This window comes from Hippopotamus amphibius, chromosome 1 (assembly GCF_030028045.1).
Source record: "Hippopotamus amphibius kiboko isolate mHipAmp2 chromosome 1, mHipAmp2.hap2, whole genome shotgun sequence".
In the NCBI taxonomy this organism is placed as follows: domain Eukaryota; kingdom Metazoa; phylum Chordata; class Mammalia; order Artiodactyla; family Hippopotamidae; genus Hippopotamus; species Hippopotamus amphibius.
In genome coordinates this window covers 164991818-165134828 of record NC_080186.1, presented here as the reverse complement: position 1 = coordinate 165134828, position 143011 = coordinate 164991818, and the positions used below count along the sequence as shown (strand labels likewise).

General features: G+C 45.9%; 3 protein-coding genes, 1 non-coding gene and 1 pseudogene across 13 annotated transcripts in view; 4 read left to right on the top strand and 1 right to left on the bottom strand.

The window, feature by feature from the left end:
• The first annotated feature begins 52901 nt into the window (after window positions 1-52901).
• On the top strand, window positions 52902-95132 carry SLC25A48 (solute carrier family 25 member 48). Of its 4 annotated transcripts, XM_057748570.1 has the most exons (8): window positions 52902-52947; window positions 57445-57488; window positions 60985-61056; window positions 63019-63277; window positions 79331-79588; window positions 81902-82035; window positions 91636-91765; window positions 94786-95132. In XM_057748570.1, the coding sequence occupies exons 1-7, from the start codon at window positions 52902-52904 to the stop codon at window positions 91756-91758; spliced, it is 936 nt and encodes a 311-aa protein (XP_057604553.1). In that variant the 3' UTR covers window positions 91759-91765; window positions 94786-95132. The 4 variants fall into 4 exon arrangements, with proteins under 4 accessions (XP_057604553.1, XP_057604571.1, XP_057604562.1 ...); XM_057748588.1 differs by lacking the exons at window positions 52902-52947; window positions 57445-57488 and adding an exon at window positions 58172-58246; XM_057748579.1 differs by lacking the exons at window positions 52902-52947; window positions 57445-57488; window positions 60985-61056 and adding an exon at window positions 61636-62499.
• An 11388-nt stretch (window positions 95133-106520) lies between these two features.
• IL9 (interleukin 9) lies at window positions 106521-109535 on the bottom strand. The gene is made up of 5 exons (XM_057705956.1): window positions 109422-109535; window positions 109271-109306; window positions 109157-109189; window positions 107787-107918; window positions 106521-106631 (listed from the first exon to the last, which is right to left on the bottom strand). Exons 1-5 carry the CDS (start codon window positions 109533-109535, stop codon window positions 106521-106523), a joined length of 426 nt encoding a protein of 141 aa, XP_057561939.1.
• Window positions 109536-117676: 8141 nt separating this feature from the next.
• LOC130843822 (40S ribosomal protein SA-like) lies at window positions 117677-118451 on the top strand (annotated as a pseudogene).
• A 16846-nt stretch (window positions 118452-135297) lies between these two features.
• On the top strand, window positions 135298-135404 carry LOC130842329 (U6 spliceosomal RNA). Its single transcript, XR_009050405.1, has one exon. It is a non-coding gene; the product is annotated as a U6 spliceosomal RNA (small nuclear RNA).
• A 5940-nt stretch (window positions 135405-141344) lies between these two features.
• Window positions 141345-143011, top strand: part of LOC130860386 (F-box/LRR-repeat protein 21) — an 11426-nt gene continuing 9759 nt past the window's right edge. For 5 of the 7 annotated variants that reach the window (XR_009055436.1, XM_057748500.1, XM_057748532.1 and 2 more), the window contains exon 1: window positions 141345-141462. The gene's annotated coding sequence lies outside the window, so the exon portion shown is untranslated. The remainder of the gene's footprint in view (window positions 141463-143011) is intronic. The other 2 variants (XM_057748551.1, XM_057748521.1) reach the window with 2 other exon arrangements.

Here is a 143011-nt window from a genome sequence, read left to right as displayed (position 1 = left end):
CTCTACCTCCAAAAGCATCCCAAGTCTGATCTCCTCTCTTCCTCTCCCCTGCTGCCACACTAGTCCGAGCTGTCCTCACCTGCTGCCTCAGAAACTGCAGTGATCTCTGATCTGATCCACCAGCCACCACTCCTACCCACTAAGGTCTGTACTCCTAACTGCAAGCCAGAGTGTTCATGGCATTCCTCTCTCTCCACTCACAGTAAAATCCAAGCTCCCTGCCAGGCCTGCAAGGTGCTCCATGATCTTCCCTGCTTGTTCCACCTCCCTGGTCTCAGTTCCTACCCTTCTCCTGCTTGCTATACTCCAGCCTCTTCGGCCTCCTTGTTATTTCTCATATATCCCCAAGCACACGCCTGCCTCCAGACCTTTGCACTTGCTGTTCCCTCTGCCTGCAGCACTTCCCTGAGATGCCCTCGTGGTTCACTCCTTCCCTACACTCAGGTCCCTGCTTCCATGTCACCTCTTCAGAGACACCTCCCACGACCCCCTTAGCTAAAGCAGCCTCCCCATCCCTATTTTCCTCTCATCCTGGTTTATTGTCTCATAGCGCTTATCAGTCTGAAATGATCTCAAGTATTTGTGCATGCGTGTGTTATCTGTTTCCCTGCTAGCCTGTGAGGTGCTGGGGGCAGGGGATTGCTGGACTGCACGGTCTAGCACGGAGCAGGCTTCATAGCAGCGGGACAGTAACTATTCTTGAGATGGGTGGATGGGTGCAGGCACTTGAGGCCTCAGTGCCTGGGGCTGAGCTCGAGGAAAGAGGTGGGGCCTGGGCAGTTGGGACTTGGGCTGGGACATCCTTTTCCTGTTGGCTCCATGCCACTGAGACTTGGACCTTCCAGCCTCCCAGGCAGCAGGGACTGGGGAAAGGAATATAGATTATATCCATGGATCCCTTTTTTGTTTTTTAATTTTTTATTATAGAAACTTTCAAACATCTGCAAAAGTAGAGAGAACAGTATAATCCATACCCGTGAAGATGCACTTGGTTTGCCTAAAGTTGGTAAAATGCCATTTCACTGGATAGTGTTTCCATTTAGGTTGCATGACTATCCTGCCAAGGTGACTTTGTTATTACAAAATGTGTAAAACTCCATTTTGAGAAGAAAATAAGACAGCAGATTTTGCTCCACATACTGAAAATTTTTGTAAATTGAGATCTCAACCAACAACTCTTTGCAATGACAGTAAAATAAAAATTCCTGCCCCCTCCTTAGGTGCCCCAGCACCCAGATCCACACTGGCTGCTGGCACTGCGCTTGCCCTGCTGCCCACTGAGTCTGCCCAGCCTGAGAACTTGCCTGCTTCTGGCAAAGGAGCTAGCATCAGAGTCTGGGCTTTTGGGCCAATTCCTCCAGCCCCACCCAACTCCAAGACCAACTCTTTGGCTGGGTTTCCCACTGAATTTCGTGGGAAGCTATGGGGAGACCCCAGCTGGAGGTCAGATCTTTTTTTTTTTTTTTTGACATACAATAAGCTGCATATATTTAAAGTGTACAATTTGATTTTTTTTCTAATTAGTAATGTATATATGGCAATCCCAATCTCCCAATTCATTCCTCCCCAACACCAACGCTTTCCCCACTTGGTGTCCATATGTTTCTTCTCTACATCTGTGTCTCGATTTCTGCCTTGCAAACCGGTTGATTTCTATATTCCACATATATGTGTTAATATATGATATTTGTTTTTCTTTTTGTGACTCACTTCACTCTGTATGACAGTCTCTAGGTTCATCCATGTCTCTACAAATGTCCCAATTTCATTCCTTTTTACAGCTGAGTAATATTCCATTGTATATATGTACCACATCTTTTTTAGCCATTCATCTGTTGATGGACATTTAGGTTGCTTCCATGTCCTGGCTTTTATAAATAGTGCTGCAGTGAACATTAGAGTGCATGTGTCTTTTTGAATTATGGTGTTCTCTGGGTATATGCCTTGTAGTGGGATTGCTGGGTCACATGGTAACTCTGTTTTTAGTTTTTCAAGGAACTGGAGGTCAGATCTTAATCTATCAGTCTTTGTTTGTAAACATTAGTGGGCAGGAGAAACGCCAGAGTCCTGGGTCCCATCCTGGAGGTTCTGTATCCGTATAAAGGGAAAGGGCCCTGGAATCTGCATTTTAATAAGCCAACCCCAGTGCTTTTGAAGCAGGGGGCCCTGGACCGTATTCCAGAGACACTGCTATGCTGAGAGGCACTGTGTTGTGGTTAAAAGGCAGGCTTATTTGTTGGAAATCCTGAGTTTGAATCTTGGCTTACTGACTATATACTTAACTTTTTTGAACTTTAGTTTTCTCCTTTTTAAGTGAAGATAATAATAATATCTACAGCCTATGGGTTACGTAGGATAATACTTAAGAGCTCAGCACGATGCCGGGAACACTGTAGGTGCTTAGTTCATGTTGGCTGCTGTTATTATTACTATTATTTCCCACCATGCCTCGATGCACAGCTGCTCACTTCCCCCACACATATCTTTCCCAAGAACACCATCAGCTGGATCTCTGGGTTTAAAAAAAAAAAGCCTGGATTTGAAACATTTACCACTTCCTGTGGTGTAAATACTCCCACCGTGGCCAACTTAAAGTTCCTAATGTGATGACATTGACCATGGAGTTGGGAGGAGGTGTGCACAATTGGCTGGTATGTGCTGGTACGAGCTGGCTCCTGGCCACCACCAAGAAGTCCGTCTTCACTGTGAGATCCTGAGTTCTTTGTCCCAGCCTCAGCTGGAGCTGGTAAGTGTAAAGGCCTGTGAGCAGAGTCTGATGTAATTGCTACCGTCTGCTGCAAAGGGCAGCTGGTTTTTGCAATTTTGCTATCTGTGTGTACATATAGCTAATGCAGGAAATGGGAATTGTAGCCTCAAATTACTGTCACTTGGAATGTGGAGCAGACATGATGTTCAAAGGGCAGAGATGGCTCCAACATGCTAATATTTACCATTTGCCATGGGCCGCATGAAAGGATGCGAGGCCTCTGAAGCCGCTGCTGTCTCCTTTGCTGATTCTGGTTTTGTTTTTCGTTTTGTTTTGTTTTGTTTTGATCACGGAGAAAAGCAGGCTTATGTTGTGAAACAAGTGGGGGTCTTGGAGCCAGACTGTCTGGGATCAAATCCCAGTACTGTCATGTAACAATTGTGTGACTTTGGGCCAGTTTGCCAACCTCTCAGATGCTCGATTTGCTCCTCTGTAAAGTGGGCGTATTCATGAATACATTGCAGACAATTGTGAGAATTAGCTGTGACATGTGTCGTGTACCTAGGATAGGGCCTGGCAGGGGAGAGAAGCTCAACGAATGGGAGCTAAGTTATGACTATTCCTGGAAGGAAGGTGTTGCCCAAATGGCCTTTCTGAAGCTGTTCTTTATCCAGGAGTTTAGAAGCTGGCTGAGAATCTACCCTCATTTGTACAGGTGAGAAGGGTAGACAGTTTTCATAATGGCAAATTTCAAACATTTCATCTCCTCTTGAAAGTGATGTTTTTTGCCCTATTAACGCATCACGTGAAAGAAGCTGAGTGGATTTTTTTTATTTGCCGAATTGGGAGGCTATCTTCGGGATGCTTATATAAAATATAAAATAAATGGTTACATGCCACTTAGAGGATTGACCATAAAATATGAAAGACTCAACACTGGTGGAGCCACACAGTGGAAGGAGCCTGGATGCCTGAGTTTCCTCTTGAGGAGAGCAGTGCAGGAGAGCAGGCCAACCAGAGATATCCACTGTGGATTTTCTGTGAGAAATAGGCCTTTTCTGGGTTAAGCCATTGAGAGATGAGATATTCTGTTATGGCAACTAGCATTAGCCAGCACTGACTCATAGCAATTGTATAAGTAAAACACATTCTGAGAAGCCTTGGAACCACTCAGAGAGGCGGTCAGTTATAGTCCATGTGGCTAAACTGAGGTCCAAGAAGAGCTCCCACATTACTCTATCATCTTAGATATACAGCAGCAGTAAAAAGATCTGGACAGAGGAAATAACTAGTGGATTCAAATAGGAACCCCAACTTGAAAGGCACAGGGTGGAATCCAAGTAATGTTTTTCCCAAGCCACACCAGGCAGATCAGCTAGTTTAGAATAAAACACAAAGCTCTTTTCATCGTCTTAAGTTCACTCATGCACTTCAGTCCAAGGGGAACTCAGGTGGCAGACATGAGGCTTGCACGGAGTTGATGATACTCAGCTCTGTGTGGATTATACATGTCCCCAGCCCGTGGGAGAACTGCAGTCCTCTCCAGGGTCCTTTGGCCTCCTATGTGAGCAGGAACTAACCATGCAGGTGGGTTCTCAGGAATGCCTGTGATCTGCTGTTTTCCTGCAATTTGGGAGAGGAGAGGGAAGCTTCAGTGCTAAAGGCCACTAGGAAGACTGTCCCAGGGAAGCAGAGTCCCCAGCATCTCCTTTCTCTCCCCAGTCCTTTTCATTCACTTCAACTCTCTCCCTCCCTATAGGCCCAGGAACGTATAGGAACTGCATAGACAAAAAACAGAGGCCTGCTTTCAAATTGCTACTGACCCCACAAAACTCTTCCCAGCACATTAAAAATCTGTCCATGCTTTTGTGCCCTCTCCTTTTTGCCTGGACCATATTCTTCAGTTACCTGGAGTTGGTACCTCAGGATTGCGGTTCTCTCCCTCCTTCTGCAGTTTATTCAATGCCAAGCCCTGGTGGTTCTCCCTTTGCAGACTTCCTCCTGGTTCCTTCTTCCTAACTACCACTCCTGCCGCTTCCTCCGTGGGCCTCGCGCTTTCTCACCTGGGCTGTTGCAGCCACCTCCTCACTGCCCCCCTGCTTCCAGCATCCCTCTCCCACCTCTTCCCACCCAGGCACCCTGCACCCCGTGCTCTTCATCATCCCCCCAGCACAACGCTCCCAGCTCCTCACAAGTCTGCTCGAAAACTTTCCACGTCTTTCTTGGCTGTGACCCCGAATTGTCAATGATTTTCTGATGGAATCAGAGCATCCTTTGTTCCAAAGTTTTCTCATTGTTTTCTTTCCATGGGATTGTAGAAAACATCTCCCGCCAGGCACACCCTACTGTTTTTGTGAAAATTATAGGCTGCAAATAACTGCTTAAGTCAACTGCCAGACAAGGTACTCTCTTCAGAGGGAAAATTCCAGCTGTTGAACAAGTTTATGGGCTTTATTTTTGGAGCAAAGAGTTCAGCAAGTAAAGAAGAGAATTTTCCAGGTGCCCCAGCTCCATTCTTATTGTAAAGCACATGTGTTTGAGTGGGCTACTTCTTTCAAGGGCAAATTTATGACCCCAGTACATGTCCACCCCACCCCCCCCGACCTTGGGCTCCTTCTGCAGCCTTACAGTAGACCCTTTGGAGAAAACACAGAGAGAAACAAAGAAGAGAGAGGAGAGAGGACCTGAAGAAGGGGCCACCCCCCCATCCCACTTCTCCTGAGATCTGATGAGTTCCCTGCCTCAGGCTCTGAGTTGATGCTTTGTCCTGAGGATAATGTCTGGCATAAGCCAGTTTGTTCCCTGAATCTAAACAGTCTCAAGTAAGATCCACCAAAGACCAGCTTCCTCCCCTTGCACACTTGTAGGGAGAAGAGGGTGCCCAGAAAAAGCTGCCCGAGATCTGTGCTCAATCCATGCCAGCGTCTTGTCCCTGGGACAGCCTGCCTTTCCACAAAGCATCCTGGACACAGCTGAGGAGCCCATGAAGTGTGTGCACCTGTCCCCTCCTCCAGACCTCACCTCCCTCAAATGCCCCTGTGCCTCACTCTGTCCTTTAGAAGGATAGACCATCTTCAGCGGCCACCGCTCAGGGAGGCCTCATATTCTAGAATTTGCCCACTCAAGGGGCACATGGGCAACCCCCTCAAAACTTATCCATCCTGTGTTTTTCTCCCCCCAAATCTTGCACTTAGCTGATCAAATAAACTAAGTTACATTTTGGGTTTCATGAACGGTAATCACTCAGCATTAACCTAATACCTTGTTATTCAAAATGTGGCCATAGACCAGCAGCAGCCCTTGAGAGCTTGTTAGAAATGCAGAATCTCAGGCTCAGAAATGCAGACCTTCCGAATCAGACTCTCCAGTTTAACAAGCTCCCCAGGTGATTCTAATGCAAGTTAAAGTCTGAGAAGCAGTGAAACTTAATAGACATTTTGCCCCTTTCGGCAGATTACTTTTAATGTGAGACATTTCATGTTAATGATGCCAGTGGTTTGGCATTTTCGTACTTTTACTAAGCTTTTTCACAAATATGAGCTTCTGTGGTTATCAGAGCAGCTAGACTATGAGTTCCTGGAGGCGCCAGGGACCCAGTGGATGTCTCCTGGCAGCCCCACTCAGGCCTGGCATGTGACCCCAGTTTAATTAGTAGCTGAACAAATGAACAAATTTAGCGGATCCTGAGGGAGTGGACAGAAGACATTATTTCCATTTTGCACATGAGGAAACTAAGGCTCAAATAGATTGAGACTTGCTCTGGTTTAGCTCATAAGTGTCAGAACTGCAATTCCATCACTAGCTTCTAACGTCCCATCTCTAAGTGATGGAGGTTTTTAGGGAGATTTGTGTGGTCCCCACTTCCTCGCCCCACACCCCTCTTCTCATCATAGCTGTGTAGTCTGTGTGGAACGGCCTCCCTGCTCTGGGGCTGGGTGGGCAGAGAACCCCGTGGCACTCTGCATAGCCCTCCTGAGCCCCCGTCCTGGCAAGCTGCCACAGGCCTGTGTCCACAGGGTGGTCCCCTCGGTGCCCAGGTGGCCAGTTGTGGGAAACCATGCTGGAAGCAGTTCCAGGAATAGGAGCTCCTGCTGTTCATATCCTTCCCCCCTCCCAGGAGGAGTGTGGGCGAGACTTACTGAGAATGATTTCTTGATTGTGAAGGGATGCCCCTTCCCTTTGAGGGTGCTGGGCTCTGGCCATCCTCATGCAGCCGGTTAGGTGTGGCCTGGTGCAGAGAGGCACATATTCACTTGCTCGTCGGACCCCTGGGTGAGACCCTCAGGCAGAGTAAGTAGTCAGGCGGAAGTGGGGAAACCCCGGACCGCAGGAATGCACTGAACCTCCCGCAGGGAATTACTGCAAAGGATAGAAGTAGACGAGGGCTTTGCTCGTCCACTGATCCCTCCAGCCCCAGTCCTGGGCCTCACAAAAGGGGCGCATGGGCAAGGGGGGAGCCAGGAGGGTAGATGTCAACCTTCATTCTTTCCTGCAGCAGCAGCCCATCCCCTCGTGCCTTCCTGCAGTCACTTCAGCTTGTCCACAGGTGGAAGCCGGCCTCGATCTCTGACTTGCAAGGCAGACCAACCCCAGTGAGGTTGGGTATCGTCATCCCCTGCACAGTGTGGCTTAGGTGCCCTGGCCACCCAAAGCACCAAGGAAAGTAAAAACACTACTGAGAGTTGGCACTCTTCGAGCACTTCCTACACCCGCTCCTCCTAAGCACTTTACCTGCATCAAGTCATCTGATCCCCACCCCAGACCAAAGAGACAGGAAGGCCCTGTGATTATCCCCATTTTACAGATGAAGCAAAAAAGCCCCAGATAGCTATGTGATTACTCAAGGTCACACACTTTTGAGTGGAAGACCCTTTTAACCATGTCCTGGGGTTAGTGAGTTAGGGGAAGACAGCGTGACTTGCAGGAAGGAGGCGTCCCTGCAGCCCTGTACAGTGCAGTTAGGGTATCTGTGCCAAGGTGCCACGCAGACCACACTCTGCCCGGTGCTCTGGGCTCAGGCCTGGGGTGGGGCGGGGTGATGACACTGGAGAGGTGATGCCGAGGGGCAGGCCAAGGAGTCTGAGCTTTCCCCACAGACACAGGGAATCCCTAAAAGGGTGTAGGAATCTGACCCATGGCTCGGGAAGGTAAGGGGTGGCATCTTGGGGGCCTGATTGGAGAGGCAAAAGACAGGACTCCTAGAGGCTCAGAGGAGGCTATTTCGGCAGGGCAGACAGGAGGAGGTGAGGGCTGAGACAGTGGGGCTGAGCAGACAGGCCACATTTGAACGAAACAGCAGAGGTGCAATCAGTAGAATGTGGCCACTGATCCAACGCTTGCAAAGGTTCCTCTTCCAGGCTGGGGCTTCAGTCCCTAATGGGCACTTCTCTGTCTGTCTCATCTCTCTGTGAATGTGGGAGTCACTATGGTAGGGATGAAGTGGGTCGGGGTTATGTTCAGTTTCCTGGAGTTTGCCCAGGGGCTCCCACCCCAGCCAGGGTGGCGCAGCTCTTCCTGAAAGCCTAATGCTTTGGTGAGTGACTTGGGATGGCTCCTATTGGCTTCAGTGGCCTTTTCAACACCCTTCCCACTCCTCTCACCCTCCTCTGCATGGCCTGAGCCATCATCCCTTCATGGGCTGATATAGACACTGTAGTATAGCCGCTGGATGGGCTGCTGCCCAGCGGGGCGTTGGAAGGCTGTGACTAGCGGAGGTGACTTCACCTCTCAGGACTCTCTCTAAAGCCCCAGGGGATGGATGAAAGGTTTTGGATACAGGAGAGTTGGCATAAAAATGCACTTGTAGGAAAAAACAAATTTCTTAAATTACTAATCCATCCGTTCTGTGCTAATGCCTCCTGAAAGAAAACTTTCAACTTAAATAACACAGCCTTTTCTCTCTTGGAACCACTCATACCTGTAATTAGGAAGCTGTGCCTCATTAAAGCCATGGGTTACAAAGCTGGAAGGCCTGGCTTGACCAGGGTGTAGCTTTCTGGGGCTAAAATCAGGTTCACATGCCCTTGGCCTTGTGCAGCCCCGTTTCCTGGGCTGCATGGCTCCCTCTTTATATTTCCTGGCTTTTACTTGGGTCTAGCAGATGCCTGTTGAGATTTATTCTTTAATTCCTAGCACTGTTAACTGTGCCAGTTACCCAGAAACACAGTTTCCAAGAGTCTGTTTTCCAAAGCTTTGTGGTGGATGTAGCTTGGACTCCTTGTCACCTGGTGGTGTGTTTCCACCTTGAAACGCAACACTCAGTGTTGAGAAGACATTTTGACAGAACCATCCTCCTTCCTCAAGACAGGGGCTGTTTCCTACAGGGAAAAGTGACCTTCAGTCTTACCTAGCTCCCAGGTCCAGGACATCCATCAGGATCCTCATCAGGGAGAAAAGCAGGACTGAGCACAATCACTGAGAAAACTCAGGGAGAGCTGCTCAACCCCACAACCCCCCACCGTGCACGTGGCTGGTGTATTGACGTAGACAGCTGGGGTTTTGATGAGCACCTTTATATGGGCCTGCGGGTAGGTGGTGGTCTGGTTTCAAGAAGAAGGTGAGCTCATTGCTGACCTAAGCACCTCCAGAGTCTCCTGTAGAGCCACAGAGGGTAGATAAAATTCCCCACAGGGACCATTCTCTGACCTCACTGGTTATCATCTCTTTATATCTTAGTGTGAGTGAGTCTGCCGCTTCCTGAGGAGCAGTGTGTCAACTTCTCTCGTGGTAGACGGTTGGCTTTGTTTCCTCTTCAAGAGGTTTCAGGCATCTGGGAGAGGAAACTTGTCCAACAAAGAGTCTTTCCTGATATTGTGAGACAAAGGCAGTCCCTGATTTTATCTATGTAAAAGGTTAATAAGGGATAGATCCATCGGTCTGAAACCTTAAATTACAAATATGGGATTTGGGTTGTGGAAAGCTCCAGATTAGGAAGAATGGCCTTTGAGACAATTTACCCCAAGCTCCAGCCAGCATGACAGTCCCTCAGTAGCAGTGTTTCTCAGCTGCTGTTTAGACATTTCCCCCTAATTGCTGCCCACTATGAAATGTGAGTATCACAGATACATCATATGTCTGTGTACTACGGCCCTTTGGAGGGCCACAGCCATTATAACAGCTAAGACTGCTTTGTCCCCCAAGCACCAATTTTGTCCTGTTGGTGTGTATCCTCTCACTGAGAAAACTTGCTTTGTAGCCTAACACTGAGCAGTAGCTATGCAGCTTCTGCTTGGATGTCACAAGTGTCAGGGAGCTCACTACCTGCCTCCTTCTCAGGGTAACGTTGGAACACACTCAGCGAGAGAGAACTATTGATACACACAACTTGAATGACTCTCCAGAGAATTATGACACATGGAAAAAGCCAGTCCCCAAAGGTTACATACTGTAAGATACCATCTGTATTATGTTTTTGAAATGATAAAATATTAAAAATGAAAACCAGATTAGTAGTTGCCAAGGGTGAAGTGTGGTTATAAAAGGGCAATGAGAAGGATCCTGTGGCTTTGGGTGTGTTCTCTATCTTGACTGTAGGGGTAGATACAGTAACCTATACGTGTGATAAAACTGCATTGAACTGAATACACACACACACACACACACACACGTCAAAATAGGGAAATCTGATGGGTTGTCTGATTGTCGGTATGTTGGTTGTGATATTGTGCTATAGTTTTAGAATATGTTAGCATTGAGGGAAACAGGTTGAAGGGCACAGAGAATCTCTCTGTATTTCCTAAAGTTGCATGTGAATCTACAATTATCTCAAAATACAGTGTTTAATTTAAAAAATAGCTAACTTTGAAAATAGAAATTAAATTAGAGAGCCTGTGTTTTCATTTTACAAATCTAAGATTTATTTTTCCCTCTGGAATTTTCTTAGGGGCCATATCGATTGTCACAGTCAGTCAGATTGACTTAAAAGACATGTAAATGCACCAGAGGCAGCAAGAGTGTGCATCCCAGGATCCTAGTGGTGGTGGGGGGGGGGGGGTAGTGGTTGCTGGCTGGGTGGGGGGAGCTGTTCAGACCTGCAGGAGAAGCAGGAAGAATGGAAACCTGGCTTCCCTCCCTCCCCATGGAGCCCCAGGGGGTGAGATGGGGAGAGGTAATGGGGGACAGAAGAGGATGCTTCAGTTTTCCCCTGGGAATTCGCCTTCAAAGGAGCAGCAGGGGCAGGAGGGAAAGGCACTCAAGCAGCTACATGAAGAAGGAGCCAGGCAGAGGCTGAGAGTCCACAGAACCTTCATCAGGGAAGTGCCTAGACCTGCTCAGGAATGTGGGAGGGGTTCAGGCAGCCCAGAGCTAGTCTCTGTGGATTGCACCTGCCCTGCCCCTCCCCCTCCTCACATGGCAGGGACACGCACCACTTCTGCACCACCTTGGAGGTCAGGGGTGTGGAGGCTCTGTCCAGCCCAGAGCAGAGCTTGGCTGCAGCCCATCCAGAAAGGTTTTTGTTTTTTCTTTTTGAATCAAACTCTGAAGGGGCTCATAGATCAGTTGGATGAACCATCCCCCTCAAAATCGTTTGTTTTGGAAACTGCCTGTAATCCATGACATTCTTATAGCTGGCTGAGGTTGCAAAATACAGTAGCCCAAAGTCACTGCAGCCCATGCTTATTTTAGCAGCTGAGAATCTTGATAGGAGGTGGGGCCTTTCCCCAGGAATCCCCACTCCAGGTTGATCCAGGTGACTCAGACCCATCCCTCTGGCCTTACAGACAAGTCCCATTTCTTGGGTCCAGGACAGGCTGAAGCAGATGGCTGCCAGGACCCACAGAAGGGATTTGCATTGCCTTTGTGCCCTTGCATTTCCAGGACACAGCCGAGGTGCTTTTTAAGTGCCTGAAAGCCTTGGTCAATGTGGAACCACTGTCCACGCCCTCTGTGAAAGAAAGACGTGGATTTGGTGTTGGGGGCCAGGCCTTGTACTGAGCACTTCACAGACACACACACACACACACACACACACACACACACATATGCACACAAAGAGCCTCTCCATTGCCCCACTCGGATGTGGGTTCTCCGTTCTCCTGCAGACAAGGCTCGCAGAGATGAAGGAACTTGCCCAAGGTCCCATCACTGGCCATGCTCACCCTGAAATCCAGGTGTATCCAACTCTAGAGCTTAGCTCTACACAACACAGCCGTCTGCTTTCTGCTCACTGGTCACACTCGGCAGGGCTTCTTAGGAAGATGGGGATTATAATCCCCTCAATAGAGAGGAGCCCAGATCCCACAGAGGGCAACATGTCCAGAGACCCCCAGAGTTGGCAACAGAGCTGCTCCCCAGTGCCGACTTCAGTGTCCTTCCACCTAAACCATGAGATCCCTCCTGTGACCTGAGAGACTTGTGTGACTGAGGACACATTTATAGAAGAGGACGGTGGCTCTTAGGAGAATCAATGTCCTTGTGACCCCAATATTTGCTGTCACTGGTGCTCAGTAGCAGTGGGTTCCTCAGATGGTTTGATGCCCAGAGAAAGTTTCATAACACCTTTGGTACAGGTGTCCGTCTGCCCCTGCACAGCCCAGCTCCTGCACTACCCTGGTAGATCCTGGTCACCTGATTGCCCCCCACAGTCCATTGCACTGAGATGCCAGGTTGGGGCAAGAAGGGAAAAGAGGAAAATCCTAGAAACCACTGGACTTACACCAACAAAAATGGGAAGTGGTCCAGGGAGGTGTAGGGACAGGACAAGACTACTTTCTGGGGTTCTCCTGGGGGTGGGAGGGGTGGGTGCCTCCAGCCGGAGTCAGGATACCCAGGTTCTGGCTCCATCTCTGACGCTGACCCACATCCTCTTTGCATTCTTGGGCATATCAGGGTGCATGTGCTGCCCTGATGAAGAGGCGCTCTTAGGGGCAGGTAGCCGAGGGGGACCTGGCCAGAGGGCTCTGAGCTCCTGTTCCCATTTCAGCCAGCCTTGTTCCACCTCTGTCTGATTATATGAGGGGGCCCACCTAAGATTGCTGTCAAGAGGATTCCACAGCTAAAGCTGTTGAAAGCTACCAGCTAGATGGTCGGAGCACTGCACAATGGGAGCAGATCTCTGCTCTCCAGAACCAAGTATAAGCGTCAGGAGAAATAAGAAGTAGGGACAGTTCCTGCAGGAGGAAGACTTGTAAAGGAAGTGTGGGTCAGGAGAAGGGACAGGAGGTGGAAAAGAAGAACTGTGTGTCCACAGAGGCTGCTGACAGCCTTGCTCACCGCCTGGACTGATGCCAAAGCTCTGGGAAGATTACCTGGACTCAGCCCAAGAAAGATGCAGTTGTGATGCCCTGGAATTCCTCTTCGATTATTATAAGATGTGCTCTGGTGACAACATGTTGCTGAAAACCAGAAATGCCCAGCAGAGAGGGCCTGCAGCCCAGGTGTGTGGGACTTTTCTCAGCTTGAGAAGAGTTCAGTCCCCAGTCTGCAGGTTCCAGGCGCCATTGCTGGAGCGAAATGGTACAGCGTGGTTTTGTCTTTGTTATGAACAATTTCAGAAGACTCAGAGCAGAGCAAAAGTTGAAAATCAATTTTCTTCTCTTCTGAATCTCTGTGCAAGCATGCTAATTGAGTGGGCAGGGATCAGGAGTCTATTTTTCTCTTTTAAATTTCTAACGTTTCTCATACGTGTTTGCTGGACTTGAGAACAGCACTGTGTTGGGCCGTCTGGGTCTGTCTGTCGGGCCTTCCACCTGTGTTCCGTGCTGCCCGTCCCCAGGCTTCTCACACTGTTAATAGCAGATGGTGCCTTCTGGGCAGTTTGACCATGTAAACCAGCTGTCTGAGGAATCCATCGGTTGGTGTGTGAGCACAGAGGGAATTTTGTTTCCTTCCTCTTTCCTGGCACTTGGCTGCTCCTCCACATTTTTCATTAGGGCACACAGTCAGGAACATGGTGTGGATTTGCATCTCGCTCTCATTTATGAGAACATGTGGCCTTGGACTTCAGGCGAATTACTTGTTTCTTCGGAGACTCAGTTTCCTCACCTGGAGAGATGCATTACAGTTTATGGACTGCCTGGGAGAGGCCATGGGAGCAGAGAGCCGGAGCCCCTTCACAGCTGGGCTGAGGTGTGGCCTGGCAGGGTCCCAGGGAGGGGAGGGCAAGGCTGGTATTCCAGGGCACCTTCCAAGATCCCCAACTACCAGGACAATGATGGGGGTCATTGCTGTTGTTCACACATCAGTGATTATTACAGGTAGTGCATCTCTCCACCCTGGCTGCCCACAGGGGTCACCCCAGACAGGGCCAGAGCACAGGGGCCTGATGTCCCTAAGTGACCCCTTTGCTCACTACACAACATTTGCTTCTCTTCCAAGAAGCCTGTATGGCTGGGTGTCTTCTAGCTGATGAAGTAGCCAGCCCTTATGGGCCTCTACCTGAGGGTTCAAGATTTCTTGATTCGCAGGCTCCTTGCAGGCATGTGCTTTTATGGTCTGGCTCCCTGAAAGCTTTCCCTTTGCCCTTATGTCTCTTTAACTCCCCATTGTGCCAAAAGTCTTAATGACAAAGCCTAACAATGTTTTTTCACTGGCCAGTCGATTAGCTATTCTTTCAGCTACTGTAAATTTGCAAAACTCCCTCTTCAATAGGTCCTGTTGGGCCTGGAGCCATTTTGAATGGTAGTGAGTGGGAGAGGTGGGGTATCAGAGAGAGAAGAGAATGAATGAGGGGTGGCGCCAGGGGCCCCTGAGCTACACACACTCCCTTATAATCCTCTGTCTCTCCCCCTTTTTACTTAAAAAATGGGACAAACCACAATGTAACAACCATAACAAAAATGTTGCTTTAATCACTCCTAATCCCATCAGTCAAGCAAATCAACTGTTTTTAATTTTTGCTTCCAGAGCTTGCCTGTAAGCAGACATTTTTCTAAACAGTTGTAATTGGACCACAGTTTTGCATTCTGTGTTCCCCCGTCTCTGCTAAGCCTGGCCTCACATTGCTACACAGACTTCATAGGTATCACTGTTAATAGCACACTCAGTTGTGGCCTCTGTAATTGACTTAGCATCCCCATAAATGGCCATCACATCATTACTTTTAAGAGCAAAAATTAGCGGGGAAACAAGTATCTAGGTTATTCTATAATTTCTCAATGTTACTGAATTCCAGAAGTATCTGGCCTTAACATGCCTCTTTGGGAAGGCACATCATTGTTCCAAGCCTGGAGCTGTTCTCCATGTCTCCTGTGTAAATAAATTTTACATTTTTGAAGGAGCCTCAGCCCAGAACCCTTTGTCTGTCAAGAGCACAACCACAGGCCATGCCTTTCCTAGCAACTTTTTTGAGTATGAATTCACCTTCCTCACCAGCTCTTCCATCATCATCATCTTACTAAGAGCTGCCATTTATTGAGCATTTACCCTGTGCCAGGCACTGTAATTTTGCACCATGATTTTATTTAATCCCATCACTTGCTACCGCTTTTATCCTCAGTTACAGATGAGGAAACTGAAGGTCAGGATGCTGAAGTGGCTTGTCCCGAGTCTGACAGCTCTCAAGTATCAGAGGCCTCCTCCAGCCCCACACCCCCTGGGAGGCGTCTCTCCAGGATGGGTGAGCCTCTGCACCATCTACCTCCTCACGTGAGGGCCTTTCATCCTGGGCAGAGTTTGTCTAGAGCGCCTAAGGTGGGCTGCTTTACCCAGGGAACCTACTGTCTTAGTCTGTTCTGGCTGCTATAATAAAATATGACAGACTTGTGGCTTCCAAACAACAGAACTTTATTTCTCATAGTTATGGAGGCTGGGAGGTCCATGATCACGGCACTGGCAGATTCGGTGTCTAGTGAGGGCCTGCTTTGCTGTAACCTCACGTGGTAGGAGGGCAAGGGAACTGTCTAGGGTCCCTTTTATAACCTTTTATAAGGGCACCAGTCCCATCCTGAGAGCTCCACCCTCGTGACTTAATCACCTCCCAAAGGCCCTACCTCCTAGCATCACTTGGGGCGTTAGGTTTTAGCATATGAATTTGGGGGATACAGACATCCAATCCATAGCGCTTACTACAATGAACCTTTCTTGAGAGGGAAAAGGAGACCTTTCCCCACCCTATAGGAACCCTGGGCAGGATGGGTGCCTGGAGAAGATGGGAGCTGGGGGGCCATGTTTACTTTACAGAAATCGAGGCCCAGAGATGCCTGGAGATGGGAAGGGCCTCACCCAAGGTCACGGGGTGAGTCATTGGCACAGCCAACACCCACAGGAGCTGGGTCTTCTGACTCTGTCCTCCTCACTGGGAAGTGATTTCAACAGACTGCATCTGAAAGTGAAGGAGAGGCTTTAGAATAATCTAACCTCTCTGTTCTTAGAACATGCTGGTGCTGTCACATAGACAGTGCAGGGCAGGAGCAGGAGACAAGGCAGTGACTGAACCCAGCCTGGTGGCAAAGAGCATCGACTCAGAAATGTCAGAAACACAGCCTGACTTGACTTGTCAGGCTCATTACAAACGCTCCTACAGAAAGGACTGCTGAAAAGATGGGGCTCTTTGCTCTCTTGAGTCTCCCATAGGTAGCTGAACCTCCTGAGAGCGACCTTTACTATGACCACACCCTTTCCTGGGCAGAATTAAAGCTGCTCCAGGAAGAGAGACAGCTTCCTTCACTGATTCTTTCAACAGGTATTTATTGAGACTTTCTGTGCCAGGTAACGGGGATGATGGGGGAATAAGACCAGCTTCCTGTCCTTATGGAACATCCTCTTTGGTGGGGATAATAAGCTCGTAAACAAGATACTTCCTGAAGTGCTTTGAAGGAGGAGGGAGTTGTGGTGGGGACGGTGGGCAGAGGTGGGGGCAGGAAACCTACTTGGAGGGAGTTGTGCGGGACAGACGGCCCTTCTAGGGAAGAGGCAGGTATGCTGGGGGCCAGCAGAAGCTGCCCAGGCCTGGGGGCAGAGCACTCAGGCTGGGGAAGCAGCAAGTACAAAGGCCCTAAGGTGGGAAACAGCTGAGGAGTTGCCGGAACAGAAAGAAGGGCAATGGGAAGAGCTGTTAGTTTAGGTTCAGCACTAGTGCTGTTTAGAGCAAAGAGACAGCCCCCTGGGATTCCCAGCCTGCCTCCCTCCTCAGTCATCCACCTGGGCTGTACTTCTCTTTGTCTCTGTACGTCACTCCTGTTGTCCCCTCGTGGGTCTGTGTGCACTCCAGGCAGTGTGTGGCTGGCCGCTGGTGCAGACAGTAGCCCTTCGAGATGCTGTGCTCCCTCCAGATTCTCAGTTCCCTCAATCTGATGGCTTGTGTACATCTCTGATAGCTGCCTCCTCATTAGAAGTTGTTAACAGATCAAAACAGCTTTTCTTGGACTTTGTAAAGTAATAAGTCATGTTATGTTTACCTTTTGGTTACTAGGCAGAGTGCTCGGGTTTGCAAAAAGTCTGCCTGTGGTTATTTAATTGGAGAAAGCTGCTCTTGTAAGGGACTCAGCTCAACAGCCATTAGTTCTGGGAGAGACAGCCCTGAACAGGCCACACCTACTCCTTTGCTGATTCCTGATGGATACTAACTCCTAGATCTCACTGCCCGTGGGCAGGGCTGACCCAGGTGTGCTCTGCACTGAGGCTCTGCTGCTGGGATCTGGGCCTGGCTCAGCACTGACTGAGGAGAGCCCCTGCCACCCCAGCCCCTCTCCTCGTGAGGCTGAAGACAGGGCAGGGGGGAGGGAGTGCCCTCGGGACTCAGTGGACCGTCGCCGCCATGTCCCTGACTCTGTGCTGCCACCTTGACAGTGAGGCATTCCCAGGTATACACAATATGTCCCATCTGTGTCCCCTGCAGGATGCAAGGCCTTTAATGAAGCCCATAGTACACAGGCCTGTGTATGTCAATTTTTTGGGTATGGTCTCATCTACTATTCTAATTAAACTTTTTATTTTGAGATCATTGTGGATCCACATGCAGTTGTGAGAAATAGTATAGAGAGATCCCACACAGCCTTTGTCAAGCTTCCTCCAATGGTACCGTCTTATAAAACCCTAGGACAATATCACAACCAGAATAGTGACCTTGATAGTCAACATATAGACATGAGGGTCCCTGTGTTCCCCCATCATGATCCTTCGTGTTGCCTCTTTACAGCCACACCCTCTCCCCATCCATCCACCCCTCCTTAACCGTTTGCAACCATTCAACTGTTGTCCTTTTCTGTAATTTTGTCACTTCAAGAACTTTATGTAAGTGGGCCCACCCAGAATGTACCTTTGGGAATTGGCTTTTCCCACTTGGTGTAATTCTCTGGAGAGTCATGGTTGTTGTGTTAATCAATAGTTCCTTCCTTTTTGTCCTCAAGTAGTATCCGTGGTTCGGATGGGCCACTGTCTGCTGAACCTTTTACCCATTGAAGGATGTCTGGGTTGTTTCCAGTTTTGTGCTACTCTGAATAAAGCTGCTATATACATTCATGTACAGATTTTGGTATGGACATGAGTCTTCATTTCTCTAGGATAAATGCCCAGGCATGAGATTGCTGGGTTCTATGATAGCTGCATGTTTAGTTTTTTAAGAAACTGTTTTCTTGAGGGACTATTCTATTTTACATTTGCACCAGCAATGTATGAGTGATTCAGTTTCTATATATCTTCTCCAGCATCTTGTGTTGTCACTATGTTTTATTTTAGCCATCTGATAGGTGCATAGTGATATCTCGTGATTTTAATTTACATTTCCCTGACATGTAATGGTGTTAAACATCTTTTCATATGTATATTGGCCATCTGCATATCCTGTTTGGTGAAATATCTTTGTCTTTTGTCCATTTTCTAATAGGATTTTTTGGAGTTCTGTTCCATTTTGTTCCATTCTAATAGGATTTTTTGGAGTTCTGTTCCATTCCATTTTGCAGTTTACTTGCAAAGGGTACTAGTCCTTTGTCAGGTACATGGTTTGCAAATATTTTCTCCCACTCTATAGCTTGTTTTTTCATTCTCTTAGCAACGTCTTTTTCAGAGCAAAAGTTTTTAATTCTGATGAAGTCCAGTTTATCAGTTGTTCCTTTTATGGATTGTGCTTTTCATGTTATGTCTATGAACCCTTTCCTGGCCTTGAAGACTTTCTATTTTTTTTTGTAAAAGTTTATAGTTTTACATTTCACATGTATGTTTGTGATGCTCTTTGAGTTAATTTTCATATAAGATGTGAGATTTAGGTTGAGGTTCATCTTTTTTGCCTACAGATGTTCAACTGCTCCAGCACCGTTTGTTGAAAAGATTATCCCCTCTATTGATTTGCTTTTGCACTTTTGTCAAAAATATACTTGTGGGTCTGTTTTTCTGTTTCATTGATCTATGTGTGTCTGCACCAATACCACACAACTTGGTTGCTGTAGTACTTAATAAGTCTTGAAATCAGGTAGAGTGGTTCTTCCCATCTTATTCTTTTTCAAAAATTATTTTAGCTATCCTAGTTCCTTTATCTTTCCACATAAATTTTAGAATAATCTTGCCTATATCTACAAGTTATCTTGCTGGGGTATTGATAGGAATTTGTAGCTCTCTCTTTTTATAACTAACTTTTCTGTAGCTAGCACATATTTTATGTGTTATTTTTAATAGGATGAAAAATTTTTAATTAGCAGAAAGATAAATAACATCTACAAGTCTACCAAAATATATACATCCTGCATAGTCTGTTTCATAACCAAGCTGTCTTTCAGTCAACATATTATGACTTTTTCCATAGTAATAAACATTTCTATGTTATAATGTTAAATTGTTTCATAATATTTACCTATGTGGATATAGCATCCTTTATCTGATCAATCTCCCATTGTTGGATATTTAGGGATTTTTCTTTTTTTTAAATTTATTTTTCATTTACTTTTTTCTGTTATAAACAACACTGTGATAAGTATCTTAAAGCCACATTTCTGAAAATATCTTTAATTATTCCCATAGGAGAAACTTTTTTGAGTAAATAGCTGGTATCTTCTAGACTCTTATGTTTTTCTAAACTTAGATGGAGAACCAGTTCCTGGAACTGAAGATAATGTTTGTTTATTAGCTCAAAAAGGATTGAGCATCAAACCGCTTTTTACCTCTGGCTTGCCTATCACCCCGGTTTCATCCTCTTGGAATGCCCCCACCCCCAGCCCACTCAGGCTTGGATGGAAGAGGGGACAGATGAGAGATCCAAGTTCTCCACAACTCTCTGTTCTTAACATCTTCTTTGAGGCTCTCCCTGTAGTTCAGAGCTCTGTGTCCTATTTCTAACCCAGATGTAAAACAGATGGGAAATGGAACCCGTGCTTTACTCTTAGATTTCCCCCACACCCGTACATTTGCCCAGTGATTTTCTAAAGCTGGTTCTGCCATACTGGAAAAAGGTACACAGGGACTCATGGGCCCTGCTTCCACCTCCCCTGTCACTTACAAGCCCCTCTCCCCAACTCAGAGTAGCGTGTGATTGTTTTCAGAAAATTCTTTAAGGGCTTCAAAGAGTAATAGGATAGTTCTCTGGGATGCTTGTTAAAATTCTTGAATATATTTAAGGGATTTACATTTTCAAAGAGAAAATGTTTTTTGTTTGATGTTGAGAAAATATATTTTTTTCTTTCCTGTAAATTTAAATAATTTGCTTCACTTTCTAGTGGAAAGACCACAGTGTTCTTATGCTCTGGATGTGGCATTTGTTAGACTCCTTAATGACTGACTGCAGGGAGAATGTGTGTGTAAATGATCTTAAATGATTTAAAAATATGTTTTCCAACCAATGGCCATCTGTAAGTTGTCAGCTTAAAAAAAAAAAAAAAAAAGGCTTGTTCCATGAATAGGGAAGTTTCATTTCTTTGAAAGAAATAGTCACACAAAAGATCAGAAATAATAGTTTTAAGTGATCTTAAATGATGACCCAAAAGGTGCCTTCCAGAAGAAATGGAATCAGTCTTCCCCCTTGTGGATAACTAGGGAAGTACCCATTTACCCCATTAAAAATTATACGGAAGAGTTCTGAGGGAACTGTAGGGTATATGATTTTTTTTCCTTCTCATTTGAAAGTAATAGTCAGTACACTTTATGTAAAATTTGTGTTGAAGTAACAAAATATATCTGTAATAGCGGATTGGCTTTATGACTGACATTTTTAAATACACACAGAAAATAGGTACCAAGGTTAATGTGGGATTATATATATAATGTATACAATATTCCTTCCTCTCTATCTATATATCCATCTATCACTTTAGAGATTCCTGTCCCAGATATCCAGAGTCATGGCATCCCCACGGGACGGGTCACTCCTCATGTCCCCGTCTAGGTCTTGTGAGCGGAGAGGTTTGGGGTGCACCAAGCAGTTGTGGACAGGGAGCCTGGGGACTCACAGGAGAGGTAACCGTGATTACTACCGTCGCTTGGTCAGGAGGTTCCTGTGTGCCGGGCACTATTCTTACCTCTATGACTGTTCTCTGAATTAATTCCTGTCACAAGCTTAGCTGTTATTATCCCCATTTTACAGCTAAGGACTCTGAGACTCAGAGGGGACTAGAGGCAAACTCCCTGCGGGGGATGGGGGACAGGGAAGGCCTAGAGCAGCTCTGGGCGTCTGGGGAGGCAGAAGGAGGCCCTTCTCCCTGCAACACAGTCTGAGAAAGGGGCACAGAAGAGGTCTGAGGGCTTGTTATGAGCCAAATTGTATCCCCCCAAATTCATCCTAACCCCTAGTACCTTCACATGTAATTTGGACATAAGGTCTTTAAAGCGATAATGAAGGCAAAATGAGGTCGTTTGGAGGAGCCCTAATCCAATATGGCTGATGTCCTTATAAGAAGAGGAGATTAGGACATGGACCGGCACAGAGGGAAAGTCATGTGAAGACACAGGGAGAAGGGACCCATCTACAAGCCAAGGAGAAAGGCCTCAAACTCGAGGATGGAAGATGCCTTAGAGGACTGGGGTGGGGAGGGTTGGGGGGACTCGAGAGGGGGGAGTCAAGGAAGGGAGGGAATACGGGGATATGTGTATAAAAACAGATGATTGAACTTGGTGTACCCCCCCCCAAATAATAAATAAGTAAATTAAATTAAAAAAGAAAGAAAGAAAGAAAGAAAGAAAGAAACCAATCCTGCCTATATCTTAACCTGAGACTTCCAGCCTCCGGGACTGTGAAAAAATAAATGTGAGTGTTTAAAGCACCCAGTCTGTGGGATTGTATTATGGCAGCCCTAGCAGATGAATACAGCACCTGGGGTCACCCGGGAGGTTTCTTGGAGGAAGGCTGCTGGCTTGCTCAGATGGAAGTAGGGCTGCCATGTGGGAGAAGGCACAGGGGGCATTGTGCTGGGTCTGTTAGGGGCACTGCAAGCCCAGGGGCCCAAGGTGGCACTTGCTTAGTGGACAGAGGTTGCTAGATGGTGAAGGGCCTAGAATGCCAGGCCAAAGAGTTTGGATTTGGTTTCCTAAGCAAGAGTGAGACACTGAAGTTTTTTGAGCAAGGGACTGATAGGATAAAACCTGAATTTTAGAAAGAGAGGTCTGGAAGCAGGTTGGGTTGGCAGGGGGGTGTCTGAAGGTTGGGACCAGCTGAAAGAGGCTGAAGTTTTCTGGGGCGAGAGTTTTAAGGGTCTCAATGATCATGAGTGGGGAACAGGTCAGAAGTAGATCCCCAAGAAGCAATAGTTCAAACAGGTGACATGGAGGCCCCACAGGAGGGATCCACATGGCGCTGTCTAATAGATAAGAGATATGACCACCAGAGTGTGGGGGAGGCAAGGGTCGGAGGAAGAGGAGGACTTGGGTAAGAGCTATAAACCCTTAGTGGCACCTGTCTGCTACTGTGACTGGTGTGTATAAAAGTACATCTTTGATTTGCCAGCCTTGAAAAGCAGACAGTACTTTTAGGTGAAAGTTTGTCCTTCTGACACTGCACACTTCTTATCTGAATTGGAAGAAAGGGGTTGGTGAACAGCTCATCTGGGGGCCCAACTGAAAGGGAAAATTAAACACATCATGAGTCCTTTCAAAAAGAAATATAAGATGTTAAAAGTACCAGGTGATTTTTACACTCTTAAAAAGTCGCAGGAACCATGGCATTCTCCTGCCCTGAGGTGGTTTAGAACAGGAACTTTATTGGAGCTTTTTCTGAAAAACAGTAGAAAATAAGAAAATCCTTGGGGGGAGAGAAGGAGGGAGACACTAGGAGCATGGGGGAGAGGGGAGAACACCCCCAGACAATGGGAGGAAGGTTCTCCTGCTGGATAGATCCCGAGTGGGGGACTTAGGGCCAAAGGCACCAGTTTCCTCCCAGCAGAGGATAGGCCACCTGAGAGCAGTTTCAGGGTGATAAAGGTGTCACTTCCAGCAGGAGGAGGAAAACATAAAGGGCCATTTTGACCACCAAAGGCACAAGTGTGGTAGAGGTTTTTGTTTTGGGGGTTTTTTTTTCGACAAAGAAAAATCAAGTTGGCAATTGAGACAGAATCCACGCTGTAGTTGAGCCCCAGGTTTTGAGTTGATAGCTCACTGAGCATGGGGTCCCCAGGCAGGTCTCTGCACTCTGGACCTTAGCTGTGCACTCCTTGCTCTGTTCCCTTAGCTGACTACTCCCACCTTCTTGAATCTCTGCTTTCTCCAAACTCCCACTGTACTCAGCAGTACAGGGACCACGTGTCCCTAGAAATCTGAATTTCAAACCTCCTGCAAAATGGTCACATGGTCCCCATTACACAGATGAGTCATGCGGCACCAGGAGGGCTGCTGTCCCTGTCTAGACTGTAGTCTGTCTGGGCAGAGAGCGCGCTCTTCCTCCAGAGCAAAGGCTGAAAGCACAAGCTGCAGAGTCAAGGGCCTCGGCCGAGACACTTAGCCACACTGACCTGGAGTGAGAATCTCCAAAATGGTGCTCTGAGTCCCTGCCCCTGGGATTATGAGGGTTTTTAAAGTGCTTCCTCAGCATAGTCCCTGGCGCTGAGTCCTGGCTCCACCCTGGGTAAGTCAGTGCCCATCTCTGGGCCCAACGATGCCCTGCTGGTCACAAGTGTGAGGATCCAGTGAGGATTCAGTGAGGCCAGGAAGGCCAATGCCTTGTGAACTGGCAGCAGCCCCCAGGGGATGGGCCCAGGGATGGACACTGGGCTGCAGTTTGAGTAAGCTCCAGCTTGCACAGTGAATTAGAGGCATTTTCTCCAAGGCTCTGTGCAGGCCGGGTTGACTTAGGGTTTGCCACAGAAGCCCCAGAACCCTGGACTTGCACAGCAGCCATGGGGAGGTGGCTCTCTAAAAGTCACCTGCAGGTAAAAAGGGCATCAACCCCACAGAAAGCCTGAGGGGCTGGCTTTAAACTCCCTACATGTATGGGTTAGGGGAAATTCTAACACATGTTATAAAATGAAGAAAGCAACTTGTGATACATGATTCCCTTTACATAAAATTAGCTATTGTCATCCACATCTACAGATACACACGGACACGGGCCAGCCTGGAACCACATTCACCAAACCAGAAGGGACAAAATGTACTGTCTGTGTCCCACAGCACAGGAGTTCTCACATCTCCTGCATGTTCTTTCCGCATCAGTTACAACCTATGGTATGGATATTTAAAGAGACTTGTATTTTTTTTTCCTGTTTTACTTACTTACTTACTTACTTTTTATTTATTTATTTATGTATTTATTTATTTATTTATAAGCTCTTTATTGGAGTATAATTGCTTTACACTGTTGTGCTGGTTTTTGCTGTACAATAAAGTGAATCAGCTGTATTTATATATATATCCCCATATCCCCTCCCTCCCATGACTCCCTCCCACCCTCCCTATCCCAGCCCTCTAAGTCATCAGCCATCATCGAGTTGATCTCCCTGTGTTATGCAGCAGCTCCCCACTAGCTATCTATTTTACATTTGGTAGTGTGTATATGTCAGTGCTACTCTCTCACTTCGTCTCAGCTTCCCCTTCAGGACTCCCCCCACCACACCCCATGTCCTCAAGTCTGTTCTCTACATCTGAATCTTTATTCTTGCCCTGTCACTGGGTTCATCAGTACCGTTTTTTAGATCCATATATATGAGTTAGCATATGGTATTTGTTTTTCTCTTTCTGGCTTACTTTGCTCTGTATGACAGTCTCTAGGTCCATCCACCTCAATACAAATAACTCAATTTCATTCCTTCTGTGGCTGAGTAATATTCCATTGTATATATGTGCCGCATCTTCTTTATCCACTCATCTGTTCATGGGCATTTAGGTTGCTTCCATGTCCTGGTTATTGTAAATAGTGCTACAATGAACACTGTGGTACATGTTTCTTTTTGGATTATGGTTTTCTCTGGGTATATGCCCAGGAGTGAGATTGCTGGGTCATATGGTAGTTCCATTTTTAGTTTTTTGAGGAACCTCCATACTATTTTCCATAGTGGCTGTACCAATTTACATTCCCACTAACAGTGCAGGAGAGTTCCCTTTTCTTCACACCCTCTCCAGCATTTATTGTTTCTAAATTTTTTGATGATGGCCATTCTGATCGGTGTGAGGTGATAACTCGTGGTTTTGACTTGCATTTCTCTGATGATTAGTGATGTTGAGCATCTTTTCGTGTGTTTGTTAGCTATCTGCATGTCTTCTTTGTGGAACTGTCTATTTAGGTCTTCCACCCACTTGTGGATTGGGTTATTTGCTTCTTTGGTATTAAGCTGCATGAGCTGCTCCTATATTTTGGAGATTAATCCTTTGTCAGTTGCTTCATTGGCAAATATTTTCTCCCATTCTGAGGGTTGTCTTCTTGTCTTATTTATGGTTTCTTTTGCTATGCAAAAGCTTTTAAGTCATTAGGTCCCATTTGTTTATTCTTGATTTTATTTCCATTATTCTTGGAGGTGGGTCAAAAAGGATCTTGCTTTGATGTATGTCATAGAGTGTTTTGCCTATGTTTTCCTCTAAGAGTTTTATAGTGTCTGGCCTTACATTTAGGTCTTGAATCCATTTTGAGTTTATTTTTGTGTATGGTGTTCGGAAGTATTCTAATTTCATTCTTTGATGAGTAGCTGTCCAATTTTCCCAGCACCACTTATTGAAGAGTCTGTCTTTTTTCCATTGTATATTCTTGCCTCCTTTGTCAAAGATAAGCTGCCCATATGTGTGTGGGTTTATCTCTGGACTCTCTATTCTGTTCCATTGATCTATATTTCTATTTTTGTGCCAGTACCATACTGTCATGATCACTGTAGCCTTTTAGTATAGTTTGAAGTCAGGAAACCTGATTCCACCAACTCCATCTTTCCTTCTCAAGATTGCTTTGGCTATTCGGGGTCTTTTGCATTTCCATATAAATCGTAAAGTTTCTTGTTCTAGTTCTGTGAAAAATGCCGTTGGTAATTTGGTAGGGACTGCATTGACTCTGTAAATTGCTTTGGGTAGTATAGTCATTTTCACTATGTTGATTCTTCCAATCCAGGAACATGGTATGTCCCTCCATCTGTTTGTGTCATCTTTGATTTCTTTCATCAATGTCTTAGAGTTTTCTGCATACAGGTCTTTTGCCTCCTTAGGCAGGTTTATTCCTAGGTATTTTATTCTTTTTGTTGCAATGGATAATGGCAGTGTTTCCTTAATTTCTCTTTCTGCTCTTTCGTTGTTAGTGTATAGGAATACAAGAGATATCTGTGCATTAATTTTGTATCCTGCTACTTTACTAAATTCATCAATTAGTGCTAGCAGTTTTCTGGTAGAATCTTTAGGGTTTTCTATGTATAATATCACATCATCTGCAAAGAGTGACAATTTTACTTCTTTTCCAATTTGGATTCCTTTTATTTTGTTTTCTTCTCTAATGTGGCTAAAACTTCCAAAACTATGTTGAATAATAATGGTGAGAGTGGACACCCTTGTCTTGTTCCTGTTCTAAGAGGGAATTCTTTCAGTTTTTCACCATTTAGAATGATGTTGGCTGTTGGTTTATCATATATGGCTTTTATTATGTTGAGAAATTTCTTTCTGTGCCCATTTTCTGGAGAGTTTTGATCATAAATGGATGTCGAATTTTGTCAAAAGCTTTTGCCACATCTATTGAGATTATCATATGGTTTTTATCCTTCAGTTTGTTAATATGGTGTATCACTTTGATTGATTTGCGTATATTGAAGAATTCTTGCATTCCAGGGATAAACCCCACTTGATCATGGTGTGTGATCTTTTTAATGTGCTGTTGGGTTCTGTTTGCTAGTATTTTGTTTAGGATTTTTGCATCTATATTCATCAATGATATTGGCCTATAATTTTCTCTTTTTTTGTGACATCTTTGCCTGGTTTTGGTATCAGGATGATGGTGGCTTCATTGATTGAGTTTGGGAGTGTTCTTCCTTCTGCTATATTTTGGAAGAGTTTGAGAAGGATAGGTGTTAGCTCTTCCCTAAACGTTTGATAGAATTCACCTGTGAAGCCATCTGGCCCTGGGCTTTTGTTTGTTGGGAGATTTTTAATCACAGTCTCAATTTCAGTACTTGTGATCTGTTCATATTTTCTATTTCTTCCTGGTTCAGTCTTGGAAGATTGTACTTTTCTAAGAAATTATGCATTTCTTCCAGGTTATCCAATTTATTGGCATATAGTTGCTTGTAGTAGTCTCATGATCTTTTGTATTTCTGTGGTGTCCGTTGTTACTTCTCCTTTTTCACTTCTAATTCTGTTGATATGCGTCTTCTCCCTTTTTTTCCTGATAAGTCTGGCTATCAATTTGGTTTATCTTTTCAAAGAACCAGCTTTTAGTTTTATTGATCTTTGCTATTGTTTCCTTCATTTCTTTTTCATTTATTTCTGACCTGATCTTTATGATTTCTTTCCTTCTGCTCACTTTGGCTTTTTTGTTTGTTTATTTGTGTGTTTGTTTTTGTTCTTCTTTCTCTAATTGTTTTAGGTGTAAGATTAGGTTGTTTATTTGAGGTGTTTCTTGTTTCTTGAGGTAGAACTGTATTGCTGTATTGCTATAAACTTTCCTCTTAGAACTGCTTTTGCTGTATCCCATAGGTTTTGAGTTGTTGTGTTTTCATTGTCATTTGTTTCTAGGTATTTTTTGATTTCCTCTTTGATTTCTTCAGTGATTTCTTGGTTGTTTAATAACGTATTTTCTAGCCTCCATGTGTTTGTATTTTTTACATTTTTTTTCATGTAATTGATATCTAGTCTCATGGCATTGTGGTCAGAGAAGATGCTTGATATGATTTCAATTTTCTTGAACTTACCAAGGCTTGATTTGTGATCCAAGATGTGATCTATACTGGAGAATGTTCCATGTGCACTTGAGAATAAAGTGTATTCTGTAGTTTTTGGATGGTATATCCTATAAATATCAAGTCGAGATGGTCTAATGTGTCATTTAAAGCTTGTATTTCCTTATTTATTTTCTGTTTGGATGATCTGTCCAATTATGTTAGTGGGGTGTTAAAGTCTCCTACTATTATTGTGTTACTGTTGATTTCCCCTTTTATTGCTGTTAGCATTTGCCTTATGTATTGAGGTGCTCCTTTGTTGGATGCATAGACATTTATAATTGTTATATCTTCTTCTTGGATTGATCCCTTGATCATTATGTAGTGTCCTTCCTTGTCTCTTTTAATAGTCTTTACTTTAAAGTCTAATTTGTCTGATATGAGTATTGCTACTCCAGCTTTCTTTTGACTTCCATTTGCATGGAGTATCTTTTTCCATCCCCTTACTTTCAATCTGTATGTGCCTCTAGGTCTGAAGTGGGTTTCTTGTAGGCTGCATATAGAAGGGTCTTGTTTTTGTGTCCATTCAGCCAGTCTGTGTCTTTTGATTGGAGCATTTAATTCACTTACATTTAAGGTAATTATTGACATGTATGTTCCTATTACCATGTTCTTAATTGTTTTGGGTTTGTATTTGTAGGTCTTTTCCTTTTCTTGTGTTTCCTACTTAGTGAAGTTCCTTTAGCACTTGTTATAAGGCTGGTTTGGTGGTGCTGAATTCTCTAAACTTTGGTTGTCTGGAAAGCTTTTGATTTCCCTGTCAAATCTGAATGAGATTCTTGCTGGGTAGAGTATTCTTGGCTGTAGGTTTTTCTCTTTCAGGACTTTCAGTATATCCTGCCACTCCCTTCTGGCCTGCAGAGTTTCTGTAGAAAGGTCAGCTGTTATCCTTATGGGTTTTCCCTTATATGTTATTTGTTGCTTTTCTCTTGCTGCTTTTATTATTTTTTCTTTGTGTTTAATTGTCATTAGTTTGATTAATATGTGCCTTGGTGTGTTTTTCCTTGGGTTTATTCTGTATGGGACTCTCTGTGCTTCTTGGATTTGATTATTTCCTTTCCCATGTTGGGGAAATTTTCCACTGTAACCTCTTCAGATATTTTCTCAGACCCTTTCTTTTTTTCTTCTCCTTCTGGGATGCCTGTGATTCAAATGTTGGTGCACTTAATGTTGTCACCAAAGTCTCTGAGACTGTCTTCCATTCTTTTTATTCTTTTTTCTTTTTCCTGCTCTGTGGCAGTAATTTCCCCCATTCTGCCTTCCAACTCACTTATTCGTTCTTCTGCTTAAGTTATTCTGGTGTTTATACCATCTAGAGTATTTTTAATTTCAGTTATTGTGTTGTTCATTACTGTTTGCTCTTTAGTTCTTCTAGGCCTTATTAAATGTTTCTTGTATTTTCTCTATTTTGTTATCGAGATTTTGGATCATCTCTGCTATCATTACTCTGAATTCTTTTTCAGGCAATTTTCCTATTTCCTCTTTGTTTATTTGGTCTTGTGGGTTTTTATCTTTCTCTTTTGCCTGCTGCTTTCTTTGTTTTCTCATTTTGTCTAACTTGTAGTATTTGCTGTCTCCTTTCCCTATGCTGCCTAGTAGTAATTCCTCTTGTTTCTGGTCTCTGCCCCCTGTGGTGGGGTTGGTCCAGTGTCTTGAGTAGGCTTCCTGGTGGGGGGGTCTGGCGCCTGCTTTCTGGTGTGTAGATCTGAGTCTTTTCCCTCTGATGAGCAGGGCCGTGTCAGGTGGTGTGTTTTAGGGTATCTGTGAGCTTAATATGGCTTTAGGTAGTCTGTGTGCTGATGGGTGGGTTTGTGTTCCTGTCTTGTTTGTAGTTTGGTGTGAGGTATCCAGCACTGGCAACTTGTGATACGTGATTCCCTTTACATAAAATTAGTTATTGTCATCCACGTCTAGAGATATGCATGGACACAGGCCAGCCTGGAGCCACATTCACCAAGCCAGAAGGGACAAAGTGTACTGCCTGTGTCCCACAGCACAGGCTTTCTCACATCTCTTGCATATTCTTTCTGCATTGGTTACAACCTATGATACGGATATTTAGAGAGACTTGTATTTTTACTGAAAAAAAAATCTACTCTTGTCCTAAGCAAAAATATCTGTAAAATCATAGTTTTTTTGTGATAATTATATTTTTTCTAATATACATTAAATTCAAGATGCTTGCTATCAAAATAAATACTGTCCCCCTGTATGTCATCTAAAGTCATTTTTCAACTGCAAAGTGATTAAGTACTTCAGCTTTGGGGTATAACTGCCTAAATTTGAATTCCAGCTCTGCCACTTAATACTGGCCATTCATTACTCAATGTATTCTTAACCTTTTTAAACCTCATTTTCTTCTCTTTATGTACCCCTGATAGGATTATTAATTAGAAATAATCAATGAAAAATGATCAACATGGTTCCTGGCATAGAATAATCATGCAAATAAATGTGACTATTAAAAATTGGTTGTAGGGACTTCTGCCTCTAGTCATGCCAAAGTGTAACTAGTACTAAATTTGCCCTACCACTATGAACAACTAGGAAGCTGGATAAACCAGGAAACCACTATGTTAAGACAATGGAAGGGATTTCCCTGGTGGTGCAGTGGTTAAGAATCCACCTGCCAATGAAGGGGACATGGGTTCGATCCCTGGTGCAGGAAGATCCCCCGTCCTGCAAAGCAACTAAGCCCGTGGGCCACAAGTACTGAGCCCATGTGCCACAACTACCAAAGCCCACACACCTAGAGCCCATGCTCCACAACAAGAGAAGCCACCACAATGAGAAGCCCTTGCACCACAATGAAGAGTAGCCCCCACTTGCCACAACTAGGGAAAGCCCACGTGCAGCAATGAGGACCCAACACAGCCGATAAATAAATAAATAAATAAATAAATAAATAAATAAATAAATTTATGAAAAAAATCGACAATGGAAAACAGAAAATGCAGGACAGTGATTTAGGCAAGAAAGGGACCAAAGGAAATCACCCCAGCTTTCCCCTTGAAGACACTTTTTAAAATGCAGCAGGGAAGGGGATACTTATTCAGAGCACAGTGGTCTCTCTGAGTCAAGAAGGCAGAGATGGATGCTCAAGAAGAATGAGATCACTAGGACTTGCATATGATTTCTTTTATGTGATTTTAGGGGAAAGGCAAAAACCAAAGGGACAGATAACAGATCAGTGGTTAAATGGGGTTGAGAAGAAGGAGGTTCCCTTCTACCGAGGGCCATAACAAGTGGTGGCCTAGAACTACCAGTTTGCAGAAGCCCAATCTGCACCTCTCTTCCCAAGTCCACATTGAGCTGTGCCATGTTAGCATCTTGGAATCAGCCAGGTGGGAGCATTTACACCAGGGAAATCAGCGGACACTCCCATCAGGGCTTGGTCCTGTTGTTTTTGAGAGCTGGTTTACCAGAATACCACTGGACAAAAGGGATTTTGGGGGGACAATGAAACTGTTCTATATATTTTTCATTGAAGTGTAGTTGATTTACAATGTTGTCTTAGTTTCAGGTGTGTGAATCAGCAAAGTGATTCAGTTATACATACATGTATATCTATTTTTTTTCAGATTCTTTTTCCTTATAGGTTATTACAAAATTTTGAGTATAGTTCCCAGTGCTATTCAGTAGATCCTTTTTGGTTATCTATGTTATATATAGTAGTGTGTATACGTTAATCCCAAACTCCTAATTTATCCCTCCCTACCCTCCTTTCCCCTTTGGTAACCATAATTTTTTTCTATGTCTGTGGGTCTATTTCTGTTTTGTAAATAAATTCATTTATATCTCTCTTGTTTAAGGTTCCACTGATAAGCAATATCATATGATATTTGTCTTTCTCTTTCTGACTTACTTCACTTAGAATGATAATCTCTAGGTCCATCCAGGTTGCTGCAAATGGCATTATTTCCTTCTTTTTTATGGCTGTGTAATATTCATACCACATCTTCTTTATCCATTCATCTGTCGATGGACATTTAGGTTGCTTCCATGTCTTGGCTCTTGTAAATGGTGTTGCAATGATCATTGGGGTGCATTATCTTTTTGAATTATAGTTTTCTGTCAATATATGTCAAAGAGTGGGATCGTGGGATAAAATGGTAATTCTATTTTTAGTTTTTTAAGGAACCTCTATACTGTTCTCCATAGTGGCTGTACCAATTTACATTCCCACCAACAGTGTAGGAGGTGAACTGTTCTATATTTTGATTAAAGTCATGATTACATGTTGGTGTGCATTTGTCCAAATTCATAGATCTCTACACTCAAAAGGGTATATTTTATTAACTAAAAAAGGTGTATATATATATATATATATATATAAAACTTGAAATATTTAGAAGCTAACATAAATTTATATGAAAATGCAAAGGACCTACAATATGTTTTTATATTTATATTTTAAAAATGTAAAATATTTTTTCAAACGACCAAAGCTGACAGACTCCTATAGCTATAGGCATGATTTCAAGGCATGTAGTAAGTTTACAGCAACGGTTCACAACTGAAGGCTATTTTCCCCCCAGGGGACATCTGGCAATATCTGGAGACATTTTTGGTTGTCATAACTCAGGGGGAGGGCTGCTACTAGCACCCAGTGAGTAGAGGCCAGGGATGCCATTAAACATTCTACAATGCACAGAATAGCCCCCACAACAAAGAGTCATTGGGCTGAAAATGTTAGTAGTGCAAAGATCGAGAAGCTCTGATCACAGTAATCAAGGCAGTGTGGTACAGATGAGCAAGACAGAACAGAGAGGCCAGGATGCATGGACCCACACATCTATGCCTGCGTTTTGACAAAGGTGCTAAAGTATTTCAATGGGGGAAAGGAAAATCTTTTCAACCAGCAGTGTTGGCATAATGGATATCTGAATGGAAAAATAAATCTTGATCCTCACCTCAAATCATATTAATTAATTCAAAAGAATCATAGACCTAAATATGAAAGCTAAAGCTATAGAGCTTCCAGAAGAAAACGTAGAAATAAATCTTCACAATCTTGGAATAGGCAAAGATTTCTTAGGATACCAAAAGCACAAATGAAAAAAAAATGGATTTCATCAAATTTAAAAACCTCTGTTCTTGAGAAAGACATTGTTAAGAAAATGAAAAGGCGAGGCACAGCTTGGTAAAAAATATTCACAATACATATTTCTGACAAAAGACTTGTATCCAGCATATATAAAAGCTCTTACAACATAACAATAAGACAGGCAAACTTACAAAAAGAATATTTTGAAAAGGAGTTTCCTGTTTCAGCATGAAGTGAACCCTCGCTATAGTTCATTCCTCCCATTGATTATAACTAAAGATTTTGAAGAAGGTACAAAAACCAACTACCTGAGAACTCTAAAAAGTAGACGAAACAGATTGTAGGGTAGTCAAAACTTGGACAAGTGATCCATGCAGGGGTTACCAGTTTCCTTCTTTTTCTGTGTCTGTGTGTGTATGTCTGTGTGTCTGTCTGTCCATCTGTCTCTCTGCTTTGCCTAGAGGGCCAGCTCCATTAGCACAGTAGCAAAAGCAACAGTGGCAGAAGGGGGACCCTGGAAGGACAGAGAGTGTGGGGCAAATCCAGGAGGAGAGAGAGCCAGAAGAGAGGTCTCTTAATTCTTTGAACCTGCATGCAAGTCCTGACCTAACCCCTGAGCTACACGTGATTGGGACAGACCCAAACCAGCACAGCCAAGCTTTGAGAACCAAAGTCAGGTTTAAACCATGTGCATAAAAACTTTTTAAAATGAGTTTTATGATTTCAGGGACCTATCTTTTTCAGGGACCCTAATCACTAAATAATATAAGCTCAGGACAGACACAGACCACCACTACAACACAGCAAAGGCTTAGAAAACTGAACTTAGATTTGAAGCACTGCATACAGAAGGTAAGACAGAACTTGCAGCTTGAACCTAACAGAGTTGATTGCCTTCTAAAACAAAAACATCAACGTCCCCAGAGGATTCTATACAGGACCCAAATCTACACAACATAATATTCACAATGTTCAGGACATTTCAAAATTACCCAGCATACAAACAGCCAGAAAAGTGTGGCCAGTTCTCAAGGGAGAAGACAAGAGATACCAGCTCCAATGTAAGCCATGTGTTAGAATTATCAGACTTCAAAGAAGCTGTTATAACCATGCTCCATCAGGTTAAAAAAAATTCAGAATGAATAAAAGGATAGAAGTTCTCAGCAGAGAAATAAGAACTACAAAAAAGAACCTGATGGAAATATTAGAACTGAAAAATACAAAATCTGAAATTAAAAAGTTCACTGGGTGATTTCAATAGCAGATTGGTGATGACCAGAGGAAAAACCTGTAAACTTGAAGAAATCAATAGAAATTACACAATCTGAGGAACAGAGAAAAAAGGAAATTAGAAAAAAATGAGCAGAGCCCCAAGGATCTGTGGGAAAATATATATATATTTTTAAATATCATTGGAGTCCCAGAAGGAGAGGAGAAGTAAACTGGGGAAAAAAATTTGAAGAATATTTGGCCTAAAGCGTCCCAAATTTGATAAAAGACATAAATTGATATATTCAAGAGGCTCTACCAATTCCCATAAGGAATTGGATATGAAAGGATAAGGATATGAAAAATAATCTATAGTGGCAGAGAGCAGGTCATAGTTGCCTGGGGATGTACCTGGAGGGAGGGACAGATTACAGAAGTACAGGAGGAAATTTTGGGGGCTTGATAAAAATATGTTAACCTGATTGTGGTGATGGCTTCTCAGGTGTGGACATAAGTGAAAACTTACCAAAACTTTGAATAGACGCAGTTTATAGTACTTTAATGATTACAATAAAGTTAAAATTGGCAAAAGATCTGGATGCTTAGAAATAAAGATACATAAATTGACAACATGCACATGAAAAGATGCTAAGTATCATTAGTAATTAATGCATATTAAAACCATAATGATATATCACTACATACCCCCTAGAATGGCAAAATTTTAAGAATGATGGCAAGAATGTGAAGCAACTAGAACTTTCATACATTGCTGTTGGGAATGTAAAAATGGTACAACCACTTTGGAAACAGTTTGGCAATTTCTTATTTAGTTAAACATGCACTTACCATGTGATCAAGCTATTCGAATCCAAGGTATTTACCTAAGACAAATGAAGACCATGCCCACATAAAGTCCTGTACATAACTATTCAGAGCATCTTTATTTACAATGGAAACAACAGAAATGCCTCTACACAGATGACTGGATAAACACGTTGTTATGCCATACGTTGCTCTACTGCTCATCCATAAGAAGGAGCAAACAGTGCCGCAACAGGGATGAATCTTAAAATGCAGAATTGTGTGATTCCATTTATTCTAGAATGAATCTGTAGCATCAAAAAACAAATCAGTGGTTGCTTGGGGTTGGGAAGCAGAGAGAGGATTATCTGAAAAGAGGTATTTCTGTATATTAATTTTGGGGTTGTCACATGGGTGTATAGATTGGTGAACCATATACTTTATGGTGATAGTAAATTAGACCTTGACAACATTGATTTTTTTTTAAAAGTGACTATATAACATAAATTAAAATTATAACACTAAAAAGATCAAAACAGTATGGTATTGGTACCAAGAGAGACAAAGAGAGGGACAGAACAATAAATTCGAGAAACTGACTTGAGTTTGAAATAGTTAAGAATTTAGAATGTGGGTTTACTTTGGTATTTCAAATCAGGTTGGGGAGAAATAAATTATTCATAAACGATGGTGAGTCAACTGACTAACCATTCAAAATATAAAATTAGAGCCTGATCTCTTACCACTTACAAAAAATAAATTCCACATGGATTCAAGAGTTAAGTCTAATTTCTCCAAAGAAGACATACAGATGGCCAACAAACACATGAAAAGATGCTCAACATCACTAATCATCAGAGAAATGCAAGTCAAAGCCACAATGAGGTATCACCTCACACCAATCAGAATGGCCATCATCACAAAGTCTGGAAACAACAAATGTTGGAGAGGGTGTGGAGAAAAGGGAACTCTCCTGCACTGTTGGTGGGACTGTAAGTTGGTACAGCCACTATGGAAAAGAATTTGGAGGTTCCTTAAAAAACTACAAATAGAACTACCATATGATCCAGTAATCCCACTCCTGGGCATATACCCAAAGAAAACCATAATCCCAAAAGAAACTTGTACCATAATGTTTATTGCAGCACTCTTTACAATAGCCAGGACATGGAAGCAACCTAAATGCCCATCAACAAATGAATGGATACAGAAGATGTGGCATATATATACAATGGAATATTACTCAGCTATTAAAAAGGGATGAGATGGAGCTATATGTAATGAGGTGGATAGAACTACAATCTGTCATACAGAGTGAAGTAAGTCAGAAAGAGAAGGACAAATATTGTATGCTAACTCACATATACGGAATCTAAAAATGGTACTGATGAACTCAGTGACAAGAACAAGGAAGCAGATACAGAGAATGGACTGGAGAACTCGAGGTATGGGAGGGGGCGGGGGGTGAAGGGGAAACTGAGAAGAAGCGAGAGAGTAGCACAGACATATATATATACTACCAACTGTAAAATAGTCAGTGGGAAGTTGTTGTATAACAAAGGGAGTCCAACTCGAGGATGGAAGATGCCTTAGAGGACTGGGGCAGGGAGGGTGGGGGGGACTCGAGGGGGGGGCGTCAAGGAAGGGAGGGAATATGGGGATATGTGTATAAAAACAGTTGATTGAACCTGGTGTACCCCCCAAAAAAAATAATAATAAAAAATAAAAAAAAAATAAAAATAAAATAAAAATAAAAGAGTTAAGTCTATTAAAAGAGAAAAGTAGGCTTAAACAGCCCAGCAGTCAATGGGTTCCAGGGCAGAGATGGGAGAGCCCGGCCTGGGCCTGGGGGGTCTGTTGGGTCACACTTTGCCTGGAGTCCTGCACTGGGGAAGCCTGAGGTCCTGGAGACGCCCAGGCCTTGTGATCCACACAGCAGGCTGGGGCTCTCCTGTCTTGAGCCCCCAGGCTAAAGACTAACTCTGAAGTCCTCTTCTCTAGTCCTCTTGTCCTAGTGCTGAGGCTCAACTCTCCAATCTGTGAAATGGCCTGACAGTGATGCACTTTCTGACTGGAAAGTTGGTAGCGAGGACTGCATGAGGGAATCACCCAGTGGGTGATTCAAATGCTGGTTTCTTCCCTCTGAGCAGGAGCACCAGACATGGGGGGGACGTCGGGGCCGCTGGCTCCGTGGGAGAAAGCGGACGTTCGGTACAATCAGTCCTTACAGGGCCGTCTCACTTCGTGCTCACTAGTGACTGGGAAGAACAACAGAGGAGGGGCCGCTGAGATGCAGAGCAGAGGGGACTGCATCCCCGAGGGGACTGAGGCACCCAGGTAAAGGGAGGTCTAGATGGCCCTGGGCAGCAGAATGGATCCTTGGGGCCCCTCTTCACCTTCTGCCAGAGGCCCTGGGGGACTGTCCGAGTCTCTGGGCACAAGTCCCTGAGCAAGTCCGCTGGCCCTGTTGTGGAGAACTGACCTGATTCCAGGAGGTGTCCGCCTTCCCTTTGTCCCCCTGAGTCTCTGGGGGAGAGCTGGATTAAGCTGAGTTAAGAGACAGGTGATGATCAAAGGTGTTGGGCGCTTGGGCAGCGGTCTCCATGGTAACAGAGCCATCTGGCTTTCTTGCCTGGCACCAGGCCTTGTGACTTCATGATGGAATCTTCTCTGACAAGCAGAGGGGGATTTGCCAGGGGGAAGAGGAGGCCAGGAGGAAGGGACCTGCCAAGGAGGCTTTGTCTTTTCATCCAGAGTGTGAAGATGAGGCTGGATCTTGTCGTGACTTGGGGCTGCTGCTGACTCTGGAACGGCCGCTGGAGGCGGTGTCGCAGGGACAGCGCAAGTGGCATTGTGCACCTGCCATTTTTCCGAGTCCCTCTGGGGAGTTGGTGGACACTCCTGGCCTCCTTCAACCCAGGCCTGGCTGGTGCAGTGGAGCCAGGACCCAGGCAGGAAAGACTGAGGTTCGGGAGAGCCGCTGGCCTACCACAGGGAGGTCCACGCTGGGCCAGCACCACCACATGGCAGGAAGGGTAAGGCCTAGGTGAGCCCAGTCCACAGAGGGGGCTGCGGTCACGGCGATGGGCCTCTCCCCACAAGCTGCTCACTAGGTGGTGCCGGGAGAGCCCTGCCCGTCTTCACCCTTGTGCCAGATCCCTTCATCCACGCAACCGGCCACCCAACCGACCTGTGTGAGCTAGGGTCCTAGGGCCGCCGACACAAGTCACCGCAAAGTGTGTGGCTTCACACAACACAAACATATTCTCTCACGGTTCTGAAGGCCAGGAGCCAAAATCATGGTGTGGGCACGGCTCCTTCTTGGGGGCTCAAAGGGAGAAGCTGCTCCTTGCCTCTCTCCTGGCTTCTGGTGTCTCTGGCAATCCTCGGCGTTCCTCGGCTCATGGCAGCGTCACTGCAATCTCTGCTTCCATTGTCACCCGACATTCTCCCTTTGGCTGTGTCAAAATTTCCCTCCTCTTATAAGGACACCAGTCCTTGGATTTAGGGTCCACTCTAACCCAGGATGACCTCATCTTTACTGGATTCCATCTGCAAGGAGACTATTTCCAGATAAGCTCTCATTCACAGGTACTGGGGGTTAGGACCTCATATCATATGGAGGACACAGTTCAACCCATGATACTGTGTAAGTCACAGGGAAAAGACCAAAGGCTTCAGAGCAGGGCAGACTTGGGCTCAAACCCCAGCACTGCTACTAGGCTGTCCTGTTTCCTTGGCACAGCAAAGCTGGAAAAGCAAGTCTGTCCTCACAGGCCTCTTAAGGATTTCCAGAGAGAGAGGACTGCACAACACAGTGCCCCTGGGGTGTCTGGGGAGTGGCAGAAACTCAGTAAAGGTGGCTTGAGCTGGGCACATGGGACTCAGAGGAGGGCCTGGTCCCTGCTCTCCAGGACCTTGCAGTCAGCAGGACAACAGACATTTGGCAAGGGTTAGAACTTAACAATGGGGCTGCACACGGGAGTTGGGGAAAGCATGGAGCACATGGCCTGTGGTGGGGGAGGGGTGCTCAAGGCCCAGAGGCCCCATCGGGGATCAAAAAGGCCAGGGCCAGATTATAATAGGTCCCTCCTTTTGGGAGGGTCCTCCAACAGGGACCCAGAGGTCACATGTATACCCCATGGACCTCAACATCTACCCATGGCCCTGACAGGCAAAGGTGGAGCATGGACTGGCTTTTCACTGACAGATGTTCTGGGTCCCTATGTCCCCTCAGGGTCTGGAAAGTAATTCCTCATCCCCCACCCCACCCTCCCCCCAAGATGTGGCTTCTCCCTCCTGTCGACGTTGAGACTGGCAAGGACGTTTTTCCTGGCCAAGCCCAGTTCAGTATTCTTTCTTTTGTCCTCTTTCCTTCCCGCTAACCCTCCTTTCCTTTCTTCCAATATTTGGTATCTACTGTATGCCAGGGCTGTTCTAGGCTGCAAGTATACAGAAGACAGATGGGCCTTGCCTTGGTGGAATTTATAGATAGTGGGATGAAAGGCATTAATCAAGTAATCATGCAGAGGGATGTTTCACAGCAGAGGAATGGGTGCTCTGAATGAGAGAGATCAGGTGGTAGGAGTCAAAGTAGGGTGTTGCAACCAAACCAGGGGAGCAAGGCAAGAGACCGTAAGCCAAGAGCTAGAGAAGTTGTCAACTAGGAAGAAGGAGAGCGGAGAGAATCCAGGCAGGAGCATTAGCAAGTGCAAAGGCCCTGGGGCAAGAGGAGGCTTGGCAAGTAAGGAGGACCTAGAGAAGGTCTGTGTGGCTGGACTGGACAGAGTGAAGGGTGTATGAGATGCACTGAGAGTCAGCAGATTAGACCGACTGTTTGTTGGAAAAGTATTGGTCACGTGCCTGCAGTGGGCCAGGGGCACCAGACAGACAAGACCACCGCACACATGGAGCAGGCAGACTGCTGACCAAGAGAAATGTTTCGGTGCAGAAGTGAAGGGCGAAATTATCCAGAGTCATTTGTGGGAGGCGGAGGCTGGGAAGGCTCCTCTGAGCTGAGAGTCTAAGAGCAGACTCAGGCACAGGCTCTAAAGCAGGACCTGCTTGGTGTGACTAAGGAAGGGCAAGAAGGCTGGTATGTCCAGCAGGGAGGTTGCAGGTGCTGACAGGGCTGGGTCCCCTGAGGCTGCCTGGTTGGGAGCCACCCAGGGTTTTAACGAGGAGAGCCACATTTGGAAAACCCCTCTGGCCTCCAGTGTAGGCAGGAGCTGGGGAGCGAGCTGGAGGGGCTGGGAAGTTGGGTGCTGTGACAGATGGAACACGCTTCTCTTCCCAGACGTCCCAGAAGAGCTGCGAGGCTGAGCCCAGAGTCTCGCCCTCTCAGAGTCTCCTGGAGGAGGACGACCCAGAACCCCCATCCCAGCAACTACAGGCCACCAGTTCAAGGGACAGCGAGCCACTCAGCAACCTTGACCTCTCCCGTGGGCCCCTGGTGGCCTTGGAGTACCTGCCCTTCTTCCGCACCCATGGGGAGCTCCTGGCTGAAGAGCAGTTGGCCCCGCGGCCCGAGGTTTGCAGGGACCCAGGAGGAGACCAGAGTGTCAGAGAGGACTCAGAATCACCCACTGGCTTCTTCCCTCACTACCGTTCCAAGGAGGAGAGTTTTCCCAGCCTGGCCCTTCCTGACAGGTCGTGTGCAGGCTCCCGTGACCCACCCACCAGGAGGGAGCTGCAGGCTTGCTGCAGCTGCAGGGTGACAGGCAGCGACGGGTGTCCTGTGAGTTGGGGAGGCCACAGAAGGTGCAGGGAACGGCACTGGGAACCCTGGCATCCTTCAGACCTCTGTCCCAGGGCCCCGTACCCCAGTGGGCTTGGCCAGGCTCCAGGGTCGGTTGGGGCTCCTAGAGCAGTGTGTCGTTGGTTAGGAGCACAGAGGCTGGAGGTGGACTGCCTCACTCAATCCCAGCTCGGCCACTTGCTTGGAGAGTGGCCTAGGGAATGTGTTGAAGCCTCATGGCTGTCAGTTTCCTTATAAAAGACAGATAATAGTATCTACTCTTAGAGCCATCGTGAGAATTACATACAACAGTGTGATTATTACACCAGGCTTAGTGTGTAGGGTCCCCTACAGAAACCTTTGTTTAGTCCTTAGGCTCCCAGACAAAGGATTCATGTGTGTCCTTTCATTTTTCCTGGTAATAGTCCTGTGAGTTAGGTCTTAGTATTATTCCCATTTTATGGAATGATCCCTGGAGAATTTAAGCAACTTGGCCAGAGACACTGCTAGCAAGAGCAATCCTGAGCTTTGACCCAGAGCCCAGGCCCTGCAGAGTCACTAACAGGCACCCCCAGCGCCATAAAGCTGGCACCATGCCCTGTGACTGCAGGATGGAGGAGGTGGGAGGAAGCAGCTCTAATCCCAGCTGGGAGCCCTGGGAGGGGTGAGTGACATCACACGGCTGAGCGCTCCCCGTCTATGGACCAGGCACAGCCCTGCCTTCTTCCCCTGCGCTGCTCTGGAGGGCGCGCACAGGCTGACCCTGGTTGCGGGGCCCAACCGGGGAGCCTGGCTGACCTTCCTGTCTCCTCCTGACCCAGGCTGGCCCGGCAGGCCCGGACCTCATCTCTGGATGCTCTTACTCACTGACCCGCTGCCCCATCCCGCTGGCCTCAACCCGTGACAGTGGCTTGGACGCCCCTCTCTTCGGCGATGCTGCCCTCGGGGGCCAGGCCTCTTGTGCTTCGGGATACGTGCCTTACTACAGAACCCCTGAGGAGGGGCTGCACACGAGCCCTGGGCCTCCCACCTCTCCACTGTAGGGCCAGGAGCCCACAGGGAAGCTGCCCAGGCCCGGCGCAGCCACACTGTGAGGGAGCAGGAGCGGGGGTGGCAGGCACCACCAGAGCACAGCCCCCCGCACCCAATGACCAGCGCGGGGTGAAACGGCCGGGGGTGAGCTTCCCAGAGCTCAGTTTGTCCTCGGACTGGAGCTAGCCTGGGACCACAACCCTCAGGCCTTCATTTTCCCACTGGCAAGAGGAGCCCAAGCCCAGGCAGGCTCCCCTGTTGGGCTAGAAAGAAGACCCTGCGCCCTGTTAGCCAGCGGCTCTACCCCGGGGTTTGACTCAGCAGAGGGGAGAGCTCAGCCTGTACCCCATGTTCAGCCACACTCCCCAGGAAGTGACCCCGCCACCCTGGCTGCTCCCACTCTACTGTCCTAGCTGGAAAACCTGCGCAGTGGAGAGCAGCTGCCCCCAGAGTGCCTCCACAAAGGGGAGGGAGCAGGGTTTGCCTGAACACCTGAAAGGTACAGAGACCAGAGACTGGTTTGTAAATCAATCACTCCACCACAAGGGTTGGAGTTGGTGCACTAATTTGATGCTTTGGAGTAATACCTGTGGCTTCCTTTTATTGAGCATTTACTATGTACTAGGCACCTCACAGAGACCATCTCCATAATCCTTAGGGGCAGACACTGGTGTCATCTCCATCCTGCAGTTGAAAAAACAGGCTCAGAGAGGTTAAGTAACATGCCTGAGCTCACACAGCTTACGAACAGAGGAGGTGAGATTCACACCCAGTTCTGTCTGACCTGGGGACCTGAGAGCGTGAGCACTTCCCCAGGTGCCCCTCCTTGGTGAGTCCTTGTCCAGCAAGGAGAGAGCCTGCTGCCGCCCCAGGCTCCCCTGGACCCACCCCCAGCTCTCCCTTCCTCACTGCCCCTCTGCCTTTCCTTCCCTAGCTTCCTGCCCTTTGGAGCAGTAGGCAGGACACAGGGACACAGAACACACCTGCCGAGGCCCTGCCTTCTTGGGCTCCGTGGACATGCTGTCTGGTGCCCCAACTCCAGGTTCACCGCACACACCATGGCAGAGGGCCCTGAGGCTGAAGCACAGGGGATGAGAGCAGCCTGTGCCCACCCACCCCACCCACTCCTGGGATTAGGCACATGGACGTCAGCTCCTGTTGGAAACCGTCTTTTTGTGCCTAGTCATACAAGTCATGTCCCATGTTTACAGCCACTCTGTCTGGCTGTGCTGGTTCCATGTCCTCTTCCTCTGGCCCACGCACCCCTGATGGCCGAGTCCTGTTCCTACACCAGGGGGAAGCCCACACCTGCTCCCCACTCTTCCTGAGGATGAGGAAGTTGAGGAGGAGGGGAAAGAAATCAGTTACTCTTCAGGTACATGGAAGAATTTCTTCTAAAAAATCTACTTTTTGGTATTTCCTGCGACTTCCCTTTGGGCTGGGGGACTTGGGGTTGGGAGTGTGATGGACGAAATCTAGGTGCCCTTGGGGGAAGACTCCTTGGCTTTGTTCTTGGAGTGGGAGGATTGGCCTGGTCCCTTGTGTGTTGCTCAGGTCTGGGGCTGGGCTGGCTCTGTGCTGGCTGGCATTCTTGAGCCCTCACTGCCCTCAAACAGTTGGGAGGTGTCTGAGTGTGTGTTAGAGATGGGGGCCGCTCTTTCCTCGTGCTCTCTGAGCTGGGTCCCAGCTGTGGCTCCCTCGTCCCATGTGTGGGGACTGTGGAGCACACGTGGGGCTGGGACCCCTGCAGCCAAGTGCTAGCAGCAACTCAGGGAGCTGGAGGAACCTCTCTTGCTCAGGGGGCTGAAGAGACCCTGGAGGTTTTCAAGACTGAGAGTTCCCTTGAGGGAGTGATTTGCAGGAAGGATCTGGGGCAGAGAGATCCTGGGTAAGGGGCTGGGCTTATCTGCAAGAGCAATTTGCTTCTCATCCATCCAGCTGGCACTGGCTGGGAGCTGCTCCATGCCAACACAGATGTGAGCACACATGAGGACACAGAGGCCGGAACAAGGGTGAGAGTTAACTTTTGTTGCATGTTTCCTGTGCACCAACCACAGTGCTGAGTGCTGTACGTGACTTACGTTGATTTTTGAGTTCGGTAGGACTTTAGTTAGGTACGGTTAACAGCCCCGTTTTACAGAAGAGGATGTCCAGGCACAGGGGGATTAAACAGCCAACTCAAGAATACAGAGCTAGAAAGCCTTAGAGCCAGGATCTAAACACCATCTAGATCTGGAGTCCATGCTCTTAATGATTATGCTTGTATTAGATGCCTATTTGCATGTAATAAATTACCTCAAAACTTAGTGGCTTAACGTAACAATAAACACAATTTCTCACAGCATGAAGGTTAGGGAACCTGGGAGCAGCTTGCTGGGTGGTTGTGGCTTGGGATCTCTCGTGAAGCTGCGGTTAAGGTGTTGGCCAGGGCTGCAGTCATCTGAAGGCTTGGCTGGGCCTGGAGGATCTGCTTCCTCCCTCACGTGGTGGGCAGAGCGGTGCCAGTTGTTGGCAGGAGGGCTCAGCACCTCACCTGGTGGGCCTCTCCACAAAGCTGCTGGAGCTGCGCCCCAGCATGGTAACCGGCTTCCCCAGAGCCAGTGCTCCCAGGGACCAGGACAGAATCTGTAATGTCCCTTGCAACGGAGCCTCAAGTCACATAGTGCCTCACCTCTGCCATGCTCTGCTGGCCACACAGGTGAGCTCCAATTCAGTGTGGAAAGAGTCCTTACAAGGGCATGAATGGTGAGAAGCGTTGGGGGCCATCTTGGAGACAGGCTGCCATGATGCTCAAATACGTATAAGATATAATGTCAAGTTCTGGGGATTCGTAGGGAGAGAGGGCCCATTCATAAAAGCAGGCCCTGGAGTTGGGGTGGGGGAGTCAGAGGCAAGTAGCATTAACACTGTACCTGGGAGGGATGTGCTAAGAATACAGGGCTGTATCCTCAGCACCCAGCACTGGGCCTAGCTCATGGTGGGTAATCAAGCGTTAATTGTTGGATGCGTGGATGAGGCATCAATAAAGGCAGAAACAGGGGCACATTCTGGTTTTGTGGGGCCTACGCTTAGGGGAGGAGTGGAGGAAGAGGGGTGGAAGCCACCTTGGTCATTGTGAGGCACCTTCGGAGCCTGTGTGCAGGACGTAAAAGGTGGGGCTGCTCAGGAGGAGGTGGAGAGGGGGCTGGAGGAAGTGACAGGCAGGGGCAGAGCCAGAGCTCGGCTGCTCTGCTGGGAGACCTGGCTGCAGCAGAACCGTGTAAGGCATGGGGCAGTGGGCAACTTCCCTTCCACCCGCCCTGAGTGGACTTGCACCTCATTTAAGGCTGCTTCTCCCTGGACACAGCTTTTGTCAATTAGGAAATCTGTCTATTTTGGGGAAAATCAAATCCACATGGTTTTGAGATTTTGTTCTTTTAACTTTCTTTGTACTTGCATCAAAAGTGAGATGTCTTTGGAGTCCTTTGCATGTCCCCTCTCTTAAAAACAGGAAGTTGCTCTTTGCCATGGTCACCCTGATTCTGGAGCAGAAAGCAGTGGGTTTGGGTGGGTTCAGAGCTAAGAGTTTTGTCACCCAGTCTCTTTCTTCAATGTGTGGGGTCTTAAGTCTGGCTGTTCTCTTAATAGATGGAGAAACCAAGGTCCGGAAGGAAGCGTGGGTCCAGAGACGCGCAGCAAGTGAAGACCTGTGCTGTCCCCGGGGACGGAGCATGTGGCTGGCTCTAGTGCCCGCCCCCCACGCTCACCCGGAGGCTGATGAGTGCACTGTGTGTGTGCTGGTGTGAGGGTGGGGGACAGATATCACAGCCCTTCTGAGAGGCTGGACCAGCACAGGCCTCAGCCTTCCGAGGTAAGCCCACCAGGTCCCCACAGAGAGCAAGGCTGGTGCACAGGGAGCCCAGGCCCACCTCAGTGTGGGCCGGGGAGGCCTGTCCGGGTGAGAGGCAGCTGGCCCCGAGATGGGTCCTCCATCCACTCTCAGGAGCAGCAGGAGGACTGGGGACCGCTGATAGCCAGCAGATGCCTCTGCCCACAGAGTCACCTTGCCAGGCGCGGTCCTGGAGACCAGGCTGCAAGCCTTGAGCCTCCTCCCCCACAGCAAGCAGAGCTCCTCCAGCTCCTGTGCGCTCTCCTGCCCGGGGTCACTCAGCTCCGCCCTCTGCCTGCCATGTGATGGATGCCCTCTCTACTGCCTCTGCAGGCCAAAATCCAGCTTGTCTTCTTAGGACCAGCTCCTTCGCGAGGCTTCAGAGTCCGGCCCCTCTGTTTTTCAGCTCAGGCATGGTATGAGATTTCCTGGTCTCCCCCGGAGCCCTGCAGCTGAAGTTTGAGCTGCCTGGTGGAGGAGACCCGTCACAGGGCAGAGCTGGGGCCGCCATTCTCAACACAGACTCCTCTGTCACTGTTCACCAGCCCTCTGCACCCCAGGCGGTTCAGCACACGGCAGTGCTCGGCAGGGGTTTCTGGATGTGGCCTCAACACCACCCCATGCCCCTCTTCTCCTACAGAAACCCCTCAATCCCAGGTTTCCTGGTCCCTGACCTGTCCGGCCTCCGCTTGTCCTCAGCACGAGCCTGCTTATGTCCATCAGCTGAGAAGAAAAGGCCGGGCTTTCCTTGTTTTCAGATATGCACAGCGCCATCTTGGCCCACAGGACCCAGGCAGAGAGGAAAGGACAGAGGGCAGCCCAGGGCACTCCCCGTGATTCCTGAGACATCTGTCCAGCAGCCCTAAGAATGTGAGCGTAGTTGACAAATGTTTATACCATTTCCCTGATGGTGGAGAAACTGATCAGAGAAGTTAGCACATCTATGCAGAGGGGCCAGGGCAGGGAGAGGACAGGGCTTTGGGGAAAGTCGCCTCCACTTTCTGAGGCTTGGCAGCACCTTGGTTATGAGCTGGATCCTGGAGTCAAACGGCAGGTGTGAATCCTTAATCATCCTCTCACGAGCTATGTGGTTTTGGAGAAATCACTTAGCCAACCTGAATTTCATTCTTCTCACCTGGAAAATGTGGAATTGGTTCAGAATTCGATGAGCTGGTGTAGGTAGAGCGTATAAAACTGGTACATTTGAGGCCTGGATGAGTCAGGGCAGGTGAAGAGATGGGGCATTACCTCGCCTTATTGGGGGGCTCTCCCTCCAAGTACGCAGCTCTCCGGAAGCCTCAGATGGACCCTCATCAGGCCCCTCAGAGGTCCACTCTGACACCCTCAGACTCCTCCTGAGCCTCCCGTGTCAGCACCTCTTTCATTGCCCAAGTGTGTACTGGCTCTGACTCTGCCAGCCCAGTGCCAGGGAAACTGGACCAGGAACCTCTCCCCCTGCGGCAGCCAAGCCTGTCTTTTCCTCCGGAGAACCCCAAGCACTGTGCAGCAGCGCCCTCTGCTGGCATATCTTAAGAAGACACCCACAGCTGGCATCTCCATGCCCCAGAATTTCAGCCATCTCTGGACACTGAGGGGACTCATCCCTACTCTACGAAAGGCAGAGGGGAAATTGAGGACTGGACTTGCCTAAGTTAGCAGCAGCACCAGAAACAGCCCAGGCAGCCCAGCCTCCCAGCAGCTGCTTTGCCCCCTCATTTCACAGCCACTCACCTGTTACTTGACTTGGAGCATCAAATTGAATGGGCACTGGACCAAATACAGTCAGAGCACACTCTGAACAGGCTCTCTCAAAGAACTGGCAGTAAAGGAAGGAATCCTGCCCCAAATGAGAAGCTCCAGTAGCACCTTGAAAATCACCCATCAGAGTCAGGGAAGAGACCCCAGAGCTCCCATTGTCTGAGGTCGGCAGGAGTGATGCAGCAGGTACAAACGCCCAAAGAAGAAGGACGACACATGCATGTGTCCCACTTCATTCATTCATTTGCACTCAGTCATTAGCCATTACCGTTCACCTCCCCTGCGGCAGAGGCTTGGCATGCAGCGGCAGTGGGCAACGCAGACGGCTCCCACGGCGGCTCCTACCCTCCTGGGCCTCCCGGGCACTGCACAAAGGCTGACCAACACGGTGAGGGCTGGAAGGAGAAGCAGGGATGCCTCGTGAGGGGCAATGGGAGAGGCCTGTCTGCGGAGCATGTTTCAGCTTAGGCCTGAAGGAGGTAGAGCTGGCCTCCAGGATGGCAACAGGAGGGAGCCACAAGCAGAGGGAGCGGTGAGTGCGAAGGCCCTGAGCTGGAAAGGCGCACAAGGGCCTGAAAGGAGCCGGGCTTCTGTGACACACCAAGAAAGGCCCCAGCCTCTCCCGCTCTGCCTCCTGTCTGGACTCCCTGTTTGGCTGCCAGCAGTCAGCAGGCCCTTCAGAACTGGGCTCCATGACCTCTGCCTTCAAGGTCTGCTGAGCAGTGACTGTCCACCAGGCCTGGACCAGGCTCTGCAGGTCCAGAGGAGAATAGGGCAGCACCCTCTTCTCAGTGGGTCCACAGTCCTGATGGGAAGACGGACTCTAATCCACAGAGTGTGACAACAGTGCTATGTATATGGCTGGAATAGCCTGGAAACACACCTGAAAGAGAGCAGATCCAGCATGGAGTGGGTGTGAGTGCTTCAAGGAAGGCCTGTCAGGAGAAGCTGAGTTGAGTCTCAAAGGAGTAAGGTGGAGGGGTTAGCTAGAAAAGAAGTGGAGAGGGGGTTCCCAGCAAAGGAACGTGGGCGCAGGCACCCATGTGGAAAGCTCCACCCAGCTGGGGCTGCAGCCTGAGGGGAGGGCTGGGGTGATAGGAGGTGAGGAGTGGAAAGGCAGCTGGACCCAGGCCCACAGACCCTCACGTGCCAAGCTGGGGAACTGGAATTATGCTCAAGGCCATGGGGAGTCGTTGGAAGTCTGTCAGCCTCCGACCAGGAGCAGGAGCAGATTCAAAGTCTCAGAAGCTTGCTGTGGCAGCAGCTGGAGGGACAGAGGATTGGGGCAGAGGGACCCAGGAGCCTCTGTCCACCATGATCCAGACAGGCAGAGGCCCAGGGCTGGGCTGAGCCACGTCGGGAGATGTCAGAGAGGGCTGGATGTCAGAGCCAGGGAGGAGATGGACTTCACGGCTGATGAGGTGAAGCCTTGGAGAAAGGGGAATTGAGAATGACGTCCAGGGTCTGGTTTGGGTGGCCAGCTGGGTGGGGGCACTGGTGGAGGAATAGAGAGTTAGTTAAACAGAGCCCAGAAAGGGGCATGCTGAGTTAGAGGTGATGTGGGGCCGTCCAAGTAGAGGAATTGAGTAGAGGAAGGACAGGTGAGAGAACAGGTATTGGGTTTGTGAGCTGAGAGATGACAGGTGTGTCTGGGAGAGGGTCCAGATAAGGGCCTTGAGGGCCCCCAAACAGAAGGAGGGGTAGGAGATGAGGCTCGAGAGAGAGAGCAGCAGTCAGGGAGAAAGGCTGCCCCTGGGGGAGGGCAGGCTTCCAGAAGACAAAGGAGAGCACGAGGCAGAGCAGGGTCTCTGCCCCAGGGCATCAGGCAGGAGTAGCTGGCACAGGTGTAGCAAGTGGGGGACCTGGACTTGGCAGGGAGTATTGAGGACGTGGAGACGTGGGGCTGGAGAGACTCAGAGTGTGGGTGGTGGGGAGGGGGTGCTTCCCTGACTACTGCCTGGCATACTACTCCGCTCAGTGCTCTCACAGCTGCCCCCACGTGGCTTCTCAGGCAAACAGTCCCCTCTGACAGATACCTTCTCGAGAACAGAGACTGACACAGACTGGGTGCTCAGGCAGCTCGTTACCTGAAAGGGCAATTGAGAAATGGGAAGTGGGCCACTGATGATCAAAGACTGTCAGCATTGCCCATCTGCAAATCCCCACTGCAGTGGAAGATGCTCTGGGGGGTACCTTTCATGAAGGAGCTGAAGAAGAAAGGAAATGGGGTTTCTTTCTGGCCCTAGCAACCCAGGGCGTCGATCTCCCTGTGCCTCAGTTGCTTTACCTGCTCTCTGCCAGGGGTGGAACACAGGTGCCCACATCAGCACTACAAATGCTGCCCCAAAGCAGGGACGCCAGGAACAAGCAGCAGCTCAGAGCCCTCCCGCGTCAACATTCTGCTACGTCTAGGGTTCCCTGGCCGGGCCCTTGGCTGCCGTGAGACCTGGGTCCTCCCCCTTTCTCCCTCGGTGGTGTGCCTCGTGGGCAGGTCCATGGCCCACATTTGGGAATGGAGTGCAGAGGTTCCTTCTGGAAAGGAGCCCACACCCTCCGTTCTGCTGCAGCTAATTAGCAGTTCAGGCAGCCACTTTCTGGGCTCACGAGGCTGTCCCAGGGCTCCGGGGCCTCTGTCTGCCAACTCAGGACCTTCCCATTTGATGCCGACAGAGGACTAAGGGAATGGCAATCTGTCTGGCGCCCGCTGGGTGGTCCTCCAAAAGAGCGGGCCTTGGTGAGCTGGTAGACTCTCCACCTGTGGACTGGCTCCAAGGTGAGCTCACAGAATGACCAGTCTTTGGAGACCTTTCATTTCTCATAACTGGCCCGCACACGTCCCAAACGTGGCAGGGCACAGCTTGGTGGGGGGTGGGTGCTACTGGTAGCCACGACTCCTCTCAGCCCTTTTAGGATCGAGCCTCAATGGCAAACTTTGTCTTGCTTTGGAAGAAGGAGCCCTGGGCAGTTGCCACACCATGATGGCCTGGATGATGTGACATCAATGTGCCCGTGGGAGAAGAGCGGGCCCGGCGAGGCCCCTTCCTCCAGACATTACCCCGCACCATTTTCTGCAATCCTAGGTGCTAAGGCCAGGTCCCTGCTGGAAACTAGCAGGACACTGGGGGACGTCAGTCCTCTTTCCTGGAGGGAGGCCAGGGAGCTCTCACTGGACCAGAAGCACTTCCACGTAGCCAGGTCACATTTCCCAGTAAGCAAGGACCTCCAGCTGGGGCCTGGCTGGGTACAGGGCCTGCCTACAGAGAGGGCGTTTGAGAGCGCGATGACCACCCCTCTGCCTTCCGGGCTGGCCCCGGGCTGGACAGTGCAGGCCGAGCCTGGGCCTAGAGGGAGCTGGGCCCCTGCAGCGTTAGACATGACCCTGGCCCTCCCGGTCTTGCTTGCTCTGGCCCCCGGGCTGGGGCCGCGGCTGGGGTGGTAATAAGCATCACTGCCTGGGGGTGGGAAAGGGACGAGAGAGCCCGTGGCTGTCGGGGATCAGCACAGGCCCAGGGAGACACGGGCAGCCCATGAAGCACCATTTCAGGACAAAGGGCTGGACAGGAAAGTGGGGAATGGATGAGAATTGTGTGGGGAGAGGTCAAGAGCAAGCTGTAGGTTGTCTCTAGAATTCCTCCCCCAGCTCACAGCTGGGGGCTATGAGACCCTCTAACCGGATAGGATCTCCTTAAACCTCGCGGAGTCTCCTGTGAGCCGCCTCGTCTCTATTTTACAGGTGTGTGCAGTTAGCGTTCTACCAGAGAAACAGACCCAGAAGGAACTTCTATGTTACATAATTGTATGGTCTGGCTGGGTAAGTGTGAGATCTGGAGCACAGGCTGGCAGGCTGGCAACACTCATTCCACAGGTGGAATTTCTTCCTTTGGGAAACCTCCATTTTGCTCTAAAGCCTTTCAGCTGATTGGACAAAGCTCCCCCAGATTATCAAGGATAAGCTCCCAGACTTAAAATCCGTTGGTCACAACATCCACAAAATCCCTTCACAGCAACAGCTAGATTAGTGTTTGATCAAATCACTGGGTACTGTCACCAGCCAAGTTGACACATGAAAGTGGCCATTGCTGGGGTGACACGAGTGCCTGCTCACAGCTATTGTGAGTGGGGAGTGAGGAAGTGAGACGGCACAGACTCTGGCTTGAGAACGTCCTCGGTGATGGCAGCTCTGGCTTCCTGTGCTTGTCTGGAGTGTGTGGGTAGTGCATTTGGGGTATGGTAGCAAGTGTTTCAGCCAAGGTGGCTGAGCTGAGTTTGGGCCTGCTTGTCTGTAGAGGTGGCGGCTGGCTCAGAGAGCCCTGAGGGTATTGTGGGTGGGGCATCAGTGGCTTCTGGGAGCTTCAAGGCAGACAATTCCAGAAGCACAGTGTGCCACCTGGCCACCCAGACTTGACAGCCAGGCAGCTCTCAGAGGAAATTTCCAGGCTAGCCTCACCCCTCCTGAAAGCCTGGCCAGGGGCAGGCTGAGAGTTTTCAGGGCTCTGGAAATTCCCACCTGGTCCAGGTGCTCTCAGCAGAGGGCAGTATGCCCTCAGCTGGGGGTGCTACAGGACCTTCATATCTGGGTAGGGTCTCCCCTGGGCTCTCCACTGTGGCAGCCCGGTCTTTGGAAATAAGCTCAAATCTGTCCTCACACAGCTAAACCTATAACTCATGTGTGACAGCTTTCCTCTCCTAATTTGGACCAGTTTTCTAAAAGATTAAAATCTATGTAAAATCTATGCGTCATACAATCATTTTCCTAGGGATGTGGATAATAACACCCATCTCACAGGGCTGCTGTGAGGAGTAAGCTCTGGTACCCAGGGGGCCTGATTTCAGTGCTCAGGACATGTTAGACATTGTTTAGAGCAGATTTGCAGCCTGCCCTTGGGCTAGGTGCTTTCCATACATTTCAGTGATTCAGGAGTAGAAAAGGTTTTGAAACCTGGGGGCTAGAGAAAGGTGTGTGGGGCGGGCCGGGGAAGAGCCCCTGACCGCTAAAGCTGTTATGGAAAATTTGTCCTTTGTATTATATAGCGAAACTATCTATGGCTTTCAATCAGCTCAAAGAAGTGAGAACTTCTGGTTTAGTTGATAATTGGACATTCAATTACAATTATTTCTGCTCTGCTTTAGCTTAAAGGAGGATGTGTCCACCCAGCTAAATAATTCTGCCACCGAGAGATCTTGGTGTTTGTAATCAAATACTTCCCGACCTCGCATAAAGCCTTCCACTTTACCTCTTGTCATGAACTTTGAAAAATGTCCCTGAAATCATTTCCAGTGTCTGGGAGGAGATGTGAATAACTACCAGTGGACATTCCCTCGCCCGGCCCCCGCGCTGCGCCTTTAAGGTCCACTGGGGGCGTGATGTCAGCGGCCCGTGGGCACTTGGAGAGGGAGCCGGGCAGCCAGCGCACGGTGATTCTGAGTCCGGTGTGGAGGAGGACCTGCCCGGAGCTCCCCGTCCCCGACGTCGCCCGTGGGCCATGACCAGCAGACCCTGAAAGGGCACCGACCCAGCCTCTTCGCGAGCGCGAGGCGCCGCGGCCCCGGCCATGGGCAACTTCCAGCTGGAAGACTTTGTGGCGGGCTGGATTGGAGGTGAGCTCAGCACCGGACGGGAGGGACCCCCCAGAGGTGAGTGTGCTGATGGGGACAGCCCGGGCCCGGGAGGAAGAGAGCCAGCCGGCAGGGCGCGTCGCGGGCGGAGTTTCCTCGCCGTGCGGGGCAGAGAGCTCCGCTCCCGGGCGCTGCCCACACGCGCCCCGGGCGCGCGCCGCCTGCCGCCCGGCTGGTCCGGCCGCTCCTCGCCTGCTGCCCGAGCCCCGCCGAGATTCATCCCGAGCCTGCGATCTGCTTCAAAGTTCGGCTCCGCGGAACTTGATCCGGTATTGATTAAACCGTTCGTCAAAGCGGGCAGCCAATGGAGCGTCCCGGCGCGTACCCACCCTTCGGCGCCCGGGTGCGCACCTGAGTCTCGGGACAGGGCACTCGCAGGAACTCGTGGGTGAGGGTGGCGCTTGACCGCCGCCCGCCCCCGCGCGCGGGACGCAGAGCCCGGCCCGGCTGTCCGGCCTGCGCTGGTGGCGTCCTGCTGCGGGGAGCGGAGCGCAGACCCGGGGGCTGAGCGCTGGCTGCAGGCAGGAGGAACCCTCTCGTTTTCAGCCGCTGCCAACGGTCGCCGCGCGTCTCCTCCGGCCCTGTTGGGCCCTCCGGTCCCTTCCTACCACTCCTGGAGCCGCTCTCTGTTGGTGCCTGGGGTGTGTTTGCTTGGGTGAGAGTCGCATCCCATTGCCTTGCTTCTTCTCCCTTCTTCTCTTTCCAGCAGATCTGTTCCTCAACTGTGCTCAGCTACTGGAGGGCGTGGGGGGTTTGAGGGACTTTGCTTATGTAAAAGATAGCCTTTGGGGGACGGGGGCTCCATCTAAGAGGATCATCAGAAAAGAGATGTTGGCAAATGCAGCCCCTCCCCAAAGACGAAGTGAAATGCTGAGATGCTCAGGCAGAGGCTATGGCTAGTGTGTTTGTGCCCCGCCGAGTGTTCTAGGTATGGAGACCAGGAGATTTGTAGGAAAGGAAAACAAACAAACAAAACAAAAACAAAAAGAGTAGCCAATCGGCTAGGATCTCAGGTGGTTCCCTTTCCGGTGCCCCCTCCAGTGGGAGTCTACGTCTGTCCCCCACAAGTGGCTGCAGGGCTCCTGCTTTGCACCCTCCTCAGCACAGGTGATTCCTTTCACTGGGGGCAGTCCTGTTGCTCAGGCTTCCTTGGGAAGGGCTGAGACCTGCCTCTCCTAACTTGCTAGTCAGGGGGCTGTGCCCAGAGGCCCACCAGGCACATCCAGGCCCTCTCTGGACAACATTTCAGCCATTCGGAGGGAGAGACTTTCCTCAGCTGCCCTTTAAATAATCAGACCAACTTCAGTAGGGCTGCCAGGGACTTGGTTTGAGAAATGTCCCAGAGGGTAAGACTGTCAGAGTAACTCAAAATCTCTGATGACACAGAGACCCTCCCCAACTGACACAGCAAGTAGTAGGTTGTCCTTTATTCTGAGATTACCCTTACTTCATTGATGTTAACATGTTTTTGGTTTTGGCTTTTGTTTGTTTCCATGAAATGAAGATGAGTGTAGTAGCAGTGAATAAGCATCAGATGCTGTTTAAATGCTTATGTGGTTGCTTTTAAAACAACTTTGTTGAGATTATTTTACATACCATAAAGTCTACTCATTTCAAGTGTACAATTTAGTGATTTTTAGTAATTTTACCAAGTGATGCAACCATTATCATGAATTAGTTTTAGAACATTTCACCCCCCAGTAAGATCCCTCATGCCCATTTACAGTTAAATCCCATCCCCTCCCTCTCCCTCTGGGCAACCACTAATCTACTTTCAGGCTCTCTAAATTAGCCTTTTCTGGACATTTTATATAAACAGAATCATACAGTATGTGGTCTTGTGTGTCTATTTATGTATATTTCTTTATGGCACTAATGAGGTAGCTACTATCATTACATCCCCATTTTACAGATGAGGAAATGGCTACACAGAGAAATTCAGTGACTTACCCAAGACCATGCATCTAGGATGAACACTAGGATTCCAGCCCAGACAGTCTGGTTGATGAGTACAGGCCATCTTAAGCCCTGTACTCATCTATAGCTGTTTTCTTTCTTAATGACCTGGTGTGATAAAATTTCGCTGTTACATCCTTCACATTTTGTTTGAAATCTTACTGGTCTGTGATATCCCAAGGTTTGGAAACCACTGACCTGATAATTCTGTTTCTTCTCTTGCATCCCCTGCTTTCAGATGGGTGGACTAATGAGCATACCAGGAGATAATGGTCCAAGGCTGGATCTGGGGCTGCTGCCCTGAGCTGAGGGATGCTGGTAGCAAAGGATGCAGCCAGAGCCTGAGGACCAGAGCTCCTTCCTTCCCCCGAAGGGAGGGGTTCCTGTAGAGCGAGTGGCCCGGCCTTTTGCTGCCCACCATCTGTCTGCCTCTGCCCAGTTCTGTGGGAAGGAGGGGCTGAGAGGGGCCTGGCAGTTTAGACCAAGGGAACATTTGTTCTGGCATAGCCGGTCTCTCTGCCCCATAGATATCTGCTATTCCAGGACCCCTGACCTGCCTTACCTGGTTCAGTCCCTCCTGCTAGCAGAGACCCTTCCTTCCTCATCAGCGCAATAGGGAGTTTGTCTCAGAAGGATGGCTCCTCTTTCAGTCTCACAACATGGCCTCAGCGTGGTCTTGCTTGCCTCCAGACTCATTCAGGCCTCGTGAATGTGTGTGTGGATGGGCATTTCTCTGTGAAAAGACCCAGAGTACCCATCGCCTTTTCAAAGAGGCCTTCTTAAAAAAATAAAAGGGGTGGCAGCCCCTTTCGAGCATCCTGTAGGTGCCAAGCTCTGCTGGTACTTTACACTTATCACCTCATTTCTTTCTTAAAATGGAACTGTGAGGTAGGTGCTAATATTATTCCCACTACACATGCTGAAAGGGAGGTGTAGAAAAGCTATTTCTCTTCATACCCTCTCCCTTTTTTTAAGATGAAATTCATATAACATGAAATTAATCTTTTGAAAGTATACGATTCAGTGACATTTAGTACATTCACGGTGTTATGCAATCATCTATCTAGTTCCAAAACATTTTTCTCATGCCCAAAGAAGTTTCTGGACCCATTAAGCAGGTACTCCCATTTCCCCTCCTCCAAACCCTGGCAACCACTAATCTGCTTTCTGTCTCTATGGATTTACCTATTCTGGACAATTCACATAAATGGAATCGTACAACATGTGACCTTTCTTGTCTGGCCTCTTACCCTTCGCGTGATGTTTTCCATGCTCATCCACACTGCAGCATGTATCAGTACTTCATTTCTGTTTATGTCTAGTGATATTCCACTGTATGGATAAAAATACCACATTTTATTTAGCCGTTCATGCAGCAATGGACGTTGGGCTGGCTTTTTTGAATAGTGCTGCTGTAAACACGTGTGTACATGTACTTGTTTAAGTGCCTGTTTTCAGTTCTCTTAGGTATATTTCTAATAGTGGAATCCGTGGGTTATAGGGTAATCCTATGTTTAACTTTGTAATAAGCCAAACTGTTGTCTACAGCAGTTGCAACATTTTACATCCCCACCAGCAATATATACGAGTTCCAGTTTCTGTACATCCTCACGAATACCTGTTATTTTCCCTTTTTCTTTCTTCCTTCCTTTCTTTCTTCCTTCCTCCCTCCCTCCCTCTCTCTCTCTGTCTCTCTCTCCCTTTCTTTCTTTCTTTTTCTCTTTCTTTCTTTCTTTTTTTTATTATAGGCATCCTAGTGGGTGTGAAGCAGACTCTCACTGTGCTTTTGACTTGCATTTCCTTAATGACTAATGATGCTGAGCATCTTTTCATGTACTTGGCTGTTTGTATATCTTCTTTGGAGAAATGCCTATTCAAGTCCTTTGCCCTTTAAAGTATTTTTTTCTTTTTAGTTGTTAGAGTTCTTTACATATTCTGGATATTTGACCCTTATCAGGTGTTCGATTTGCAAGTATTTCCCTCCATTCTGTAGGTGTCTTTACTTCTTGAGAGTGTTCTTTTATGCACACATGTTTTTAATTTTTATGATATCCAATTTGTCCCATTCTTCTTTTGTTGCTTGTACTTTTGGTGTCATATATAAGAATCCGTTGCAAATCTACAGTCGTGGAGATTTCCCCCTATATTTTAGTATATGATTTGTATCGTTTTAGTGCTTCCACTTAGGTCTTTGGTTTATTTTGAGTTAACTTTTGTATATGGTATAAGGTAGAGGTCTAGCTTTATTCTTTTGCCTGTGGGTACCCAGCTATCTCAGCACCTTTGCCTCCCTTCCTCAGGGTACTTCTTTCTTGAGGCAAGGCCCAGGCTCTACTCCATGTTCCTTGCCTTCCTCTGTGCCTGAGCCCATGCCTGACACGCTGGGGGATCTCCTCTGGTGGCTGGGCACTGACCAAGTAAGTGAGTGTAAGTGCCCGAGTCCTCTGTTCTATCCTAAGAGCCAGCTGGTGCAAGCTCGGAGTCCAGGGGCTGAGTAACCAGGGAGTCGTCTTTGACCCACAGGTGCAGCCAGCGTCATCGTGGGCCACCCTCTGGACACAGTCAAGGTACAGTAGCCGTGTTGTCATTACCCTTTGGAAAGGGGCCTGGAGTGAGTCTGCCTCCAGGAACGTGCCTGCTATGTCTAATCCCCAGAAAGTAGCCAGCTCAGGGCAGGCTCTCTGTGCCAGTCCACGGGAGTGGAGTGGCAGCAGGCCCAGTTTGGAGTGCTCTACCCTCATCGCTTGGCAGTGATGTTGTTTTTGTGACTGCTCCATGTATGCCTCCAGGTTCTCATGAGCTGCAGGGGAGGGGTGGGGGCACTGGGAGTGTTCTCCTGCAAACCTCTCTGGAACTAAGGAGCCAGAAAAGGCTTCCAATGTGAGGTGGCATCTGAGCCCATAATTTAAGGTTGGGTGATTGAAAAAGATGTTCCAGGCACAGAGAATGGCATGGGCAAAGGTGGGGACACCGCTGGGGAGCCATGCTTGGGAAAGGCCAACTGGCAACATGGCAGTTCTGTGGATGCGTCAGGTTTCTGAAAGCAGCTACGGATCAGAATCCAAGAAAGGTAGGTCAGCACTCAATCCTTGGAGCCTTGAATATCAGCTTAGGACTCTGGACTTAGGCTGGGAGTGGGAAGCCATTACAACTTGATGGAGCCAGAAAAGCTCATCCACGCTCCTTGTTCTACAGATGTGGAAACTCGCCCAGAGACGGGAAGGGTGTCACCTCTGGTCATACAACACATTGAAGCACTGAGGAGTGAGATGTTACAAAGGGACAGTCTTTGAGTCTAGCTCTACCCCTGCCACCTGTCCCCATGGTGAGCAGCACTCACAGCTGTACCCCGAGACCGTGGCCACAAATAGTGCCTCCTCACCCCGACTTCCGCACTCGTATCCAATGCTCTGCCAGGACTGTGCACAGAGAGGAACCTCTCAGGCCCCCCTTCAGTGGCCGCTGTGGGTCCCTTTCTCCCCATCTTCCTCCCTGAGTGACCGTGGGCCCCTCCTCTGTCAGAGTCCAGGCCTACCTGCTCTCTTCTGATGGGGAGGTCAGTCAACGTGTCTGTATCTAAATAGTTGAAGGTGTTTCCTGGCTCCTCGCATCCCTCACACAAGCGCAGCCTTTTGCTCATACATCAGATGCGTTCTGGACGCTTTCTCTGTGCAGGTACTGTGGGGCTGGATGGGCAGTGGTGGTGGACAAAGCACGTCCAATCCCCGCCCCTGTAGGCCTAACAGCCACGTTTCTGCCCTGGGAACCAGTGTGCCTCCCAGGTAGAGCATCCTTCCCTCATGTGCAGCCTGGTTAGGGGCTTGTGGAGCTTGTTGGAATGCCCATCCTCATCCCCTGCCCCTGGCACAGGCAAGCCTGGCCACCCTCTGCCTGGCCACATGCCACCTGTAAAGGCCAGGACTCTCCTTCTTTTCTCCACTCTGCCTGCTGAGCTTCTGCAGAGAACCCTTCCTGATATATAAAATCTAGTCTCTGTTCAGCCTGAGAACCTCTCTGCTCAGGGTACCAGCCTGGTGATGCCAGCTTACATGGCTAGCCTCTGGGTCCAGCCTGGACTGTGGCCTGGTGCCCTTGTTTCTCTCCAGAACATCCTCCTTCCTTCCTTCCTTCTGGCTGGAATTTTCTCTAGAGTTCCTGTTCCCTGAGAAAGGTCTGGGCAAGAGCCTCAGAGTCAGAATAACCTGGAGTCCAGTTCCAGCCTCTGACATACTTTCCCAAGCCTAGGGCACAGCACTTAACCTCTCTGAGCCTCGGTTTCCTCGTCTATAAAATGGGCAAAGAACACTTCCCTGGTGGGGCTGTCATGAAGATTGTCACTGTGGCAGTGAGGATAGAGCAGCGGGTGAGCCCTTCCTGTCCTGAAGAACACACATGTTGGTGTGTGGGGAGGCAGATGAGTGACTTGTCCCAGGTTCCCAGGCTCGCCCCTGGAAGAGCCAAGCTAGAAGGATCCAGGCTGTTGACCTGGGTCAAAGTCTCCTTCCCTGCCCACAGCTGCCTCACTGCAGGGGAGAGGAGCCAGCCACTTGCTACTTGGTGGCAGTAGAGCTGGGGTCAGGCTCCTGACACAGCTGGTGCATTTAAAGTTCATCTGCTGTGATATGACCAGGGTTTTCTAATCAGGGCTCAGCTCTCCATAAACCAGCTAGAGCGCTATAAGAGAATAAATTTGCATTGTTTTAAGCCACTAAATGTATCATAATTTGTTACAGCAATGACTGGAAACCTATGCAGGGAATCAGCTTTCTCCATCTGGGAAGTGGGGATAGTACCCATGCCTCATAGCGTTTGTGGGATTCTGTGAGATAAGTTCCATAAGATGCCCAGTGTTTCCCCCAAGTATGCAGTTGGTGCATACTAAATGCTAGCTCCTGTTGCAGTCGGAGGCACTGGAGGCTCGAGCTGTGCTGCTGGCCTTGGCGGCAGCTTCCCCAAGTGCTAGCAAACCTTTGCTCTGGTCTAGACCCAGGGTGAAGTGTGCCCTAGGCTCTTCTGTGGCCTTACCCAGACCTCTGCCTGTCTGTGATGCCCCCAGTCATCAGAGCCAGCCTCCATTAGAGGATGCTATGGTTTCCCCCTCCAGCCCCTCGGTCAGCCACGCAACGGGCTGAGTGCCAGGGCCACGCTCGGCTCCAGAGAGGAGAGGTAAATACAAGATGACCCTGCCCCAGAGGGGGAGCCCAAATAAACCCTAAGTAAGCAGATAAACAGATCACATCATTCCAATATTTAAGCTCAGTCCCAAAAGATGAGCAGAAGCTGGAGAAATAGCCTTCCAGGGGAGGAACGCAGGTGGAATGTTCTGGAAGCGGGAAAAAACCTGATGCTCCAGGAATATGCCGTGTGGCAGACACTACGAGGGTGGAGGAAATGACATGGGGGTGGTGAGAGGCACAGGAAGAGGGTGCTCACCCAGGAGCTCCTGGGTGCTGGTTAAGGGTGGAATTTATTCTGAGTTTGGTGGGAGGCCGCGGGAGAGCTTGAAACAGCAGTGACACCATTCATTGCTGTTTGGAAAAGATTAGTCTGACTGTTGTGTAGGCAAAGGAGTGCATTTGGGGGACAGGGAGGGAGGAGGCTAGCGAGTGAGAGATGATTCAGCCCATCATCGTGGTGAGAGATGCAGGGGTTCTGGAGGTGAGAAGAGCAGGTTGCTCCCGGGAGTAATTAGAAGGGCAGAGGGACGGACAGCAGATGGGCCAGAGCCACAGGTTAGCTTTTTGTACTCAAGATGTAGCAGAATCATATGTCCCCACACAGCATTGTTTTTGCACAACAAACGGGCCTTTGTTCTTGTTTCAGACCAAGGGGACTCCTGCTGCATTTAGCAAGGTGCGAATGGGACATGCAGGGAGGCGGTGCAGGTAGAGGACAGAGGACCAGTCAGGCTGGGACTGAAGTCCAGGCCTCCTTCCTGATGGGGTCACTGGGGCAGGGCCTTCCCCTCTCTGGGCCTCAGTGCTGGGAGCTCAGCTTCATCATGGGGTGGTGGGGATGTGACCTGTCTCTGCCTGGTCCTCAGGCCCTTGCCTCTCTCCACAGGCTCGTCTGCAGGCCGGCACTGGCTATGGGAGCACCCTCAGCTGCATCCGCACTGTGTACAGCAGGGAGAGTGTAAGTGCTCGGGGGGGCGGGGTGCCAAGCCCGGAGGACCAAGGTCACAGCCCTCGTCTGCATGCCCGGCAGGAGGCCTGTCCATTACACTCATCACCTTTGGCTCAGTTTTCTCTGTTCATCTCACACCACTCCTCAAATATTGTGTGTTACCTAAACTTAACCCTGCCCCCAAGTGTGATGTTATTGTGTTACCTCTGGAGAAATTCGGAGGCATTTAGAACCATAGTGTGGAAAATTCCTGCAAAAACAGGCTGACCTGTCAGGTTTTAAAAACCAAATGAGTGGCAGGTAAACCATGTGTTCACAGGCTCCCTTTATCCCAGCGTTGGGTGGGGCGGGCAGGGCAGGGAGGGTGGCGGAGGGAGGGCAGGCTCTTCTGATCCCAGACACCCAGAACCGGCTTGTACACAGGTCACCCCAGACCAGGCGACCCAGGGGTTTTCTCTGCAAAGGGGAAAGTCTGAATAACGTTTTGTAGAAGAAGCATCAGGTACCCTTCTTGAGAATGAGTATGTGCTTTTGGAAGACTTTCCAAGGCTCCTCCTTGGAGAATTTAAAATAAATTTTAAACTTAGGATGAAGTGACCTGTGGCAGCCTTAGGCTTTTCCTTGAGTCACTGGAAATGTGGCCCCATTATTGACTGCTGTCCGCACCAGGCTGCATCCAAGGAAGTGCCCTGGAGCTCAGGAGCCTCCTGCCTGCACCTGGAGTTTCTCCTCCTCAGACGGACTATATCTTGTGTCCGGGTGTTGTTCTGACTCCCTTGATCATCTACTTTAAAATCAGGGCGAGCGCTGTAAACCCAGCTCTAGCTGCTCCAAGGTCATGTTGTCCGATTCCTCCATCCCCTGAGTGGCAGCTGTTGGTCCTTCTTTTTGGCACACGTTCCCTGCAGTGTCTGTGAGCCAGCGCCTCAGCGCCAGGGTTTCTGTGGGGACTGCGGGTGTTCCTCTGAGACACAGCAGCTCAGAGCTGGGTGATGTCCCAAGTTATCTGAGGGACCTTGTTTTAGAGGAGGAGCCTGAAGCATGGTGCGTGCGTGTGTGCGTGTTGTATGCACGTGCGTGTGTAGATGCTCGTGTGAGGAGGGGTCCTGCCACTTGCAAGTAGGGTGCACGCATGCAGGTCAGAGTGAGTGGGTTTGAGCACAGCCTAGAGTTGGTACAGTGGCTTCCCAGTGCTTTTTCATCTTTGGTGCCATGTGTGCTGCACTGACTCCTCCCAGGGCCTGTGGAATTTTCCAGTTTCAGGGGAGCATCTGTGGTGTTTGCTGAGAGTACAGTGTGTATGCACAGAAGCCTCTTCATGCTGCTCCTCCAGGGACTCAACCTCCGGCTGTCTTCCGATAGAGGCCCATGCTCAGGGGCACTCAGCTGCACGCTGGCCCAGGCACCCCTGGGGGCATGTGGGACCCTTCGTACTCCATCACCACAGGCTTAGTGCGTTATATTTTAATTGCCTGCCAGTTTGTCTGTCTGGGTCCTCCTCTCCTCCCCCCACACCCCCCAGACTGTGAGTTCAGTGAGGGCGGAGAGTGTTTCTTTCTTGTTGTCCTCCAGGGCCTGGCACATGCCCAGAGAATGCTTTTGTTGGAGTGGCCCATGAGGGAGGAGTGTGTGGCGGTTGGCAAGCCCACTACCCACTGGGGCTCCATGGGCTGCCCTTGGCCACAGCCCAAGAACACTGCCACTCCAGCAACAAATGCAGGTTCTGCCCAACACACCACGGCTCGAGAAGCAAAACTTCTCACAGAAGCCGGTTCCTCCTCAGGGCAAGGATGCTCTCACCCTCCCCTGTCTCTCCTCTCACATCAGCATGCTCTCTTATTCTTTCCACCAATGTCCTGGTTTGCTTTTCCTATGGTGTCTCCCCCGCCAGCTCGCAGGCTCCAGGAGGGCAAGGTCTGTGCCAAGGGCAGCACAGGCCCTCGTACTTCCTCCCCCTGGGTCTCCCCACAGGTGTTTGGCTTCTTCAAGGGCATGTCCTTCCCCCTCGCCAGCATCGCCGTCTACAACTCAGTGGTGTTCGGGGTCTTCAGCAACACACAGAGGTTCCTCAGCCACCACCGGTGCCGGGAGCCCGAGGCCAGCCCACCCCGCGTGCTGTCTGACCTGCTCCTGGCCAGCATGGTGGCCGGCGTGGTCTCTGTCGGGCTGGGCGCGCCCGTGGACCTCATCAAGATCCGACTGCAGATGCAAACACAGCCATTTCAGGAAGGTAAGGGGCCAGGGGAGGTGGCCTGGTGACTGGGCACCTCTGACCCTTTCCTGGCTTCCCAGGTGTGGGATTTGGTTAATATCCTTTTTAGGGAGAAGGATTTTATCTATAGTGGTAACTCTCATTAGTCAAGGATTTAGGATTGTGGGCGGTGTACTTCTCCCTGCTGTTCCCTGAAACTCTTCCCTGAAACGAGAGGGCATGGCGTCAACATGCTGGGCTGAAGCAGGGAGGACCCTGAGGGAGAAATACCAGGATTCTGGGCATCCTTCTTCCTCCTGGACTCGACCCAACCCCAGGACACAGGTCCAGCGTTACCTGGGCCCAGCTTGCCTAGACATTGACTTAGGCCCTGACTCAGGCACAGGGAAAGGAGCAGCCAGCCTCAGCTGGGCTTTCTGGGGAAAATAGCCTCACGTGCGTTCTCCTAATTCGTCTTCAGAACAATTCTCTGAGGCACGTGCTGTGATTGTTTTCATTTTACAGATGAGAAAACTGAGGCTCCCAGAGGTTAAGATACTTATTCAAGGACACACAGTCAATGACTGGCCAGTCAGAACCAACTACATAATTTGCAGCCCCTGGCATCAAATAAAAGTGCGGAATCTCTTGATCACAAATTAGTAAGAATTTTAAAAAGGCAACAGCAGAGCATTAAGTCAAGTGAGGGACCCCATGTGACAACCCAGGTCTCAGTCTCACACCTGCCCCCCACACGCCAGGGAGTGCAACCGGGGAGGCCTTGAGCTGGACTGGCTGCAGGGCCATGAAGTGGGCCTGCCCCGCCTCGCCCTTGATGTTCCATTAGAGCTTCATTTCTTATGTGCTACGTAACTACTCCTGTACCAGGAGCTGGAGCTGTCATCTCCTCCCTGCTGGGAAAGAGGTTTCTGCCTCTTCTCCTGGGAGCAGTTGTATTAAAGAAGGATAGGAAGAGCGGGAAGGCACTTGCTGTGCAGAGTGGAAAGTGCCGTCTCCAGAAGAAGGGGGAGCTGGGGTCTTAGACGAATTTCAATCCTTGGGTTTGGTCCTTGGCTCTCATTTTACTCTGTCTCCTTAGGGAAGATACTATCCCTTCCTGGAGCTCAGTCCCCTCTTCTGTATAATGGAAGGACTGCATCCCCGGTCCTTCCTGTCATCTCACATGTATACCTGACAGATCTTGTGGATAAGATCTCTCTCCTTGGCAGCCTTCTGAACAGCCTCCACAGGAGCCCTCTGCCCACAGAGGCGGGGGGGAGAGGGGGGGTCAGCTGTGCCACGTGGCTGAAACCCCAAAAGCTCACTCAGGAGCATCCTGGCCCAGTACCTCTCCAGCCCCCAGTTCAGGCTCCTCGATTCAGCCTGCACTCCCTGTTCAGCCAGGGCGGTGTCCAGGGCTGCACATGCTCTAAGCACGGTGCTGATGCTCCTCACAGGGTCCCTGCTACCCAAGAACATGGGTCACACCTGCTGGGTGCTCCGTGCCCCAGGGCCCATGGTCACTGTCAGCATGCGGGGAGATGCAGGGCAACAAAAGGGCTGGCTCACCCAGAGGGTCACAGAGCACACCCCATGGGGGCCCCTGGGGAGATACAGGGCAGGAGGGTCCTCACCTCCATCCACCTGACATACTGAGTTGTGTCTTGGTACAGTTCTGTTTGACCGAAGGGTCACACCCCTGAGAAGAGTTTAAAGCTTGCTGATCTGGTCCTATCCCAGAGGCAAAAGCAAAGATGCAGAGAATTCAGGGCATCGTGAACAGGCCTAGAACCCAGGAGTCCTGGCCCTCAGGCTGGTTTTTTGCACTATCCTGTCTACTTCTGAATAGTCTAGGGTGCAGAGGAAATCTCTCCATAAACCTTAAAGCTCTCTGGGGTCCAGATGTTGGAAGAGCCTCAGTGATGGGGCTCCTCAGCTCCTGGGGGCGGCCCCACCTCCTTCATGACCAGGGCGCCTCGTCCCTGGTAGGCATGCACGTGTGTGTGTGAGGGGGCCCTCAGCCAGCCTGAACACCAAGCGGGGTGTTTCTCAAGAAATGCCGGGACATTTGCAGGCAAGTTAAATGATGAACTTTCTTGACAGTGTTTGTTTCCATCCTCTCTTCTGCCCTCCCCCACCTACACTTTCCCTGCAGAGGGTTCTAGAATGGTGGCTGACATGGCAGGCCAAGGCCTGAGCTACAGGGGTCCTGAGGCCAGACCAGAAGCCTCCGGAGACTGGAGGAAGGAGAGGAGCAGCTGCAGAATAGCCAGACCCAAAAAAGTCCCCAGTGCTGGGTCTGTGGGAGCCTCACTGTTAGGGAGCTGAGCAGCCTCCGTTAGCAGCTGCCAGGTGCTAAGTGCCCATCGGGTCCTGACGCTGTGTTAAGTGCTGTGTGTGCATCACTTATTTAATAACCACCTGGCAGTGTGAGGTCATGAGGGTCAGCCCTGTTCATTTACCCAACACACAAGGGTTATGTACCCGCTGTGGGCCAGGCTCAGGGCTAGTGCTGGGGACACAGCAGTGACCAAAAGACTCTGTCCCTCTTGTAGTGCTCTGTCCAGCAGGTGGGCAGACAGGAATTGGGCCACTCCGAACAGGATGGGAGGGAGGGAGTAGAATGGGCTCTCAGCCAGGCTGGGGGTCAGGAAGGGCTCTGGGGCAGGTGGTGGGAGCAGTGGAAGGAGAGCCTGGAGGTCAGGACTGTGCACCTGGTCAGGGCAGTACTGAGGGCCACCCATGCCTGCTCGCCTGGGCCGTGGGAGCCTGGGGCACAGCCCACCTGGGCGTGGCTCTCTAGAACTGCCCATCTGGGAAGTCAGGACCCTTCTGGGGCCTTGTTTCCTGGATAAAACCTCTGAGCAGGGAGACTATGGGGACCAGTGTGCCCTCCCTGTCCTTTTCCACTGTGGGAGGCACTGACAGCATCTCAGAGGGGAGGCAGTTCCCTGACCCTACTCCTGTATGGGACCATGGCCTCAGGTTGTAAGTTCATCCGTGGTGCCAGAAGGGGACCAGTTCTAAGTAAACCCCTTGAGCCAGCAACAGAAAATGATAATGTGTTTGTTCTGTCCTTCCCAGTATGCCAGGAAGCTGACTCTTGGGAAGCTCAGGAAAGGCTCTTAATAAGAGACCAAGGGAGGCCCTGCACACAGATTTTTCTCAGCCCTGCAAAGCTGGAAGTCATTAGCACCTGGTCCCAGGGGCTTAGCTGGCAGTGCAAACGCAAAATGGTTGACCCATGTGGGTGGAGGGCAGGTAGAAACCAAGACTGGAGGGTCCACCTCCGCTGTGCTCCTAGAGCCTCTGATGTGGACTAAGCCAGAACAGTCAGCCGTGGGGGCTGAGGAGCCAGTACTTACTCAGCTCTTACCATGTGCCAGGCACTGTGCAAGGAACTTAGTGTTTAAGCTAGACCTTTACAAAGGGGAGACTGAGGCACAGAGAGTCTCCCTTGCCTGCCTGAGGTCACTGCCCCAGTGGGAGGCGGAGTTGGCATGTGGTGCTAGGCAGCTGACTCAGAGCCCGCAGGTGCTGCTTCTGCTTCTGCCCCAGGGTTTTGGAGAAGCTGAGGCTACAACAACTTTAGTAGCATCTAGGTCTTTGCCCAAAATCATCATGTTCAAAACCAGCTGCAAACTTTAAGGAAGGAAAGGGGACTTGGAGCACATCCCCACAATGCCATTGTTCAGGTAGTGGGTGTAGCTCGTGGGCTCCAAGGGATGAGTCTGAATTCTGTGGCTTTGGGCTGCTCTGCATGGTTCACGCTTCCTTACCTACCCCCACCCCCGACATGCGTGGAGAAAGGGCTTTGGCGACGACGGGTGCCGGGCAGGATCAGCTATTGGGGCTGAAGTAGGAGAGGCAGACAGCGGGTCACCAGGCAGTACTTTCTGCCAGGAATCTCTCCAGAAAATGAGGAAGGATGTGGCTTTCTTTTGCTTGTTCCTTGGGAACCCTCTAGGCCAGAGGTAGAACTCAAAGACTCACTGGGAGCAGGGAGGTAATATAAGTGAGCACAGGTGACTGGAAAATGTACCCTTCTGCACTTTTTGGACACCCATAGCCCTCCGAACCTGTGTTACAGAGCATACTTGACTTTCTGTATCACTCTGCTGTTAGAAACACAGCAGTTCAAGCACATAAGTCCACCTCGGTGCCAGGGAGGCAGTCAGGAGCGGTGGGAACGGTTGCAAGCCGCCCAGATCCTGTCTAAGGGGGTGGCTTCGACTCTGCTCCAGCTGACTGTTGTCATGTGGCCTGGGTCTTTCGCTTTTTTAAGAGAAGGCAGAAAGCTAGATTTTCCCAGGGTTTTTCAATTGGAAATTGTCAGATAATTCAATTAAAAACAAAACCAGACACAAATCAATGTAACACCATGCAGCCCAAAGCATTGTGTGGACTGGACAGTGTGGGGCTGTAGTTGGCTGCAAGCTTGTGGTCTCTGCTCTGAGTCAGGCCTGCTCTGCATGGTAACTGTGCTGAGATGGGTAATTTTAGGCTGCCTTGTGCAGGGCTTGTGGGATTGCTCATGGCTTGCAGCTTTACCCCAGAATTGCCAGCCCACTTCTTGGGTGGTGACAATTGGCTGTGCGAGACTAAGCCACATACTGGAGGGCAGGTGCCAGAGGCCTCTGGCTTCCCTGCTTTGGGGCATGTGTCAGGTGAACGGAGGCCGTGTCGAGGTGAGAACTCAGCTCATCTGGTTGGAGACGTGCTAATATAAAGCCACTGAGTTTGCCCAGATTGTCTGAATGTGGAGGGAGAAATTGCCCATCCACCCAAATACAATCACTGTTAGTATGTTAATGTGTTTCTTTTCCTTTTCTATATGCATAGATTAAATGTCTTAAGAGGTTGTACTCATGTGATATAGACATATCCTGTTCTTAACTCAATGTATAACAGAAATATTTTCCATGTTACTAAAATAGTATTATAAAATTAAAATAGATGGATATTTAAAATAGAGGTACAATATTCCATCAACTACACACACATACACACACACACACACACGCAGATTTTGAGAGGGATGATAATGTATGGTAAGAATTCAGCTTCTGGAATTAGACTACGTGCTTCTAATCTTACCTCTGCCTGTTGTTGCCAAGCCTCAGTTTACTCATCTGCATAACAGGCATAACAAGAGCAGCTCCCTCATAGCTAGGATGGGATGGGATAATGTGTCACACATCAACATCTTAGCAAAATGTCCGGTAAATTGAAAACATGAAATAAATGTTAGCTGTGCAATTAAACTTATTTAGAAGTCTTCCTACAAATGAATTTAGGCTGTTTACAGTTTTTCCTCTTTTAAAAATAGTGATGTGACCAGCAAATTTTTCCATAAAGAGTTGCCTTCATTGACAGTCCTCTCCCTGAATGTGTGGGCTCTTTGATTTGTGAGTGGGTTGAAGATTTTGGTCATTTTTAAGATTTTTGGTACATATTGTGAAATTTGTTGTACAGAAAGGTTTTTACCAAATTACATCAGCAGTTGCCGAAGCTTAAAGAGAATGTCTGTTTGGTGCTGCCTACCAGTGCATGCTAACTGGCAGTCATCCTCATGAAAACTCTTCCAACCCTCCTGGGGCCTCTGTCACTCGGCCTGAATTCATTCAGATCTGGCCTTGACAGTGAGGTGCTGTTTTCAAGTTATCATCATGCTTCACACAGGCATGAGCCTCGCTAGGCACCCTGCTGGGCCCGAGCTGGCATTCAGGGCTGAGGTCCCTCTGCTGCCTGGGCCAAGTCACATCCTTGAGCACGATGGCCAGTGACACTCACTCCTCCCCGTCTGGGAGCTTTCAGGTCTGTGTTTTCATTAAGAGCCTAATTAATGTGCAGATCACAAAGCCCTCAACACCACAGGAGGCCAGAGTTTGGGGGATGGGAGGAGGGCTCAACATTAACTCTGTGCTGACCATCATAGTAATTTCACCAGGCCCGGCTGGAGGCAAAGGGCTGAGTGTTATACTTGATGGCATTCACTCTTTGATCCATTCATTCACTAGTACTTCCCGAGCCCCTGCTCTGTGCCAAGCAGAGTAGGTAAACTAGGTATCAGACACACATAGCTCCTGTCTTCATGGAGCACTCAGTCTGGTGGGGAATCAGGTGTGCACCAGAATGAGAAGGGCCCCTGGAAGGCTCTGGAACCTCAGAATCTGGCTCTGCAGACCACGAAGCCTCCAGAGAGGATGTGGCTGTTGATTGGCTGTTTTGAATACAGACTAGGATTTAGAGGTGGGGACATGAGGAGGGAGAGGTGTTTCAGAATAAGGAACGATGTAAGGAAAAAGTCAGTGGCAGGAAAGGCAAGCATGTGGTGGGATGAGGGGGGAGGGGTGGAAGATGCAGGGTCAGCTGTGAAGAGCTTGGGGTTTTAGCTGAGTATGGGTTTCCACGCTATTCTGCAGGCAGTGGAGTGCCTTGGACACCAGCATGACCTGACCAAAGCTGTGTGGTAGGAAGTGAACCTGGCCTTCAGAAGGGATGGAAGTGGTGGGAACAGTAGAGGTGAGGAGGCTGATTTGGAGGCTGCTGCCACAGACCAGGCAAGAGGCTGGGCATGCCTGACCCGGGGCTGTGGGCTTTGGCAGTGGAAGGGAGCGGCAAATGGAAGAGGCATCAATGATGTAGAACCAACAGGCCACGCAGGAGAGGGGAAAGGGGTTGAAAATGACGCAGGATTTCAAAGTTCGTTGGCAATGAGGTAGGTGGTACCTCCCACGCAGGGAATTAAACAGCAGATGAAGTGTGTGAGACAGAGCTTAGCGTGGAGTCGGTGAGCACACATGCTCGTTGCTGCTGCTGCTGGTTTGGACCCTGGCTGGGGAGGTAGGCATGAGTGAGAACGTGGGGACTTGGCCTTGGTTCCTGTTGAGGGAAGGACTGCGGCTGGAATGTCAGGGCTAGAGGTGTGACAGACATAGAAGTGACAGCTGAAGTCATGGTATTAGATGCAAATGCCAAGGCGAGCTGCAAAAACGAATAGAGTGGACGTCAATGAGAAAACGCCACAAAGGAGTTTGGGAGGGAGCTACACTGACGCTGATAGCTGTAATTAACAGATGTTGCACCCCAACCACATGCTCTGTGCTAACACAAATCCCGTGATTAAATCACCATAGCAACTCTATGGAATAGGCACCATCAATTCTCCATTTGACAGGTGGGGAGACTGAGGCTGGGCTGTTCCACATTCTGGAAACACAGTCCTGAGAGACTCGTGTCACCAACGTGGGGAAGGAGAGGGATGAGGGAAGAGTTGCTGAAGTCAGGGGGACAGTGGGGATGGAGACCAATGGGTAGGGAAGGAAAAAGAGTTTCTTTTCCAAGCTGGGAGGGGAGAAGGAAAGAGACAATTCAGAGAGAATTTTGAGGCAAGAGGAAGGAAGCTGAGGAAGCCTGACTCTACCATATTTAAGATAATCTGATGGAATGAAGGGGACCAAGTGTGGCCAGAATTTGAGGAGAAGGTCCTAATATCTGGACATGCGGAGAGGAGACACGGTGGACTGGATAGTAACAGCAGGAGCACCAGCTGAGGGGTGATCTGGGCAAATAAGATCATCAACCACACACCTGAACACAAAGCCCAACTGAGCTCAGGAATCTGCATGATGATGAAATGGGGTGAAACCATTTCTCCCTGGGTTTTCAGAAATGTCTGGCTGAGAAGGTCAACAACTGTGCCTCGGAGGCCCTGACTACATCAGTTTGTCTCTTTAGCAACATAGTTTTATTGCTCCCTTAAAGATGTGTGGCTGCCAAGAAGCATGCTTATCTCCAGGCATGTTAGCCTTCTGATACAGTGGACTTTCTAAGAATTTCCCAGTTCAGGGCAGGAATTATTGATGTAAAGAAATACATGTTGCTCCATTCAGTTCCTAAAGAAGGAAGCCTGTGGGAAGGTGGGAACTCTTGGAGTGTGGTAAGGGACCCAAAAACCTGGAGACTAGCCAGGACCATACAGTCAGGGCCTTCTTCTCAAGTAGGCTGTGTGCCAGTAGGAACTGAGGGCTGGAGCAATGGCAGCCCAAAAGTGGAGGGAGGAGGTTTTGTGAAGAGGCCAGGCAAATAGCCAAGCTGTTCAAGAGGCGTCCTTGAGTTCTGGACAGTGTGACTGAATCTTTTTCAAACTGTGGTCCCACATAGCTCGCCAAGATTAGTGAAGGTGTACACAACATAACTCACCATTGTGTAAGTTACATACAGTGAGGCCATATCCATTTGTTCTTTCCATCAATTGACAAAGGCAAATATTGTCCTGATTTCTATTTTTTTATTTTATTTTATTTTTTGGCTGCATTGGGTCTTCGTTGCTGCACACAGGCTTTCTCTAGTTGTGGTGAGTGGGAGCTACTCTTTGTTGCAGTGCACGGGCTTCTCATTGTGGTGGCTTCTCTTACTGCAGAGCACCGGATCTAGGCACGTGGGCTTCAGTAGTTGCAGCACACGGACTCAGTGGTTGTGGCACACGGGCCCTAGAGTGCACAGGCTTCAGTAGTCATGGAGTGCAAGCTCAGTAGTTGTGGCACACGGGCTTAGTTGCTCTGTAGCATGTGGGATCTTCCTGGACCAGGGATCAAACCCATGTCCTCTGCATTGGCAGGAGGATTTTTTTTTTTTATAATTTTATTTATTTATTTACTATTTTTTGGGGGGTACACCAAGTTCAATCATCTGTTTTTATACACCTATCCCCATATTCCCTCCCTCCCTCGACTCCCCCCCCCACCCTCCCTCGAGTCTCCCCCACCCTCCCCGTCCCAGTCCTCTAAGGCATCTTCCATCCTCGAGTTGAACTCCCTTTGTTATACAACAACTTCCCACTGGCTATCTATTTTACAGTTGGTAGTATATATACGTCTGTGCTACTCTCTCGCTTCATCTCAGCTTCCGCTTCACCCCCCGCCCCCCCCAAACCTCGAGTTCTCCAGTCCATTCTCTGCATCTGCGTGCTTGTTCTTGTCACTGAGTTCATCGGTACCATTTTTAGATTCCGTATATGTGAGTTAGCATACAATATTTGTCCTTCTCTTTCTGACTTACTTCACTCTGTATGACAGACTCTAGGTCTATCCACCTCATTACATATAGCTCCATCTCATCCCTTTTTATAGCTGAGTAATATTCCATTGTGTATATATGCCACATCTTCTGTATCCATTCATTTGTTGATGGGCATTTAGGTTGCTTCCATGTCCTGGCTATTGTAAATAGTGCTGCAATAAACATTATGGTACAAGTTTCTTTTGGGATTATGGTTTTCTTTGGGTATATGCCCAGGAGTGGGATTACTGGATCATAGGGTAGTTCTATTTGTAGCTTTTTAAGGAACCTCCAAATTGTTTTCCATAGTGGCTGTACCAACTTACATTCCCACCAACAGTGCAGGAGAGTTCGCTTTTCTCCACACCCTCTCCAACATTTGTTGCTTCCAGATTTTGTGATGATGGCCATTCTGATCTGTGTGAGGTAATACCTCATTGTGGCTTTGACTTGCATTTCTCTGATGATTAGTGATGTGGAGCATCTTTTCATGTGTTTGTTGGCCATCTGTATGTCTTCTTTGGATAAATGTCTATTTAGGTCTTCTGCCCATTTGTGGATTGGGTTATTTGCTTTTTTGGTATTAAGTTGCATGAGCTGCTTGTATATTTTGGAGGTTAATCCTTTGTCCGTTGTTTCATAGGCAACTATTTTTTCCCATTCTAAGGGTTGCCTTTTAGTCTTGTTTATGGTTTCTTTGGCTGTGCATAAGCTTTTAAGTTTCATTAGGTCCCATTTGTTTCTTCTTGATTTTATTTCCATGATTCTAGGAGGTGGGTAAAAAAGGATCTTGCTTTGATGTATGTCATGGAGTGTTCTACTTATGTTTTTCTCTAGGAGTTTTGTAGTGTCTGGCCTTCCATTTAGGTCTTGAATCCATTTTGAGTTTATTTTTGTGTATGGTGTTAGGAAGTGTTCTAATTTCATTCTTTGACGTGTAGCTGTCCAATTTTCCCAGCACCACTTATTGAAGAGGCTGTCTTTTTTCCATTGTATATTCTTGCCTCCTTTGTCAAAGATAAGCTGCCCATATGTGCTTGGGTTTACCTCTGAGTTCTCTATTCTGTTCCATTGATCTTCCTTTCTGTTTTTGTGCCAGTACCATACTGTCTTGATCACTGTGGCCTTGTAGTATAGTTTGAAGTCAGGAAGCCTAATTCCACCAACTCCATCTTTCCTTCTCAAGATTGCTTTGGCTGTTCGGGGTCTTCTGCATTTCCATACAAATTGTAAGATTTCTTGTTCTAGTTCTGTGAAAAATGCCATTGGTAATTTGATCGGGATTGCATTGAATCTGTAATTTGCTTTGGGTAGGACAGTCATTTTCACGATGTTGATTCTTCCAATCCAGGAACATGGTATGTCCCTCCATCTGTTTGTGTCATCTTTGATTTCTTTCATTAATGTCTTACAGTTTTCTACATACAGGTCTTTTGCCTCCTTAAGCAGGTTTATTCCTAGGTATTTTATTCTTTTTGTTGCAATGGTGAATGGGAGAGTTCTCTTAATTTCTCTTTCTGCTCTTCCATTGTTAGTGTATAGGAATGCAAGAGATTTCTGTGCATTAATTTTGTATGCTGCTACTTTACTAAACTCATCAATTAGTGCTAGCAGTTTTCTGTTAGAGTCTTTAGGGTTTTCTATATATAATATCATGTCATCTGCAAAGAGTGACAATTTTACTTCTTCTTTTCCAATTTGGATTCTTTTTATTTCTTTTTCTTCTCTGATTGCTGTGGCTAAAACTTCCAAATCTATGTTGAATAATAATGGTGAGAGTGGACACCCTTGTGTTGTTCCTGTTCTGAGAGGGAATTCTTTCAGTTTTTCCCCATTGAGAACAATGTTGGCTTTTGGTTTCTCATATATGGCTTTTATTATGTTGAGGTAATTTCCTTCTATGCCCATTTTCTGGAGAGCTTTTATCATAAATGGATGTTGAACTTTGTCAAAAGCTTTTCCTGCATCTGTTGAGATGATCATATGGTTTTTATCCTTTAATTTGTTGATATGATTTATCACATTGATTGATTTGCATATATTGAAGAATCCTTGCATCCCAGGGATAAACCCCACTTGATCATGGTGTATGATTTTTTTAATGTGCTATTGGATTCTGTTAGCTAGTATTTTGTTGAGGATTTTTGCATCTATATTCATCAGTGATATTGGTCTGTAGTTTTCTTTTTTTGTGACATCTTTGCCTGGTTTTGGTATCAGGGTGATGGTGGCCTCGTAGAATGAATTTGGCAGTGTTCCTCCTTCTGCTATATTTTGGAAGACTTTGAGAAGGATAGGTGTTAGCTCTTCTCTAAATGTTTGATAGAATTCGCCCGTGAATCCATCTGGCCCTGAGCTTTTGTTTGTTGGGAGATTTTTAATCACTGCCTCAATTTCCGTACTTGTGATTGGTCTGTTCATGGTTTCTATTTCTTCCTGGTTCAGTCTTGGAAGATTGTATTTTTCTAAGAATGTATCCATTTCTTCCAGGTTATCCAATTTATTGGCATATAGTTGCTTGTAGTAGTCTCTCATGATGTTTTGTATTTCTGAGGTGTCCGTTGTTACTTCTCCTTTTTCATTTCTAATTCTGTTGATTTGCATCTTCTCCCTTTTTTTCTTGATGAGTCTGGCTAATGGTTTATCAATGTTGTTAATCTTCTCAAAGAACCAGCTTTTAGTTTTATTAATTTTTGCTATTGCTTCCTTCCTTTCTTTTTCACTTATTTCTGCTCTGATCTTTATGATTTCTTTCCTTCTGCTCACTTTGGGGTTTCTTTGTTCTTCTTTTTCTAATTGTTTTAGGTGTAAGGTTAGGTTGTTTATTCGATCAATTTCTTGTTTCTTGAGGTAGGACTGTATTGCTATAAACTTCCCTCTTAGAATTGCTTTTGCTGCGTCCCATAGGTTTTGGGTTGTTGTGTTTTCGTTGTCATTTGTTTCTAGATATTTTTTGATTTCCTCTTTGATTTCTTTAGTGACTTCTTGGTTGTTTAATAGTGAATTGTTTAGCCTCCATGTGTTTGTATTTTTTGCAGTTTTTTTCCTGTAATTGATATCTAGTCTTATGGCGTTGTGGTCTGAGAAGATGCTTGATGTGATTTCAGTTTTCTTGAATTTGCCGAGGTTTGATTTGTGACCCAAGATGTGATCTATCCTGGAAAATGTTCCGTGTGCACTTGAGAAGAAAGTGTATTCTGTTGTTTTTGGATGGAATGTCCTATAAATATCAGTTAAGTCGAGATGGTCTAATGTGTCATTTAAAGCTTGTGTGTCTTTATTTATTTTCTGTTTGGATGATCTGTCCATTGATGTAAGTGGGGTGTTCAAGTCTCCCACTATTATTGTGTTACTGTCAATGTCCCCTTTTATAGCTGTTAGCATTTGCCTTATGTATTGAGGTGCTCCTATGTTGGGGGCATAGATATTTACCATTGTGATATGTTCTTCTTGAATGGATCCCTTGATCATTATGTAGTGTCCTTCCTTGTCTCTTGTAATAGTCTTTACTTTCAAGTCTAATTTGTCTGATATGAGTATTGCTACTCCAGCTTTCTTTTGACTTCCATTTGCATGGAATATCTTTTTCCATCCCTTCACTTTCAGTCTATCTGTATCCCTTGGTCTGAAGTGGGTTTCTTGTAAGCAGCATATAGAAGGGTCTTGTTTTTGTATCCATTCAGCCAGTCTGTGTCTTTTGGTTGGAGCATTTAATCCATTTACATTTAAGGTGATTATTGACATGTGTGTTCCAATTACCATTTTCTTAATTGTTTTTGGTTTGTATTTGTAGGTGTTTTCCTTTTCTTGTGTTTCCTACTTAGAGAAGTTCCTTTAGCACTTGTTGTAAGGCTGGTTTGGTGGTGCTGAATTCTCTTAACTTTTGCTTGTCTGGAAAGTTTTTGATTTCTTCATCAAATCTGAATGAGATTCTTGTTGGGTAGAGTATTCTTGGCTGTAGGTTTCTCTCTTTCAGGACTTTCAGTATATCCTGCCATTTCCTTCTGGCCTGCAGAGTTTCTGTAGAAAGGTCAGCTGTTATCCTTATTGGTTTTCCCTTATATGTTATTTGTTGCTTTTCTCTTGCTGCTTTTAATATTTTTTCTTTGTGTTTAATTGTTGTTAGTTTGATTAATATGTGCCTTGGTGTATTTCTCCTTGGGTTAATTCTGTATGGGACTCTCTGTGCTTCTTGGACTTGGTGAATTATTTCCTTTCCCATGTTGGGGAAGTTTTCCACTATAACCTCTTCAAATATTTTCTCAGACCCTTTCTTGTTTTCTTCTTCTTCTGGGATGCCTATAATTTGAATGTTGGTACGCTTAATGTTATCACTGAGGTCTCTGAGACTGTCTTCTATTCTTTTCATTCTTTTTTCTTTTTCCTGCTCTGTGGCAGTTATTTCCCCCATTCTATCTTCCAGCTCACTTATTCATTCTTCTGCCTCAGTCATTCTGCTGGTTATAGCATCTAGAGTATTTTTAATTTCAGTTATTTTGTTATCCATTGCTATTTGTTTTTCTGAGTTCTTATGAACTGTTTCTTGCACTTTATTTTGTTATCGAGATTTTGTATCATTTTTACTATCATTACTCTGAATTCTTTTTCAGGCATTTTTCCTATATCCTCCTCATTTATTTGGTCTTGTGGGTTTTTTTCCTGCTCCTTTGCCTGCATGGTGTTTCTTTGTTTCCTCATGGTTGTCCAAACTTTTGGGGTTGTTTGTCCTGACGATAGAGGTGTTTATAGAAGACTGTCCAAGCCTCAGACTAATGTCTAAGTGTTGGATTAAACAAATACTAAGTCTAGGAAACACATACATGTATAAGGCACACAATTATTGAATCCATTAGGACATAAGGCTCTGGAAAAACCTGACTGAACCCCAGTATGCTATCAGTTATTCAAAGAGAAACCCAACAGAAATTGACAACTGAAACAGAACAAATCAGAGACAAAAGCAAAAGCAAACAAACAAACAAATAACACCTTACACATACAAACACTAATCCAGGGAGATTTTGTAAGCTAGGATCAAATATAGAAAAGAGCTAGAGTACCACCAGACAGAATGGAGATTCTCAGAATGAAATTAGAGAATTGTACTAAGAACTAAGATAAAGACAAAAACCTAATATTAAATACCAAGGCAGTGCGTCATCTGGAGAATAGAGCAAGGAGTCTGAGCAGATCAATAGTGTTGCTTATAAGTATGTTAAGATAAAATAAACTAAAAATGGATGGAAGAAAGGGGAACAGAAGAGTGGAAATATGCAAATAAAAAGAAAAGAATAGAAATGTATAAAAGATAGGGATGAAAGGAAAGTATGAGAGATATATTGTCCGTAGTACCAAAAACTTAGCTAGAAATAGAAGTATAAAAAGGCAAAAAAATAAAAATAGAATAAAAATAGCATTAAAAAATGTTATAAAACTTGTAGATCCCTTAGGACTAAGATCATAATTAATAAAGGAAAAAAAAAATCCAGAACTGATCCCAGAATGGACCAGTTCAATAGGATTGATACTAATATTTCTGTTTCCTTGGAGTCTCAGCTGTAAGTGTCATTCTACTCACCTTGGGTTTTTTTGCATTATTCTGTGACCAGCAGAGCTTCCTTTATTGTTTGTCTGTAAGCATCGGTGTGTGGGGAGGGAGAGGGTACAATAGTGGCTCCATCCCCTGGGAATGAGTGAGCAGTGGTGCACTGTTGTTTCAGTCGGGCTTGGAAGTGCCTATTGCAGAGGGATGCTGGTGGCTCAGGTGTAAACAGAAAGTCTCAGAGTTGGGCCTCTCTCAGGGTTTTTTTTTTTTTTCTCTTCTCGGCAGCCTCCCTGTTGCCCACCTTCCAAGGGGTTTTAATTTAGCCCCGCCCGAGTGCCTGAGGGTACTTGTTATCCCTGAGCACCTTAGGTGGCCCACAGGGTGTCTCTCCACTGCCTGTTGCAGGCACTTAAAGAGGGAGAGAGGCTATGCGCGCGGCTCCTCCCCCCTCCCCCCACCTGTGAGCCTGCAGCATCCAGCCGCCATCATGGCCGGGGGGCTCTAAGGGGCGGGCGCTCCTCACCGTGGACCTCTTCCCTCCTGTCCTCTCAGTCCGTCACCTTACTGGCAACAATGTTTCTCACCCTGAACCAGCTCTCTGGTTCTCACGCTCCCACTCCCGGACCCTCTGTTCAGCTGTGAATCGACGTCTCGGTCCGGGAATGCCGAGCTGCAGTGCAGACCCTCCGTGCGCCTCTCACTCCCTCCCGTCTGCTACAGCTCAGCCGCTTCACCTTCTTTGAGCCGTGGTAGATGCCTCCCTACCAGTTATGTCGGGATCCTTGCGGTCCTTTCTGGTGTCCGAGGTCGTCTGCTGGTGTTCAGTTGGTTCTCTGTGGGAATTATTGTGTCTTTTGGTGCATTCCCAATGCGTCTGTGGAGAGGGATGCATTCCACGTCCCTCTACTTCGCCGCCATCTTTTTTGCTCCTGTCCTCTTTTCAAAGGTAAGGAAACAATGGCAAGAAACGTGCCTGCCAAGGTCAGAAAATTGGTAAGCAGGGCGAGGATTTGGAATCAGGACAGTCTAGGTCCAAATTTCATACACTTTTTTACCATGCTGTGCACGAGTACACACACACACACACACACACACACACACACACACAGTGTGTTGGATTTTCCAGCCTCTGCTTCAAGAAGGAGCTTGGTATGGCTCAGCATATTTGATTCGAGGCATCGTGTAGTCACATCTGCTCAAAAAGACGTAGTGATGGTTGACCAAGAACCTCTAGGCAGTCCAAGGCAACATGTGCTTTATCACCTGGCTGGGATTTTCTCCAGTCTGGCTGCACGTGCTGGCAGGGGCTCCCTGTTGGAACTTCAGAATCCCTGTTTGCGCTGCCAAGGTGGTCAGAAGGTTCGGTAAAAATCAGTTGGTATTGTGAGTGGGAATTCTCAATGGGCTGGGTAGACTCCAGTGCCAGAGAATGGCCATTCTCTTGCCCCCAGGTCATTTGCCATCTTTTTGTCCTGTCTTTGCAGCCAACCTCAGTGTGAAGCCCAGGGTGGCAGCTCTTGGAGAGCAGCCAGCCTACCAGGGGCCTGTGCATTGCATCACAACCATCGTGCGGACTGAAGGCCTGACGGGGCTGTACCGGGGCGCCAGTGCCATGCTGCTGAGGGATGTGCCGGGCTACTGCCTCTACTTCATCCCCTATGTGTTCCTGAGTGACTGGATCACGCCTGAGGCCCACACAAGCCCTAGCCCCTGTGCTGTGTGGCTGGCGGGCGGCATGGCAGGTAAGGGCGACGTGGCTGATTCCTGCCCCTGTGCTGACCACTGCAGCGGGACAGCTGGGGAGCCTACTGTGCCCTTCTTGGCCCCCGGGGAAGGGCAGGGTCCATCCAGCCACTCATCCAACAATTCTTTGTTAAGTACCTGCTATGGCCAGACCTAGCCAGGCAGAGGAGGGGCTCGGAACAGGGAATGGTCCCCCCTCTTTCTCCCATCCCCTTCTCTCTGAGTCCCTGTTTGGGCACTTTCAGCTTTCAGTCGGAAGGTCTATTCTGAGCACTCATTCTGTGTCAGGTATCACTGAGCTTTGAAAAGAAAATCTGTGATCATGGTTCACCTTTTTTGAATACTGGCACCCTGTAAACCTGTTTAATGTGAGGAATTTCATTAGCCCCAGAAGGTAGTAATCAGTTTCCTCATTTTTCAGATGAGAAAACGCAGGTTCAGAGTGACCACCACAAGTTCACACAGATAATGCAGACAGTATAGCAGGGACTCTGCAGTCAGAAAGATCCAAGTTCAAATCCACACTTGGTCATTTTGTGACCATGGACTGGTTACTTAACCTCCCTACTCAGGAACCCACACTGCATCCCCATTTCACTTCGGGTAAAAGCCAATGACCTTGCAATGGTTTCAAGGCCACCAGCAATCCTGTTACCCTCCCGCACTCATTTTCTGCTACCATCCCCTTGCTTTGCTTTGCTCCATCCACACTGGTCTCTTTCTTACAACTTGACCATGCCCGGCTCTCTCCCCACTGGAAGGCCTTTGCACTTACCATTCCCACTGCTTGGATTTAGCAATACATAGGTCATCAGAGACTTTGACAAGACCCATTTTGATGAAGAGAAGGCTGTGAAAACCTAGTTGAAGTGGGATCAAGAGAGAATGAGTTGAAAGAAATTGGAGAACCCAGATACACACAACACTTTCGAGGGATTTGATTGTGCTATATTGGGGAAGAGAGAAACACAGCTATAGCCAGAGAGGGGTACGAAAGTTAAGGGAAGATTATTTCTTAAGAAGACTGATAACATGGTATGTTTGATGCTGACGGGAAAGATCCACTGGAGAGAAGAAAATTATCATTCCTCCTCCTCCCCTGCATCATAATCAGCTGTACTTGAAACTGAGGAAACACATAACAGAGCCCACATCTTAGTCACCAAACCCCAGTTGTTCCCCTTTCCTCCTTGTGCCTGAGGCCTGCCTGCGCCAGCTCCCAGTAAGTGCTCAGTAAGTACCTGTTGGCTGAGGGGGAAAACAGGCCCCAGCTGCTCTCATTGCTGGTGAGAGCAGATGTGTGTGGCCTGGCAGTCAAACCTGGGTTTGCAATACCCTCACCCGTGGGCTGAGAACAGGGGAGTGTGCCAGGGCAGCACCTGGGCTGACTCCAGGGAAAGCGGCCCCATTTATCCTGGCAGGAGGGAGGAGAGGTCCAGAGGGTTCCCAGAGGAGGCAGGGATGGGCAGGGGGCTGGGGACAGGCTAAGGCCTCTTTTGGGAGCCACTGGGCAGCAGTTACAAAACCTTGCAAACCAGCTGCCTTGGACTTTGGTATCAGTTTGTTTTTCTCTCCCCATCAAAGAATGTGCCAATTTCTGTATTTACACAATAACCTGGTGGTGTTTTCTTAGAGTCCTTTAAAGTCACAAAAATGCTCAAACCAGGGCATCTGAGCTTATCCAATGAAGATGACCCAGTGGCACATGGTCCTAAGGCTTCTATTCCACATCACTGGAAAAATTAAGAGCTTTTTAAAGACCTGCTCCTGCTCTTCTCTGCAATCCCTAGGCTGGCCCTTCCTTGGCAAGGAGCCTATCTGCAGTGTTTGTTTAGCATCTCTGTGTTCAGAGTAAATTCTGCCTCTGGGGAGCTGCCAGCCTTCAGCCTCAAGCCTCACCCTGGGCTCCCTCCCCTGTGCCTGGAAAGTACTGTAGGGCCTGTTCCTATTCCTCCAATAAAAGCTGTTAACAGGGGCTTCTGCTTAGGAAACACTAGCTATGGACCTGGCACTGTGCTAAATGCTTCACATGCATCCGTTTATTTGTCCTGAGAGCAACCCCATGAAGATAGGTACTGCTGGCCCATTTTACAGAAGACAAACCCAAGGCCTAGAGGTGGCAGGAGACTTCTGCAAAGTCCCACAGCAAGTGGTGAGGCAGGATCAGGGACGCTCTTCGTAGGTCCTGACCCTGAGCTCTTTCCACATCCCCAGCAGCTTATTAAGCCTCTGAATGGCGGAAATCTGCAGAGGGCCAGATCCCCTCCAGACCCCAACCAGCCAGCCCCTGATACCTGTTTGTTTCTTAACAGGAGCAATTTCTTGGGGGACAGCAACTCCTATGGATGTCATGAAGAGTCGACTGCAAGCTGATGGGGTTTACCTAAACAAATACAAAGGTGTCCTGGACTGTATCTCCCAGAGTTACCAGAAGGAAGGTCTTAAAGTAAGCCCCACAGCAGTCATGCAGGGTCAGTGTCAGTCCCTGGAAGGTAGGGTCAGACAGTTTGGGGTGGGGGGTGTGTAAGATTATAGAGAAGGAATTGGGAAACCGAGGTGCTGGCAGTTACCATTTATCAAGCACTAGTCTCATCCAGTCCTTGTCCCAGGCTGGAGGAGGAAGTGCATGTGCACCCAGCTGAGGACCAGTAACTGGGTCACACAGCTGGTATGTGGCAGAGCTGGGGTCTGGACCCACATCTGTGTTACCAAAGCTTGCCTCCTCATCCAGATAGGCTAGGAGCTCCTTCCTCACTCCCTGCTCAGTGCCTCAGCCTCATCCCTTCTCCAAGTGGAAAGTCCCAGAACCACCTCAGTCATCACATCTCGCAAATTCCAGTTCCCTGATCTGCCTTCTGCTTTCCACCCCACACCAGTCCAGACCCCATCACCTCTGGTCTCGGCTACTGAGGCAGCCTCCAGCCGGGCCTTGTCTCCCTTCTCCTGAACCCAAAGGGCTTATGCTAAACCCAAGCCTCTTCTTGCCTCTAAACCGTCTCAGATTGAAGATCAGGTTTCTACATCTAGGGTCCAGGGTTATAAACGAATTCATCCCCCCTGGTACCCTCATGCTTGCTCTTCCTCGAATGGGCCCCTGGCTTTCTTGGCATGCCTCTTAGAGTCTGCAGACTTGAGTTCAAAGCCCGGCCTGGCTACTTCGAACTGGGGGAGTCCAGGCAAGCTTCGCCTCTCTGGTCCTCAGTTTCTCCAATGATAATCACCCCTACCATGAACAGCAGAGATATTTGTAGGTTAAATTAAATTAAAAAGTGCTCAGTTTAATGCATAACACATAGAGAGCATTTAGAAAGAGTCAGCTGTTTATCATTAATTAGTGTTCATGTCGCTACTGACTTCTGGGCCTTATCTCATGTGGCTGCCTCATACCAAGCCCTCCAGTCTTTACTCGCTGCCACTCCAGCACGTCCAAACTTCTCATTTTTTTTGCTCGAGTGGAGTGCTGGAATTTCTTCTCTGGAAACCTGGACTTCCACAAAGACTCTCTCATCTGCGACTGCCCAAGCCAGTGTTCTCCAGGTGCTCCTGGACTACAGCCAAGAGTGGCTGGAGCCAGTTCACAGGCTGCTGCAGGTGTCAGTGCCAGTACTGAGGTCTGTCTGCCTAATAGCTGAGGCACAGGCGGGCAAGACTCCTCTTCGGCCCCTTGATGTGTAGTGCTGGATCCCACAACTCCCACAGAGGCACTTTTGTTCATGGATGGAAGCTGAATTTTTGTTGTTGAAGGGAGGACAAAATAAGGGATGTCTTGTGCTGCCACGATGCTGGTATCACTCTCCCCATGTATTTACCTTTTGTGAGACTTTTATTTCTTCATATAGCTTCAAGTTACTGTCTAGTGATATTTTATTTCAGCCTGCAGGACTCTCTTGAGCATTTCTTACAGGGTAAGTCTAGCGGTAATGAACTCCTTCAGCTTTTGTCTGGGAATGTCTTTATTTCTCCCTCACTCTTGAAGGATAGTTTTTCTGGATATAGAATCCTTTGTTGACAGTTTTTTTTGTTTTGTTTTAGCACTTTGGATATATTAGCCCATTGCCTCTGGCCTCTAAAGTTTCTGATGTGCAATCTTCTGAAAGTCTTACAGAGGATCCTTTGTACAAGAGTGAGTCAAAAATTATCTGCTCTCTGGCTGTAGGATTTATAGAAATTTTCATATAACCAGAATGCGGATAATTTTTGACCCACCCTCATATGTAATGAGTCACTTCTCTCTTGCTGCTTTCGAGATTCTCTCTTTGTCTTTCAGAAGTTTATTATAATATGTCTTGGTGTAGGTCTCTTTGAGTTCATCTTACTTGGAGTTCATTGAGTTTCTTTAGTGTTTATATTCATGTCTCCCATTAAGTTTAGAAGTTTTTGGCCATATTACTGCAAATATTCTCTTCCCCTATATCTCTCTGTCTTCTTCTTGGACTCTCACAATGAGTATATTGCTCTATTTGATAGTTTCCGCAAGTCCCTTAGGCTCTGTTCACTTTTCTTCGATGGGTAGGGGATGGGCTTTTTTCTTTCTGTCTCTCAGGCTGAATAATTCCTCTTGTCCTATCTTTAAGTTTGCTGATTCTCTCCTCTGCCTGCTCAAAGAAACCTTTGAGTCCTTCTAGTAAATTTTCATTTCAGGTATTCATTCAGTACTTTTCAGCTCCAAAATTTCTGTTTGGTTTCTTTCTGGGCTTTCTATTTCTTTATTGATATTTCTATTTTGTTCACACATCACTTTTTTTTTTTTTTGACTCTCTTCACATCTTTCTTTAGTTCTTCAAGCATCTTTAAGAAGGATATTTTAAAGTCTGTCAAGTAGATATGGTATCAGGTCTTTTTCAGGGACATTTTATTTTGATTTTTTTCTTTGAGTGGACCATACTTTCCTGTTTCTTATATGCCTTGTGATTTTTTTTAATTGAAAACTAGACATTGGAATCTAATAATGTGATAACTCTGGAAATTAGATTCTTCCTCTTCCTCGGGGTGTGGTGGGTTTTGTTATTGTTTTTGATTGTTGTAGGTGATCTCTGTGCCAAAGATCAACCCAAGGTGTAAACTTGAGGTTTTCTCAGTGTTTTTCTGAGCCTATGCCTTTCCTTAGGCATGCGCAGTCACTTTGTAATTTTCCCCATACATGCAGTTGCTTTTGAATGTCCTAGTCTTTAATATCTGACTCCCAAAAGAGAAAAAAGAGAAAAATGAAGGGAGAGGAAAGGGGCACCATCCCTTTAAATTCTCTGGAAGTCACTTCAGCCAGTGGAAGAGGGGCTTGCAAAATGGAGGGGGAAGTTAAACAAGAATAACTGCCCTCTTCTTTGCACCTCATGATCAGAAACAGCAATCAGTGACCAGAACACAGATGTCCAACATTTGGAGGACATGGTTCTCATTGCCCACCCTCCTTCCCACAAACTGTGTACAGGTTGCTCCAGGAACATGTGCATAGATGCCTGCCAAAGGGCTTGGGGTAGGGGATGGGTAGCTGCTACTATGCTAAAAGCTGACATTGACTAAAATTAACCAGTGCCTAAACCCTCCCCTGGAAGTTGGAAGCCTTCAGTTAACTCCAGAGTGCTAAAGTAGTTACATGGGACAAATTCTGTCTGTATAATAGTTGTCTAGGTGAGGAGACAGATTCCTTGTATTTTCTACTCTGCCATCTTCCTAGAATTCTCACCTCAGTTTTTTTTTTCTTTTCCAGTTTTATTGAGATATAATTGACATACAGCACTGTAGATGTTTAAGGTGTACAGCATAATGATTTGACTTACATATATCATGAAATGATTACCACAAGAAATTTAGTAAACATCCATTATCTCATATAGATACAAAATTAAAGAAATACAAAAATACTTTTTTCCTTGTGATGAGAACTCAGGGTTTACTCTCTTGACCATTTTAATATATAATGTAGAGCCGTGTTAATTATATTTATCATGTACATTACATGTTGTACATCCCCTCCTGCTGCCCCTCACTTCTGGTAACCACAAATCTGATCTCTTTTTCTCTGTTTGCTTGTTTTAGAAGTATAATTGACCTATAACATTTGTTAATTCCTGGTAGATAACATAGTGATTTGATATTCCTATACATTTTTAAAGGATCACCATGATCAGTCTGGTTACTGTCTGCCACCATACAAAGATATTGTGTAGTTACTGACTGCATTCCTCATACAGTACATTTCATACTCATGACTTATTTATTCTATAACTGAAAGTTTGTACCTGTTAATTTCCCTCACCTATTTCTCTCCTCCTCAACACCCTTCCCTTCTGGCAACCATCTGTTTGTTCTCTGTATCTATGACTCTGTTTATGGTTAGTTATGTTGGTTCATTTGTTTTGTTTTTAGACTCCACATATAAGTGAAATCATACAGTATTTGTCTTTGTCTGACTTATTTCACGTAGCATAATACCTTCTAGGTCCATCCATGTTTTCACAAATGTCAACATTTAATTCTTTTTATGGCTTAGTAATATTACATTATATATATATATATATGCATAAAGAAGATATATATATCTTTATTTATATATATATATTTTTTTATATATATATTTTTTATATTTTATATATATATATTTATATATATATATTTATTGATAGGCACTGAAGTTTCTTCCATATCTCAGCTATTGTAAATAATGGTGCAATAAACATAAGAGTGCACGTATCTTTTCTAATTAGTGTTTTTATTTTCTTTAGATAAATACCCAGGAGTGGAATTGCTGGATTGTATGGTAGTTCTATTTTTAATCTTTTTGAGGCTCCACCGTACTGTTTTCCATAGTGAAATTTACATTCCCACCAACAGTGCACGAGGGTTCCCTTTTCTCCACATCCTCGCCAACACTTGTTTCTTATCTTTTTGATAATACCCATTCTGACTGGTGTGGGGTGCTATCTCATTGTGGTTTTGATTTGCATTTCCCTGATGATTAGTGATGTTGAGCATCTTTTCATGTGCATGTTGGCCATCTATATGTCTTCTTTGGAAAAATGTCTATGCAGGTCCTTTGCCCATTTTTTAATCAGGTTGTTTGGTTTTTTGATGTTGAGTTATATGAGTTCTTTGTATATTTTGGATATTAACCCCTTATCAGATATATCATTTGCAAATATATTGTCTCATTCAGTAGGCAGCCTTTTCATTTTCTGGTAGTTTCCTTCACTATGAAAAAGCTTTTTAGTTTGATGTAGTCCCATTTGTTTATTTTTGCTTTTGTTTCCCTTACCTGAGGAGACTGATCTCAAAAGATATTGCTAAGACTGATGTCAAAGCATGTACTACTTATGTTTTCTTCTAGAAGTTTTATGGTTTCAGGCCTTACATTTAAGTCTTTAATCCACTTTGCATATATATAGGGTATGAGAAAGTAGTCCAGTTTTTCCAACACCATTAATGAAGAGGCTGTCTTTTCCCCATTGTATATTCTTGTGTCCTTTGTCATTGATCAATTGCCCATATAAGCATGGGTTCATCTCTGGGTCCTCTGTTCTGTTCCATTGATCTATTTGTCTGTTTTTGTGCCAGTATCATACTGTTTTGATTACTTGTAGCTTTGTAGTATAGCTTGAAATGAGGAAGCGTGATACCTCTAGCTTTGTTCTTCTTTCTTAAGATTGTTTTGGCTGTTCAGGGTCTTTTGTGTTTCCATCCAAATTGTAGAATTATTTGTTCTAGTTCTGTGAAAAATGCCCTTGATATTTTGATAGGGATTGCATTTAATCTGTAGGTTGCCTTAGGGAATATGGTCTTTTTAATAGTATGAATTCTTCTAATCCACAAGCATGATATATCTTTCCATCTGTTTGTGTCATCTTCAGTGTCTTTCATTGAGGTCTTATTGTTTTCCTAGTATAGGTCTTTTACCTCCTTAGTTAGGTTTATTCCTAGGTATTTCTTATGCAATTGTAAATGGGACTGTTTTCTTAATTTCTCTTTCTGATAGTTCATTGTTACCAACAAATTTCTGTATATTAATTTTGTATCCTGAAACTTTACTAAATTCATTGAAGAGTTCTAGTAGTTTTTTTGTGGCATCTTTAGGATTTCCTATGTATAGTATCATGTCATCTACAGTGACAGTTTTACTTCTTCTTTTCCAATTCTGATTCCTTTTATTTCTTTTTCCTCTCCGATTGCTGTGGCTAGGACTCCCAATACTATGCTGAATAAAAGTGACAAGAGTGGATATCCTTGTCTTATTCCTGGTCTTAGAGGAAATGCTTTCAGCTTTTCACTGTTGACTATGAAATTAGCTGTGGGCTTGTCATATATGGCTTTATTATGTTGAAATATATTCCCTCTATACCCACTTTACTGAGAATTTTTATTATAAATGGATGTTGAATCAATTGTCTTTGTATTCCTTTTAGCAGAAACACAGTTTGTGATTCAACCAACAAGTACAGAGTGACATATAAGAGAGATTCAAGAAAGGCTTAGTTTTTATTTGAGATTTCTTTTCTGCTTTCCAAATATTAATGTGTCATACTTCCAAAAATTCTGTAGAAGCAAAATATATTGCTGATATTGTTTCCTCCAAAAATTTACTGTGCTCTGTTAAAAGCAAAGTCCTAGAAAGCAACTGAGGTCAGATGATTGATTTCTTAATCTCAAAGGTGTCTGACCCACAGTTTATATTCAGAGACAGGTTTTAAGTAGAGATAGCAATATTCAACTTGATTAACCACATCATTGACTGAAATTTTTTTATTAGTTGGTTAAAAAATGTATACCGTGTGAACGTAGGAAGCTTCAAAAGGTATAAGAGGATATACTGTCTAAATGTCCCTCCTATGAGCCCCCCAGTCTTCTCTCAAAGGCAATCACTGTTGAGTTTCTTGTGATGTATTTTCAAAATAGTCACAGCCTATGCAAGCATATATGCATGTATTTATATTTATGGATGTTTGTAGATGTGTTTTCATATAAACATACATAGTAACATGATAAAAATATCTCATACAGCCCTGGAAAGTTGGGTGGTCTCACCATCAGATCCCCAGCAGCGGCAAGAGGAGCACCTTTTCCTAAGGCCGAGGGGTGGCTCCCGTCCCAGTGGGCTTGAGTGCTGGCTTTATGGAGTACCTGTTCCCAAACAGTTTTACTGCTGCTCACAGAGGCTGCAACCTGTTCTCACTTCCCTATGGAAGAACTCAGTGATGGTAAAGAATTGGAAAGGAGTGAAATAATGACAATGTACTCAATTTTAGTAGCCCCTGTAACTCAGTGATTACCAGTAAAGCAGCCTTTACGATAGGGGAACTAGAAGTCCCCAAGTCAGAACGGAAGAAAGGGGGGGTAGTGTTGGATCCATTCTCTGCCTGCTGGGAGGATGGTCCTAAACCACATGGGCCATGGCTCATGTTCTGAGAGTTGTCACCTGCAGTAAGGAGGCTGGAGGTGTAACTTGATGTCCTCTTAGCTCCACAGAGTTGACTGTAGTGAGGGGGTTTGTGACAGTGGGACGAGACTGGGTGACTCTAAGGAGAGATGGAGAGGACCATTTGTAAGTAGACAAGCTTCCCGAGGCACCAGGGTTGGCTGCTCTTTGGTTCTGCCACTTGGGGGATCTGGAGGCCTCCCTGCACTCCAGGAATCCCCCTTATCACAACCACCACCAGGACTCTTTCAGCCCAGAGACCATTCTTTTTTACATCAAGGAGTTTTTTCATTCATTCACTCACTCATTCATTCATCTGCCCATCCATCCACCCATTGATTCATTTAATAAGATTTATAGATTATAAATCTTATTAAGTGAATCTATAGATTATAGATTTATAGATTTTAGGCCAAGCACAGTACAGGTGCTGGGGATTCAAATGTGAGCCACACACACAGCCCTGCTCTCACTACTCTGGGACTATTAATGAGGGAATAAACAAGTCAGGTGATTGGAGGATGGTGTGGGAAATGCTGTGATGGCAGAGATACTGAGGCCACAGAAGACAACAGGCCATAATCCTACTTGGGGTGGCTGTGGCAGGGCTACCAGAGGGTATAGCCGAGTCTGGGGAGCATTCCAGCAGAGGGGACTGGAAGAGGCTCAGCGGTGGGAGAGAGCTGGCCTGTTAGGAGGAATGACAGGCCAATATACTGCCCACAGTGTCCAGTGTAAGAGGCAGCTCAGAGAAGAGCAAGGAGAGAGCATGGGGGGCCTGGCAGGGCAGGGAAGGTACGGACTTGACCTTGGGAAGTGGGGAACCATTGAGGATTCATGAGGAAAGACTCTGTCTAGTGTTTTTGTGTTCCAAAAGCCAGGGTAAAGGCCAGCAGGTCTGCACTTTGCCATCTTTGGGCCTCTTAGCAGAGCAGGCCACAACTAAGGAGAGGTCACCTCTGGCTGTCTGAAGTGGCCCACGGCTCCTGCACAGCCCAGTGCCAGGGGAGAGGAGGATCACTCCAAGCTGGGTCCTGCCTGGCTTGCCTTGCCTTGCAGAGCCAAACCCAGGTTCACACAGGAGCCTCTGTGTGCACCCAGCATGGAATTTTCCTCTCAGAGCCTGACCCACTTCCTTGCTGTTATTCAGTCACCCTGGGTGAGCCTGTGGAATTCCAGAAAGGTTAGACATTAGAGAGGAGTACTAATGTTACAAGGAGTCCACTTGTCCCCTATGTGAATCACTCCAGGCTTCGGCTTGGCCACTTTCTCACCTCTGGGGATCTTGGTCCATCAGCTCCCTTCCCTAAGGCCAAGGCACACCACTCCTCCCAGGTATACTGAGGCCCTTCCTCTCCTTCCTGGCAAAGCTGCATGTCCCAGGCTGCCACGACTGCCATGGTGCAGGAGCCTCTCCTGAAGGGATGTCACCTGATGTCCTGGCCCATGACAGTGGCCATGACGCCAGAGTGTCCAACAACGAAGGAAACTGGGGACACACAAGGGGCTGGATGTCTACCTTCTGAAAATTATAGTGCCAGGTCTAGTCCATAAACAGTAAATTATACAGGTGACAGTTAACAGGTTTACATCTTATACCTGACAGTTCTCAGGTCATTCACGCTTGGGTAGTGATTTGCCTTCACATGTGTGATCTCTTCCCAGAGAAGACATTTAATGACAGCTCCTCCCCCCCCCCCGCCCCTCCCTGAGGCCTTTATTCTCATCATGTTCTAAGTTATGCTGTAATCACCCCTGAACGGGGCTTATCTCCCCTAGTAGGTTATAAACTTCCCAAGGGCTGGAACCACATCACATAGATCAGTGGAAGATTCAGGGCAGAAGGGAAGCATCTTACCATATTCCCCAGGGGTGAAGACAAGTACAGGCTTCTTGTACTAAAGGCCAGGCTCAGGCCACTGGCACTAATACTCCTCAGCACCATACCCGTGACCGAGGTGAAATGCTGCTCTGTGTGCAGTGGTGACTATTGATAATAAGCATGTGATTGTCAGTAGTTAAGCAGTGCTTTACTGCATGGCAGGCACTGTGAAAATGCCTTTAAAAGCCACGTCTCATTTATTTCAACAACTGTAGGAGGCTAATAGTATTATTACCCCCATTTGACAGTTGGAAAAGTTGGCTTCTAGAGACTTTGCCATGTTCCCAAGTAACACAGCTACTAACTGGCAGAGCTGTGCCTGGACTCCAGGTGTGTCGTCTTGAGCACCGACCGGTTTCCCCCTACTCTGCCCCTTTGGGGACATCCTGTGAAGCACCGGTCACAGTGGTTGGTCACGGCCAGGTGCTCTGTCTACCACTGCAAAGCGTGTGGAGCTCTGACTTGCAGAGTCCCGAGAACCGAGCATGTGTGCGTGTGCTCAGGAGAGGCAGCAGTTAAGCCAGTGTACGTGGTGTTCACGGAACTCACCTGTTGGCGCATGGTATGAGCGCATGCGTACCGGGCCTGGGAAGGAGAGAGCCTTCAGAAGTGATGTGGGTGAGGGCGGGGGTGTGGTTGGGGTGTCCGGGGAGGGGTTCTCCGCCTGCCCAGTCCTTTGGGCTCTGTAGGGTCCAGCCTGGGACAGGGGGCTGCGTCGGTGGGCAGCAGCCCTGTGATAACACCGCCTGCTGCCAAAGGTGTTTTTCAGAGGCATCACGGTCAACGCTGTGCGGGGCTTCCCCATGAGCGCGGCCATGTTCCTGGGCTACGAGCTCTCGCTGCAGGCCATCCGCGGGGACCACGTGGCGACCAGCCCCTGAGCGCCAGGTCAGCGCCCCTCCTTCCTAGCCACGTGTGCCCTCCTGGAGCTTAAAACCCTCCTCTCTGTGGTGAAAATGGTGTGGCCTTCTGAAATATCCCTCTGTCACTTGTTTCCTGTTTAATCTGTGTTAATTCTGGGCTAGAACTGCCACCTCTCTTGTCATAAAAAAGCCCTTCTGAAATGCCCACGTGTGGCTGGTGGTGAGCTGGGCGCTCAGGAACTGAGGTCAGCACAGAACTTACCTGTTTATAGGGAGCTCACCTATCCGTTTCTCATTCAGCAGCTTCAACAGCCTTTGGAGAGAAGTGTGTTTAGTTTCACTGTATAATTTCAGTAACCCAGGCTCAAGACTGAGGACTTGAACCAGGGTGCCCAACCCCTGTTACACAGACACCATCTCCCCTTCTCCCTACTGAACTCAGAGTCTAGGTCTGAGAGCCACCAACAGGGTCCCAGAGCCCTAGAGGACAGCCTCTGCTACTGTCCCCGCCTCCCGCACCCTCTCCTCTTGCTGTTCGCATTGTAGAAAGGTCACTGCAGCCAAAGGGACATAAAAACAGAAATCTGAACAAGTGACTCCCTTGCTCCAGTGCCCTCAGTGGCTTCCCATTGCCCTCTAGGTTAAGCCTCAGTCCCGAACAACCTCGTCCTCACCACCAGCGTCTTAAGGATACCATCCTTACTTTAGCCTCTGGGTCTTTGTGCATGCTGCCCCTGCCTGACACCCTCTTCTCAGGCCTTCCTCTTGTTTTTGGCCTCACCAACTCCTCTTTGTCATCCAGGCCTCCGTGTAGAAGCCTCCTCCTCCAGGAAGCCTTCCCTGATGCCTCAACCAGGAGGAGGTGTACTGTAGGCTCTGCTCAGTCCCTACCACATCCTCCTGCATCGTAACTGCCTCCAACTTTCCTCACTCCCCAGCTATCATGAAAGTTCCAGGAGAGCCATAAGTGTGTTTTTACCTCTGTGTCACTAGTGCTTCCCGTGAAACCTGGCACACAAATGGCCACTCAGAAACACCATTGAGTAGATGGAGGTTCAGCTTCCAGTATCCCTCAACTCCTCCCCTTCTTTTCCTCCCTTGTTTCTCCTTCTCTAGCTCCAAACTAGTTATCTGCAGAGCTCAGAAAACAAAGTAGGATGTCACTGAATTTTCTAGAAAACAAGAGATCATTTTACTTCAGTCATGGTGACTGTAAATTCTCTCAAGAAGGATGGTCTAGCCAACCTCCGTGCTGCCTGCCCTGGGGCATCAGAGCCTGGCTAGGATGCATGGATGGGGCCAGACCGTAGAGCCAGGGGAAGGCCAGGATTGATCAGGCTGATGAGGGTAAGCCCAGGCCCAGCCCTGGACACTGGCTTTAAATCACATACTTTAGCTTTTTACTAAAGCACCCAAAACCACAGCTTTCCTGGCTTTTTGTCCTCTCTTACAAAAGGAAAAGGGTAGCAACACATTTTGCATAATTAAATATCCTGGGTAAAGAGTCACTGTACTTGGGTTGTGTCTAGGACAGGAAAGAGAAGTCTGGTTCTTAAAGCTGTACTAAGATACCAACCACATCCCTCTTTTAACAGATGAAAGTGACTTTTTAAAACTCTTATCATAAAATCAATGCATTTTTATTGTAGGAAAAAATAGAAAATACAAATAAACGAAAAGAACACAATAAAAATAGCTATAATCCCATGACCCTGTTAATATTCTTCCAACTTTTTTATCCCCCAAATGGAATCCAACTTTATGCAATATTTTATAACTCACTCCTCCCATTTAATAGTTCAGGACCATTTTTCCATGTCATTAAATCTTCAGCTTCAAAGTGGTTTTAATGCCAACTTTGCAGATCCCAGAGTCTCTGAACACATGCCTGAGCCACGGCACCCTGCCACTTGTAGCCACCCTGGTAATTGGCTACTTCAGCAGGAAGGAGGACATGTCTAGCAAGCCCAATTCTGATTTTCTTAGATTTGGCCTTTCAAAGCAGTGGCCACCTCATTTGGAAGCTTTTCCTTCTGAAAGTGCTCTGAGAGGACAAGGGGCACAGGTGTCTGTGTGCCTTTTCTCTGCTGGGGTGGGAGGGGGCTGTTCCCAGTGACCTTTCTGGAGCCTCATCGTGAAAAGCCTCACCCAAGGAGTTCAACTTCCTGCTCTATCCCATGAACACTAGTGCCCTTTGAACAAGTCCTGGATCTGAACTTATCAAGTAGTACCAAGATCTCAGGCAGGTCATGGCCTAGGCAGCAGTACCACCCACTCTTTGAAGACAGGGTGGGATGCTATCTGGATTCCTGGATGCAGGTGGTGGGAATGGCATGGAATTGTTTCCAGGTCCCTGCAGGGAATAGAGTCCAGCCCCAAGCAGCTCCAGCCCGCTTTCAACCACCAGATACAGAGCTCTCCCCTGCTCCCACAGTCCTGGAGAGGAAGAACACTTTCCTCTGACTCATCCACTCAGCTTTCTCGCTCCCAGATCACACATATGAGTGACCCAAGGACCATTTGAAACCCAGTAAATGCTGCACAAAGTAGTTGTCTTGTGATGTGGTTAGTTTTATCTGTTCACACGGAGAAGCCAGGGTCAGACAGTATGAGGACGATGACCTTTGGTGGTAGAAGTATGGTCCCAACCACTGCTCAGTGGTCAGCTCTTAGGCTTGTCCGAGGCCTGTGAATCCAATTGCACCATCCCAACTGGCCCGCCAGGATCCCCTGCCCCTAGAACCTTTCTGGAATGATGCTGGCCTGCCCTCTGCCATTACATGCAAACTTCATTGGCCCACTTACAACTTCAGGAAAATTCATTTTCCAGGCAAGGAGATACATTTTTTCCTACAATATCTTTTATTGAACTTTTACAAGTAACCCCGGACAACCTCATAGCCTCTCCCCAGTCTATTCTCATGATGATACTTTGCCCAGTGTTGCTTCACAAAAAGTTTCCAGAGAGATTGTTTGACTCCTAGATCTTGCTGACTGATAAGCCCAGTTAGATGAAAGTCTTACCTTTCCTCTTTTTTTCCCCAGAGCCAGCATCAACTGACCAGGGCCTTATTCCGCTACAGCTGATACTGATGGCTGCATCTCTAGAACCTGCGGTAGTGAATTTACTAAAGAGAAAGAAGACCTCCCTGCCAACCCTCAGAGTCCCTTCCTTCAAAACTGCAAGCACTCTTCCTTACCTCTGGGCTGGGGCCGTGGAGCTCCTGCCTTGGAAGGACCTCTGATTCATGACCATCTATTTCTGATCCTCACTGGCACCTGATATCAAGCAGGATTAAATGGACCCTGCCCCCACGACTGCTGTAAACTCACTGGGAATTCACCAAGGAGCTGGAGTTGTCTCTAAGTTTCCAAATAAAAACATTTCTGTATCAGATGCTTCCTCCTGGCTTCCAAGAGACGGGCCACCCTCATTCTTCCCTCTGTTTAGACCCCTGTAGACGTCGCTGGCCCAGAGAGGAGCCCACTCCACACAGGTGAGGAGAGGAACTCAGATAGCGAGCTCACGCCTTTCTTCCCAGCTACCTAAGGTGGGCAGGGTGGGCGAGGAAGCCGCGTAGCAGGTGTCCCTACCCGGATGGTGGCTCGTGCTGGCGGTCGCCTCTGGGGTGGCAGCCTTGAGCGCAGGTTGGTGGGCGTTCTCTGGGCCTTATTTTCACACAGAGAACAAAATGAACTCTTTGTCCACAGTCTGATTTCCATTATGACATTAATCTAAGTTTTACTTCTCACTGGGACCACACGGGGGGGCCACTGCTCTTTTGCTGTCATGTGTCCATGACCTCACTGCCACCTCTGTGCCCACAAGAGGCATCCCTAATCAGTCATTCAGCCCCTTCCTCATGAGCTGAGTGCAGCTTCTGAAGCCTTCTCAGCACAGTGCCCTGGGACGCCACCACCAGTGAGCCTGATGCATCTATTCCTGGCTTAAATCCCAGTGGGGAAAATAGCCTCAGATTCACCACCCCCCACCCTTTTCCCCCCGCTTGAAAGGGTCTTCCTTGATTTCTCCACTGCCTCCCATCCCCCTTGAGTGATTTGGAGCATGTCTCTGAAAATCCCCTCCCCCAACAGACTTAGCACCAGGACAAAGCTTGGCTCTGGCACAAAGTTGAAAGCTTCAGTCTAGTCAATTTATTCTGTTACTGTAGCAAAGGGTTCCCTGCTTGAAATAAAACCTTCCGTATGGGCTCCTTGATTTTTCTCCTTTACTCCGCCTGGCACTGTGGGGTCCCCTGGTAGCTCTATAGGCTGCGGTCTAAACTCTCCGTCCCTCCAGCAGCAGGGTGTTCGCTCATTCCTTTAGTCATCAAACTTTTTTGAGCATTTACTATGTAGAGATGCTGTCCTTAATGTTGGGGACAGCCACGAGGGGCCCCTGTGGTACTTCCATTCTGGCATATTAGAGATGGTTCTGTTTACATGAGTGGTGGGTCTGCACGCACTGCTGGGCCTGGCAGGCACTACGGATGCCGGTGAAGAGAGGATGACTGGCATCTGGTTCATTCCCGGAGGAACCGGAGGTGTTTTCTATAACACAACCCAGAACGTGTTTCTTAAGTCCTCCTCAACTAGCCCATTTCCTGGTGCTGCTGCTGGTTTCCAGTTTGTTTGGAAGTAGTGTATTCGCAAAGCCAGATGGGGTCTTCTGCTGGAGCTCCTGATGAGCTGAGACCCACAACAGCATTCTTCAGGTGTCACAACCTGTCTCAGTTTCTCTTGATCATCTTGGCTCCTCTGCATGATTGAAGGAGGTAGGTTAAAATGGAAATATGATGTTGGCAGTAGATTAAGTGCCACAATGAAGTGGAAGGATAAAATGTGTGATGTTATTCATTTAAAAATATGTATGTTATAAAATATATTCTAATTATGCATAATTATATAGATATTGAAAAGAATTTGGAAGGCTACACACCAAAATTAATAGTAGCTATTTTGGAAATGTAGAATTGAGGGAAGGCTTTCAATTTCTACTTTGATGACGATGGTGATTTCTCTGTGCACCACTATAGTGTTTCAGTTTTTTACACTGAGCATGTATTGATTTTATCATTTTGTGAAGTAAAGACACATCTATTTGCAGAGCTGGGCACTTACCTCTCAGGCTCCCGCTGGCTCAGCTGCACTGGCCAACCTCAACCAGGCTCTGAGTAACAGCCCTTCCTCTGCCCGCCCTGCCCTGCCCAGCCCACTCCTGTGCCAGTTATACACAGCCTGCAGCGCACTTTCTGCGCATGCGCACACGCACACAGACGCACGAACACCTGGGCTGGAAAAGGATTGGCCTCAACCTTAATGAAGGCACTTGACCCCGACCCAGACAAACCTCATGTGTAGCCAGTGCTGGGAGGGGTCAACCAGCAACGACCCCCGCTTTCTCTTAGATTCTTCTGGAGGAGATAATCTTGCGGAATAATTGGGGCCACACATCATAGCCTTTCTTTCACTCAACCCAAAAAACGTGTGCTGAGTCTGACTCTGTGCCTGACGCTTGTGCTAGGCTCTGGGTGACCATGGCAGGGACCCTGCCCTCAGGAAGCTTAGTACAGGCTGATCCTGCGTCATCATCAGGAATATGTATATAAATGCAATTCCATTAAAAAAAATTTTTTTTTGGCTGCGTATTGAGGCATGCGGGAGCCTTGGTTCCCCGACCAGGGATCAAACCCGTGCCCCCTGCATTGGGAGTGCACGGTCTTCACCACTAGACCACCAGGGAAGTCCCAGAATTCCATGTTTAAGAGAGGCTGAAGACAAAAGAGAATTTCATGTCAGGCACCAGGTTTGGTCCCTGTATCCTGGGCTTGAAGAACTTCAAAGTTGCCTTTTTGCCTTCTTGGGGACAGTGAAAAGAATACCAATTACTGTTATTCTACAGCTGAGGTTCTCCACAGTGGTCCTTTCACTGCACAATTATGGAGGGCCGCAAGGAACTGAGAATTTAAAAAAATTTTATTGAAGTATAGTTGATTTACAGTGTTGTGTTAGTTTCAGGTGTACAGCAAAGTGAATCAGTTATATGTATGCATATATCCACTCTTTTTAGATTCTTTTCCCATATAGGTCATTACAGAGTATTGAGTTCCCTGTGCTATACAGTAGGTCTTTATTAGTTATCAGTTTTATATACAGTAGTGTGTATATGTCAATCCCAGTCTCCCAGTTTATCCCTCCTCACTTTCCCCTTGGTAACCATAAGTTTGTTTTCTACATCTGTAACTCTATTTCTGTTTTGTAAATAAGTTCATATGTACTGTTTTTTTAGATTCCACATATGTGATATCATGTGCTATTTGTCTTTCTCTGTCTGACGTATTAGTACTTCACTCAGTATGACAATCTCTGGATACATTCATATTGCTGCAGATGGCATTATTTTATTTTTTTATGGCTGAGTAATATTCCATTGCATATATGTACCGCATTTTCTTTACCCATTCCTCTGTTGATGGACATTTAGGTTGCTTCCGTATCTTGTCTATTGTAAATAGTGCTGCAATGAACATTGGGGTGCATGTATCCTTTCAAATCATGTTTTTTTTCTGGATATACACCGAGGAGTGGGATTGCTGGATCATATGGTAGCTCTATTTTTAGCTTTTAAAGGAACCTCCATACTGTTCTCTGTAGTGGCTGCACCAGTTTCATATCAACAGTGTAGGAGGGTCTCCTTTTCTCCACAACCTTTTCAGGATTTATTTTTTGTAGATTTTTTGATGATGGTCATTCTGACCAGCGTGAAGTGATACCTCATTGTAGTTTTGATTTGCATTTCTCTAATAATGAGAGATGTTGGCCATCTTTTCATGTGCTTTTTGGCCATCTGTAAAAACAGAATTTTTAAAGTATTTGTTTAAAGTATAATAATCCCATTACATTTTAGCACACATATTTTAATGAAAGCAGTTTTCTTTCCAAACAAAATAAATAATGAGAAGAGTCGCATTGTTTCACAGTTTTGCAGATCTCCTAATGTCTGGCCTAAACAGAGGACAGCTGGATTCCCATATTTGCTTCTGCTTCAGTCACTTGTGATATCACTTGCCATGTAGTTTTCTGAAAGCTCCATTGTACACTTGTGATAAAATGAGTAAAAAAGGCAGATAACATCTTGGTGTCATATGAAAGTAGTGTTGAGTGAGGGTCTCCCTTTGAGAACTCCTGCTCTACAAAAGAAGTCACCCCAAAGTGCTCTTGGCTGATAAACTGAAGAATCGCCACTAGGTGGCAGCAGAGGTCAATTAAATGCAAGACAAGTCGGGCTTCTGGTAGCCTGTGACACTGGCTTCAGTGGTGAGAGCATCTGGGCCCCATGACACTTCCTGTTTTCAGGATCTTATCATCTCCGTTGTTGTCATTGTTCTCTTACTTCTCTGTGGTGGAACTAACTTCAGACCAGGGAGACCTTGCCTTGGGTTCCAGTTGTAATCAGCTACCTGCACAATCTTGGCAAGATGTGGCCCTCCTGGACCTCAGTTTCCTTATCTGTAAAATGGCCACACTTGGTGGACTGCCTTTACTTCCCCTCCAAGGCTTCAGTAAGACTCTAGTGCTCAAGTGATCTTGCAAACTGTAAAGTGTAAAATATAGGGGTCAGAAGAAGGTGGTGGCGGTTGGGCACTGTGATTTTTCTTGTTTCTGGTTTCAGCCTGCTTTCCTCTCTCTGAGTCTGGTTGTTAGCATTTTTCAGGGGGTGACACAGAGTGGCTGCGGCAGTGATCCCTGGGCCTTGTCTCTGCCTGTAAAACTCTGACTTCTACAGATGCTTGGCTCCTAGGCATTTGGACCCCCAAGTAGACATCAAATATGCATGCTTGGGGTGGGGTGGATGCAGATGTTGTTGTGACCTTTCTGATGCCCAGGATGTCTGCTGAGTCACCGATTCAAGTCCTCCAGGGTTCTGACTCCCAGTGCCTCTCTCTGACAGGCTGATGTCAAAGAAGTCTCCAGGAAACATTTGCTCAAGCAGAGGAATCCAGCCCATGAGCACCTGGGAGCCAGAAAAACCATCCAGAGAATGTCTGCTTCCCACCTCTGGCTGAGAGGGGGGAGGGGCCAGCACACGCTGGGCTCAATCACCCTCATCAGTCACAGGACCCACCCCTAACTGCCTTGTGCCTCCAGCCTCCCAGCAGCACAGATGGGGTGGGGATGGGGTTGCTCCCCTCCACACCTGCATCTTACTCACCATTGTGCAGAGCCCAGCACCTGGCACTCGTTGCGTGCTTTACTGGTGTTTGCTGATTGATTCAACCACATCCTCAGGTGTGCAAAAGATAAAAGAAGCTTGCTTTTTTTTTTTTTTAATTACATTTAGTTTTTTTCAAGCCTCCATTCTACCTGGTGGCAGAAAAAGTAATTTTGCCATTTCAGATGAAAAACTCAAAAATTCCAAGTTAAATACAGCCAGTCCAGGATTTTCTCCTTCTCCTCCCTCTCCTGGGGGGACTTTAGATTCTTGGGGTTTGGGGTATAGGGAGAGGCTTCTGGCTCTTGGGAGATGCTCCATGCTATGCTGGCGTTTTTCCTGTCTAGTCCTGGGGCGTGGCCTTCCCTCCATAGTGGCTTCTGTGGAAGCATCTTTGTTCCCATCTGGTCCTGGCCACATGGTCCCTGCATGCTGTATCTGCCAACCCCAAGGCCCCTCTGGCCTTACTGTGCTCCATGACACATCCTTGACCCTCTCTGTCCTGCGGGGAAAGGCTTGCATTCCACATCGGAACTACTCAAGGGCCTGCATCAGGCCCACCTTCTCTGGGCTCGCTATGCCATACCACGTAATGGGTGGCAGGAGGCAATTTCTTTTCCGATTGTCACCTCCCAGGGCACACAGGGCATGCGGCTCAGCAGCCCTCCCTTCTCAGGTCCTCAAGCCTCCCTGGAGTTCTGCCACCACCACTCCAAGCTCAGCTGGGGGCCAGGCACTCACCAGTGTCTGCTGTCATCCTCTCTTCTCCAACTTCTCTTCCACATTCTATAGGTTGTTACTTCCTACCCTTAGAGCTAGAAGCACTACCTTTGGAAATTCAAAAGCCAAGAATACATTTTTTGCAAATCCTGTGTCAGATAAGTTTCTTTTATCCAGAAGATACAAAGTCTTACAACTCAACTGTAAGACAAATCACTTAAAAATGCACAAAGTATTTGAATAGATATTTCTATACGTATATGGCCAATGAACACATGGAAAGATGCATCACTAGTTATAAGGGAAATACAAATCAAAGCTATGAGATACCACCTTATACCCATTAGGGTGGCCATAATCAAAAAGATAGATAATAACAAGTAATGACAAAGAAGTGGAGAAATTGGAACCGTCACACATTGCTGGCTGGAATGGTGCAGCCACTGTGGAAAACGGTTTCGCAGTTCCTCAGAAGTTAAATATAGCATTACCTTATGACCCAGTAATCCCACTCACGGGTATATACCTGAGAGAAATGAAACATATGTTCACACAAAAAACCATTACGTGAATGTTCATAGCAGCGTTACTCATAATGGCCAAAGAATGGAACCAACACAGATGTCTATCAACTGATGATTGGATAAATAAAATGCAGTATATCCATGCAATGGAATATTATTTGGCTATAAAAAGAAATGAATTGGAACTTCCCTGGTGGTCCAGTGGTTATGACTCTGAGCTTCCACCACAGGGGACACAGGTTTGATCCCTGGTCAGGGAACTAAGATCCCACATGCTGTGCAGCGTGGCCAATAATAATAATAATTTTAAAATAAAAATAAAATTAAAACGAAATGAAGTACTGATACATGCTACAACATAATGAACCTTGAAAGCATCATGGTAAGTCAAAGAAGCCAGTCCCAGAAGAATACATGTCATATTCCATTTAAAGGAAAAATCCGGAAGAGGCAAATTTATAGAGACAGAAAGAAGGTTATTAGTTGATTAGTCTGGGGGAGGGGAGGATAGGGAACAGCTGCTAATGGGTACAGGGTTTCTTTTGCAGGTGATGAAAATGTTCTGAAATTAGACTGTGGTGATGGTTGCACAGCCTGGTGAATATACTCAAAACCACTGAGTTGTACACTTTCAATGGGTGAATGGTCTTTGCGTTTCTGCTGAGCTCTCCCTTTCCAGAGGAAGAAAGGTGTTGGTGTGGAATGAATGAGGAGGGGAGCAGGAAAGGAAAAGAATTGCAGGGCTGAGACTACACAACATCTTCCTGCCTCAAATTGGATGGATGGGCAGAGAGGGAGAGACAGACCGATGGATGTGGACTGATTAGATTTCAGGCCAGCAGCACCTGGGCTTGGCTTTGGCCAGCAGCACTGTGCCCTGGTTTGGAATCTCCTGGAAACAACTCTGCCAGGGACCTGGCAACCTGGACAAGGCAGCTGGCTGTGTTGAGAGCCACCACCCTCCTGTGAGTGAGATGTAAGAATGTAGTTCTAGAGTCAGTTACCCGAGTTGGAATCTTGGCTTTATCACTTGTGAGCACTGTGCCCCTGGCAAGTTATGTAACCTTTCTGGGCCTCAGTTTCCTCATCTGTGCCCTGGGCATAATTGCAGACAATAATTCTTCACCTACATCATGGGCTTGTTGTAAAGATCCAACTCGATACTGAACAAAACATCCTCAGCCGAGTGCCTGGCACACAGCAAACAATAAATGTGAGTCCTCTTCTTCTCCTTTCTCCAAGGTGACGTCTAGATAAATCTCAACTCCCTGGCACAGGAAGGAGAGCAATGACAGGGCACCTCACCACAGGCAGGCCCTGAGAATCCTGCTTTGAACTCGCTGCAGGGGCGCATCCTGTGGATAACGCCACTTTTGCAGAAAAGCCGAGAGAAACTAACTGCCAAGCTCTGCTGGTGACTGAACGGTGACAGTGGGTTGCAGCTTATCTCTCTGCCCATCTTCTCCGGCAGCTGATTGTGTTCCCAGGTTGTGTTCTGAAGCCGTCACCAACCACCAGCATCTGTCTTTGCTGTGATCCCCGCGTGGGGTGAACATTGCTGAGGGGGCCGCTTCGGAGGCTGCAGGCTGTAAACCACATTGTGTAATGTGACACAGCTCTGTGTCTGGGGCCAGTCATTCAGAAAACCCGGATGGCGGCGCGGCGAGGAGAAGGCCCTGCTGTCGTGACCTGGATGCCATGGCGGGCCATCTGGGGAGCCACAGAGGTCTCTGTGCCTCCTGGAGGTGCCCAGCACAGCCCAGGGAGGCCTCTGGGAGAGAGGGCCCCCATTTCTGTAGGTGGGTCCAGGGCTGAAGAAAGGCCCACAAATCCCGTATCACAATTCTGAAATCCAGACAGCTCTGAAAGCCCAAAATTTGTTGAGACCCATTTGGCTGCCAGACCTGACTACTTCGCATGATTGCTCCTGTGTTTTTTGCAGAATATTAATGTGTTTAATTACAGGATCCTGCCCCAGGCCCTGCTATGGATGTTGTGTAATATATAGTGTGTGAACTGTGTGTTCTCCTTCTAAAAAACTGAACAGTTTGAATTCTAAAAACTCTCCAGCCCCCAGGTGTTTGGATAGTGGAATGTGGACCCATATGATCATGAATCTGTTTTACCGTCAGGCTGTAGTCAGAGGAAACTCAGCACACACACTTGATATACGCAGAGTAAGAAAAGAGCAGAATGGAGAGAGCGAAGAGTTTGGAATCAGAGGTAGCTGGGGTTGGATCCCCACTCCAGCTCTCACCACCTGTGGGACCTGGGGAAGGTCACTTAACGTTTCTGAGCCTTGATTTCCTCATCAGTAAAACAGAAATAATAATAGCTACCTCCTACGGTTTATTAGGAGATTAAGTGAGATAAAGCACGCTTAGTACATACAGAGTAAGAGCTTAATAATTACATGATTAGTATTAATAAATGGTAGTAAATATAGTATTTGGTAGACCATTTTCTCAGTGCTCTGTCTATGGGAACCCACAGACCAGCTAGGGAGCCGGCACAAGCAGCCGCAGCTGGACCCTGTGCTCAGCACACCTTGCAGGGCAGGCCTCCAGCGCTGGGAGCTGGGCGCCAAGAGGAAGGGCACTGAGTGTGCTTAGAGGTCAGACTCTGAGTCACAGGGAGGAAATAATATAGAAGATGCTGGGAGATACAAAAACAGTGATAGCTGGAGCATGAATTCTCATGCTGGGGGAGATCCTGAGGAAACCTCCTCGACAGAACCTGTGCCCCAGCCCCAGCCCCTCCCAACGGCCACATGATGTTTTCCCTTTTCTCAGGAAGCTGATGGGTCAACAGACTGTGACTGTTGTCTGTGTGTGTGGAAGTCTGTGTCCCCTGCAACATGCCTGATGGCCTTCAGCGCTGAGGGGGGACAAAGTTTAAACCAGTGAACTGAAAGCCTCTGGACTTAGAGATCCAGCTCGTTGCCCTTTGATAGACATGTTGCTGCAAATTCATCACTGAGAAGCTTGGCTCTTTCTGTCAAAACTAAGACTAACATAATTATGATTGGTTGTCCCCATGGATCTACCATTTCTGCACCAAATAATAAAACACGCCCCTGATCTGGGCCCCCTTTTCTGAAACTCCTCCACTTCCCCTATGCGGGAGGGGCTTGGCTGCAGGTGGATGGTGAAATTCGTGCCACCCCCATCGCCAACGGGGCCGCACAGCTACAGGGACCACACTGCCCACGTCATCAGAGAACCTCACCTCTGGCCAAGGCCTGTTTGCCATGCAGGTCACATGGATATTGCCTGACATTGAACTGACAGAAATCCCTTTGAGCAGTTCCCTTTGAGGAATCCTGGCTCTTGGTGCTCTGAACTTTAAGTATTATTGGCATCAAAAGTACCAAAGGATGGTCTAGCCCATACAGAGGAGAAGCAATTTTAATTTTACCAGTACCTAGAAAAATACTGCCCTGAATAGATTCCTCTAAGCTCTTCCCAAGCCTCTGAGCCTTCAGGTAGCAGGGAGAAAGCCATTCTGATTGTCAGACCATCCCAACCCCAAGACCCTCACCTTAACCCTGCCTCTATCCTGCCCATCGCACAGAGCCAGGGAGACCAAGCAGGATGGTTGCTGGCAGGCTGCCCCTTCCCAAGTGGCCAGGTCATGTGAATCCCAAGCTGGGGGCCCGCCTGGAGGTGTCTGAAGGGAACCCACCTTTCTGAGCACATGTAGTATGTTCTGGGCACCATCCCTTCTACAGGTAGGCACATTCCTGAGCCGTATACCACTTCATACTTTGCTTTTGCACCTGAAAGGCCTTTCATCCATCAGTCAATATTTATAAGCACCTACCCTGGCACAGGGGTAGTAGAGGCCCAGGATAGGCATTTGGGATACAACAGTGAGTGACACAAAGTTCTCTGCCCTCAGGGAGCTGGCATTTGAGCAGGGAGAGACAGTGCACAATGAACGTGATAAATGAATAAATGAGAGAGTGTCTTAGAAGGTGGTGAGTGTTATGGAACAGAAACAAGAATCAGGAGTACTGGAGGGGAGTGAGTGCAGGTCAAGTGTTAAGGTGAGATGGACAGTTTAATAGTCAGGGTTCTCTAGAGAAAGAGAACCAATAGGATGGATGGATGGATGGATAGATGATAGATGATAGATGTAGATAGATAGATGACAGATAGATATAGATGATAGCTAGCTAGCTTTATTGGAAGGAAGTGGCTAATGCAGTTATGGAGGCTGAGAAGTCCCCCCTCTGCTGTCTCCAAGCTGGAGGCCCAGGAAAGCTGGTGGTGTGAGTCCCAGTCTGAGTGTAGAGACCAATGTCCCAGCTCAAGCTGTCAGGCAGAGCTGCAATTCTTCTTACTCTGCCTTTTAGTTCTATTCAGGCCCTCAATGGATTGGATGAGGCCCACCCACCTCAGGAGGGCATCTGCTTTCCCCAGTCTACCAATTCAGATGCTCATCTCATCCAGAAACACCCAGACACACTCAGAATAATGTTTCGTTAAATATCTGGGCATGCTGGGGCCTGGTCAAGTTGACACATAAACTTAACCATCACAGATGACTACAGTCACACTGTGGCAGCCAGACAACGTAGTTCAAGAATTCCTTGGGTATAACCCCATGAGGCTCTGCCTTGCACCTGGCCAGGCACTGCACCTGACAGAAGGTGGCTGCTAGCTGAGGGTCTTTTGGGGGAATCGATGACTGTATTGATCCCAGGGTGTCTCTACTTTCTGCGCTGACCCAAACGGCCTGCTCCATGACCTTCTCCTGACTCAGCATGGTCAAGTGCTGACATACAAACATGCGCACATTTTTGTGTGCCTCTTATCTCCTGGGCTTACCTAACTGCTGCCTCCAATTTCAGGTACGTGGTTGGTGCCTCAGGACCCCAAATGCCTTGGTGGTGCCGTGTGCCTCCCTCCACCAGCACGCAGAGATGGGGCACCTCCAGCCTGCCTTTGGCCTCCCCTACAGCAACCCTCAGTCTGTGCCCCCCACCCCCACATACCCTTCCTCACAGCCCCAGGCACAATTCATGCGTCTTCAAGTCTATGTTCAGGATAACGAGTCTTACTGTTTCTACAGGAGTATTTGACCCATCAGCCCATTGACAGACTTGTAGCCTTCTTTGTTCTGAGCATCAAGGAACAAATAGGCACCTAGAGACCAGATTGAGTTTTTCTTTTCCATATCTATTTATTCCAAAATAAAGACATAAAATTTTAAACAAAGTATTACAACGGATTTAGCATGGCTTATTTGATTTTTAAACTGCAACAACTTAAAGAGGAGACTTTCTAAATTCAATAAATAGAATAAATAACATTTCAACTTCACACTCTGCCTCTCATCCTTTCTTTCTGGAAACTTTCCAGGAGAGTCTTCAGAAATGTCAGCATATTGCCTGCTGTGGTTTGGTTGCATGGCTGTTCACAGGAAAAAGACTGTTGGGATAAAAGTTGACAAAGGTAGAGTGACTAAAACAGTATGGAGCCTAGCAACCCCAGGAACCACCCTGCCCAGAGCCTGGTGAGCGGTGGGGGGGCTGGTCAGGGGGGACAGGGGTATGCAGGCAGCAGGGGGCTTGAGACATGGCGCAAATGGATGGGGAGTCCAGGGCTAACATTTTGTGTAGGTGGCGTCGGTGGTTGACTTTGAAGTAGGATTTCAGGGGTCTGCTTGCTTGCCCACCCACCCCACCTACACACACACCCATCAAGTGGTCCTAAATCTCCTCATTAGTCTAGAAAACCTTCTTGGGATGCTTCGAGGCTTAAATTTTTGTTATTATTCTTTTTATAGCAGCACAATGACTAAGAGCGGGATTTGGGGGTCCCATAGACCAGAGTTCAAATCTCAACGCCACCACTTATTAAATATGTAGCCTTGGGCAAATCAGTTAACCTCACTGAGTCTCAGTTTTCTCCTCTATAACATGAGGGTGGTAAATCTGACAATTGTCATTAAGGTAGGTATTCAATGAAACAGCATCTATTAAGCATTTAGAACTGCATGCTATTGATCACAGAAACCTCTGCAGTTCAGTAGCTGAGTGAGGAGGGGTCCTTATGTGGCGACGGTAACAAAAAAATCCCCTCCCTTCCCTTTCCTCTAGCGACCGGGGAATATGCTCAAGAAGAGAACACGCTGGTAAGCATTTAGAGCAGATGACACGCTTCAACCTGCATGTGGGTGTGTCTTCCTTTAAACACCTCAGCCAGTGGAAAGAAAACTTACAGGCCACAACATCCACTCAGCAAACTGAATCTCTAGGATAATTTAGAATTGTATGGGCTATAGCCCCGATTCTCTAGATTTTAGCTTCTAATTATAATCAGGTTAGATTCTTTCATTATTCAAGAGGTGCAGAGAAGTAAAAGCCAACATGGGGGTGAGTGTGTTTTAAAATAAAAGGGAACCATGAGCCATCCGGGCAGATTTCACTTTAATTCTCTTGCTCTGATTAAATTTCTTAGATGACCCTAATCAACCTTGAACTACCAGTTTCAACTTTATCACCCTTTCTCATTCAGATGGAGTTGGCATTGACATCACACAAAAATAACTAACCAGAGCACATCACAGATAAAAACACTTACTCCACATTTGCCGTTCTGGAGGGCTTCAACTGTTTTCTTCACCCGATTGAAAATCAGGGGGAATCTTGTTTTCACTGTGGCAGTGGACATCCGTGACAGACCCTCCTGGAAGCATGCTGTTTCACATTTGTCCTGGTAAATAACAAGGATTTAGGAAAAGAAACATTCGGAGGACAGCTTTGAGTAGGAATCACAAAGAGAATGCTTTTAGAGGCTATTTTAATTTAACGAATGTAATCTAAACTTGCGTTGTTTTTAGACAAGTCCCTTGCCAGGCTAGGAAGTGATCTTCGATATTTCAAGGTAGGGCCATTTTCCCACAGTGACACTCCCTGGAGATTTCTAGTATGTTGCATCCAGGGACCATGAGGCCTGTGGACCCAGGAAACAGCCAGTGCTGAGTCTACTTTTCAAAGGATGCTCCCTTGGTGCAAGTCTTATTATAGTGAGATTGAAAGTACAGAGAAAGGAAAAGCCTTTTCACATCAGCCTGATGGGATATGCCCGTTGAACACGGCCATTGTTTCAGCAGCAGCTAAAACCGTGGATTATAAACCAAGGGGATGGGCTGGGCTGGGCCGTACATGTGTGGCTCCTCCCCAGAAGGCATCATATGCTCCTCTCATCTAATAGATGCACTGTGATAGGGCCTGACATCTGCCCTCAGCTGTGCTGAAAAGCTCAGATTCTCCCAGGCCCGGCTTATGAGAGAGTCAAGCACAACAGCACTTTGGGTAAGTGCTGCTTCCTCACCCTAACCAGGAAATTCCTGCCACGCTTCCTCTCTGCCAAAGTGGGGAATGCCCCCCCCACCCCCCCGGAAGGCCATTCCCCTCCACCCACAATCTCAGACACCCTGTCCTCCCGGAAGGCAGCCTTCAAACCTTGCAACAGCCACTCTAAATCAGCTTAACAGAAAGATAGAGAGAGGGGGAGGGAGAAGGCAGAGCATGTAGACAGTTTAGGCCAGAGGAAGGACAAAGTGTTGTCATTATATTTACATTGTTTTGCAACCCTAGAGTTACCAGCAAATGGATTAGAAAACAGTGTGATATGAACTATATCATTGGTTATATTCTCAGTCCCAGTTTGATTTAATTGTGCACATGGCCACTCATCTAAACACATTTAAGATTCTTTTTTAAATATTGACAACTGTTCAGACTTCCCAAGGAAAGTAAAGGCAAAGACATGCACATGTCAAGAGTATAGAATTTCAAAATTTTGAAAGGTTTGTAAAATTGTTACTAATCTGTAACAGTTGTAACTAAGCAACACTTTCTTATTTAAGATGTCAAATAGAACAATTAATTTTGACTTAAAGGCTTTGAAAAAACAGGATCAAGATTATTTTGTTTTATTATACTTACAGAAGGAATGGGCAGACACAAACAGTCAGTGACCTGTGAAAGAGGAATTTCAGAGTGAAGATTCCAGATGTGAAAATTAAAATGAGGAGAGATCTTAAAAGAGCATTTACTCACATTGGCACTGCAGTTGCATTCTGAAGGTGGATGGTTCTAAAAAGTAAGTAGAGACACAAGAAATAATGAGCGGAGTGTTTTTCATCCTCTTATATTTCACTTAACTTTTCAATACGTGCCTTTCCTGCTGGCTCCCACCTCTGCAGCTTACCTGCAGGTTGTTGATGAGGTACTCGACATCCTTGATTCCTGTCAGGGTCAGACACCCCTGGCTGGCCACAGAGCAGAGGAGCAGGGCAGAGGCAAGGACCACGGCCAGGAGCATCTTGACACAGGGCTGGAGCTTGGCCTTCAGATGCCTTCAAATGGAGCTGTATTTAAAGCTGCCCTGCAAACATGGAAAAACCCTGACATCAAACTGATACCAGTGCCCACTTTTTCTCTGTAAGTTTGGGCCACTTGACGTTGAAAAAAATATGTGTGTGTATGTATATCTCAAACTGAGTCACTTGGCAAAAACTATGTTACATTGTCCTGGGCAACATCATTCCTCAGAAAAGATGCTTTTCAAAAAGTTGGGTACTGAGATGCTATAGGAAAAGTTAAAGATCTTAAAACGATAATTTTTTTTAAGGTAGAGATTCTGGTTGTGAGAGTGAAAATACTTTCCATGAAGGCCCAGATCTGTATTTCCCCCTTTTTACTTTATTGGAAATGCTGATATAATAGCCAGTCACCAGTATTCTGATGAAGGGGGGCGGGAAGGATGAGAAATAGTACAGGAGAGCAGTTCTGTCATCAGGGTTTTTGCAAGCTCAGTCTCATCATTGCTACCTCAATCTTACTATACTTTACTCCCAAATCTTAACCTTGTCTTCCATGCCTGGGGCCAGATTCTCTACCTCACACAAATGCATCTTGGAACAAGTGCCTGAAGGAGGAAGTCTTCAACTTAAGTACAAAAATGCCTGGCCTGGAGGATTCCTTAGTGTCTTTAGGGAACTTACACAGCACTGTGCAACATCCAGTGAAAGCTCCATGCTCAAAATAAGATAATAGTTAACATTTATTGAGTACTTATTGCATACCATTTACAAACCTAAGCACTTTACAGAAATTAAGCCATGGAATGTGTACAGCCATCAAATGAGGTTTGTACTAATTTGTTGACCCCATTTTTTTTTTTTTTTTTTTTTTGCCTTTTAAAACACTATCTGCACCTTACCTTCTTGGTTCTTTGGCAAAGCTGTTCTTATCCCTATGAGCCAGAAAGCAGTCTCACTGTAGCCCTATGGAGTAAGTAGTATAATTATCATTATTTGATTTTATACATGGGGAAGCTGAGGCAGAGAGAGGCAAACAATGTGCCCAAAGCCACACAGCCAGAAAGCAACAAAATTTGTATTCAAACCCAGAAGTTTGACTCCCAGGTTCAGCCATTGTTATTCTGGCTTTCCTGCTTCTCTGTGTGTTTTCTGTCTGCCTCTTCCACCAGAATATGTGCCTCTTGTGCGTCTTGTTCACCCCGGTATCCTCAGCACTTGGGAAGGTGCCTGGGGAACGGTGGGCCATCACTAAATGCTTGTTGGGTCAAATCATTAATGTGAAAAGTTTTTTAAATAGTAAGAAAGGTGCACATAAACTGGGATTTTATAAGATTTCACTAGTTTCTAGGGTACATACACTATTTGGAAGTGTGTGCGCTTAAGAAAATATATCTTCTACACAATAGAGACTGAAAAGGAACTTTGCTTGACACTTTTGAGCCGTAGAGGCCAATGGGGACAAACCCACATTCTCACCACTACTGTTACTACTATAAGAGTGTGTGACATTGTTGCTTTTCTCATTGCACGTTGTTCCTTACAAGCAACAGCGGATCATTGGTGTTTGGCTGCACTATGTGGAAGGGGAGTATCTTGGTGGCAAACAAGGTAAAAAGAAATTGGCTTTCTGCTTAATTCCCCCAATCCTCCCATATCTCTGACTTCCATGTCTGTCCTCTGAAGTCAGGAGAAAAGTGGGTGCACTAACACTCTTTTCTCCCCGGGCCAAATCCTGGTCTGTCTAGCTAGCCTTGGGCCGCCCACCCTCCCACCTACCTGCTAAGAGCTGGTGCCTGGGAAAGGCAATCAGTGGACACTGGTGCTCCTTGGGCAGGTTATCTAACCTTTCCAAGCATCAGTGTACCACCGACACTCACCCACACAGGGACCTGGGGCAGATCACCTAGGCCTGCCTCACAGAGGTTTAGGGGTGTTCCGTTTGGAATACTTCTTCAGGAATGAGCCACGTTTCCATTTAGAAACTTGCTCTGGTCTGATCCAGACTCTGCTCATACTCTGCTCTCCCCCTCAGCTACCACCCTCCAGTTATGTTGGTTTTTTTCTATATCCAGCCTCCAGGCCATTGCTTTTGCTAAGCTCTGCCTGGAGTATTCTTCTTCAGCTTTTCCATGTGTGGCCCATTCTCATCTTTCAGGTTTCAGCTCAAAAGCCACCTCCTCCATGAAGCCCTCCCTGACCATGGTAATCCTTGCAATCTGCATGATTCTCTCTTTGGGTTTATTCCTCCTGGTGGGCTGTAAGTACCATGAGAGCTGATACGATGACTGACTCTTGTTCATCTTTGTGTTCCCAGGGCGCAGTCTATATTAAGCACTCAGAAATTACTGGTTAAATGGATGAATGATGAACACAATCTCATAAAAATTATTAAATTTATATTATTTATGAAATGACCAATACATGTTCTCCATGGATCCGTAACAAAAAAAAGAGCAAATATAACATTTAAACAACCTGACCCAGGAAAAACTTTGAAGAGTGATTCAGCAATGAATAGAATAAACCCTCCTGTTCTGTAGTCCCTTGAAAAATTTGAAGTGCTTTTAAATCTCTTCTCTTTTTCAGTTCTCATTGAACTATGTAAGGAAGTCATGTCAGGTGTGGGAACTCCAGCTCTGTAAAGGATGAAACAGAGAGAGAGTGAGAAAGAGAGAGAGAGCGCTAGGTGACTATTCTTTACAGTTCTTTCCCATCTCCCCACCCACTCAGTTATAAAAAAGGAAAGAATTAAAAGTTTTTAAATGGTAGCTCTGCAGCTCAAAACACCATTAAACAGCAGATGTTTATCTACACAAAGTCTACAACTTTTGAAGTTTAGCTTCTAGGATTTCTTTCAGTATCAAAATGTAAGTATGCAAATGATCTCTTACAGAGGAAATACACCAAGCTCAGAAATTAATTACTCAACTATTTTATCAAGAAGATTGGAGAGTAAGATGCTTACCAAGATTTAGCATAGATAACATATTTCACAATAAATGACAAAAGACTATACTCATTTATTTTGTTTGAAAGATAAAGTTTGACATTTTTATTTTGTGATAAAAACCCATGTGTCATGGATTATTTCTCTGGGAATAAAACAAAATGGTTATTTGTTCTAGGAAACCACAGCAGAAAATGATACACCCCCAAAAAGGCACTCAGTTTCTAAGTAAATCCCATTCTACCTTTTTCTGTAAACAACCAAGAGATAACTAGTTATGAGAATCCTCAAGCACTAATTTCTTAATCACATAGTTATTTCTACGTTAGTATTTCCCAGTCAAGTGTGATGGGGCAAACCCCACTGGAGGTGCTGTCATCCCTATAGGGGCTTCTCCCCCAGGGAGATGATTTCTAGCTGAGTGCCCAGCACTCCTCCCTTGCATCCATCCCTCCTAAGGAAATTCTGGGTCCCATGGACACAGAGCCTACTGCTCCCCGACTGGCTCCTGTGCAGTTTCCAGAGCTCCAGCATCCTCTCCTCCCTCCCCTCCCCTCTCTTCCTCCTCACTGTTGGTGAATAACAAGCTAGGCTATCTTTATCAATGGACTTTTCACACCCTCCCATCTACAGAGCACATCATTACCTGAAACCTGCCCCTACGTTAGTTAGAGACTGTGGGACCCCGTTTGCTGTGGCTGGTTTACTAGTGTCCATCTAATTAAGAAATGGTAAGAACTCCTGTTCTGGATCCCATTGGGGAAGGCACTAGAGTTTATTGAATCCTTATTGTACACAAGGTAACATGTTAAGCACTTTAAGTATATCATCTGACTCAGGCCTCTCGATAATCTTTATTAGCTCCAGTTTATAGATGTAGAAACTGAAGCTCAGAGAAGCTGAGAGTCACCTTAGTCACACAGCTGGTGACATGAACTGGATTTATATGCTTAGCTGTGTTTCTGGACTCTCTGATTTGTCCCAATGACCTGTCTACTTATACTGGTGTTGTAGTACCATGATCTTTTCGTTTCTGTGGCTCTTCTGTATATCTGAATATATGGTTGGGAATATCTGCCTGCTTCTTATTACTTGTCATTTTCAAAAGTGCCTGAGATGTCTTCAAACATTTATAGCTCTAGATTGGCTTTGGAATCCTTTTGATAAGTTTCTTCTCAAAAAAAAAATCATGTTAGGATTTTAATTGGGATTATGTTCAATATAAGTTGAATCTGGGAAAAATTGACATCTTTAAAATATTGAATCTCTCCATCCAGGATGATGTGTCTCTATATATTCAAGGCTTTTTTATTTCTGTCAACTCAATTTTATAGTTCTTTTTTCATACAGGTTTTGCAGAGTTTTGTGAAGTTTATTCCTGGGTCTACCTATTTATTCAACAGTATTTATTGAGAACTTTTTATATCCTGGGCATTGTTCTAGGCCTTTGGGATAAAGCAGTGAGCAACACAAAGTACCTGGCCTTGGGAAGCCTACATTCTAGAAAGCAGAGGGAGACAATAAACAAATAAACAAATATCTTGGTAATATGTTAGGTGGTCGTAAGTGCCATGAAAATCAAAAGCAGGTAAGGAACCAGGGAGTGGTGGAGGGTGGGAACCATGTTCTTTAAGGTGGCCAGTGATTGTGACCAGTGCCAAATCTCTGGTACAGTGATTTGAGTAGAGGCCCAAAGAAAGTGGGTGAGTCAAGCAAATATCTTGGAGAACATTTCAGGCAGCAAGAATAGAAAACTCAAGGGCTCTGAGAATATAGTGTGTCTACCATGCAGGAGGAAAACCACGGAGGCTAGTGTTTCTGTAGCAGAGTGATTGAAGGAAAGAATGGAAATGTTCGGGTGAGAGAGGGGGCCAGAAAGCAAATCATATAGAGCCTGATAGGCAGCGAGGAAGACTTAAGATTTTACTCGAAATAAGGTGGGTGCCATCAGAGAGCTTTGAGCAGAGGAATAACATGCTCTGACCTTACCTCTATGTAAGAGCTGATGGTGGCTTGGACCAAAGTGGTATCAATAGTGATAGACAGATACATCACAATCTGGATGTATTTTTAAAGTAGAGCCAATCGATATGCTGCTGGGCTGGCTAAATGATGAGAGAGAAAGAGAAGAGTCATTAGCTGACATAAGGAAGACTACAGAAGAAACAGGTATTGAGTGGAGGAGTTGAGGTGGGGTATTTAGTTTGAGATGCCTGTTAAGCATCCAGGGGCCATGTTGAGTAGGTAGTTGGGTATAAAAGGGTAAAAAAAGAGGTGAAGTGTTTTCTATTTTAATAGCTATTGGGTTCAGGGTTACACTTTCTAACTGGTTATTGCTAATATATAGATATAATAGCTTTTGCTATGTAACAAAAGACCACAACACCTTAGTGGCATGCAGCAATAATCATTAATTTCACATGTATTTATGGGCTTCGGGTGGCTGACTGAACAGCTCTGCTGATCTTGTCTGGGCTCACTTATACATCTGCAGATTTGCAGTAGTTGGTTAATCTAGGTTGGGCCTGGCTTTCACATACCTGAGGCCATTTGGATAATCCAGAAACGTTCTTCTTGTGGTAGTGGAGGAAGTGTAGGAGCAAGCCCAGTGCTTAGTTTCATCTCAAGCCTCAGCTTGCACCACTTCAGCCTACATTCCAGTGCCAAAGCAAGTCAATGAGCAAAGCAGGACACCTTGCCCATGGTGAGAAGACATGTACCAGTTACATGGCAAAGCACATGGATACGGGGAGGAGGGAGGAACCAGGCCAAATGATGCAATCCAGCACAGGAGAAAATGGTTGATGTTTGTGTCTTTATCTTGCAACCACCAACTATGAACCCTCTTATTAGTTTTGATGATTTTCAATTGATTCTCCTGGGTTTTTTCCTTAAGGAGATATTTTCATCTGAAAATAATAATCCTCTAGTCCAGGGATCAGCCAATTTTTCTTGAATGTCCAGCTCGTGAATATTTCAGACTTTGTAGGCCGTATGGTTTCTGTCCCAACTCTTCACCTCTGTTGCTGTAGCAGGAAAGTAGCTAGAGGCATTACAAACATTAACAGGCTTTGTCCCAATAAAACTTTGTTTAAAAAAAAAACAAACAAGCAGCCAGCCCAAGTTTACTGATCTCTGCTCCTCTAATCAATTTCTTTAGAATACTGTGTCTTCTTTCCTTTTGTTCTTATTTCACAGATAGAACTAAGGAAATGCCATTATGGTCATAGCAAGCCTTGTGGCCATCTTCTTCACTTTACTGGGAATCCTTTCAGTGTTTTCCATTTAAATGTCAGGTTTGCTATTCTGTGTGTGTGTGTGTGTGTGTGTGCTTATTTTTTTTTTTTTTTAATTTTATTTATTTATTTATTGGCTGCATTGGGTCTTCGTTGCTGTATGCATGCTTTCTCTAGTTGTGGCCAGCAGGGGCTACTCTTCTTTGCAGTGCGCGAGCTTCTCACTGCTGTGGCTTCTCTTGTTGCAGAGCACAGGCTCTAGGAGCATGGGCGTCAGTAGTTGTGGCATGTGGGCACAATAGTTGTGGCTCGTGGGCTCTAGAGCGCAGGCTCAGTAGTTGTGAGGCATGGGCTTAGTTGCTCTGAGGCATGTGGGATCTTCCCAGACCAGGGATCGAACCCATGTCCCCTGCATTGGCAGGCAGATTCTTAATCACTGCGCCACCAGGGAAGCCCCTCACGTTTGCTATTGATTTCATTATAAAGAATAGTTTTGAATTTCTAGTTTACTAAGTTTTTATTAGAAATATCTCTTAATTTTATCAAGTATCTTTTTTTAAAATAAATTTATTTATTTATTTATTTTATTGGCTGTGTTGGGTCTTTTTGGCTATGCGTGGGCTTTCTTTAGTTGTGGTGAGTGGGGGCTACTCTTCATTGTGGTGTGCCGGCTCCCCATTGCCGTGGCTTCTCTTGAAGCGGAGCACAGGCCCTAGGCGCGTAGGCTTCAGTAGTTGCAGCACATGGGCTCAATAGTTGTGGCTCACGGGCTTAGTTGCTCGGCAGCATGTGGGATCTTCCTGGAGCAGGGATCGAACCTGTGTCCCCTGCATTGGCAGGCAGATCCTTAACCACTGCGCCATCTAGGAAGCCCTCAAGTATCTTTTTAAGTTCCTGTCACGACCACGAATTTTATCTTTTCACTTATTCATGTGAAAATTATTTTAATAGATTGCCAAATGTTGAATCATCCTTACATTCCTTGAATAAAATCTATTTGGTCATACTACATTACCATTTTAACACATTTCTGGATTCAACTTGCTATTACTTTATTTTGAATTTTTTATTTATAATGCACTGGGATATCTTCCTAGGCTCAGTTAAACACTCAGCTAAATGTAGCTTCAGCTAAATGTTCAGACTCACAAGACTGTCCTAGGTTACACTTAGTACCTGTCTCCTCCAAAGGGTAGGGGATGGACATGGACTTGCAGGAGGGCAGCGTTAGTCTCTGCCCTCAGTGGGAGCGGTCATCCAGGAACCATTCCTTTAGCCCTCCACAGGAGATGGCTCAGGTGTGAAGAAGCAAGACTCACACTGGGAGGGGATGGGATGGTTGTGGCTTGAAGGCCTTGTGCCCCATAGAAGCCAATATCTCTTGGAAGAGGTCCATAGGGGGGCTTTCAATTCCCCTGCATTGAGGGGAGCCCAAGGCTGTGACATCCCCATGAGGAATTTATCATTCATTTATAGTCCTCCCAATCCAGACACACTTTGCCAATCAGACCTAGTTGATATTTTACCTTCATCTGGTTTTCAAGGAAACAGGACTAAAAAAATTAATGGAAAGGACAAATTCTCTTTTGGAAGGGGAAATAGTTGTGTTGATACATTACCTACATCGTCTACATCTGTAAGTTTACTCTTAATTTTCCCTTTTTTGTGCTTTCTTTTTCAGGTTTTGGTTAGGGTTGTGCTATCGTCATAAAGTGCATTAGGAAGCTTTCCATCTTTTTCTACACTTTGAAAGAGTTAAATCAGTATGAGAAGTTTCAGCATTCCGTCACATCTCCATGGAAAGCAGGGGATTTTTCTTGTTCATTTCCACAAACCCAGTGACAACAGTGCCTGGGAGACAGCAATTAGATTATTTGCTATCCTTTCTGTGCTACCCAGAGAGGGGTCCAGGGCATTGTTCTAGGCTCCTGTCTTAACTTAGAGGGAAAATTTCACAATGTCGGGAGCCCTTGATGTCCTGCAGATGAAGGAGGGGGGTGTCTCAAATTCCTAGCGGTAGGAACCCACTTAGGTGGCACCAACCTTGACTTCCAAATGGAACAGTACATCTACAAAAGGAAAATTGATGGCATCCACATCATAAATCTGAAGAGAACCTGGGAGAAGCTTCTGCTGGCAGCTCATGTCATTGCTGCCTTTGAAAATCCCACTGGTGTCGTGCTGTGCGGAAGTTTGCTGCAGCCTCTGGGGCCACTCCTATTGCTGGCCGCTTCACTCCTGGAAACTTCACTAACAAGATCCAGGCAGCCTTCTGGGAAGTGCAGCTTCCCGGTGGTTACTGATCCCAGGGCCTGCCCAACATGGCTCTGGGTAAAGCAGACTCGACTCTGTGCCACGTGAATGTTGGCATCCCGCACACGGGCAAGGGCACGCGCTCAGTAGCTCTGATGTGCTGGATTCCAGCTGGGAAATTCTGCGCCTCCGCGGTCCCATCTCCCATGAGCACCCGCGAGAGGTCACACCTGCTCTACGTCCACAGAGACCCTGAAGAGATGGCCGAGGAAGAGGCGGCTACAGCTGAAAAGGTTGTGAGCAAGGAGGAGCTTCAGGGTGAACAGACTGCTGCAGCCCCCGAATTTACCAATTTATGGCTCCTCAACCTGAGGGGGCAGGCTGGGCTGCAGACACAGGTGCCCTCTGCCCTAGTCAGCGATTCCCTTCTGAAGACGAGCCAGCCCGCCTCCCCGGACGGCACTGCAGCCAGTGGGTAGGGACATCCACCAAATTGCCTTAAGCAGTTCTTCTCAACAGACTCTTAAACAGAAAATGCAAATAAGGTTGACAGAAAACAAACCAGTTCTTAAAAAAAAAAAAAATGCTGAATGAATTACGTTCTCATAGAACTTGTCCATAAAATCTGGTTCTGATGACTTTTGGAGGTTAACTCTTTGGCATTTTCTGTTTTTTATCATTTTAGTGCTCTATTAATTTTTTCGCTTCTTGATTTCTTTTATTGTGCGTTTTCCCAGAAGATGCCCCAGACTTGTTCTAACAAAGTAGTGATGTTGTGCATTTTGCTTACATTTTCTCTTTGATGAAGCTTGTAAGAAATTTGTATAGTTGATTATTTTCAGAGAATCAAGTTATGCTTTTACTTATCAATACAGTGTATGATTTTTCTTATTCTAATTTAGCATTTTTGCTAAATTACAAATTATTATTGCCTTTATTAATTCCTTCTTACTTGATTTAGATTTACTTTATCGTTCCTCTTCTAGCGCCTTGAGTTACATGTTTTCTTCATTTTTTAAGCAAATAGTAGTTCTAATTATAGAGTATACTATATGGTGGACACAGTGCTACATGTTTTACTTGTGTTGTCTCACTGAATCCTCATAACACCCCATAAGACCTCACGTGAAGTGTTCAGCATTGTGGTTATGAGTGCAGACTGGAGCTACAGTTGCTGCCGTTTATAACTTGGGCACGTGACTTCTCTGTGCTCCTATTTCTTCATCTGTAAAATGGGGTAATCATATAATCTACATTACAGGCCTGTTATGGGAGATAAATAAATTCTTACACATAAAGCCCCTAGAACAGAGTCTGGCACACGATCTGCACCATAGAAGTAGCTGATATTATTATTTAAAGATGAGAAGTTGAAGCTTTGTAAAGTTAAGTAACTTGCCCAGGATCACATAGTTATTACTAGATAAGAAGTCACTCTTTTGAACACAGTCTGAGCAGCCTTGTGTAGATTTTGAGATAAAGTTTGCTCATTTTAATTTCTAATAGTCTGTAATTTCAGTTTGGGTTTCTTCCTTGATGAAATTTCTATTGTTTTTTTCCTCGGTATGAAGCCTTTTTGTTTCTTCCTATCCATGTGATCTTCATCCTTGGAACTCAGAAATTTCACCAGAATTTGTCTAGTTGTGGCTATTCTTTTTTATTCCTGACCAGCACATAGCCCATTTGATCTTAAGATCATAATCTTTCTTCTAGTTAAAATCTTTTCTATTAGTTTTTTGATCACCAATCTTCATTTTTCTCCTCCTATAATTCCTATTGTCCATATTTTGAAATGTCTTAAACTTATTTTTCATGCCTATGTTTTCCCCTTAAATTTCGTATCATTGTTTTTACTCCTTATTTCTGGAGAACTTTTGGATTAGGTCCTTTAATTCTCAATTCAATTATCTGCAGAATCCAATCTGTTGTTTAACTGCCTCTATTGAGGGTTTTTTCCCCACCAATGAATATTTTAATTTAAAATTTTCAATGTGCATTCCAAATAGTATGTAATAAACTCATGAAGCCCATCTTGCACCATTTTTATAAAAATGATTAATTAAAAATTTCATTCTTCTGCCCTGGATACAGCCATGCAACTTCTCTTTCTCCAAAATCTGATACCCACTGCCAGACCCTAAATCAATTTATATGGTTCAGGCCCACTCTCCCCCATACCTTACTTCAGCATCTTTCCATCTTCCTTTTTGATCTTTAATAAAGTTTTAATTTTAGAACAGTTTAGGATTTACAACACAGCTGTGAATATAGTACAGAAAGGTCTCATATACCGCACATCTAGTTTCCCAAGCTATTAACATCTTATATTTGTTACCTATGTACATGGTTCATTTGTTGCAATTGATAAACCAATATTGATACATCATTATTAATTGAAGTCCTTACCTTATTCAGACTTTCTTAGTTTTTCCTTTATGTCCTTGTTCTGTTCTAGGGTCTCATCCAGGACACCACATTACATCTGGTCATTATGTCTCTTTAGGCTCTCCTTGGCTGTGACAATTTCTCAGACTTTCCTTGTTTTCAATGACCTTGACAGTTTTGAGGAGTACTGGTCAGGCATCTTGTAGGATGTCCCTCAGTTGAGAATTACCTGATGTTTTTCTCATGATTAAACTGAGGCTGTGTGTGTTTTAAGGAGAAGACCACAGAAGTCAAGTTATTTTTGTCACGTCATAGCAAATGTACATACATCAACATGACTTATCCCTATTAATGTTGACCTTGATCATCTGGCTGAGGCAGCATTTGTTGGGTTTCTTACTATTGATTATTCTTTTTTTTTTTAAATTTTATTTACTTATTTATTATTTTTTGGGGAGTACGCCAAGTTCAGTCATCTGTTTTTATACACATATCCCCGTATTCCCTCCCTCCCTCGACTCCCCCTCCACCCTCCCTCGAGTCCCCCCAGTATTGATTATTCTTTTATCATTTTTCCATACTGTAACCTTTGGAAGGAAGTCACCATACATAGCCCACACATAAGGAGCAGGGATCTCTGTTCCATTTTCTTGAGGGCTGAGTATCTACATAAATTATTTGGGATTCTTCTGCATGGGAGATTTGTCTCCTTTTTTATTTTTACCAGTATGGACTCATGAATATTTATTTTACACGTTGGGTTACAATCCAATACTGCCTTATTTATTTTGTTGCTCAAATTGTTCCAGCTTTAGCCACTTGGGAGCTGTTTAAATTGTCTTCTGTGTCTCTTTTGACTCCATCATTGTGGCTTTTTTTGTTGTTGTTGTTGTTTTGAGCACTGTGTTACTTTCTGGAACTATAAGATATTCCAGGCTTATCTCGTCTATTTGCTTCCCCAGTCCTAGAATTGGCCATTTCTCCAAAGAGTGCTGATTCCTTTTATTGGGGAATGGTATTAGAAAGCAAGATGGAAGCTAGCTGTGTTCATTGCTGCTGGGTTTTTTTTTTTCCATTGTTCAATTATATTTTTCATCTTTAAGAATTATTACATATTGTTTCCTTTCCCTAACATCCTGCTCTTACTTTATTGATGCAATGTAAGAATAAGAATTATTAAAAATGTATACACAGGAAACAAGGGAGGGAGAGGCTCCTTTATTAAGTGCTTTTCTTTCAGGGTTATTTGCTCTGAATGTTCCATTTAAACGGCTGGGTATTTTTATATATCTGGTAATTTTTTGCTCTGCTGATGCATATGGACAGTTGTTCAGAAAGATAATCAGGATGGGTAGCTGAGATGAGTCCCAACAAACACTATGTAAGCCAATGCAATTTCTTTCTGTCCTTAACAAAAATAGAAGACAAATTTAGATGTATACTTTTTCTTTAGCAGCTTAGAGATTGAATAGTTTGTTTGGGACAAGGATGGTGCTGTAAGCAGTGCTGAGCTGCTTGGGTGGAATCTCACCTTAGCTCAAGAGCAAGGTCTCCTTCTTGTCTTGGAAGTTGGACATCAGCTAGCCTCCCCCTAGGTGACATCTTGGCCATCAGTGACCTCACAGAATCTTCCTCCACCCAGAGGACAAGCCCTGCTCTCAGCAGCCTCAAGGATGCAGATTTTAAGCAAGGGTACTGGATTCCACTCCCCTTGGTCTCTAGCACCTACTCTAGGTACTTTAGGTAAAAAAAATTGAACTTTGTCTTTGCTCACTCCTTTTATAGGAATCTGCTTTGTCTCTAGCTCCCTGAAGGGGTATGATGGCAATCTCTTCAGTTTCCCTGAGTGAACATCCTCTCACAGGAAGCCTGACTAGCCCTCCCTTTACTCTGCTCTTATCTGGATCATTCCAACTGAAACCTCATAAAATGACAAGGTTGGTGTAGTAGTTATTTACTGCTGTGTAGTAAATTACTCTAAAACTTAGCAGCTTAAAACAACACATGTTTATTATCTTGCAGTTTCTGTCTGTCAGGAATCTGGGCATGGCTTAGCTGGGTCCCCTACTTCAAGGTCCTTCACAGGGTTGCAATCAAGTGTCAACAAAGGCTGTGTGGTATCATCGAAAGGCTCAGCTGGGGGAAGGATCTGCTTCCAAGCCCATGTGGTTTGGGCAGGAATCAGTTCCTCAGGGGTTGTTGGACTGAGGACTTTGATTCCCCTCTTTTGAAGGCTGCTGTCAGTTCCTTGTCGCATGAATCTCTTCAGCATAGCAGCTGGCTTTACCTCAGTGGCCAGTAGAGAGCATCTATTAACAAAAGTCACAATCTTTTATAACCTAATCACAGAAATGACACCCCATCACCAGATCCAGCCCCCATTCAAGGGGAAAGGATTATATAAGAACACAAATACCAGGAGATGGGGATCACTGGGGCCATCTTAGAAGTTGGCCTGCCGCTTGTAGGGATGAGACTCTACTCCAGTCTCCAGTTGGGATACATAATTTTTTACCTGGTGTGTTTGGGTTGTTTCTGTGAAATGCTGGGAGAGAATGCACATTAAACAAGTGGGCTTAAAACATTATCTTAGTCCTGGATACCATGAACTTGATTTTTTATATGCTGAGTTTGAAATTATGGAAAAGAACTTCAGGTGAAAATGTTCATTTTGTTGTTTACTTAATAATCATTCTTTTAAGATTTTCTGTAAGCCAGCTCTTAAGTTAGATATTCTGTATACATTATCTCACTTTAAACCTGGTGTGAGGAAGTTGAGGTACAGAGAATTGAGGTAACTTTCTGATGTCTAAGCCTCCCAATACCCTAAGCTGCTCTCTCCCTGCCCGATTGGCCGCCTCATCCAGCTGCAGTCTCCATCTCAAAGGGGACAGGGCCCTGTGTATCAGCACTTTAGGACTGTAGTAGAATCCACTTCCTATGTACCCCCTCAGATCTGTTAACTCTATCTAATTGGCCCCATATGCAAATGATTGGCCTCTGCCTCGGTTTCCACCTCTCTGTCCTGCTCCCTTTGATGGAATGCATCAAAATGACTGTCTCCTTGGTTCCTAACTCAGTCTCCTTATAATCATGGCAAGCACTGCTCCTTCTCCATGGCTAGTGACAGGTTCTAGAAACCCAGCCCAGCTTAGAGGGTAAATTTCTCACTACCCACTCCACAACCCACTGGATTACTTAGACCTCCAAGGTCACTCAGCTAGTGAGAGGCAGAGCCAGGATTCAACCCATGTTCTTTTCATTATCTCATTCTGTCTCTCAGGTTGACCATTAAAGTAAATAGATAGTTCAAACTCAAGCACTGTTTGCATTGTTCTTTCCATAGTCTAGATAGTATTAATTTGATTAAATAGATAAAATGGAATAGAGGAAATTAATAAAACTCGTACTATGGCCACATTCACAATTACAAGTGAAGGTCAGGGTAGGGTAGGGAGAGCAGGCACCATGAACTCAGCAATGATGGGGAGAAGCAGCAGGACACAGACACCATGCACATCCCAGGGGTTTATTTCACAGCTCCTTTTGGTGGAAAAAAAAGGCACCATCTCTGGCTACATCTACTGTTTCCAGAAGGCTTGGGACACCGAGCAGAGGAGCAAGCAGAGGCCTCACCCACAAAACCGTGTGCTTTAGTGTCTGCCTAAAAGAATAAAAGACTAATGTGTTTTCCAAGCTGATTTCAGAAAAAAGATAAGCAAAGCAAAGAAAGAAAGAGTCACCTTGTGGGGACTTCCCTGGTGGTCCAGTGTTTAAGACTTTGCCTTCCAATGCAAGGGGTGTGGGTTTGATCCCTGGTCAGGGAGCTGAGATCCCACATGCCTTGTGACCAAAGAGAAAAACCAAAACATAAAACAGAAGCAGTATTGTAACAAATTCAATAAAGCCTTTAAAAATGGTCCACATCAAAAAAAACAGACAAAAGCCTTAAAAAAAAACAAAGAGGCATGACCACATTGTAATTTCTTTTTTTTTTTTTTTTGGTAAAAAGTCACCTTGCTCCTCACGACACTGCATATGAGGCAGACTGGAGACCCTGTGCAGCACCTCTAAAAGTTCTCAGTAACAGCGGGGGATCTCCAATAGCCAGTGTGCATCACTGCAGTCATCCCGACAGGGTTTCAGTTTGGCTCAAAGAGTGCAGTATTTGCTGCATCGAGTATCATCTTAATTAAAAATGTCACACAATTTTGTGAAGGTTTGCTACTAATGGTCCTTTTAGGTAAGGTATTGTTTTATTCATCCAACTCACTCTTACCATCCTCCTAAGGAAGAACTGGGGGCCTGAGGCAGAGCCAGGGCCAGGATCAGAGCGTGGGTAGGGCCCTTTTACAGGCTTGTCCTCCTGGGAATGTTTGGTTCAGTTGAATACTCCCTTTTCCTCAACTCATCGGTCTGGCTGTTAGACATCTAGCATGTATCTTAGGCTAACCTTACCCAAATTGAGTTATTGACCCCCTCCTAAAAATAACCTGGCCCATCCCTGATTTCCCTATCTCAGTCAGTGACAGCACTGTACCCCATGGGTTTTAGGGTCAGCATTGATTTCTCCTTTCCCCTCGCCCCTCACATCTAATCCATCAGTAAGTCCTGCCAGCTCTTCATCCAGGCATATCCTCAACCCACTTCTTTCTTTCTCTACCATAACTATTATCCCTGCAAAGATTATTTCAATATCTTCCTCCCTGTTCTCACTCCAGAGGCTGCTTCCTGCCTGTGTGTGATAGAAAAAGATACCTCTTTCTCCAGGTCAATGTCCACCCCATGCTGGACAGGGCTTGGTGAGTTGTGCAAAAGCTGGATTTCAACCTCACTCACCTACTCTGCCTGCCTTCCGTGAGTAGGATCCAACCTACATAAACAGAACCAGCTGCCCTCCTCACTCTTAAGCTTCTCCCTATGATCCATTACCCACCAGCTGCCAGAGTGATCTTTTTTTTTTAAAGTTACTCAGTTTCTTTTCTTCTTCTTTTTTCTTTTAATATTTATTTATTTATTTGGTTGCACTGGTCTTAGTTGCAGCAGGCAGGCTCCTTAGTTGTGGCTTGTGGCTCCTTAATTGTGGCACATTCTCTCCTTAGCTGCAGCAGGTGGGCTTCTTAGTTGTGGCTCATGGGCTCCTTAGTTGTGGCATGCAAGGCTCCTTAGTTGTGGCACATGAACTCTTAGTTGTGGCATGCATGTGGGATCTAGTTCCCTGACCAGGGATTGAACCGGGGCCCTCTGCATTGGGAGTGCAGAGTCTTAACCACTGTGCCACAAGGGAGGTCCCCAGAGTGATCTTTTAAAAATACGAATCAGATATCACTGCCCTGGAAGACCCTCAACGTCTTCCCCAAACCCTTAGCACAGAGTTTCAGCTCCCCCACCTCCACCTGCCACCCTGTGATCCCTGGTGTCCTGCGTGCTGGGACCCCTACTTCCTTCTCCATTCCCATCATGCTCACTCGTGGTCCCCCTCTCTCTTTCCCTCCTACACAATGCCCACCCATTCTCTGTGCTCCTGCTGTTCCCTCATGCAGGGAAATGCAGCCTGGCTCCTTCTCGTCATCCAGGCTGGAGCTCAAATGTCACCTCCTCAGTAAGGATTTTTCTAAATGCCCCTATTCATACTGCCCTCCTTCCACACCCTTTATCATATTACCTGTTTTGTTTTCTTGAGAGCATTTACCAACCTCTAAAATCATCTTTTTAATGAAAACATTTCCTCTCTCTCTCTCAAGAATAAAATTCCAAAAGCAGTGACCATTCCTGTCTGGTCTACCTCTCTTTTCAGAGTCTTGAATAATGAATAGCTCAGATTTGTTGAATGAAAACTTGAATTAAAGAATGAATGGTGAAGATGCATGTGGTGCTATTGTAGGTGTTTCATAAAAAGACTGCACTGCTGACCAGCAAAGTCAAGTCTTTAGTGTTTCTCTGAGAGAGAGTGACGTGGCCCTAGATACATACAGATGGAAGAATAAGCACAAGAAACCAGTGAGTAGTTTGCTGGACAGTGAACCATGCACTCATGTTATAAGTTTTTCAATAATAAATGACATGGCAAGTTGATATCAGTGCCATTGGCGAATCTTAACAAAGTCATACTTAAGTTTTATCAGTATCTCAAAAGTTCAGAAATAATTATTATAATGTACTCTGCTTGGAATATAAAACTGTTGATGGAAACTGTTGATGTCTAGATTACCATATGAGTTAAGGCAAAGATTTCTTACCTAAAGGAAAACTTATTTTAACAAATAATTCACATAGTATATTCTATTTTGCTAATTCAATGAAGGTGAGAGTGAAATCCCCCCCCCCACTTCTTTTTTATAATGTCTAAATTATATAACATGTTAAAAGATGCCCTTCAGTTCTGTGTTTATGATATTAAGGAAATTTTGGGGTGTTGCCTTTCATTATTGAATTTAAAACTAGAAAGGAGCAAGTTTGAAACTGTCTGGGTACTTTTACAAAGCCATGCAAAACATATTCTCCTGATGACCATCTTATTTTCTGACTCTGAAACTTTTTTTTCACCCTTTTCTTCATCCTGTTTGCGGTTTAAAAAGTCTGATCACAAAGAATGATATAACACATACTAAACAATAATTCAAATAGAATAATCTTAACATCTATTCATCATCAAGTGCTCAAGTTTTCTAAAACATTATTCATTGTGTTACTAAATCCAGGAACTGCCCACTTTCACACAGTTTATTCTACAGTCCTTGTAAATGAATATTACTACTTGTGACTGAGCCTGATTGTAACCAGTTCATGCAACTACTACAATTAGGGCATTTATCAAGAGTTGCTATCTTCTGTTGCCTCATTTACTCCTAATGTTCAGTCCTCCAAAGATGGGCATGTGGTCTGAGGTTCCAGCTTGAGGTTTCTCTTCTCACAGTTTCTTCTGTTCAATTTAGGAACAGCAGCAGTTGCAAAGCAGACTAGGTTTCATGGCATTTATTGAGATTACTGTAAGATACTAGTTATTAATGTACGCTCTGTTGAACTGTAGAAAAAACAATTTATACTTGAAACCCACTCTGCTTTTCTTCTCCTTTCCTCTTTCTCCCCCTTATTGCCTGTTTTCCTCCCTCCATTCCTTCCTTCCTCCCTGTGTCTACTGAGTTTCAACTATGCATTAAGCCCAGTGTGAAGTAACTACACACGAACGCATTTATAAAAGACCCTGTTCTGTGCCTGGAACACAGTACATGTTCCATTGGCAAAAGAATAGAATCAAGCACATGATTTCTACCTTTCATCCTGACATGATTGAATCTTTTATTTGGACTAACCTAGGTACAAATCAATCTCTTATATCACAGAATCTTTGGTAAATGATACTCCATCTTTTGCTTAAATAAACGAATTTTGCCATGATGCAGTATGGTATGGAAAAAGACCCGTACTATCATTTAGAAGTGTTGAATAACTCACAAGATAGAGTATATAAAACACAGTGCAGTAGAAAATACATTGGAATGGAAATCAGTAGATTTGATTTCAAGTCTGAATTTTGTCCCCTGTATGCTGCATAACCTTGAGGCAATCACTGCCTCTGAGTGAACCTCACTTTCCCCATTTGAAAAATTAGAGATTGTATAACTCAGGATGCTTTTAAAAGTGGTGGAAATCTAGCCAAAGCTAATTTAGGCAAAAAAGAGAATTTTTCAAGTCAAACATCTTCGGGCATGGCTGAATCCAAGAGTCAGACAGCATCATTGGAACACTGTCCTCCTTTCTGCTCTGCTCATCTCGGTGTTGGCCTTATCTCTCCTCCTGCAGATGGGCTTCCACTATGGGCTCAAAGGAAGGAGCCTCTGTAACCTCAAGTTTGCACCATTCCAGCTTATTAACTCTAGAGGAAAGGACTCCTACTTCCCAAGACCTATATACCAATCTGAGGAAATCTGAGAATGGTCTGCTTTGCTCACATGGCTATCCTTTGGCCCTATTTCTGTTGTTCGGGGAGTAGGTACTATCATTGTTAGCGTATGGGTCACATGTCTACCACTGAAATTGGTTTTGGGGAGGGATCTTCTTGGCTGCCATCCTGGTGCTCGTTTTCTGGCCACAGAAAAGAGCTGGAAAGACTTGGGATGGCACAAGTGTGCTCTCAGGCTTCCCAGGTAATTTGTTTCTCCAGGCATCTGATAGATGAGGAGACACTGAACCAGAGAGGCATTTCTCTTTTAAAGTTAAACTATTGCACATTTGCTTTTGCAAATCTCTCCGCCCTGTCCCAGTGGATGGTGGTACGTTCGGTTGCTTACCAGGAGGGTTTCTGTTTCCCAAAGAGATGAGGTGCTTGCCCAAAGCGAAATGGCTAGACTGCAGTGAAGTCTGGACTAAAACTCATACCTACCTTCTCCCCTCCAGTGTCCTCTCTACACCACCTTGCTTTTTCTTTGCTCAGGCAGGTAATACTGATTTACCACTTGGTGCCGGAGGTCATGGGCTACTCTAGTCCAGAGGCAGGTGACAAGTTAGTTCCTCCTGGGCCCAACTTGAAAATCTTATTAGTTTATATGATTTGCATTCCTAGGACAGAGGCATTTTTGAAGCATCCTGATTGACAAGCTCGTTCAAATATCACTGCTTTCGACTAAAAAGATGTACAGAATGACTATGCTGAATTACAGAATCTTTTGCCAGAAGTGCAGTCAGTCATTTCCAAGCACACACAAAAGCAAGACATGGAATGTGCACTGAGGGGCTCACAGGACAGCAGTTAACATTTAGGAACCTCAATTTCCTCACCTATAAAATGGGAGAGTTAGACTAAATGACTTCTAAGATCCTCCAGAAGTCTGTGAGTATATGATTTAAGGCCTGTTGGAGTTTCTTTTAGACTTTAGATCCATGGGGCAGAGTTTATTTTAATAAGTAGAGCAGCTATGTGCTGAAGATGCTTGAGGTGCAGGGGTTGTGAGTGTCTGGCCTACTTGACTCTATCTCCAGGGCACTGGCCATCAAAGTCCTGCCCCCCACACCCAGAGGCCTGGCTTGTCGATTCCTGAAACTTTACCACTTCGTACATTTTGTCCCTGACTTTGATCTCCCCAAAAGGACATATAACAACTTTGGAAGAGGCAGCTTGTTTAAGCTGTAATCAGAGACTTCCCTGTGTGCTAGTTTTGAAAGTAAGAAGAGTGAGGGTTCAAGGCATCAGAAGAGGGGATTTAAGGTGCTGGTAGGCATGCCATTAGGAGATCAGGGCCCCAAAGCCACACGCTAAACATTTGGCAGCTTTGTAGGGCTCAGTCTCATAAAGAACACTTGTCTTGAGACTGTAAGTGTGGTCAACACAGAACATAGGTGTCACTCACACTTTGACCTCAGGAAAACACTTTTGGTTAAGAAAAAAGTGCCAAGAGTGAACCCCACTTCCTTCGCAGGAATCTGCAATCTGTTCAACTGTGATGGGCTAAGTAGACAGGAAGAACCAAATGAAGTTAACTGAGGTCACTGGCTGGCCTGAGGTCACCACAGCACTCTGTTGATAGTCTACATGGCATTTCACTTTTTTCTTATGCTAATGAGCAAGGCAACAATAGACTTTCGAAGGCTTAAATGACATATTGTAAATGTCAGCCTGCTGCTTGGGCTCCTCTTGCATTTTCTGTTCCATTACAAAGGTGTCAAAAGCCTGTGAGATCGTGAATCCATTAGGCCTTCTACTGCTATGTGATGTTTAAAGTGATGTATAAGTACATGTAATTATGGTACTCTTTTTTTAAAACACATTTTAAGATGTTCAAATGAAAGGTATTATTTAATACTTAGTATCTAAAAAATATAAAATGTATAATGATTATATGCTGTCTTCAGTCTAAAATGAGAAGTTCTGTCTGTAATTCTGTGTTGGCACTTGTGCTGCTTTTACTGGAGTAGGGGAGGGGGAGTGGTAGTGACAGGTTATACCAACCTATACATAGGCTTGCTCTGTCTATCCATCCATCCATCTTCTGTCTACTGGAATAATTTTGTGAGATGACAAGACATTCATGTACTCATCCCCTTTACAATTATGCTTTGAGTACTTACTGTGTGCCAGGCACTGTTCTAAGTAGTGAGGATATAGCAGTGAATAAAACAGACAAAAATCCCTGCCTGCCTGGAGCTTACATTCTAATGGAAGCAATAGATAAACAAAACACATAGTATGTTATATAGTGGTTAGTACTAAGGAGAAAACAGAGCAGGTGACATTTGAGCAAAGCCTTGAAGGAGAAGAGGGAGTAAGCTTTGTGGATTGTCTATGGAAGGAGCATTCTAGGTAGGAGGAAAAGTGAATAACAAAGGCCCTGAGGCAAGAATATACTTAGAGGGTTTGAGGAACAGAGAGTAGAGTGAGGGATGGAGGGAGGAGGTAGTAGATGAAGTCAAAGGGATGGGGTGGCAGAGAACGGATTGCAGGGAGGTTTCTTAGGTCCTTATAAGGACTATCTTTTACTCTAGTGGAAGGACACCATTAGAGGGTTTCAAACAGAGGAGTGACATGCACGAGCTGACATTCTCACCAGAGTCCTCCGGCTACCGCATTACGAATACATTGTAGGGGGCTTCCTAGGTGGTGCAGCGGTTGAGAATCCACCTGCCGACGCAGGGGACACGGGTTCGATCCCTGCTCCAGGAAGATCCCACATGCCTCAGAGCAACTAAGCCCGTGCACCACAACTACTGAGCCTGCGCTCTAGAGCCTGTGAGCCACAACTATTGAGCCCATATGCTGCAACTTACTGAAGCCCATGCGCCTAGAGCCTGAGCTCTGCAACAAAAGAAGCCACGGCAAGGAGGAGCCTGTGCACCACAACGAAGAGTAGCCCCCACTTACCACAACTAAAGAACGCCTGCGCACAGCAAAACAAAACAAAACAAAACAAAACATTGTAGGAGCAAGAGCAGAGGCAGGGAGGCCACGGAACACTCAGGAGAGATGGTGGTGGCTTGGACTAGGATTGTGGTAGTCAGGGTGGGGAGAGGTATTCAGATTCTGGACAAGTTTTGAAGTTAGAGCTGAGATTTGCCGACAGATTTTACTGAAAGAAAATAGAGAATTCCAAAGTTTGGGGCCTGTGAAACTGAAAACATGGTGTTGCTATTTCCTGAGATAGAAAAACAGCAAGAGAGGCAGGTTTTGAAGAAGAGGATCTAGAAGTCACTTTGGGCACAAGTTTGACATGACTATTGGAAATCCAAGAGGAGTCAAAGAGAGAACTGGATATAACAGAGAGCAGGGAGGACTGGAGATCTAGATATGGGAGTCAATAACACGTAGGTTGAGCTTAAAGCCAGGAGCAGGGGTGACATCACCAAGAGAATCAGCATAAATAGAGAAAGAAGTGCTCCTGGAACTGAGCCAGGGCACTCCTGCTGTTGAGTGGTTGAGGAGATGGGAGAGGGGGCGGCCAGGGAGAGGAGTGGCCATGTTAACGCAGGTCTGTGTGCCAGACGACACACGGTGAGGCCAGACTGAAACATCGGAGTTTGGAGCCGGGAAAGGTTTATTGCAGGGTCATGCAAGGAGGCAAGGTGGCTCATCCCCTGAAAAGCCTCCAGCTCCCCAAGGGTTTCGGCAAAGCATCTTTAAAGGCCAGGAGGGGAGGGGTCGCAGGGTAATCAGCTTGGGCACAGTTCTCTGATTGGCTGATGGCGCGGCAGCAGGGTGTGTTACAGGGTTCACATTCTCAGTCCTTAGGCTCCAGGAGGCCTGGGGCTGTGTGCTCACGGTTATCAAGTAGAAGTAGTTCTTCCATGAAGAGGGGCGGGTGGTTCACAGCTGCAAAACAACTTGGGAAATTTGCATCAAATACTATTATCTAGGTACTTCGGAGAGGAGCTAATGCAGAGGATATGTCTGTCAGGGGCAGGCCCCATAGGGTGCTGCTTGGTTACAGCCAGAGCAACCAAGGGAAAATCAGAGACTGCATCCATAGTCTTTTGCCATGGAATAGGATGTAATTAAATAGTGTACTCAAAAAAATCATTATACATTCTTGTCCTATATCTAGAAAAGAGTCTGTGATTTGGGCTGGGAGTAGGACAAACCAAAAGTAAAAGAACAGGCTAATGTGGTATCTTCTGGTCAGAGAAAGGTGATGCCTTCCCATCATTCTCTTGCTTTACAAAAGGCTGCACAACAAAGTTAAAATTTGAAGCATTTGTTTAAAAAACTATTTGGGGTTTTTTTTTTCCCCACATAATTCAGGAGTAAAGTCATAATTCTCAACATAGTTCCATGCAATATTAACCAAAAAAAATTTAAATTAAATTTAGGCTATTTGAAGATAGGTTTTATACAACTTCCAGAATACATGACAATCTGAGTTTGTGAAAAGGAACTTTTACTCAAATCCATTACCTTTTATGGATAATGTCCTAACTCTATATTGAGAACATTTAGGAAAAGTGCTAGGGATGCCATGAATATTGCATAAGAAATGCTGTGATTTATTAATTAATGTTTTTAGCATAACTTTCTAGGTAGTTAATTTAAGGAAATGCAACTGAATTATACTCAGAAGTCAGTGAAGTAGTTGCACATCATCACCGTCACTTGTCAAAGGTAACCTATATATGGGGTTATGCCTATATATGGTATTCTACAAGCTTGATATTAGTTATTTTTTTCTGGATTCAAAATGAAAACTCTGTTCCAAAGGGAAATACATCAATATAATAAAACTGACTTGGTTCTCCTCTGAAGCACCCACATGATTTTTCTGCTAAAAAGAACGAGTCACTTTCAGGGTATGACACAACAGCAATTTGCTCTTAATGAAACACACTTCATTCAATAGTGGATGGTGTCGCGATTTCCTTTCAAAGATTTGAAAAGTTCCCTAAAGGCAAGAAGGCGTGATCGATGTTGATAAAGGGAAATGAGTAACAAAATTTTCTCTGAAGAGAAAACCTCTCTTATTAAACATAAGGGCAGAAATGCTCAACGAGGATCTGGGGATCTAAAATACAATCTTTTACGATGATGTGACCCAAACTGAATACATATTCTGTGAATCATCATCAGAGGGAGAAAATAGCTCCAACTCTCACACATGAGATCTGCTCCCGGCTTCTGGAGGAAAATTGTTCCCCCTAAGCCCAAAGCTTTGTGCATTCTCAAAAGACTGTGGTTTCACTTAGATTTGTATCTGACGTGCTTTGTGTACCTCACCCCATTTTTATAAGGCTCAAATAAGAATACTCATTTGAAGGATTTAAAGATGTAACTCTCTAAATGTTGAGCTTTATAATTTTACTCAGCACAGGGAGTCCACACAGGGAAATGTAAAAACCAGACATGCTGTGCTCCGCTTGAATTTCTACTGATGTAATACTTTAAGTAACACCACCATCTGGGAGCCTTGGCAGTAGGTGTGTGCTCAGCAGTGACATGAGCAGTAGTGAATGTTACTGTCGTGACCACCTGGCTGTGTTGCACAGATGACTGTGTGGCTCAGTTTGTTCTCGCTCTGTTCTCTGTCCTGGACTGGTTACCATCGGGGTTGATTGGCACACTCTGTTGTTGTCTGTGAGCCTGTTTTTTCAGTGTCTCCTTAATACCTTGGTAACAAAGAGCTGCCATATCTGTTTGTACTTGATTGGAGTGTTTGCTGCCAGCCTACTACTATGCTGTAGCATTTAAAATATTACTTCCCCTAAATATTGTAGTATTTTTTTCTATTTCTTCTGACAGTTGTTCTGCTTTTATGATCTAATGTAATTGACTGGCAGTACAATAGATCCCTTATGATAATGAATAATAATCATTAAAAAAATGTACTTTGGAAAATTTTCTTTCTGAAACCAGTAAATCAAATTAAACTATTGTGTATTTAATTTCCCATCTTAAGATGTGTCATTTTTCAAAGATTTTAAATTAACATAGAAAATGTCATAAACAAGAAAATTTGATACATTGAAAATGTTTACTGTTCTTTATAAGGGAAATAATTCAGTGCTAAATTTTTCCTCTTGTTAAAAAAAGCTAAGATATTTTCATTCTTGCTAATGACTACTTTTTGAAATGCCTTTAGAAATGGCTGATCACCCGGACAGCTATAAAACATGACCTACTAACCTACTTTTATCAAATGATTTGAAATGACTGACCCTGTTTCTCTCTATAATCCCAGATTTGTGCTGACAATCAAATTAATAATACACATTTTGCCTTTCATAGATAAAATGACTTCAGAAAATTATCTCTAAATTAACAAAGTATTTCTATGGAAATGTTTAGTTAAACATAGCCATACATTAGTTTCTTTTTAAAACAAAGTATATTTGCAGAATCATTACTTGAGTTACAGCTTTTAAAACCAGGTAATCTACAAAGTTGGAACACATAATTCAATGTTACATTTTATTTTAAAGACTTTGCATTATAAAAATTTGACTAGAAAAGCATTAGAAAAAAGCAGCAGGTTCAAAATCATTTTTCTTCTCTGTTTTAAGAAATGATAAGTTTAGATCCACGAGATGGTACAAAACAAATCTACCTTACATCAGATAGAACGAGGTGTTTATGAAATCTTCAGCTCCATGCAATCCCCTTGATTTTACTCAGTTTTCAAAACAGGATAGTGGCTTTGAATCAGCATTGTCCGTGATGACTAACCCTGACCTATTTAGAAATGCTCATTTCACAATTCCCTCTTTTTACAGGGTCTTCATACTGTGTTTGAATACAGTAAAAACAGCAGCAACTTCTACATTTAATGACACACTGGCTGGCATTTCTGATTTTAAAATGAAAAGCCTTAATTTTTACTTTACCAATTTTACCTTTACTAATTTCCTTTGGGGAAAGCTTAATCTAAAGGAATATGAAGTGAAAGCAAAAGGTCTTAACCTATTTAGAAAATAGCTTATGTATCTTTTTAAATATTAAAAACCAAATTCTTAAAAGGAAGCCAGGTGCTCACTTCGGCAGCACATATACTAAAATTGGAACGATACAGAGAAGATTAGCATGGCCCCTGTGCAAGGATGACACGCAAATTCGTGAAGCATTCCATATTTTTAATACGGGGATATGTGTATAAAAACAGATGATTGAACTTGGTGTACCCCCCCCCAAATAATAAATAAATAAGTAAAATTAAAAAAAAAAAAAAAAGGAAGCCAGGATAGATCTTCAGAGCATGATTATATTTATTTTAGGGTTCAATTGGGACAAACTATAACAAAAACAACTCTTGGAGGGACTGTTTATGTAGGTAATGTGTTTAGCAAATGTGACATTGTTTTTTCCCATCATGCTACTAAAAATAAAGACTTTATATTCAGTAGCAAATATTACCAATATAATTCAAATGTATTTTTCTTTCCAATAGGATACAGAGACAATTTAATTGTAGAGTTCTGAAATGATGTTGAATCAAATATGATTTAATCTCTGTGCAGTACAGAATTATCCTTACCTGAAAAGAGGTCTGGTCTTCAGCCTCAGCTCCCACAATGTGATCTCTAAGTCCTTGGAATGTTCTGCCTGATAAGAATATCTTTGTTTACCTGGGGCTTTGGGCCACACCAAACAGTCTAACAATGTGACTTATGGTGAGGGCTTTGGGTCTCTACCTCTGGAGGGGCTGGAGAGTAATCAGTTACACAGGCAGTCAACCATGTCTATGTGACCAAACCCCAATAAAAACTCTGGACACCAAGGCTCAGGTGAGCTTCCCTGGATGGTAATACCCCATGCATATTGCCATCCATTGTTGCCATGAGAATTTAGTGCTGTCTATGACTCCACTGGGAGATGACTACTGGTAGCTTGCATGTGGAACTCTCCTGGACTTTGCCCCATGCATCTCTTCCCTTGGCTGATTTGATCTATATCCTTTCACTGAAGTTAACCATAACCATGAGTATAGCCACTTTCAGTGAGTTCTGTGAGTCTTTATAGCAAATTATCCGTCTGAGGGTGGTCTTGAGGACCTCCTGAATGGTGTCAGAAGCAAGATGGTCTTGGGGATCTCTGATATCTGTAGTTGGTATCAGAAGTGACTGCAGTCTTTCCTGAACTTGAAAACCCCCCAAAGTGAGACATTCTTTTATCCTTGAAAATATTTTTGGTGACATTTTGGTTACACAATTTTACTAATGTGACAGTCATTATCACTGTTCCCAAATATCTCAGGTTTTTCTTTCTATTATGGATATGTGATAGAATTGTGCTTTCTCACCCACCTGAATTTGAGTGTGGCCATTTTGAGTAGCATTGACCAATGAAATGAAAACAGAATTGACATGTGGTTAGATGCATTAAGATATAATGTATACATCCCACTGTCTCTTCCCCTCTTCCACAAGACTCATAACTTTCTAGATAGCAGCTGTTCCATCATCCTTGGTCCCAGAATGAAGATAACGTGGACTAGAACTCCCAGCTGAGTTATGAGAGAAACATAGCATGACTGAGAATTAAATCATTGTTGTGTTAAATCATTGTGATTTGCAATTTTTGTTACTGAAGCATAACCTAGACTATCCTGATTCAAACCACCAGAATCACTATTTGCTCATAGCATGACAATGACACTCCCTACAAAAGGACTATACAGAGATGCTCTTTCAAAAACTAATACTGGCATAATTCTGTGCTCCCTAGTTTGAAATGAAGTATATCACAATTGTCTGTCCAACATTATTTTGTAATATTTTATTTTATTAAAGCTTTTGTTTTTATTTTATTTATTTATTTATTTATTTATTGGTTGTATTGGGTCTTCATTGCTGCACATGGGCTTTCTCTAGTTGTGGCGAACGGGGGCTACTCTCCATTGCAGCGTATGGGCTTCTCAGTGCCGTGGCTTCTCTTGCTACGGAGCACGGGCTCTAGGTACACAGGCTTCAGTAGTCGTGGCACACAGGCTCTAGGGAGCATGGGCTTCAGTATTTGTGGTGCATGGGCTCAGTAGTTGTGGCTTGTGGGCTCTAGAATGCAGGCTCTGTAGTTGTGGCACACAGGCTTAGTTGCTCCACAATTAAGCCTGTGCTCCACAACATGTGGGATCTTCCCAGACCAGGGATCACACCTGTGTCCCCTGCATTGGCAGGAGGATTCTTAACTACTTCGCCACCAGGGAAGTCCCAACATTATTTTAGATATGGCTATGTCTGTCAAAATCTAATGTAGATGAACAAATAATTCCATATCTAGGATTATTATTCAGTAATATCTATAGAAGTGGACTAAGACATATAATCTTCATAATAGTAAAAGTTAAATTTCAGCAATAGTATAATAGTTAAAGGAATTGTGATATTTCCTTATAAGGGGAACTTGTCATTCAGCCACTACAAAATATGAGGGGGAGACCTCCTATTCCAACCAAGATAGAGAAACAGGAACAAGATTTACCCTCTATGGAAAAAAAAAGGTGGGGAGGAGACAAAATACTAGAAACAACAGCTTTCAAGACACAAGACATCAGAAGCCCTATGAGTGCCCCCATTTTACTGCATTGAGAGAGTTTCTAGACTGCTATACAGGAAGGGGGAACTCAGGCTGAGTTTAGTGGACTCCCTGAACTTGGGTATTTGTGATATGCCATTAAAGCAGTACTTAGGGGGAAATTTATAGCACTAAATGCCTATATTAGAAGAGAAGGAAAGTTCAAAACTAATCAACTCCATTTCTACCTTGAGAAACTAGAAAAAGTATATCAAATTAAACTCCAAAGTTCCAAAGTAAACAAAGGAAATAACAATCAGAATAGCAATCAGTGATATACAAAACAGAGAAAACAATTCAGAAAATCAGTGAAACCAAAAGCTGGTTCTTGGAGAAAAACAATAAAACTGATAATGCTTTAGCTCAACTGAACCAGTAAAAAAGAGTGTAGAGATAAATTACCAATATCAGGAATGAGAGAAGTAACATAATTACAGATACTACAGACATTAAAAGGATAATAAGAGAATATTGTGAACAAAATTATGCCAGTCAGTCTAACAACTTAGATGAAATGGACACATTTCTTTAAAAATGCAAACTTCCAAAGCCCACTCAAGAAGAAATAGATAACATGAATAGCTCTATGTCTACGAAAGTAATTGAATTTGTAGATAAAAACCTTCGCACAAAATAAACTCCAGGTCCAGATGGTTTCACTGGTAAATTCTACCAAACATTTAAGAATAAATAACCCATTTTTATACAAACTCTTCCAGAATACTGAAGAGGAGGAAGTACTTCCCAACTTTTTCTCTGAGGCCAACATCACTTGATATCAAAATCTGAGAAGACTACTATAAGCAAAGAAAATTACAAGTCAGTATCCCCTATGAACACAGATGCAGAAATTCTAAACAAAATTTTAGCAAACTGAATTTAACAATAGATTAAAAAGGTAATAAATTATGACCAAGTCAAGTTTATCCCAGGAATTCAAGATTGGTTTAACCTTTAAAAAGGAATAATGTAATTCACCATTGTAACAAACTAAAAAAGAAAACCATCAGACCACCTCAACAGATGCATAAAAAGCATTTGACAAAACTGAACATCCTCTATTAATTAAAAAAAGAAGAAGAAAGCTGTCAGCAAAGTAGGAATACAAGGGAGCTTTCTCAACCCGATGAAGGGCATCTGTGATACAAGATCAATGTACAGAAATGAATTATATTTCTATATATTGGCAACAAATAATTAGAAATTAAAAATATAAAAAGAAATACTATTTACAACAGCATTTTAAAAACTATAAAATACCTAGGGATATCTCTGGGAAAAAAATGCTCGCAAGACCTGTATGAAAACTCAAACATTGCTGAGAGAAATTAAAGAAGACCTAAAAAAGTGGAGTGATATATTGTGTTCATCAATTTGAAGACAATATTTTTAAGATATCAGTTCCTCCCAAACTGATTTCTAGATTCAAGGCTATCTCTGGCAAGATCCCAGCAAGATTTTCTGTAGATATTGACAAGTTGAACCTAAAATGCAAATGGAAATGCAAAGAATATAGAATAGCCAAAACAGCCTTGAAAAAGAATAAGTTGGAGGGCTAAAGCTACTTGATTTCAAATTATTATTATAAAGTTACAGAAATCAAGACAGTATGATATTGGCATAAAAATGGGCAAATATATCAATTAGAATAGAGTCTAAAACTAGACCTACACATACATGGATAACTGATTTTCCACAAAGATGCAGAGGCAATTCACTGGAGAAAACAACGGTCTCTTCAAAATCTAGTAATGAAATGATTGGATATACATATACAAAAAAAAGTGAACTTTGATTCATATACAAGAGTTAACTCAAGTGAATCATACATCTACATGTAAAATCTAAAATTATAAACCATATAGGAGAAAATCCTTGTGAACTTAGCTTAGGCAAAGATTTCTTAGATTTGACATCATGATCCATAGAAGATCAAATTGATAAACTAAACTTCAACAAAATGAAAATTTCTCCCCTTCAAAAGGAGTGTAGAAAGACAAGTCATAGACTGGAAAAAAATGGTTATAATTCACATATCTGATAGGGGATTTGTGTGCAGACTACATAAAGAATTCTCCAAGTTCAATGAGAAAACAGACAACCCAATTAAAGTTAGGCAGAAGATTTTAACAGACACATCACCAAAGAAGTTGTACAGATGGCATATAAGCACATGAAAAATTGCTCAGCAGCATTATTCATTAGGGAAATGTAAATTAAAACTGCACTGTGATACCTCTAGATACCTATTATATTAGAAAGTGTGGGTGAGGACGTAGAGGAGATGGAGCTGTAATACACTTCTGGTGGGAATATGAAATAGCCTGTTTGGAAAAGACATTGACAGTCTTTTTTAGAAGTTAAACATGCACCTATCATACAGTGCAGCTCTTCCATACTAGGTGTTCACCCAAGAGAAATGAAAGCATATGTCTGTACAAAGATGTGTAGAGTAATGTTCATAGCAGCTTTATTTATAATTGCCCAAAACTAGAAACAACCCAAATGCCCATCATCAGGTGAATGTATAAACAAACCGTGTTATAGCCATAAAATGGAATACTACATAACAATAAAAAGAAATGAACTATGATACATGCAACAACGTGGATGGCTCTCAAAACAATTATGCTGAGTGCAAATAACCAGACCAAAAAAGAGCACACACTCTATGATTCAATTTACATAAAATTCTAGAAAATGCGAATTAATCTATAGTGTCAGAAGACAGGGGAGGAGTTGAAGGAGGGATCACAGAAGGGCATAAGAAAATTTGGGGAGACATGCATATGTTCATTATCTTCATTGCAGCAGCAGTTTCAATGTGTCCAAACTTATCAAATTGTACATTTTAAGTATGTGCAGTTTATTTTGTAGTTATACTTCAATGAAGCTATTTGTAAAAAAAAAAAAAAAAAAACCCCAAAACAAATCAAACATGTAAGAGAGGGATTTATGTGTGTTGATAGAGGACTGTGTCCATAAGGTAATAAGCAAAAGATGTTCCAGAACATTATATGTAATCTGATCTCAGATTTTTTTCAAACTAACAAGCGAGAGTCATAAAATCCTTGCCTCTCACTGGATACTTTTGTGTATGTACCAAATTGTGTACTTTCCACATGAACAGTGGTTATCCCCAGGGAATGAGACGTGGCACAGGACAAGGAGGTGATATATACATATTTAACACTGAGCTGTTAACACTTGATATTTCAAGTTTCAAGTATCTGTATACTAATAAAGGGTGCACTTTACAGGGAGGTTAATTTCTAGAAACTGGACCTGCAAATTCACTCCCATTCGGAGAGGCTGGTCGTCTGTTTCATGGCGCAGGTGGTCACAGCGATTTGGGTGAAGGCGGCAGGCAGAAAACCTCACACTCACCACTTAAGGTGGTGCCCGGTGGACCCCTGCGTGAGCCCGCGCGCACCGGCCTCCCGCGAAAAGCGGAGCTGCGCGCATGCGTGGCCGCTCGGGGGCGGGGGCGGGGGCCGGGGGCGGGGCCGGGGCCGAGGGCAGCCAGCTCCAGGGTAGCCGCCTAGAGGTTGGACGCGGCGGGCTGGTGCCGCCGCTGCAGCCCGGCTCGCGTACGCCGGGGGCGCGCGGTTCTGAGCTTCAAGGTAGCGTCTACTGCTGGGGGGCGCGGTGGTCTGCGTGGAGTGCGCGCCTGTTGGCTCTGAGGAAGCCGCGGGCCGGAACGCGGGTCCTGCCTCGGGCGGGGTGTGGTTTGGGGACCGGGAGGCGCCCCGCCAGCGCGCGTTCTCCGGGAACGAGGAGGCGTAACCTGACGGCCTCAGCCGGGGCGCTGCCCGCCGGGGGCCGCCCGGGGCGGGGAGACGGAGGGGAGACCCCTGGCCAGCGACCCCACCCGGCCCCGGGCCAGGCCAGCCCCCACCTCCGCATTTGATTTGCCTTGAGGGCAGGTCTTCCGTCTGCTTGCACAGCCTCAGGGAGTTCCTTTCTTGCCTTGGTGGTTTTTCCCAGCTAGGGACCCAGCTTTCCCGAGTTCAGTCATTGTCTTCATCTTTGGAGGGTAAACTCTGAAAGGATTGTATTCGTCTTAACCTCACTCTCTCAAGCGCGCTTTCGTTGATGTTTTCAGTACGTGTAGTTGATGAGAATGCTAAGTGATTACTGGTACACGCGGTCGCTTTTGCACGACTTTGAAATGTTTTCCTTTACAGGAGGGTCTTGTTAAGAGTTTATGTTTACAAAGGCATGTCCGGGAGAAAAGTAGACTCAAGCCTTCCCTGTGAGTTGGCAGAATCTATACCCTTTTAGGTGTACTGGTTTTGTCTTTAGCCCGTGTCCAGAAGTTTTCTCCAAAATATGAAGTTGAAAAATTATGATTATTTTTTCAGAAAAATGTTGCAAAATGCCTTCTTGAACTCTGTATTAATTGTTAGATCCCTTGGTGCAGTCAGCACTAAGATGGGTCTCTCCCCACTTCAGAAGGCTTCCCTGTAGAGGACCTGGCATGCTTTCCTTACTCCTTTTTCTCTTCCAGAGTTAGGAGGAGAGGTGGGGAGGGTTAAGAGAGGGCAGGAGCTGGGCCCCCTTTTTGAGGATTTTAACAGATTGCCCAGTTGAAGTTCTGTTAACTGTCTCCTTGCATCTCAAAAGATGTTTTGAATCCACATATATTTTGAAAACTTCGGTTTTCATGAGTCCTTTAAAAGAAGACATACCTATTTTAAAATTAAAAGTTTTTTTTGAAAAAATGTGTATCTTAATACAACAGAGAGACTATTGAGAGTGTATAGAAAATTGCTAGATCAATGAAAAAATATGAGAACACCAAAAAGTTGGCAATCACTGCTTTTGGAGAGATCTGTTTGACATAAATACTGATTACTTTTGTCCTGTTGAAGCCTTGATAATATTGTAACTTGACTTTCATATTTTAAAAATTTGTAGATTTTAGATTTAGAAGAGAACTTCGAGCTCTGTCATGTGGGCTGCAAAGAACGTAAATATTTTTGACAACATCCCTAAAAAATTATGTTTTGTCCTCTCTTTGGGTTATATTTCGTGGGAGATCGTGCCCCTTAGCACAATTCACTCTTCTATCAGAATGCTGTGTGTTTCAAAGCTGTATTCTGGAGTGAATCTTCAGCTTTCCTGCCCAGGCCACACCTCCCTTGTCATTGCACTGATGACTGGAGTTTC

Bases quoted from the DNA above. Each gene is read 5' to 3' on its own strand.
- IL9 (XM_057705956.1), bottom strand. From the start codon at position 109,535: ATGCTCCTGGCCGTGGTCCTTGCCTCTGCCCTGCTCCTCTGCTCTGTG. The intron at 107,919-109,156 runs GTAAGTATAATA...GTTATTTACCAG, and splicing joins TGTGTCTGCCCATTCCTTCT to GACAAATGTGAAACAGCATG. The intron at 106,632-107,786 runs GTAAGTGTTTTT...TTATCCCAACAG, and splicing joins TCCAGAACGGCAAATGTGGA to TCTTTTTCCTGTGAACAGCC.
- SLC25A48 (XM_057748596.1), top strand. From the start codon at position 62,416: ATGCTCAGGGGCACTCAGCTGCACGCTGGCCCAGGCACCCCTGGGGGC. The intron at 63,278-79,330 runs GTAAGGGGCCAG...CTGTCTTTGCAG, and splicing joins AACACAGCCATTTCAGGAAG to CCAACCTCAGTGTGAAGCCC. The intron at 82,036-91,635 runs GTAAGCCCCACA...CTGCTGCCAAAG, and splicing joins ACCAGAAGGAAGGTCTTAAA to GTGTTTTTCAGAGGCATCAC.